The following is a 121,896-nucleotide window of genomic DNA, read 5'->3' as shown; positions in this document are numbered from 1 at the left end:
GTCCGTGTTTGGCAATCAAAGGCTGTTGAGAGAAAGACGGGTTGGTCCTGGATTGTTCTTTCCAGTGCGCTTACAGCATGGACAGGCAGATCCTCATGGAGTACTGAATCAAAACGAGTATCCTAGACGTTCAACAGTAGAGAACACGGTGTTAAACGATGGTGTCCTGAGGATAAATGTCGTGCAACTGAAAGCAGTTTCACAGAGATTTTAATAGGCCTTAACATAATTATAACTGTAAGCATGTATACACACACACACACAGAGCCTATTCTCCCATACAAGCTTTGACACATTAGAAAAATACTCCATGATTAAATGCATTAAAAATCTTTCCAAATACTTAGCAATTCAGTGCTCCTGACAAACAGTTCCTCATCATAATTCACCCAGACATAACATAAATTCTAAACTACTTTGAAGAGATTTCAATTTAGGAAAAAACACAATAAGCACATTTCATACAGTAAATAAACTTTATTTTTCTGTTCTGAGATGACATTGCCAACGGTCACAGATTTGCATACGATACAGTTATGTATTGGCTATTTACAATTTACAGTAGTATTTTTTTCCTCTGAAAAATATAAGTACAAAAGCTAAGTAAACAATGAGGTACTGCCATTTGGATTTATCATATGTCAGAGCTTAAAGAACTAGTCTTTAGCAAATATTCAACAAATCAATCTGGATAAAATAGTCAATTAAATGCTCTAATTTATCAGAAAAAAATCCACTAAATTTCACCTCAAAATGTATTGCACAAGTCTTTAAAAAAAAAAATCACCCTAAAAATAAATAGGAAAGTCAAGCAGTTCTTTAAAAAGAGGGACAGAAAGAATGGAAGAAAAGAACATGAAGTGAGCCCATAAATCAGATTAAGTTATTCAAAATATCTTTTAAACAACACAAAACTCTTCCCAACAACAACAAAAAAAAAATTGATAACCCCCAAAACTATCATTGTTTCTCCACTGATATAATAATCTATTTTAAAGGCAGTCTGCAATCTTTCTGAGGGCCAATGTCAGATTTTTCTTTGTCTTCTGGCTACATGAGGGGCCCTGAATACAGCTTCATACTAACAACAGCAAACGTGCACAGTTTTCCAGGTCTGTCCAGCATCACTCTCCCGACTTCTTTAAGATGAAGGTCGCAGCCATGACTGGAAAAGAAAAAGGATGAGGAGAAAAAAGAAACGAAAAAAAAAAAAACAAAAAACTTTTAAAGCTAACTTTTTGCGAGATTTATTTTTTCAAGTTAAAGTATATTAAAATTATATTCTATAGTCTGAAGACTGAAGTACAAATATTCTAAATATTAAATCCTGGAGGAATCTTCTAAATATTACAGTCCTTAGAATGATCTTTTAGTCAGCAGTCCTGAAAGCAGTATTTGTATATGAAATCAGAAACTGCACCATTGCAGCACGTACCAAAGGCTGCCAGGCCATGATTAGAGAAGGCCAGGAGTAAGCGCTAGCATGGGGGAAGCTCTCAAGGATGCAGGCTAAATTGAAGAGGAGAAAGGGCTTTTCCTTCTTCCCTATTGATGTTTCTATATATTACCGTTCTCCCAGGATGCTAGGCATAGCAGCAAGGGACAACTGCCTTTTGGTTTAAAAAAATTATGTATGCCTCATCTGAAAAACTTAATTAAAACTTAATTTTAAAACCTTAATATGCTTATAAGACATGATGTTAAACCCTCCTAATAAGATTTCTCTAGATAAGATTCTAAAAGCCAGTGGTCAAATCAAGTATGAAGTTAAAAATGCATAACAATAAACCACCAAAGAAGAAGCAACAGAGAGACTCTCAGTTCCAGAGAAAGTAATAAAGTCTTCTCAACTTTATTATAATCCACCACTCAGGATGCATTTCCAAGAGTTTACTATTTATTGATATAAAACTCATTCAATACACGTTAGTCCTAGAAATCTAGAGAAGATAAGAAAAAGATCTCCTGTGATATTTAAAACCCTTTTTCAGTTATTATTTTCGAATGTTAGCTTGCACTGTTGCAGGAAGAGAAGTTCATGTGTGATTCAATAATGTTGCACAATGTCAATGTCGTGAGAGACCAAGAAAAGGCTGGGAGGACTGTTCTAGTTCAAAAGAGACCTGAAGAACATGACGACAAAATGCAGTCTCCCAGTGGATCCTGGGATTTTAAAAATTATGAGACATTATTTGGAAAACTGGGAAATGTGAGTATTTACTATGTATTAGATAACAGCATTGTATTAATATTAAATTTCTGAACAGTGGCAACTGTATTGTGAGTATACAGGAAAAGGGTCCTTATTCTTGAAGATACTTAATTAGATATTTGATTTATGTTTGGCAAGTAACTGTCAAATGCTTATAAGCACAATGTTTGCAAGCAACTGTCAAATGTCACAGGGGAGAAAATATATATATATGGAGAGAAAGCAAGAGTGAGAGTGAGAAAATCTGGCAAAATGTTAATAACTGGTAAATATAGGTGAAGGGTGTGTGAGTGTTTACTTAAGTTTAACAAATCTTGCTTGAAATTTTTCCAACTGAAAGTTGAGAAGACAATCAAGTTATCAATCAACAGAAATGCTACATGGCAGCATTTTAAGTGATAAATGATGCTATTTAAATGCAGTAAGGAGCATGAGACAGTATTTATAATATTATAAAAAGAGGTAAAGGTGAGGACTTACTGAGTTAGATATGGGATTTACATGACTAATGATAGCTTTAGACAATCACTAAAACAAGTTAACTGATATACATTAAAAATAAAAATGAGATTCAAATGTAGGCAGAAAGGTTAAAAAGGTTTAAAAGGTTTAACCTTTTAAAAGGTTAAAAAAAATACTGTATATTAACATTTTAAAACTTGATATTGTTAGTTGCATGTTAGTTGAATTAATAATCACAGAGAATCTTTAATTATAAGTAAGCTCTATTGACTGTGATTCAGCCTGTCACTTGTGAAAATTCATGCAAAGTTTGAGATAAAGACATACCCTAAATTTTGGGGGGGTACTAAATCATGCTAATAGCATGGATAGTATGTAGAGGTGATGGGAGGGGTGTTTAAATGTGAGGACAATCAAGTGTGTCCAAACATGTTAGATGCCTCCACCTCACTGCACTAACACATTGATTAGAAACAGCCACATTCAACTGAAGCAGCTGCCTACGGGTCTCCTCAGGACAAACGTGTTATTTTGCTATACTGCATACTCCCTTGGAGCAGGGAACGGCACCCCACTCCAGTATTTTGCCTGGAGAATTTCATGGAGAGAGGAGCCTGGCGGGCTACAGTCCATGGGGTCGCAAACAGTTGGATACAACTGAGTGACTCACATACATGATCCCTAGAAGTAATAAAACTGCCATTTATTTTTAAATTAACTTTACTAGTGCTCATTATTTCAGACTAGCCTGACTCTAAGCAAGCTGTGTAATATTTTACATTCTGGATTCGTGAAACATCACTCTTATCTAGAGAATGATTTTTCATTTCTCTCTCATAATCTTTATTAACTTTGAAGACCATTCTCAAGAAATAAAACACAAAAAGGAATATAAAATACATAAACATTTTGGGGAGGATTTTTGGGCAAAATTTCAAACAGCAATTTTGAAACTTTCAATTGCTATTTAAAGAACTAAAATTTCCAAGAATTATATAACATGGGTGGTGGTGATTATTAATCTATACATTAAAGCAAAATTAACAGAAAATCCCTGTATTAATCCATAGCATAATCATATTTTCATTAAACAAAAGAACAAAAGAATTCCAGCAAAATGGTTAGTATCATGCAATGCATTTGATTTTTTGCACAAAAGACACAAGACATATTATTCTTCACTCACCACATGCTAACTAAGCACAGACTGATGGTTTACTCAGAAGATACCACTGCGAGGTGAAGTATACTACAAAGCCAGGAAGAAAAAAGCTTATTGGGTTAGTTTTAAGACTTAACATAACACAGAGATTATATGTATTTATGAACTTCAAAGGATTAAACTGAATGTACTTAAATTTCTCACATATCCCCAGACCAAGGAATCTATAATCACTCCCTCCCATCCTAAATAACGCTACACAGTGGAGATTTTACTCAGAACTTAAAGAACACAATTATAGATGTACTTTATACTTAATTACATATTTATATGCTAGATATAATAAAGTCATGATTATTTGGTTTATAAAAGGATTTGTTTCATAATTCCATTCAAGCATACATTACAATTTGATTTACATAATTTCATTTTACCACCAAATATATGGGGGGAAATGTTGATGAACATGAATACAGTGCATCCATACATTGAATTTCCCTCCTAAAAAATGTTAATTTTATCAATGAACAACTCTCTTATTCGGAAATGGTTTTAGGAATGATGACCCAAACCAAAGTTTGCCTTCAAAGGGACCCAACCTCTGCAAACAGTTTAACTGTAGCAACCTTTTGCAATAAATTCAATGTTCTATTTAACATGGTCATAATCCAAGATTATTAACTGACTTCCTGGTTTGCTTTAAAACAGTATCAGCAAAGACAGAAATTGTTTATAAGATCTGAGCCTACTCTTAGTGTGACCAACCTTGGAAGCATCATTTTATTTATCAATTATATTTAATGTGCGGTTAGTAAGAAGCAACAAAATCAAAAGACAAACTATAAAATAATATTTGCAACACACACAACACAATAAGGCTAACATCCTATTGGAAAACTTGCAGGAGTATGCAAAAAATATATATATATGTATGTTCCCTGTGTCTATGAATGTTAAGTATTCAAAAACTAAAATAACCTACATGTCTATGGATAGGAAATTGATGAACTCAACTGGAGGACATCCATATATCAATCAAAAGAAGAAGGTACATCAGTTTCTAATGAGGTGGAATATAAAAACAAGTGAAAAAAGCAAGCTGTTGCACACTCTCATTTTATAAAGTCAAATACCTAAATGATAGAGGAATAAACATACTTATGTAATTATAAAGCTGGGGGTGTTCACAACACCAACAGCAACCATGATCTTGTCAGGGTGGAAAGAAAGCTGGGAGGCTGAAGATCATCAAGGTCTCCCTTTCTAAGCAATGTTTCTGCATTGTCTGCAGTGTTTCTTTGCAATGATCACATACTATGTAATCTGAACAAAATTAAGAGGCAAAACCACTTTTAGGATAACAAATACGTGGTCTACAGGTGCAGTATTTTTCACTATGCATCGGTTTTATGTGCATCTGTTTCTTGAATCCACCTTGCATGCAGCTACAGAGACCATGCAAAGGAAAACGTAAATGTCCACTGGAATGGAGAACACTTACACCTATTGATGCTGAAAAGTTCTGATGGTTTTATTAATTCAGAGCAGATTTTTTTTTTAAAGGAATTCCAACCAAAGGGAGAGAAGTGAGAAACACTAAGTACAAGACTATGCCTAGAGTAACAACTGATTGAGGATTTGACCCAACACAAAGGATCAGCATGAAAGCAAGGCAATAACAAAGTCAAAAGAAGGTCGGCCTTTAAAAATGACCACATTAGATGGGAAATGAAAACAAGCCAAATCTTATTCAATAGAATAGAAAAATTTTCTTTTAACAGAGTCAAAGAAAATAGCCATTTAGTTTAAACATGTCATTAAGTTTGCTAGCACTCTAGAAGAACCACTTTTTAAATAACAAAAAAACTTCTCAATCCCAAGAGGTCATGGAAACAACCTAGATGTCCATCAGCAGATGAATGGATAAGAAAGCTGTGGTACATATACACAATGGAGTATTACTCAGCCGTTAAAAAGAATACATCTGAATCAGTTCTGTTGAGATGGATGAAACTGGAGCCGATTATACAGCGTGAAGTAAGCCAGAAAGAAGAACACCAATACAGTATACTAACACATATATATGGAATTTAGAAAGATGGAAATGACGACCCTGTATGCAAGACAGCAAAAAAGACATAGATGTGTATAGCGGACTTTTGGACTCAGAGGGAGAGGGAGAGGGTGGGATGATTTGGGAGAATGGCATTGAAACATGTATACTATCATGTAAGAATCGAATCGCCAGTCTATGTCCGATGCAGGATACAGCATGCTTGGTGCTGGTGCACGGGGATGACCCAGAGGGATGTTGTGGGGAGGGAGGTGGGAGGGGGGGTTCATGTTTGGGATCGCATGTACACCCGTGGTGGATTCCTGTCAATGTATGGCAAAACCAATACAGTATTGTAAAGTAAAATAAAGTAAAAATAAAATTTTTTTTTAAAGGGTAAAAAATAAATAAATAAAATAAACTTTCTTAGTGTAATTATCCTAAATAAATAAGACTTTCTTGGAAAAAAAAAATCTGATGGTGTAAGGGCCATCTTACTCAATTAGACAATGAGATAAGCTAAACACTTGTGTATTCACTATTGCTCCCATCCTGAAACTGAAACTACTCTGGCCATTTAAATTACCTGCTGCTGTTGCTGCTAAGTCGCTTCAGTCGTGTCCGACTCTGTGCGACCACATAGATGGCAGCCCACCAGGCTCCCCCGTCTCTGGGATTCTCCAGGCAAGAACACTGGAGTGGGTTGCCATTTCCTTCTCCAATGCATGAAAGTGAAAAGTGAAAGTGAAGTCCCTCAGTCGTGTCCGACTCTTAGCGACCCCATGGACTGCAGCCTACCAGGCTCCGTCCATGGGATTTTCCAGGCAAGAGTACTGGAGTAGGGTGCCATTGCCTTCTCCCACCCATCACAAAATCAAGTATCAGGCACAAGATGCTACAAACTGAGAGGAGTAAAAAGGCTTCCTTAGGGAACACATGCTGTGTGCATCTGGCATGGTCTTTAACTTCTGACTCCTGCATATAAGACCTTTTTTTTCTCACTTGAAAGAACTTCAAAATTTACTACTAAATACTTCAAAGGAAAAGAAACCTTGCAGATAGAATAATCCCACATATTAATTTTGCCAAGCAAGGCTAGAAATATGAGAAGTGTTTGTTTGCTCAAAGTCATCCAGGGGCTGAGCTGTTGAGCGCTAGTTCTCCCCACAACATAGCTGCTGACATTCGGAGGTGCAGAGACTGGAGATGGGACACGGCTGGAGCAGGTATCCTTCCCATAAAGTGACGTGACTGTCGTACTGAGTGAGGTCTTTCATGATTTATCTTGAACATTATTAGTTTACCTTTCCAAGTCTCATTTTCTAAGAAAAACTAGTCCTACCCATTGCTACATGGTGGCTAAGGAACCATCTCCACTAGCCCCACCATCATCACAAAACTCCAGCTGGGGCAGTAAACATACTTTGGTTCTTCAATAATCCTAGCAAGATAATGTTAGTTTTGTGAAGAACCAAAGACACTGTAAAGAAACAAGTCTCAGAGATTCTGAGACTTGTCAAATGAAGGATTAGAATTCCTTTTCTCCACATTGTGATTCTTACGTAAAACAGACTTTAATTATGCTCAGCAATGTAATTGTACTTAACAGATAATAGTTTGTCATCTACAAAGTATGTTCTTGAAATTAGGTTAAACTCTGAAACCACTTATTAAATAATAACTGTTGTGGGGTTTCTCAAAGACTATAAAACTCACTGAAGGGAAGGGAGATACATATGGTACAGAGGTGATATACTGAAAAATACCTTACGAGCAGTCAGGGACAGTTTTTGATCCATGCCAGAGAGCAAACTTATGATCATCAGGATTATAAAGCAAAGGTTTTAGACAGTATCCCTCCTCTAGTATCTGTTAAATAATGCCAACGCTGATGTGGCCCACACTGTCGGCACAAAGTGCAATGCACCATCTCTCAAGCGCCCCAATTACTAACAGGCAGAGGAGAAAGCTCTGCAATGTGGCAGGGTTTGCTTGGCTTATTTATACCAGCTTTGCAGCCCCGAAATTTAAAATAACAAAGCAGTCAACACTGCTGATTTTAATAGAGAAGAAACTATAGCTGTGGTTACAACGAATTGCATAAATGGCCCATCTGGAACATACATTTAAATTAAAGCTAAGATGACTAAGCAACTTTAAAATGATTATTTAAAAAACTTCTAAAAAGCTTTGCTTTCTATACATTTAGATGTCTTTCTATTGGATACTTCTACAGAAGAAGAGGAGTTACTGTTCTTAGCAGTGCTTCGCTCTCATCAGGTACAGCTCGTCAGTGTATGAAGTCAGTTGTGATTTCTTTAAGAGGTTTGTTCAATGATTCCCATCATTCATTTATGAATGACAGTGACTTTAAAGCCAATGTGACTTAGGCTTCCACTTTCTCCATATAATCTCAATTTTCCATCAAATAAGGAAACAATCATGAATGACTCTATCAAGTACCAAAAACCTCTTTATATTGACAAAAGTTTAATCAAATTGATGTATACGTAATCTCTGGGATCTCCCTCACTTCATGCTCACTATAACATTTCAAATTTCCTAAGCATTTGCTTTTATAACTTGAATTATATTACATAACCATGTCTTTTATTCATGTATGAATGAATGGATGCTTTTCCCTCTGCCTAAAATGAAAGATTCCACAAGGTCAACAACCATACCTTCCATGTCTTCAATTTTCCTATATTTGCCATAACAAGCATCAATAGAAGAGTCAATTGAACTCATTTATTAAGCAAAAGATAATGATGGATGAGACTGCTTAAAATAGTAGTGGAAGTCTGGGGCTTTCTTTCTGAGCCAGTCAGCCTCTGGGATAAGTAATTAGGAAGGACCAGTCACCAATTCATCCTTATCTAGAATGAATACCACTTTATTCATGAATAAACAATGTAAAGTTTTGCAAAGATTGCTTTTCAGTTAAACTCAAGAAAGAAAGAAACTTTTCCATCTGTCTTCAAAGGTTTTTATGTGTTTTTTAAAATTTTATTTATTTATTTTAATTGGAGGCTAATTACTTTACAATATTATAGTGGTTTTTGCCACACATTGACATGAATCAGCCATGGGTGTACACGTGTTCCCGTTTTACATGATTCACTATTTACATGTAATCTATTAAGAATAAGGCTGCATGTGGGGGACTGGTGGGGGTGGGGCCGGGGGGAAGTGGGGGACAGTACATGGTGAGGGCGAATGTCCTACCACATTTGCCAAAGCAGTGACTTAGGACGAGTCTGTGCTATATTCCAAATCCTGACAAACTGCAGCCTAACAGTAACAGGAGAGGCTGGCCATACCTCATCATCAAGTAGAGGCTACAGGAGAATGAACGAAGATTTAAAAAAACAAAACTTTCTATTTACTTCATTTTAAAATATTTTCTAAAACATCTGGACCATAATGACAGAATCATGTCAACAGGCTCAAACTGCATTGGCGATTTTGTTTTCATAAAGACAGCTGTTTTCCTCAGTGAAGAGGAAAACCACTCTGAATGAACTACAGGTTACAGAATTAGATGTTTGCTAGAATTTAAAACAACATTCTCTCTAGTGATGAAGGGCATACATTATAGTTACCTACTTCTCTATCAAAAATACCTATAACCAGAGCTAACTACAGAGGTATGACAATATTCTTCAGACCACTAGATACCAGGGAGAAATGTTTTACGAAAACACACACACACACACACACACACACACACACACGCAATTAAAGGCTAGCCAGAATAACTGCAGTTGTCCCAGAAAATATATAACAGATAACACAATATACAATGGAGTTGGGCCTAAAGTCAGGGATGCTGGATGACTTTAAAGGACGCAAGGAAGATGTCAGAGTAGGCACTGGGTCAAAGGAAAGGAGCATCACAGGGGGCTGATAAGTGCCGGGGGCCAGGGGCGTGGGGGGACGTGGGGCAGCGGCGGGGGTTAGCCTGTAGGATAAAAGCCTTCCATCCAGGCCCTCTCAGGGTTTTTGGTTGAGTTCCACAGGTTAGAACCAGAACAGATTTGCGACCCCAACAGAAAGGGCGATTTGGGCTCATGATGAGCCAGAATTTGTTTAAGAAACACACACAGTCTGTAGAGACAAGATGGTATTCTTTGAGATGTGATTACTTATTGACTTAGTCCTTCTTACTGGAGACACTCAGACGTGGGCCCATCACTAAAGAGTAGATCTTTGTTTACTTTAAATAGGAGAGTAAAAGAAGAGCACTACTGTCCTCACAAAATAGGTAAAGAAATTGCAGGGGAAGATGTGCAAGTCCTGCAGGCTACTAGCAAGACAAGAAAAGACAGAAGAAAGAGAAAGTTAGGGGTCAGACAGGAAACATCACAAAGTTCATACTCTGCTTAGAATGGATCTTATTCCGGTATTGGTGCAGAGCAAAAAGAAGTTAGGCAAGGGGAATTTTGCATAATTTATGAAGTGTGTATTTGTTTCATTTCAATCATAGCTGACTTCGCAGAAAAATTTCCCAATAATTCAATTATCTATCGATACTTTCCCTTGTAGGGTATAGGCCAAAAGCTCAAAAATGCTTAAATTCTTTCACTGAGAATTATTACATTTGGAAATCAATTGAAATAGATTTAGGAACTATAATCTACCAAACACCTACATCATGATATAATTTGGTTTATAAAAACTATTACTCAACATAGCAGAACAAATGCCTTTTCTGTCCTTCCCAGAAAGAGCCCAAGTTCCAGAAATCTCATACAGTCATGTAAGTGTCAACCTCATATATATTATTAAATAAGATTATTCTTTCCTTGAGGGCATCCAGATTTGCCCTCAGTTTAATATTCATAATGTAGTTTTATTTTTCAGGCTATACTACAATAAAGATGAAAACTTTTAAACTTCTCTTACCAACTCAGTCTTTGTAAATGAGACAGAATGTAAACAGACAAGATACAGTCGTCTTCTATCTGTAGCCTATACTTAAAGCTTACCATGAGTCGAGCATCTTCCCTTTCCAAAATTTTCTGAGTCTGATCATCAGGGAACTTCAGCACAGTGGTTATAACCTTTGCCATGGTCTACAAGAAAGACAAGAGTCAGTCACTAGACAGCAGAGCGGATGACTCTCACCCCATTCTGACATGTGCTGCCAGTGGAATTCTTTAGTGCTCTCAATGGAAGCCACGACCAAAGAAGTATGATGTGAAGGTATTGGTCAAGGAAGTAACAGTCAATCCCAGAATTTCAATTTGAAAGGACCCCTCACAATGCCTGGGTTGATATTATTTTAAGAAGATGTATTTACAATAGCATGAAGCTATATAAAGTTCTAATGTTCTTGGCCCTTTGTCTTATTAAAATGAAACTTTATTACTCATTCATTTTATAAGGCTTTTTATTTGTAGAAATCTATCTAATAAGTGATGTATTGCCAAAACATATGCTCTAAATAATCAGAATTAGATACTCCCAAGTTCAGCTTGAACTAAATCACATCATATATCTCGTAAACATGGGCTACTGCATGAACATGAACATGCTTGTAGGTATTTTTTTAAGACATGCAGCACATCAGCCTAATAGAAATACAAATTACATTTTAAATAAACACAAGATGTTTTGTTTGGTAGAAAACAGGATGAATCAAAACATTACACATGGTGGCTTGCAAAACAAGATCATAAACTGTGCAGATCTAAATAAATATACCGTAAGCCAGACTGTCACCCATAAGCTCGTGGAAAATTCTCCTCAAAGGCTGAAATTCCCTATTTTGTATCAAGGTGAGATGGTTTGAGGGAGACAGAGAGGAAAGAAGATACCACTTATGAAATAAGTAGGATAACAAGGTCAGCGCTCACATACAAATTCAGGTACTAGTGCTCTGCTGAGGATGAGGAGCAGTGCTCCTTACTGTAGGGCTACAGAGGATGGGAGGCTCACCCAGGAAACTGACTCTTAACATTCTGTGTTCATATTACATGACTGTGCGTGTGTTCTGGGCAGACTGCAGGGAGGGAGGGAAGTGTGACTGCAGAAGGTCACGGAGCAAAAGATGACATAATATAGGTAACCAAACTTTTAGGAACACACAGCATTAGGAGAAAAGCATAATTATTTCCAGGAAGAATGGAGATGTTAGAAAAGAACTAACATTTTTAAAATTCCTATTATGTGTTAAGCCTAGGCAAGGCACTTCATGTATTTCTAATACTTATTTCAGCTAACAGATCAACTAACACTATTCTTCAACCCCAAACCCCAAACCATAAAGAGCAAGATCTTAGAGTCTGACTCTCCTTTCTTTATCTTTGCCTCTGCCAGCCTGATGATCAAAAAAAATACCTTTAATACAACTTAGTTCCTGGAGAATACCAAAGGCATTTTACAAAAATCCTCACCCTTTAAACTGTATTGCCTAGACAGAATAGAATCTTCTGTGCTAAACGGAAGTCTAGAAACCAAGCATATATGTGGCATGAAATGGCAAGAGAAATAAGCAGTACTAATTGTTTCAATATTCTTTTTATTAACACTCTGTAAATTTGGCTTATCAAGTTCGAAAGACCCCAAAGTCCATTTATACCCATTATGAAACCATATATGTTATACACTTATGCACAAGCATGTCTGTCAGAAAAAAAAAAGAGAACTGTGGCTAGTTGCCTCATCACACTTCTAAAAACATTAAATGGGAAACCCACCTCTAAACTCATCAGCGATGCTGAATTTGCAGCTGGTTACCCAGCAAAGACTTACAGCTCTTCCCTGGCTTTAATGGAAAGCCCAGGTTCTCTGCCATACCATGGGAAAGAAATCAGCCTGTCTACTCTACATACAATATCCTCAGGCCCTGGGAAGTAAGGAAAAGTTCAAATGAGCCACCTGGTTTAGAAGTGGCCTCTCCTACCAGGTTTTCCTTAGGGAGCGAATTCAATAAAGGATAGAATGAGAAACACTTTCTATTGAAAAGGAGAACAGGCTGAGTCTAAGTACCAAAAATAGCATGAAGGATCAAAATCCAAGGGAAAAAAGTGCCAGGACAGAAGAAAGAGAGGAGTTTACTTAACTTCATACTGTAAGAATGTGTATCACACACGTGGTCTTTAAAAAAATCATCTGCCTCATAAAGTAAGGAACACTGTGTGCAAAGGCAGATGAAGAAAGACAGGTGGGATGACATACAGATCTTGCTAGACAAGAAACAACGGCAGATGACGATCAGATCACAAAGGCCATTCATGTATCCTGGCTCATTCTAAAACCACAGCCTGGTCTCCATTTCAAATTCTTTGTTAATATGTAGAAACTGGGCAAATCAACAAAAGAAACGTCTAAAAACAGACACCGTGTCTACCCTTGAGGGTGTCAACTCTTGCTTGAAACTTTTCAGGGCCACCCTCCAATAACCTACAGGTAGAATTCTGAAATACTGAAGGCCGTCTACACCTGCAGCCCTAAGCAGAGTCACTTCCGCACCACAGAGGCAGTGCTTTAGTTGGAGCAGACTCCCTGTCATTCCAAAGCCCACACTCACTTTCCCGTCTAGGACTTTCTGTCTGGGCTTTCCTCCTCTCTGAGCTCATCTATCAAAATTTATGCCCCCTTGTAAAGGCCTGTATACACACCTCCTTCCCCAGGATGCCCTTGACCTCCCCACAAGTAAATATGGGGATGCTGCTTTTCAGAGCCCTTGCTACACTCTGCATCACACTGTGCCTAGTGAGAACAGCTCCACCTTCCCACTCTATGGTAAAACAGCTTAAAAGTAGGGATGGTATCCATTTTCATCTCCAGACTCATCATGGCAATAAACATCAGGCCACATACAGGAAGTGTTCGATAAATATGCAATAAATTAAACTGAGTATCTACTACAATTTTCAATATTGGCTTATAATATGTGATGGCAGAATAAGACTACTCATTCTTAGTAACCGGGAAAGCACACTGAATGCCGAAGACACAGCTCACAGGGAGCCACCTCAGCACAGATCCCTAGCTGTCCAGGCCTCAAAAACATCCCTTATAACCTGCCTCCCGGATCACGGCCCAGGATAACTGCAGAGCTCCGAAAGCACAGGCTGAGACCTGGCTGATCTGGCCCCACCCCAGAAGGTAACTCCTGCTGGGCTGGGCCTTTCTTTAGGAATCAGACTCTGAAAGGATCTCACCCCATAACCTGCTTGCAACCTCCAGGACACACAGGCTGAGGCAGTCACACCCTCATTTCATAGATTGAGAAAAGGCTAAATAACTAATTTAGCAACAACTCTGGGATCATAGCTTTAGACTCACAAATACACCAAAGGAGCTAAACTTCTGAGAGGCTATTTTTCTTAAAGAAATGCTTTTCCCCCTTCCCTGCAATAACAAGGTAACTTTACCTAAGCCACCTCAAATACAGGCTGCTATCCAACAAGGGCATAGTAACAGAAAGTTACATTTCATTAGCTTTGTTTTTTAAAGATAAGGAGAAAATTCAGTTTTAGATATCCTTTGATTTAAAAAAAAGTTCTTAAGAAAAAAAGGCACTGAATTACTGTGAATTAATACATCCATCCTATGATGCACATTCAGGATCACACTGGATATTTCTTCAACTTGAACTATCTCATACACTGAAATTACATTTCTGTTGTATCAAGGACTCAAACGATCTCTAGCCCTGTAACTCCTGATGTTTAGCAGAATCTACAACCTATAAATTCTTAATATTCTTATAAGAGATTTTTTATCCCCTTATTTTTAGGTCTTATTTGCCAAAACAACCCCTGAACTGTCTTAATTCCTGAATTTAGCACTTAGTAACTCCCACAAACCCATAAATTAAAACACTGACTGACTGTTTCTTAGAAAACTCATTATCCCATTCTCAGCTAACATATATGGACAATATAAAAATACATGAAGGTAAAAAGTTGAAACAGTATCAAAAGCAAAAATTGCTTCAAATGAAAAATTTTAAGAAAGGCTCATGAATTTCCCTAAGTATATTTAATTCAATTAAAGATGTATTTACAAAATGTCCAATATAAGGCTTTTAAAAACACTGCAGGGATACAAGTTAACAATAAGACTAGACTCCACACTATAAGGGACCTTATAGCAAATTTAACATTCTAGAAAACAAATTAACCAAGCATTATTACCTATGCAGTGTCATTTTTAAATGATCAATATTTTATATGTACAAGAATAACTTTCTTACACTGACCAAAGTACAATATTTCTAAATAACCCTACATAGTCGTTCTTAATTAGGACCATTTCCAATACTATCCACACTACCCTTAAGTCTCCATGAAAATGAAATTTCATCTCCTAATCTTAAGATCCAAAGTCAAAAATAGCCACATGCTTCACAAAGTATTAAGTTAATGAAATTTTTATCATTATTATTTAGCATCAACAATCAGTATTTTTAAATTAATATTTTATAAATGTAACAAATATAAGCAAGATTTGCCAACTCACTTTTGCAAACTCAGAGCAATAACACAATTACCTATTGCCTACTATCAGCACATATGGTCTGCTAGCAGTAAACACACAACATCAATATGTTTATTAAAAATGGGATACAGTTCCTTCTAAATTAAACCATATGACAAATCACCAGACACGATTTATACCTTAGTCTCACGACCCATCATATACTCAAAAAGCACTTTGCGCAAATACTCAAACTCGGTAGGTTCTCCAAAGAGCGAAACATCAGTATGGTACAAATTGCCACCTGTCAAACAAACAAACAGATTAAACTGTAAAGAGAAAACCAGATAAGCTACTTAGCACTTAGAAAAAGATAAACTAAAAAACAAAGCAACAAAGAGAGAGGCTTTACTCTTGTATCAACTGTATTGTATTAGATTGCATTACAATATGTATATACATTGTATATGATAATGCATATAGCATTCCAACTGGTATTTTTCCTTTAGAAGAGAAAACAAGTATTATTGCAGCAGTTTTATTTCTCACATCTTCCCTCTCCTCCAAGCCTTGCCCTTCTTCTGCTTCATCTTTCTGGCATAACAATTTAAAAAGACGAGGCCTAGGGAATAAGAAGATTCCTTAAAACCAGTATTTCTCTCCCAAATACTATTTGGTTGGCTTCAGACAGTCTATGGTGACTAAAATGAACAATTATTTTTACTTTGTTAAGGAGTTCAGTAGCTCAGAATAGTATTTTAGTTTTTCTAGTATTCCAAACCTAAAAGCACTGAAGTTTAAATCAAGTTTTCTAAACTGTTTTGAAACATAAGGTAGATAAAATAACTTTAAATGCATTAAGTAGTAATGCCATTTTAGTGGTTTTCGAATACTTTGCTTCAATATCTGAAGACTGTCACAAAATATATAGTTCATCTATTAGATCAAGCTCCATTTCAATTTAAAAATAAAGAATAAATAGAGTTGAAGTATATGAAATCATAGTATGAAAAACTTTAATCTGAATAAATTCATAATTCTGTGTTATGTGAAGTCTAAACTCACATTCACTTCCAGTACAATGGCACACTAGGTAATCTGAAAAGCCTTCTGCACTAAGAACTATCTAAAAGCACAGCAAAGAGATTAATGTGCAAATTCAACCAGATTGCTAGGATTGTTGACAGGAATAAGTGAACTGATAGACAAACTATTTTATAACAGTGCCTAACACTTAGTACTGTATGTGTGTCAGCTATTAAAAAACTGTACATTTGTGTTCATTTTACAATTTAAAACTGAAAAAAAAGAAGGATTAAGTATGAAATCCTTCAGTTGAAACAAAAAAAAAAGAATCAATACTATATTCTTTATGTACTGCTGGGCACCAATTCAGCAGTTCTATGCTAAGAATCACATATGCTGACTTAGCTATGGAAAACAGTCTCTGAACCAAGAGTCTTCTCTGCAATGAGCCATAGGAAACATCCATGTTGGTTTTCTCGTCTTTTTGAAGTGTGTTTTGGAAAGAATCTAAAGCAAGTCCTTGTTTAATTAAAAACTGTATAATACCTTATGCTATTTCATAACATAAGAGTTTTCAAAAACACAAAAGAATGTGAAATGGCTTAGATTCATGCCTGAGTGCCTTACAGGAAAAAGCAGAAAGATTTACAAAACATTTAGCAAAATAAAATTACTCTTAATACAGCGAGGCTGTGCAACTGAGAATGGGAAATTGTTACAAGATTATTCAAAGTCATGACTATCTCAAGGGAACAACTACATGAAGACTCAAGCTCATCTTCAGAATTCTTTGTAAGCAGCATACATAATTTAAGTCAAGACAATAATACTTTCAAATCATCCTTCGCCACTTTGAAATAAGTTATTTTTATGAAATTCTTTTCTCCTTAAATCCTGGTTTAAATATAGCAATTAGTATTACTGTAATTAGTAAAAACAAAACAAAACCAGAAGCATTTAAAATATGTAACTCTGTGTTTATATGGTACATGTAGTGGAAATTCTAAATGTTTGCATATACACAGAAGAGTCTGGAAAAATATATGCAAATCGTAAACTAGGTCCATCTGGAAAGTTGAGAACAAAGTGGGAACCTGCAGTTTCACTTATACATGGCAACACTGATTTTTTTCCAAACAACAAATACACATTAATTTTGCTTTAGATTACTATTATTCTTTCCATAAAACTAGCTGTTATTGATTAATTTACATATATTCCTTCTAAAGAATGAGATCAGCAAAGACAAAAATAAAAATCATCCAGAAGTCCCCCAACACAAGATACGCATGGATAACATGATGAGAGATTATTCCTACCTTTGTAAGGTGTCCCTACAGTTGTTGTATATACATTCTTCTCATATTTCTTCAAACGATCTTCTAAATTGTGAATCTAAAAATAACAAATATTTCAATCTCAAGATTCATATGTAAATAATGTTTAAAAAAAAACTGCTATAGCCACTAGATTTTTTTTAACGTGGAATACAGAATATAGACAAAAAGAAATTAATACATATGGTTTCTCAGATACGATACCAAAGGCAGAGACAAAAGGAAAAACATAAAATTTCTGTGCCTCAAAGCACATTATCAAGAAATTGAAGAAAACCCACAGAATGGGAGAAAATATTTGCAAATCATCTATCTATTAAGGTACTCATATCTAGAATATATAAAGAAGATTTACAAATTCAGCAACAACAAAAAACAAATAACCTAAGTTAAAAATGAACAAAAAACATTGTGCTAAAGAAGATACACAAATGATAAGATGCTTAACATCATCAGTCATTAGGGAAGTACAAATTATAACCATAATGAGATAGCACTTCGTACCACCTAGGATAGCTATAATCAAAACACCTGCTAGGGAGGATGTGAAGAAATTGAAATTCTTATACTTTACTGATCAGAATGTAAAATAGTATCCACAATGTAAAACCATTTGAAGGCTCTTCAAAGAGCTAAACAAGTAACTTCCATATGATCTAGCAATCCCACTACTGAGTACATAACTCAAAAGAAGGAAAGAGGTGTTCAAACTAAAACTTGTAAAAAGTGTTCCTAGCAGCACTATGCACAACCAGCAAAAGGGAGAACAATCCAGCGTATTAAGAAGCAGAGATGTCACTTTGCCAACAAAGGTCCATATAGTCAAACCTATGGTTTTTCCAGTTGTCATGCATGGGTGTAAGGGCTGACCATAAAGAAGGCTGAGCACTGAAGAACTGATGCTTTTGAATTGTGGTACTGGAAAAGACTTCTGAGAGTCCCTTGGACTGCAAGGAGATAAAACCAGTCAATCCTAAAGGAAATCAACCCTGACTGTTCACTGGAAGGACTGATGCTGAAGCTTCAATACTTTGGCCACCTGATGTGAAGAGCCAGCTCATTGGAAAAGACCCTGATGTGAGGAAAGACTGAAGGCAAAAGGAGAAGGCAGCAGCAGAGGATGAGCTGGTTACATAGCATCACTGACTCAATGGACATGAATTTGAGCAAAGCCCAGGAGATAGAGAGGACAGGGAAGCCTGGCATGCTGCAGTCCATGGAGTAAAAGAGTCAGACACGACTTAAGAGACTGAATAGCAATAAGAAACAATCCAAACATACATCAACTGATGAACAAACCGTAGGATCATCCATAAAATGAAATATTATTACTCCATCAGAAGAAGGAGTGAAGTACTAACGAATATTACAACACAGATGAACCCTAAAAACACTATGCTAAGTGAAAGAGGCTAGGTTAGAAAGGTCATGTATTATATGATTCTATTTACATAAAATACTCAAAAAAATAGGTATTTTGAGTAGTTGAGCATGCCCTGGAGCAGGGCATGGCAACCCACTCTAGTATTCTTGCTTGGGGAATCCCCACAGACAGAGGAATCTCGTGGGCTATAGTTCATGAGCTCTCAAACAGTCAGACACAACTGAACAACTAAGCACATTTATATAAAATACTCGGAATAGGTAAATCCACAGACATAAAAAGCAGATTAGTGGTTGTGAGATACTGGGGAGGAGGTAATGGGGAATGAATGCTTAATGGGTACAGGGTTTTTTATTTTGAGGGTCATGAAATGTTCTGGTTTCAGAACACTGTGAATGAACTAAATGTCAATTAACTGTGTACTTTAAAATGATTAAAATGGTCAATTTTATGTGTTTACTACTATAAAAATAATCAGTACAAAAATTGTTATGCTAGGACAGTTTGAAGACTTGAGTGTGCTAAGAGAAGAGAATTTTAAAGCAGTAAAGTTGAGACAGATGAGAAAAGCAAAAACACTAGGAAAAAAAAATAAGGTAACACTGGGACTTAGTATCTATCTTTGGGAATTTTAAAAAATATATTATGAAAAGTTTCAAACATACTCAAATACAGAAAGTATACTACAGTTAATGCCCATCACCTAGTTTCAACAATTATCAACATTTATATGTACATATGAATTGTAAAAAAAACTGGAAAACTCCTAAAGACTTAGTCTTCAAACTCAGCCAGTTGACTTAGGTCACTCTTCCTCCAGAGTCTGGAAAAAGACTTAAGTATCATGCACCACAGGTATACATACACCAGTGTCTGCATGCTTGTATATCCTTCTAGGGGTACACACATGATCCCATTTAAATTTAATCAGTAGATAACATATGGACAAATAATATTAAACCAAGACATTGTAACCACTAGGAAAAAGCAGTAAAGACTGATGTTAATGTACTTTCCCTCTGATAAAAGCTTCTTTTATAGAACTTGTCATTACAAATTAAATACAAATTGTTATCCAAAATGTTAAGCACTAGAATACCAGGATGCAAATGTTCTTGTTTAAATATACATGATCACAAATTTATAAAGATATCCTCCAGCACTTTCAGATTTAGAAATAAAATTTCCTGTGTGAGACAAGATTGGAAAACCAACTATTAAATGAGTATTCAATCAGTTCTTTTTTAAAAATTAGCTAAATGAGTTCCAAGAATATACTAATATAAATCAAGGAAGTCATTTCAAAATAAAAAGCACTGATTAGACCTTACCTGTTCTCTGAACTCCTGCTCTTTCAACTTTGAGTCACTGATTAGAGTAGTCTTCTGTGCTAGTTGTGTCTGAAAGAACAAAAGGTCAGATCTGAGACTATGGGTTTCATCATCACTTGGACACACTTCTATACTGCCTGGTAAGTTTTTCCTTGTTAAAACAAGTCTCTTCATATTATAACTTAAAATACAGAATGCTCCTGAAAATGGATTACCTTCACTCAAATTCAATGAAAAACTAGTCTTACCTGTAACTCCATAATTGTTACCTAAAAATGGAAAAGAAAAAAAAAAAAAAGAAATAAGTCCATGCACTAAAATCTACAAGAAACAACAAAATGGAACAATATGAAATTACAAGGAAAACAAAAATTCAGTGTTACAGTCTTAATAGAGTGGTTAGATTTGAGATGAAACAACTTTAACTACTTGCTTTTAAACCTGGTCTATGTTGCTATATAAACTATTACAATGTAAATATACATGTGTGCACTCAGTTGCTCAGTTGTATCCCACTCTTGTGACCCCATGGACTGTAGCCTGACAGACTCCTGTCCACGGAATTTTCCAGGCAAGAATACTGAGAGGCGTTTCCATTTCCTCCTCCAGAGGTAAATATACATAAACTCAGGTAAACACAAAGAAAAATGACTAGAAGGTCACTTGTGAAACTCCTAAGAATGATGACCACTTGGGAAAAGAAGGCACCCACCAGGAACAGTTTATCTATATACATCTGTATTATCTTTTTTTTTTTAACAACAAGAATATATTTATCTATTATTCGTACAATTTTAAAAAACTAAACACATTAACATCTATTTATAACATATGGGCTCTTTAGGGAAAATTCTAAAGGACCATTTCTGGGAATCCACTGTATGCAATAATCACAAATTATTTCTCACCCAGCTCAACACTGATATACCAGGTCAAGACCTCTCAGAAGCACCGAAGATGCTCAAGAAGGAAAAGAATAAAAATTCAAAAAGAATAAAATAGAAAAAAATTTTTTAGAGCAGGAATGAAAATTAAGGATATTCTCTCCTTTCTTATGCTACAAGTTAAAGGACTCAAAAGACCTCCTGAATACTAATTTCACAACGTTTCAATACTCTTGACATCTTGACACAGGTCTCAAGGCCACCTTATACAACATTAGTACTTAATTTGATACTGAGGAGAAGAACACCTTAGAGAGTACAATACATATATCCATCTCATAGGAAGCAACATTTAACAGCAACAAGTGTATTCAAAGAGTGACCAAGTGGCAAAAATTTTTTAAATTAAAAAAAAGTAACTATTAAATGTAACTAGTAGCTCCTGAACAAAGAAAGGAAACTCCCTCATTGCTAAAACCCAGAATCCGTGCACCATGTGGCCCAGCATGGTAGAGCTGTCTTGCTGTTGCTTAGTCACTCAGTCGCGTGCAGCTCTTTTTTGACCCCATGGACTGCAAGCCGTCAGGCTCCTCTGTCCATGAGATTTCCCAGGCAAGAATACTGGAGTGGGTTGCCAGTTCCTTCTCCAGAGTCGTTTATAAAGTCCTTTTCTCTCCATTTTGGAAAACTGACCCATGCAACTGGTTATCTAGAAAATTACTATCTGGTTGCTGACTTCTGCAGTGACTCCTCTGTAACCCTGGAGGATGAAGCCATGAGCAGCATCCACCTCTCCCAAGGCCTCTTGACAGTGCTATGAAGATCACACTAGATGAGTTAGAACATATCAGGAGGAGGACGGCACACTGCCCTGGGCTCTGAATGAGGGCTCACAAGCCCTGAGGATATGCATTTGCTAGGGTGCACAGCAGGTCAAGAAGCCACAGGGTAAACATGGTCCATCTTTCATAGCATCATTTTTACATAAAGATTGGGATTATAAAAAAGCCTAGATATGTAGTGCCAGATCTCTTTGAATTGAGCCCGATTTTCCAAAATAATCCCCTTGCATCTACAACTGAGGAGAAAACATTGTTTTTCTCAAAGGTATATAACAAAAAACATTTTTATGCGACTACAAATAAGGATATATTATAAAGCAGAATATAAAATGTATATTAATTTTTAGCACAAAATATAAAAATCTAAAACTGAGATACATTCCATGGACCGTTTTTGGCTCTGCCCCAGGGCTACAAGGTTAACTGTCCTCTGCTGTCCTTTCCACAGGGAGGCCTGAGAAGCTTTGGTATCACAGAAACACCTAGGTTTTGAAGTCTGCAGAGTGAATTTATATTCCCAATACAACACTTACTGTGTGAGCTCCAACATTTTATTTAATCTCTTTGAAATTTAGTTTCACACTCTATAAAGAGAGGCTACAACTTCTCTCTTCAAAGATTTTTGTTAGGGTTAGATGAGGTAGGTGTGCATAGTAGGAGGCGAGTCAACAAAAACGACCATGTTTTCAAGGACTGAGTAAAGCCCAGTCCAGGTCCCCTCACTTTATCGCTGCTGGGAGTCTCCTCCTGCTCTAGCCTTTGCTGGTATTTCTTCTGCAGGTCCTCAAATTGAGTCTGCAAGTCCATTACTTTTGCAGTCATTTCTTCTTCACGAGCCTTTGGAATAAAAAAAGATATATATGTTAACAAACATCTCAAAAAGAATGCAGTAAAGAAGCAACATGATATTGCAAACTACCTCTGTGGAAGAAGCAAACACCCATATATTTTCTAAAACATAAACCACTATTTTTATTGTCATTCATTTCTGTGCTCTGAAAACTTCCATTCATGCCTCACTTTTAACTCCAAGCCCTTTTTAAACCTGCTCATTATTCCTACGATCACTTTTCCCACCTTTAGTCCTCTTATCCCCACCCCATAAAGCTCGTCAAGCTGACCCTTAAACTAGGATTCCAAGGTTTAAGCAACATTGAGGTGTGTGACAGCATTGTGACTGAACTATAATACAGAATCTATGTTCTAAGACTTCCATACTAGGATTTAATTTCCAGAAAATATCCAATATAAACCAGCTTTATGCATGCCACAACTCAACTAGCTAGACACTTACTGATCAAAAGAACTATGAGTTTTTTCCTCCCCCAGCTCCTTGCAATGAGCTGCTCAAGTCAAGATGGTTCTCTTTCCTAGTTAGCAAACCTGCACATCCCCTACACATCAGACTGAAAACCACAACAGTTCTTCTTTGGAGTAAAGTGTTCAACTATAATCTATTTCTGAAGGGAGGGGGAAAAAAAAAACTGTCCAATATATCAGTAACTAACTAATGTAAGGTATCCATTTGTCTTGACCTTGGCAGAAAACAGACAAGGCTGCAAAAGTAATACGTCACTTATTGGTTGAAAACTCCTTCTTTCAAAATTTGGCAGACAAATCATTCTCTCTTCTGTTCTGACTGCCCTGCTAATAGGCCTGCCCATCCTAACATCTTTTCATTTGTCTTGATAATTGCCATCATTTGTTGTACAAAGCAGTCCAGACCACTCCTTGCTCTTATAAATCTTGCAATAACCTTTGTGCTAAAAGGACATTTGGCACTGGAATATTGATCAGATTTGAGTAATGAAGACAGGACAAGCGTTTGCTGTAAAAGGCTAAACAGGAAAACAGCCACAAGCAGGTATCTGATTTAACAGAAGCTGACTTGTCAGAAGCAAGAAATGTCATTATTCTCAAAAACAGGTCCAGAGGCACAGAAAAAGAAATGAACCATGAGACACCTCAAAAGTCTAAATAACTTGCCATAACTTATAATTTGTCATGAAAATTCAAACAAATGAAAAAGATCGAAGCCCTTCTCACAACATAAGCGAAGCAGGAGTCTCTCGTAACTAGCCCCCGACATCTGCCAGGGAGGCATTTGAACGTAGCCTCCACCCCTCACACGCTACTGACCAGAAATTACTGTAAATCTATAACTGCCCACAGTTCTGGTTTATTTACTGTTTTTATTCTACCATCACATATACTGTGTGGATGTCTTGTTGATGTGGTCCAGCTTTGTTTGAAAGATCACCTCTACAGCTATGAATTTGGTTAGGCTCAGATTCTGATATGACAATTAGCTACATCTGACATTTCCTTTGACAGCTGGGAGAAACCAATCTGGAGCAAGCCCACTAAGAATTAGAAAAAAATCCTTGATGTGTCATTTCTAATTGAAGAAATAGCTCTGTGGTTTCCTTTGTAAAAGCTTTCTGTCTTCTTCAAGGGAGGAGGGAGAGCAATATTGCTTGCTCTTAAGTAAAAACAGTAAGAAAAACTAAACTAAGTATTTATGCACATACATGGAAATTACATTTTAAAGACTATTATGCCAAAGCCAAATCACTAAAATGTGCCAAATGTCAAGAAGAAATCAGTCTTGTATCTAAATAGCTGCAGGAGTTCCTCCCTCCAGTGAGGCTGCTGTGAGGTCGGGAAGGCAGTCAGCTCCCTTACTTGTCAGACTCAATTCCTTTAGATGTCACCACCGTCTATTCCCAAATGAATGCTCCCTTGCCTACCAGATGTCACTGCCTTCAAATTCACCAAGTGTCTAGTATGTGCCAAGCATTTGGCTGGGTCCTCAAGACTTGAGATGGATAGCAAGATCCCTGCCCACAAGACACTAAGAGTCCAGGGGAGAGGACAGATACATTAACACATTCCTACACACATATGTATGTATGATAAAAATGACATGTCAACAGGAAGCAATAAATATAAATAAATATAGAATATCAAAGGAAGACAGGTGCAATTCATTCTGCTTTAAAGGGTTGCAAAAAACCTAAGTGAAAACAATATGCTGCAGAAAAGCACATTCAAAAAGCTAACTCTGGGATAGGACTGGGAAAAAAAGAAAAAAGAATTTTTTTTTTCCTGTCTGCATAAGTAAACACAGGACTATTACATAAGAGACTAACGGTCACCTGCGGAGGGAGAAAGGGAACAGGTCATAGAATACAGAGAACAGTGTGGGGACAATTTTCATTAGGGACCATCCTCCAAGTATACTTTTTTATATTACTTTGATCTTTAAATCATGGAACATATTTGACTCAATTTTTTTTTCTAAATACAAGTTGAATTTAAAACTTAAAAAACTGTCCAAAGAGAGATGACAGCCAGCAGTACTAACTCATGAAGTGTGAGAATGAGCTCTTATGGCTCCAGGAAAAGCAGGAGCAGAGGTGAAATACGAGGAGGAAGGAGTTAAAGCTGAGCTCGGCTGGACCACAGACTGACCCAGAGGAGGGGCACCAGGACAGAGGGAAGACACTACACGTGTTCAGGGCAAGGGATATGATCCCACGTTTATCTCCAGACAGACAATAACTCTGACAGGAAGAGATGAAAAACCAAGAGCAAAGAGACCAACTGGGAAATTAATACAATAGACCAGATCAGATGTGATATAGCAGCAAGGACCATGGAAGAAGTGGTGGAATTAAGAGGAGAGGAACGTTCAATGTGATTCAATGAAACACTACAGCTGAAAGTCTATTACATGTTGGAGACCATGCTGGAGATAACACAGTTAAAGGGAAAAAGGTTCTCTCTCTCCTCAGGAAGTCAGGGAAGATAAACAGATTTCAGGTTCTAAAAGGTGTGTGGATGTGGATGCGGATGTGTTAGGGACTGAGAAAGACAGAAGGCATGAATCAAGCTGACAAAGTTCTCAGCTTTCTCCAATGGCAGGGGGAAGCAACTCAAAGAAAGTGAGCTAAGACAGTAAAGGCAGGAAAGTAAAACTGTCTCTGTGTTCCACTTTGCTAGTAACAAATCCCACAATAACTTTAATGGATGACAAAAATACAGCACTCTACAATGTCATCATTAAGACAAATCATCGATCTGATAATGGCTTTTTTAGAGGGAAAAAACACTACCACATAATACATACAAATCGCATATAAAACTCCAATTCTGGAAATTTGTAAATGGGGAAATGGTAACAGAATATGCCTCAAAACCAAAGCAATATAGTGTGCTCAGTACTGGTAATACTAATACCTTTTAGTTATATTTACTCTTTAAAAAAAAAAATCTTCAAGACAGTATGTATTTGGGTGTTTGAATGGGGAGTGCTGATTTAATTGCCAAGTCAGTCCTGGAGCTGGCATTGGAAGTCTGAGGCCACACTGTCTAATACAGTAGCCGCTGGCCACCCTGTATAGTAGGTATGAGCCCTTGAAATGTGGCTAATCCAAGCTGACACAGGCTATACATGCAAAAATACCCCAATTCTCAAAGAATTAATATATATATATAATATGTTAAATATAATATATATATATCACTTTTATACTGACTACATTTTGAAATGACAATGTCTTGGATATAATGGGTCACTTGCCATATTATTAAAATAAAATTCACTTGATTCTTCTCTTTCTAATGTGGATACTGCTGCTACTGCTGCTGCTAAGTCGCTTCAGTCATGTCCGACTCTGTGCGACCCCATAGACGGCAGCCCATCAGGCTCCCCCATCCCTGGGATTCTCCAGGCAAGAACACTGGAGTGGGTTGCCATTTCTTTCTCCGATGCATGAAAGTGAAAAGTGAAAGTGAAGTCGCTCAGTCGTGTCCGGCTCCCAGCGACCCCATGGACTGCAGCCCACCAGGCTCCTCTGTCCATGGGATTCTCCAGGCAAGAGTACTGGAGTGGGGTGGATACTAGAAAATTTTAAATCCCATTGTGGTTTGCACTGTATTTCTAGTGGACAGTGCTGGTCTAAGGTACAGGAAGGGGTCTGGGGAAGAGTCCACTCAACTCCTCTGGCCCATCCTCTACTTCCTGTCTCTATTGCTCTACTGCTCCAAGCCTGAAGCTGGGCGGACCATTTATTTTCTAGTAAACACCACATCTCCCAGAAGGAACCATACAGAGGTCAACTGTCACCTGTCTCCCTGTTCACTGACCTCTCTGCCTACAGAGGTATGCTGTGATCTGCAAAGTCTGCCTTGTGCTACTGGTCCCCTGACACACACACTCAGAGAGAGAGAGAGAGAGAGAGAGTTCACAAAAGGGAACAGTATAGCTCTGGCACGGTCTGTCCCCTGCCCATGAAGCTCCCTGACTTAACTACCCATGATACACAACTGTTCCCTTCCCCAAGTTCCTTTCTTAAAAAGAAGCCTTTATAAAATACACGAAACTAACAGAGTCAGTGCTCTACTACTCGCTTTGTAATTTTAAGGAAATCATTTAACTATGCTGAACTCATTCTCCTTATGCAAAAAAATTAAATAAATAAACCACAAAAAAAGAAAAAACAGAAGGTAAACCTAAAACTAGCTTTAATGTATCTTCCAATCCCAACATTCTCTAAGCATTCAAGAAACAATGATTTTTTTTTTTAAAGCTTTGCACACATATACTCTAGGAAAGTATACGAAAATGTGAAATTATTCAAATTTTCTTTCATATTGAAATCTATAGCTCAAATACTATATTAAAAAATCACCAAAGAATTGATGCTTTTGAACTGTGGTTTTGGAGAAGACTCTTGAGAGCCCCTTGGAATGCAAGGAGATCCAACCAGTCCATCCTAAAGGAAATCAGTCCTGAATATTCATTGGAAGGACTGATGCTGAAGCTGAAGCTCCAATCCTTTGGCCACTTGATGCGAAGAGCTGACACACTGGAAAAGACTCTGATGCTGGGAAAGATTGAAGGCGGGAGGAGAAGGGGACTACAGGATGAGATGGTTGGATGGCATCACCAACTCTATGGACATCAGTCTCAGTAAGTTCTGGGAGTTAGTGATGGGACATGGAAGCCTGGCGTGCTGCAGTCCATGTGGTTGCAAGGAGTCAGACGAGACTGAATGACTGAACGGAACATTTATATTCATGTAACATATCCCAGAATTCCAGCTTTTTCAATTATATTTAAAATAATTATTACTAGAATCTGTTCCTGGCTCAGACCTCTATTGCTGCCACAGCCAGACTAAGGCAGGATTCTCTGGTTTACCCATTCGTAATCATCAAATGGTTCTCAGTACACTGTGAACTAAGGCTTGCAATAACTAAAGAATCTGCACTCCAAGAAAGAATAATTTACATTGTTTTATACTCAAAAATATTCTGGAGTCCAAATACTCACTAGCATTCGTGGCTTATCTTTATACATAAAAATGACAACACTAATCCACCACTAGTAGAATAAACAGTATACTGAATTTATCTTTCAACTGCATATAAAAGATTTGGCTGGTGTATTCTTTTTTTTCATCTTTTTTCTCCCTTGAGATCAACAAAAACTATGCAAATTGGGTAGGGATGAAATAAAATTAACTGGCCCTCCTGAAAAGATCCCAGTTAAGCTCATACACACACTAACTGTCTTAAACACAAGCTCTCAATTCTTAGTCTGGTGATCTCACAATTTGATCTGAATCTGGGAGATAGAGAAGAAAATCCATTCTTCCCCTTACTAACTCACTGTTGCTTCAAGTATGCCTGGTAAGCAGACACTGATCAGAAAACTACAAACCTAGCAGAAATCAAACAGACTCCTCATAAATCTGCAAACAATGGAAAAATACTAATTTCAATAATATTGAACTCCCCTCCCCCCAAAAAACCCTCTACATTAGAAAAACAGGAAATCTGACAGCCCAGTCTTCTTTAGCACTACCACGAAATCTATTTCACCTAAATTTCAAGAGAGAGAGAGAAAATAAGGTACATCAAGGATTTCTTCGTATCTTTTCGCCGTTCTTTTTAGATCATCTTCTTTCTCTGCAATTTTTTTATATAACCGATTTGTCTCTTCTTGATGGCTTTCTAAAAGTTCAGCCTCCACTTCCTGGGCTTTATCTAATCAATAAAAAAAATGGACACATACAAGAAAATATATTAGGTAAGAATTAATATCTATATCCCACTATCTGTAAGAATCCTTGTTCCAAATTATCAATAAACTTGATTAAAATCAACTGATCAAATTGATCAAATGTATCCTTCTCAGGGAGCAGCAGTGCCTTCATCAGGTAATTAATCAGCCAATGCTTTCAGGTTCTTCCACCTGCTCCTTCCCTCTGAAAGGCAAGTCACTTTCAAGTAGCACAGTTTCTATCAGTGAGCTTTCTTGGGCAAGAATCATTTTGTTTCTACTGTTTATAATTACATAAAGCACTTAGCACAATGTGAAAAGAATAAGCTTAAATTATAAATAGCCACTGCTGACTGATTCTGATTTGATTTTTATTGAATTCAAAAGTTTACTTACCGATGGTCTCCTTTATGGTCATTTCCAGTTCCTGTTCCTTTTGTGCCAGCTGTGTATGAAACTCTCTCATCAGCTGTTTTAATGTGGAATTGTGCTTCAACTCAAGATCTTCCTGCTCCTGTCTGAGTACCAAAAGATGAAGAGCTAATTATTGCCATACAAAAAAAGCAGTGCATATAGTCTGATCTCACTGGTATCCAACCATATTTAAGGGTGTGTGTGTGTGAGCACACATGTACGTGTCTCCAGCCACAGAAAACTTCTGGAAGGCTAAGTAAACTATGATTAACTCTAGGGAATGGTCCTGAGGATTTGAGAATTTTCATTTTCCACTTAAAATTACCATATACCATATACATCATATACATCTATATAACAACATTAATACTAAAAATAATAGAACAAAAAATAATTACTGGGTTATGTACCTAATAATCATCATCTCATACGCAAGGAAAGAGTTTTTCCCCCTTAAATAGACATGGAAAAACACTGCTTCTTGCATTTAATTGCTTTTATTTCTCTTCAGCATTTAACTTAACTATATTTACAAATTTGATTATTAACAAATTTAGGTTATGAAACTTAACTGTATTAAGACACAAAAAAGATTTCATTAGGGAAGATTACCTCAAAAATAATCATACTGGAAAAAAAAAAAACAAACCTTCCTTGGGCCTTCTCTGGTGGTCCAGTGGTTAAGACCCCCACTGCCAATGCAGAGAACGCAGGTTTGATCCCTGGTCCAGGAAGAACCCACATGCCTCGGAGCAACTTAGCCCATGCACTACTAACTACTGAGCCCACTTGCCCAGATCCGGTGTGCCACAACAGGAGAAGCCACCACAATGGGAAGCGCATGCACCGCAATGAAGAGTAGCAGCCTCTGCTCACGGCAACTAGAGAAGGCCTGCACACAGCAACAAAGACCCAGCACAATCAATAAATAAATAAGATAAATAAAAGCTTACTTGATTTTCTCTTCCATTTCTTTTTCATACTCTTTCTTTACTATATCCAGTTCTTGCTGATGCTCCTTCCGCAGCACTCGAATATCTTTCTGCAGTTTAACCACCTCCTGGCTCAGCTTCCTCTTCTCCTGCTCCGCCCCTGCTAATTTAAACTCCAGGTCATTGTGATCGGCCTCCATGTTACTAAGCAAGCTGGGCTGAACCACGTGTGATGTGGACTTTCCTTCAGCACTTTCTTCCAAAACTTCTGTGGGTTTACTTTTTCCATTCATCTGTTGTTGTAGAGCCTGTAAACTTTCAAGTTTTGAGGTCAGCGCTTCGATTTCAACTCTGTGTCCTTCCCTCTCTCTCAATAAGCAGGAATCCAGCTCTTTTATTTTTTGCTCCAAGATCTGACAGGTCAAGTCCTCCCCCTGGAGCGTTTTCTGGACATTGTCAACCACATTTTCCAAGTTCTGCTTTGCCCCTGTGTTATTTTTATCTCCTCCTTCTTCCAAATGCTGGGAAGAAACCAAGGAGTGTTTCTTGTTTTTTCCTTCAAGTTCTTCTTGAAGCTGATTTATCGTCACTCGATCCTCATGTTGTTTTGCTTCGGCCTGTTCTACCTTTATTAAGAGCTCCTGGTACTTGCACTGTATTTCAGAATGAGAGGAAATTATTTCTTCTTTTTCCTGCTCCAGCCTCTGCACTAACATTTCCTTTTCAATTAAATTTCTTTGTAAGACATTGAGTTTTTCTTCACATGCATTCTGCACACAGCCTTGGGAATCTGCTACTTCCTGCTCAGTACACACTGCCACGTTTTCTGACAATCTAGGTACAGCTGACGTTTCTGATTGTGGTGAACTTTCCACGGACTTCAGTTTTTCTTCCAAGACGTGAATTTCTCTGTCTCTTTCCTGCAGTTTCGTAGTTAGCTCACTCAGATGGCTTTCTTTGTCTTTTCTATATTGCTGTTCTTTCTCTTCCATTTGTGATAACAACTGTTTCTTGATGGCAGCAATCTTTTGTTCAGCTTTTTTCTTCAGTTCTGCTAATTTCGCAGCACCTTCTAATTCAAGTCTATCTTCCAATGCTTTTAACTCCTCTTCTTTGCCTTTCACAATTGAATTCACATGTTCCAATTCCTTCTTCACAGATTCAAGTTCAGATTTCATGGAAGATGCTTGCTCTTCAAGTCTTAAGACTTTTTCTTCAGCCTCTTTAACCCTGTTGTCCTTCTCTTCTCCTAACTCTTGGATGTGCTGGAGTTTCTGAATCATTTCTTTCTGCTCACTATCCTTTTGTTGATGGTAATTTTTAAGAACTTCATTTAAGGACTCAATTTCAATTGTTTTCTGAGCAACATGCTCCTCTAATTCCACAATTCTCACTGTTTGAGTTTTTAACTCAGTCTCTAAATGGAAATCCTTTTTCTCCATCTCACTCTTCTTATCTTCCATCTCACCCTTTAAATATTCAAATCTTTTCTTTTGCTGATCAAGGTCCTCCTTCAATAAAGTTAACTGCTCATCCTTTTCACTGGTTTCCTTTGTTTTTAACTCAAGCTGCATCTGCAATTCTTTACTAGTATTTTGGTACTGTGTAAATCTTGACTGTGCTTTCTTCTTCCACTCTGAGAATTTGATGGACAAGTGATCTGCCTGTTCCAGAGCAGACGTTTTCTCTTTAGTCAGAGTTTCAACTTTCAAAGATAAATCTCGCACTTGATCCAGCAGTTCCTGCTGTACTTCATCATGTCGCTTACTTAGTGATGAGATGGCCGCTTCTTTTTCAGCTAGGCTGATGCTATTCTGAAGCTGGGCATTCAAATCAGCTAGCTGTTTACTAAGACTGCTGATCTCAGCTTTCTTTTCTTTAAGCTCTTCTTTCATCATGGTGACAGCATTGATGTTTTCTGACAACTCTTTCTTCAACTGTGTGATACAAGATTCCTTTTCTGAAGCAGCCTGTTGCTGATTTCCTCCTTCTTTCTGTAAGGCTTCTTTTTCTGTGACAAGACCTTCGATATCAGCCTTCATGCTCTTAATCTGACATTCTTTTTCTTCCAACTGATGTGTAGCATGTTGAAAAGAACTATTTAGTACATTCTGCTCTTCTGTTAGCTGTCTAAGTTGTGCTTCTAATTCAGAAACCTGGCAAGTTTTGCTTCGTAGTGCCTCCTTCACTTTAGCTGTGTGCTGTTGACAATGGGAGATTCTAGAGAGAATGGCATTGATTTTACTGCTGCTGATGTCGACGAGCTCACTTGTTTTAGCCTGTAGTAAGGCTTCAGTCTTCTTAGAGTAAAGGTCTAGCTGAACTGCCAGCTCCTCGGACAGCTTTTTGAATTCCAGGCTTTTGTCCTCCAGGCTTTTCTTACTGCTGTCGTGTGAAGATTTCAGACTCTGGAATTCTTCATCTGTGGTTTTCAGCTTCTCAGTAAACTCCAAAACCTTGAGCCTGTCTTTTTCTGCCAGCACCTTCAGCTCAGCTACTTGCTCTTGAAGGAAAATGTTTTCCTTCAGAGAGCCATTCAAGTCAACCTCCAGCTTTTCAAGTTCAGCTTTTAGTTTAGTCTCATTCTGTGTGAGAGAATCCATGAGAGCAGCATTCTGCTTCAACTGTCCCTGTAATTCCTTTAACGCGGTATCCTGCCTAGCACCCTCTTCCTTCAGCCACGCCATTTCCTTGTTCATCTCTTCTTTTTCACACCCAAACAGGAGCATCTTTTGCTTCAGTTCTGCTACCTCTTGTTCTTTCTCCTGTAACTGGATATCATGTTTTTCCTGAAGTTCTTCAGCTTGCTGACTAAGTTTCTGCTCCCAGACTGCTATGACATCATCGAGCTCTCGCCTGTGTGCCTCAGTGAGACTTTCTATTTGCTCCTTTTGGTTTGTCTCCAGTCTTGACACTGCATCATTGATTCCAGCTGAGTTAGCCTGTGCCATTTCCAAAATTTTGGCATTGAACTGTTTTTCTTTCTGACTGAGCTCCAGAGCAGTATTTTCAAGCTCTTTTTTAAGTTTGGCTTCCTGATCCAACAATTTCTTCTTCAACATTTCTTGCATCTCCTTTGCTTTCTGCTTAATTTTTTCCATCTTTTTCTCTTGATTTTTAAATTTGGCTTCATATTCCTCTTGCAAAACACGAATACTGTCCTCCTTGGCTGATAATTTCTGTTTGAGTATTTCTATTTCTTTGCTCTGGGCTTCTCTCATTTGTAAAATAACATTTTCCTTTTCCATTAAGAGTTGCTTTGTCTGTTCCTGCTCTGTGCTGTTATCTTTAAGTTGGGATTCATAGAGTTGGGTTAAAGATTTCACTTTTTCTTCCATTTCACGATTCTGTTTTTCAAGCTTCTGCAGTAGATCCTGCACCTGGATTTTGTGAGTGTCTAACTCAGCACAAACATCCTCCTTTTGAGCTTCAACTTCAGCTACCTGTTTGGTAAGAAGAATTCTTTCTGTTTCCAAATCCAACAACTTCTGCTGCAACTGGGCCAGCTGCTCCTCATGGACTTTAGCCTGCTCATGCGCTGTGTTCTGCAGTGACTGGAAAAGTTCCAGCTTAGTCGATGCCTGCTGGAGTTCCCCTTCAGACCTTTTGATGTCTGCCTCTAAACTTTCCACATGGGCCTGATGGTCTTTTAAATGCTTGTCCTTTTCCTTCAGGAGAAGCCCAAGCTGGTTAATTTCATCTTTTAAGGCCTTTTCAGTTCTCTGGATAGAAATCTCTTGTTCTTTAATGATATTGTCAACCTGTTGTTGGTGATGATTTTTCTGTTCATCCAGCTTGGCCTCTAATTCCTGCTTCACTCGACCTGCTTGATCCTTTAGTACAGAAAGTTCTTCTTCTAGCTTGTCACGCATTTTTAATACTTCTGACAATTCAGACGATAATGATTCCAATTCTGTTTGCTTCACATCAAGCTTTTCCAAAGTCTTTTCATTCATTTCTTCTATGTGGGCCTGAAAGAGTGTCTCTCTGTCTTTCACCAATGTTTCTTTCTCTTGCTCATACTGTTCTCTAAGTTCTTCCATTTCAGTCTGATGCTGTTGCTTTAAGACTCGGAGCTTTTCAGTCCAAATGTTATCTTGCTGATGCTGCAGACTTTCCAATTCTGTCTTGTGTTTTTCAACCATGATTGTAATTTCTTTATTGTGCTTATTTTTTTCAGCTTCCAAATGAATAGTTAAATCTTCTGATTGATTTTTATTTTCTTGCAAGCTTTTTTCCAAAGAACTTTCTAATTCGAGAATTCTCTGTTAATGAAAACAGATGTGTTTTAAATTTATTAGCAATGATACACATGACATGATGTCTACACCTCCTTAAAAACTACAATTTAGGTAAATAATCTTGCATGTCATATCAAATACCAGAAAGGACAAAGAATCTGTGCTCAGTTCCTAAAGGAATCATGTAATGAAAAAAAAGATTCTATTTTTTACACAGTTCATAATTCCAGATTCTATTTGGTTAACTATTTCAACTATCTACTTTTCAAAACCATTCTGAATGGATAGTAGGGGGGGAGGGAATGATAAACTAGATAACAGTAACTGTTGGTAGAAAGATGAGTATTTTTTTCTGTTTTTAAAAAAGCCTATCATAGTATTCTATTACTTTTATAACTTAATTTTGAAAGAAAAATAATGTATCTGGCTTTTCACCAAAAATTATTACTTAGATGTTTTCAAAAAGAAGGAACTTACACCAGAGTAATTACCAAAGCAGTTTACGAAAAGTAATAGTAATAGTAAAATATTATTATCTCATGAAAATATCAATCTTGATTGAAGGAAAAAGAGCTAATTAAGGCAGAGCCAAGGAACATCAGAACTGGAATGGTATTAAGTAATTATCAGATGCAACCTCTTCATGTGACATGTAAGGAAATTAAGGTATAATTAATTTATAAAGCTAACAAGTGAAAGATGCAGGCCTCCTGAGTACCCATTCCCCTTGACTATGCCACCTTACAAAATGTTGGAAGTGGGCTAATAAGACATAGTTTAGAAATATGCATAAGAACTGAGACTGTTTCACTGTCTAAATTAGAGCAAAAGGGTTTAAAAAGTCTAAGTAGCATTAATTTATTCCTAATAGGTCAAATATTTCATGCACTGTTAAGGGAAAGAACAGAGGGCCTTAAAAATGTGCACACTGAGATAGACATACTTACCTGCTCATAACAGGACTATTTTTTAATATGGGAAAACAGGAGAAAAATTAAGTGTAAACGTAGAGGAACAGGGTATATAAATCGATACAACAGAAAATGAATAATGTCCAGACATGGCATGAGATGAAGGTGAAGAGGTAAGAAGGTGTCAGGGCAAGTGCTGCCTACAAAAGGAGGCCTCTTCCTTAGGATGAAGGTGAGTAAGTAGTGGAGCAAGGATGCTGCACTGCTTACTGAGGGCACAGAACCGGAGCGAGTGCCTGACAAATACAGTCAACCAAAGGCAGAGAGTCAGGAGCACCATGAGGCAGACACCAGACCCCTCCCACAAATAGCTCTGACCATCTACAAATGGAGTGTACGAATGTGTGCGTGCTCAAGTTGCGTCCTGACTCTGCGACCCCGTGGACTCCAGCCCACCAGGCTCCTCTGCCCACGGGATTCCCCAGCAAGAATACCGGAGCAGGTTGCCATTTCCAGGAGCACACATATATGTGTATCTAAAACAAAGTCTTCGCTACAACTTTATAGTGACTGTACATAATACGAGTTTTCATGTATTAATACAAGTAACCCTACAGCCCGGGGCCCTGAACAGTGTTTAAACTTACAGTTCTGTATGTCTCTGCTTCTTGTTGAAGGTCTCGAAGTTTATTTTCACTCTCTGTGAGGATTGCTTTCTTCTGCAACTCTAACTCTTCCAAGGCCAACGATTCTTGCTGATCTTTTTCTTGAGTGATCTTCAAATATTCTGACTGACTTTTTTCCTGTGCCAAAAACAATCATACGACCTTAGACCCATGTAGATCTTCAGCATTCTCAAAGCACTGCCACAGGAATCATTCATTTCATTTGATCTGCACACCAGGCCTGTGAGGTAGGCAGCATCGTTACCTCTCTCTTCTCACACTCTGGTCTGCAGAAACAGGGCATAGTGGCTTTCCCAGTATGGTCTGGCCAGTCTTTGCCACAATTACAACTAATATGAAAAATTTCGTTTCCAGTAGCCCTACTGTGCGAGTGCGTGCTAAATAAGTCACTTCAGTCATGTCCAACTCTCTGCGACCCCATGGACTGTAGCCCGCCAGGGTCCTCTGTCCATGGGACTCTCCAGACAAGAATACTGGAGTGGGTTGTCATGCTCTTTTCCAGGGGATCAAACCTGTGTCTCTTATGTCTTCAGCACTGGCAGGAGGATTGTTTACCACTAGCACCACCTGGGAAGTGTATGTACTATGTATTCACTACTTAAAATGCTTTGCAAAATATCACTGAATGTGCAGGGTCACATAATTGTCACTACCTCTAGAGTTTGATATTTCTACTCTAGGCCATAGACTTACATAATTTATATTAATTTAGGCTGTAAATTTATATAATTTGTGAGAAATACCTTACTATGATAGGGAACCCCACATGGAAAAGCTAATCAAAATGAGATTACATGTGAATACATGGAGTAGATCAAGGAACTCTAAAAGTCTATACAGCTCCTAAGATCTGGCCCATTTCACTCTGGTGAAGTATATTGCTTTAAGGAAAGATTTTGTACCATACTGTAAGCAGATTGATTTTTTAAAAATTAGTTTCTATAACATCAATTTTGAAACATCATTTTAAACATACTAAACTGTTTAACATAAACTATAATTTAAATGCATTGCCATCTATGCCCATAAATATAAAAGAGGAAATGCTAATAGTCTGCAGAATTTTGACTCTCAATCCCAAACTAACTTCTTTGAGAAACTAGGTAGGAAGAGGAGTGGAAGGGGACGAGAGCACGTGCAGGTATGTGTGCTTCATGTGTTATGTGTGTCCTGCGCTCACTAGTTGGAGTATGTCTGAAATTATCGATTCCCAAAACACAGTATTAACAAGGTCAATGTTCAGAGTCCAGTGCCCCAGTTGCATGTTACTTGCTCAGTCATGTTCGACTCTTTCGTGACCCCTTGAACTGTAGCCTGCCAGGCTCCTTGGTCCATCGGATTCTTCAGACAAGAATACTGGAGTGGGCTGCCATTTCCTTCTCTAATTACAGTGCCCCAATCACTCCAGCATGAAAACCCATGGCAGGTCTTAATGGCAAGAATTTTTAGCATCATCCCCTGCTTCATTTATGTCCCTAGTGTCTCACTTTGTTCCTTTAATTTCCATGCTACTATTTACGCTGTCCTGTTGTAATTTTTAAGTACTCTTGTAAACAACTTCAAATCCTTTTTGGACCAACAAAGAATACAAATATGTGCCCATACAGATGTATATTTCACAACCATGAACTAAACCCCTAACCTCAGCCAACAGTACTGTAAATCCATGTGTCTCTTGGCCCCACAGAGATTACAGAACTCCCTGACTCAGTTCAAGGATCACAGCTGCTGGAAAGCCTCAGAGCCCCAGGTCCAAACCAGAGTGAAAACAGAAATGAGGAAAAGAAAGGAGATGAAAATTATAAAAACTATTTTTCATCCTTTCACACTAAAAGTATTTTTTAATTATACCTATTATCTTATGGATAATAACTTCACGTGAAAACAATAATCTACATTTTTGGCATTAATACTTCTGGAAAATCCCATGGACGAAAGAGCCTGGTAGGCTGCAGTCCATGGGGTCACTAAGAGTCGGATATGACTGAGCGATTTCACTTTCACTCTTCACTTTCATGCACTGGAGAAGGAAATGGCAACCCACTCCCGTGTTCTTGCCTTGAGAATCCCAGGGACAGGCGAGCCTGGTGGGTCGTACAGAGTCGGACACGACTGAAGCGACTTAGCAGCAGCAGCAGCAGCAAGGTAACTTATCTAAATAGGCTTCTCACAATTTAAATAGAATAGTTTTTGTTTCAAACCTTCAGATTATACCATGGCAACAACTCTTTCTTATCTTTGCTTTTTTGGTTATTGTTTTAGTTAGTTCAAGCCAGTTTTTTCTTATTTTACTTTATGTTTTTAACATCATATAGACTGAAAATTACTGATATCATTCTACTTGAAAGGAAAACTGCATACGTGCTCAGTCGTGTCCGACTCTTTGTGATCCCATGAACTGCAGCCCACCAGGCTCTTTTGTCCATGGGATTTTCCAGGCAAGAATCCTTGTTCCTCCAAGGAATGTTCCCAACCCAGGGATCAAACCCGAATCCCCTGTATCCCCTGCATCAGCAGGCGGATTCTTTACCACTGTCCATCTGTGAACTTGGTCATTTTCATTTTGTCCTCTTTAAAATGCATTCAAGCAAGCTTTCTGAGCCTTAAGCTCTGATACATTCAGTCTGGTATCTGATATCTATCAAGACATTCTTGCTAAATTATATGCAGATGCTGGCCAATTGCTTCAGTTAACCTATCCTCCCCTTTTTTTCCCCATAATCACAGCCTACAGCCAGGGTAAGAGGAATGATCCACAAACAAACTGATTAATGAAAGCTTGTTAGACAAGCAAATTTAATGTTCAGACAATACTAAATCAACAAATTCTGACAGCCTCATTCCTGCCTACAGTCAGTCTCTCTGCATCCTCAAAAGTCAAGGCTGAGAGTAGTGTGACCTCAACCTAGAAGGCAGGGGTGAGGGCGTGACAACTTTATAATGAGGGAAAAACAAAATACTGTAGGTACTTACAAGAGCTAGTCTCATTTGCTCCTGAAATTCTGTTTCTTGGGTCTGAAGCTTCTTCATCAGTTCCTGCTCTTTGCTAGCCAACTCCTCTTCATGAAGCTTCTGTAATTTAGCAATCTGTTCTGAGGATTTCTGAAAAGCAGCCAAATAGTTAAAAGTGAAACATCCAGATAAAACATGTCACTCTACAACAAAATAATACTTTATTATAGTTCAATCATCAAGCTAACAGATTCCTAAGAGGAAAAATCAGAACATATTTCTCACATCAATCAAAAGTCACAAAATTCTTGAGAGTTTAAAGAAAAACCAGTAAAGGGTTGCTCCTCATTTAGGACATGAAGAGCTGCAGCTTCAATAGTCAGTCCTATGGGGCTGAAGTGCCAATTCCACATCTTATAAAGATGTTCCCACCAAACAAGATGGGGAAGCATAGCAAGGGGAATAAGGATGCATTCAGAGAGGGCACTCCATCATGGGCAAGGTGCCCTGGCTGCACCCATCTAATTATGCCTACCTTTCCAGGCATGTACTACTACTTACTAAAAAGTTTAAGTATTGGTCTTGTTCTTTCTTGAATAGGAAGACTCAAATCTTATAAAAATGTCAAACCACCCTAAATAAATTCGAAAATTTAATAAAATCAAATAAAACTACCAAGCAAATAAGGGAAAGCCCACTGGACAAAATAAACATGGAGTAATAGCCACAATCTTCTGAACATAAGAGTAATGAGGGGCTATCAAGCACTGGAACAGTACGAAGCTAGAACATACTGTGCAACTAGCGCAGTGTGATACCAGCATGTGACCAGACAAAGCAGTGGGGCGGCACAGGGAACCCAGAAGACCCAGACACAGCACTACAATGATTTAGTATGGAATAAAGGCAGCATGGCATGTCAGAAGGGAAAACACAGGTTACGAAAGAAGTGATTTGAAGACTACTATGTAGTCATCTGGAAAAGATTTAGGTTGGATCCCTACCTCACTCCTCACACTAAATAAATTTTAGTTGGATCAAAAATTTAACCATAAAAAATGAAACCATAAAAGTGTCACATGAGAAAAACACTTTTTTTTTTTTACTCAATTGAGAATGTCTTAAAGTAGAACAAAAATTTGCTAACATTTAAGGAAAAGAAAACTTTTCTGCATATCACCCCCCCCCAAAAAAATGATAAAAGACAACAAATTGAAAATTATTTGGATAAAAATATCTATCTCCAAGGGCTAATTCTTACTATAAATAAAAAACTTCAGTAAGAAATCAGTAAGAAAAAGTCCAACAGTCCAAGAGGAAAAGGAATCAGGATTTGATCAGGCAACTCAGAACAGAAAACTATAAATTCCATGTAAACATACAAAAACATGTTTGTCATACTGGTAAGAGATATGTATATCAAAACTACAGTGATGTCATTTTTAACTTAGCTCATAAAGATTTTTAAAAAGTCAGGTAACAACATCTTTGTCAGGGCAGGAACATATTCTAATACTTGAATATAAATGGTCCTCCATCAAGCTTGTAGCAACTAGGCAATGATTAAAACTGCACATCACTTTTGCCTGAGTAATATTCCACTTCTAGGAATCTATTCTAAAGAAACAGATGTTAGTGAATATGATAAGGATATTCACAATTTCAAACAATAAAAACTGAAAGTCTAAATATCTATCCATCAGCAGAAGACTGATAAAATTATGAGCTATTCATAAAATGAAATCCTGAGCTGTCTTTGAAACAAAAAGGGTATCACTATTAACTCAATAACAAAGAACAATAACCAAGACAGATTATTAATTTGGGAAAGCAAAATACAGAACATTAAAAATAACATGCCATCTTTTATTTAAAAAAAAAAATTAAAGAGAGGGTTAGAAAGCAAAAAAGAGAAATTATATGCAGAGATTACCTCTGGGAAGTATACTCAAAAAGATACACATTCATTTCTTTATCAGAATGCTTTTTTCCTATATCCTGAACATCATGAAATGGACATGGTCTAAAATATAAACTTACTCTTCTTTACTGCAGAGAATGTAGGAAAAGTATAAGACTTAAGTTTCAAAATTGCTGTAACCCACTGCAATCTAGAATTATTCTTACTTTCGTGACATCAACAACCTCCTGCTTCACGCAACTTAATTCCTGTTGAAGTCTGACACGTTCCTCCTCTCTTGCTTTTTCAATGGCTTTTATTTGCTCATCCATTTCTGCTTTCATTTTTCTCCGTGCTTCTTCTGTTTTCTGGGCTGTACTCAGGGCTTTCTCAAGTTCCTCAAAAGCTATAATGAAAACAGCAGAAAACAAGTATCTCAAGAAATACTATCATTGAGCTAAAGTGTTTTACATTCAATTGACGTGAACTAAGAGCAGCAGTAGCAGGACATGTTAAAAAACTCATCGCTGTTTAAAGCCAAGAGGCATTTGAATGGCAGTTCAACAAAGCCACAAGAAAGGTCCAGTCACTGAAAGCAATTTGTCATTGAGTTCTTGATTCAGATATTAAGATGGCTTATACTGTATGAACTTAGGCTCAAAGTTGGAAAAAATATTAAATGACTAAAGATTTGCCCCACTCTCCCCACAAGTGTCATTATGGATAGCAAATTCATAGAAATGAATACTTGTACCTACTCTGTAGCATATAATTGCAATTGCTTCTTTGTCTGCTATGCAAGTTCTTATCTATTATCAATAACTAGGTAACACTACTGTATACTCACTGGGATATTTTTAAGGATGAAAAAATTCTTCTTTGACTAATCGTATTTTCAAAAAAAAACCTCTTAACCATATAATAAAAGCAGGGTTTTTTCCCTAAACATTTACTGGCTGAATCACATATGTAACCAATGTATTTTGATATGAAACCTACTACTTCTGTAAGTTTCAAATTAATGTAGCTAACTAGTAAGAAATCTTTTCCTGATTCAAAAGTGTACAAAAAGGCACTACTAGCATGGAGTTTTGGGGTGAAATAAGTAAGAATACAGGCTCTGCAAAAACAGTCACCTAGGCTACAATAATAAGATCTTTAAGGACAGCTCACCCAGCATCAAACAGAATCTGACAGCATGGGTACAAGAGCTGAGTAACTAGACACCGGAAATACATGAGTATGTGTGTTTGTGTGTATATGTGTGTGTGTGCATGTGTGCACTGTGTATGTGTGTAAACACACACTTTCTCTCTCTCCCCCTCTTTCTGACAAAATAATGTCCTGTGAAAATCCTAGTGCTATTATCATCCTCAACTATTTTCTTTAGTCCTCAAAGGATAGAAGATTTCCCTTTACCAAAGAGAAGAACTATAAGTAAAACATCAATTTTCAAGATGGGTTTTAATCCTTTTACGAAATAAATATTCAAGGTGACAATTCATTGACATGTGCAGTATTTTCACTTTCAGTGGTGTAAGAAATGTGGAACTTCAACCGATGATATCCCATAAAAAGCCCTTTCATTAACTACAATTTCACTTAACAGATAGCGGTTTTCGCAAAGAAACTGCATACCTAAAGACAAACTTGTATTCTAAAGCATTTTCTTAATGGAGAAGTATAGTAGGTATAGAAAAAGGCAACAGAAAGATGGAATTCTGCTAACAACTGGGAAACACAACTTACTTTGCTTACTACCTTAAAAAAAAAACAAACTTCTCTGGCAATCATGCATTTGATATTTTAAAAAAAAACCTATCCAACTTATTCATTTCATATGTCCAAAGTATAAAATCAGAGCTCAAATAAGGTCTAAATTTTAAAGGCATATTAATTAAGTTTAATTATTTTTAAAGATTGCCTACTCCAACTTCAGTGATATTTGCCTGCAAACACCAAGATGATAATCCTTAGACATAAATATTCTGGTAAATAAAATATTTAAAGGAATATGATATCTTTTAGCTATTCTTTTACTATAAATTCTGGTGTCCAGCATAAATAAACATCTCTTGCTCGTAATAAGAAATTAGTCTCCTTGTTTCTTAAAAATCAGTCAAGTAAAATGATCAATCACAGGAAAGAAATCTTGTAACAGGGTGCGTACTGCTTAAGTATGAGCTGAAGGCTTACATCTGGGAAAGAAAAACATGGAAAAAGGAATGCTGGTATTGTTTAATGTTTGGATGTCATCACCATCTTTTCCTTACAGCTAATATTCAGCATATAAGATTGTATCTTAGCATTTCTAAGAACTTCACAGAAATATCTTAAATCAGGCTCTAGAGAACCTGAAGATAGCTATGATATTCTTCCAGCAAGACCGAGTTTTAAATGAAAAGCTTCTATCAGTTAAGCAAAACAAAACTGTACATAGTCAATACCAAGTGAAACTTCCTTTTTTTAAAATTCCAGAATCCAATAAAATATAAAAATAGATACAGGGCTCTCACCTTATTAATCAACAACAACAAAAATCAATGCCACAAAGTTCCTTTTGGATATAATTTTTCAAAAGTTAATCTTCCTAACCATACTCAGTAAATTTTAGTACATTCTACATGGTAGTGTAATTTTAGTGCTCAATACTCCAAAACAGTTAAGTCACTTGATTATCCATCATATAATGATTAATGTAGGACAGATCTGGTTCCAAAGTTCTCATCTAAATTTAATCCTTTCTTCCCACACTCTGCCACCTTGTCAAAAAACCATATAATTTTATACCTAAAAGGACACCTTTGAGACTTTTAATTCGACATCTTCATTGAAATGTAAGAACTGAGTCCTCCAACGTTTCCTTTGGATGATAAATCAACTTAACTATACAGAGTTTAAGGAACAATCCTTTTCTTGCATTATTTTTTAAAACTAAGAATGCTGGCATTGATCAGGCTCAGCTGAGCAGTAACATACCTTACTGAACCAGAATTTTTGAACCAATCAGTTACTGATGGCTTCTAACTCTCAACAAAATTCACCATGTTATGCCTCTGACAGACATACAAAAACTCACTGCTTTCCATCTCCATCATGCTTTATGAAAATGTTAAGTCCCCCCAAAACAAAATTTTAAAGAGGCAGTAAAACACGTTTCTATATCCATGTACAGAAAACTTATTTCAAACACATTCTACACTGCACCACAAATGAAGCCACTTCTTTACAGGAAGTCTGTCTCCAAAAACGAGTCCCATTTCAATGTTGAAGGAGGATATGCTGAGAGCCTACTTACTAACCAGAAACATCTCACCTTCTGATCCTGCAACCACCAGATACAGTAAGTGGACTCCATGGCCTGTAATATTCTAAAAGCGAATTCCCCCTCCCCTTTCCAAAAGGAATCTACACTAGGATTTTAACGTTGAGTACTAGAAGAGGTATGTTCTGAAGGCCTACGTAATTTACCTTCCAATTCCCAACAACTTGAGTGAGTGGGGAGGAAGAAAAGAGTGCATCAGCCCCAGCTGACAAGCCTTCTGCCAGCATGCAGGAGTGCGCAGGGAAACCGTGGCCACAGCACACATCAACGGGAAGGCTAAGCACCAGCTGCCGCCAAATGTTGCAAGAACACAGGGTGTTCTTCCAAAGCAAAATTCAATGTATCTCAGGCAATTTTCGTTTTCAAACAAAATCCTGTGAAAACATTTCTACGAAAATGTAATATATCTTAGGAATAGTCCTCTATCAGTTACAAACACAGGGCAGACCTTTTACTGCCAGCTCCTCACCTTCCCCTTAGACAAGGTTCTCTTACATCCATGGGAGGTATAAAAATGGACAAATGCTCATTATAAGAGTTACATGAGCTCAGTAATCCAATCATTCATTCATCATATATTTATTAGATGTCTGCCATCTGTCAAGCATATGCTAGGCACTGGGTGATATCAAGAAAGTATTTCACAAAGATAGTTGAAGTTGTAAGGTTGGGGGGGGGGGTGCGGTGCAAAGTGTAAAAGAACTAAGGCTCAGGCTAAGCGAGGACGACTGTGGCATTTGCTTTGTCACCTCAGCATCCTTCCCCGAACCATCCTCAAAGTCCTAACCAGTCATATTACTAACAGCAAATGCCAGAATTCTGAGATTCTAGGCAGCATTACTATTTTGTAGCACTGTCCTGGAAGACACTTTACAACAAAAATAACAAGACCCACTCTACTCCCCCTGCAGGGAATAAGGAGAGAGGCAGAAAAGTGGAAAGGCTGACAACCTCTAGATTAACTAAGAAGCTGAACAATAACATCAAGAATGAGTAAGTAAGCCAGCGCCTATTTCTTTATCCCAGCAAAAAGCTGCTAGAAATGCATGAGGTATTAAAAAAAAACAAACCAGCTAGTACCATGAAATGAATAAAATGCAAATTAACAGAAAAAAAAACAACAAAAAGTTCTTCTTTATCAGAATTCCCACCCAATCATCAAGCCTCTTTTGTGAATAAAAGCAAAAGTCTAGAGCAGCAGTTTTCAAAGTCTGATCTCAAAATCCTAGAGTCCCGAGACTCTCTGAGGAGCTATAAGGTCCTCCTTTTTCCAAATACTTCTCTGCATGAACGCAGATGTTCTTGATCTATTTCAACCAAATTAACATATCGCAACAGACTGAATGTGGAAACAGGCATGAAAATCTAGTTATCTTCTATTAAGTTAAACAATAAGATAAGCAAAGATGTAAAATAAGCTTTTTCTTCACACTAAATTGTGTTTTGGGAAATACAGGTAGTTTTCATTAAAGCATTTATACTTACATGTAATAGGTTTTTAACTGTTATTTTTAAATGAACTATTTTTAAAATTTCTTAGCTTTAATTCCTAATATAATAAATACCAATCCATATTACCCACATAATAAAAACTCTTTGGAATCCTCAACAATCTTTAAGAGTACAAGGAGATCCTTCTGTCTAAAAAGTTTGGAAACCACTGGTCTAGAGTTTACATAAATGAAAATAAAATGATACTACCACCCAGTGGCATAAACCAGCTAGTGCAATACTTGTAAGCTCGGGCCTTCAGAAATCTAATAAATAATCACATTTTACAATGGAAATCTACTTTTCAAGCCACTGCCCAAAATACATAACAAAATTCACTCTAAAAGATTAACTATGCTTTGACCTTTAAAGTTTTTACAGATCTATCCAAATTTTCACATACTCCTTACATTAATCATGCAAATTCATCTATCAAATATTTTGAAAACTTCAGGATGATCTTGAAAAATACTAGGCTAAAGCTAAGTAAATTTAATTAAACTGAAAGTATGATTCTGTAATAATTGTGTTCCTCTAGTTGCTGATGCTTTCCAGTAACAGTGACAACTGCCAAGAACAGAAGCAAGTGCAGAGTGACAATGACTTTCCAAAGATATGGGTGCACAGCTACTACTGCAGAAACGTATCAGGCACCTACAAATACATGATTATTAAGTAAACAACCTATATCAAAATCTAATTCCATTTAAAATAATAGAGTTTTCCCTCAGGTGTTCATTCAGTGCCAAAATGTGTACCTACTATTTGCCTAAAATGGCACTCTTAAATTCTACTTTAATTCCTAATTTTTTGCCTGAGAAACATGGAATTTTCTTTGTAAAGCTTGTACTAAGTACCCATGATAAGGAAAAAAAACAGCCCTTACCCCAGTCCTGTTCATACAAGGCTTGGGAAAGGCACCATGATTCACTTATTGGCATGTGTGGATGCACAAAAATAAGATGTTTTGTGAGACTTAAGACTCCAAAAAACCTCTGTGACAAATTATCAGCAACTAACAAAACATTTAAATACACATGTGATTTTTGTTTGTTATTAAATATGCATAAATCTTATACACTGTTTAAAAAGAAACTATTTTAAAGGGTTCTTCAAATAAATATGTTCCACTGAATGCCTTTGGTATTATCAGGCCTATACTATACAAATGAAGGAAAAAAAAAAACCACGACTTAATTTCTGAACAAACACAACATGACAATGAAAAAGCAAACAATGTTATGAGTTACTCTACATTTTAAAGGGCAGCCAATCATATAAAACACAGAACTTCAGCAAAAACAGGGCACATGAAAAGGAAACAGGGTTTATGGAAGTTAATTCACTCTGGAAACTTTCCTAATCCAAGCAGAATATTTTACTCATTTTGCAGAATTGCAGGCAAAAACAATGGGGGGAAGGTGTTAATACTACGATGTGGGTTTTCTTTTATAATGGCTATATTTAAATAACTTAAAAATAACTAACAAAAAAGAGTAGAAATTTATGGGTCAGACTTTATCCTAAGAAAAAATTCAAAGATGGAATAAGCTATATTATAAAGTTGTTATAGTATTATTCTTAATAATGAAAATAAAAAATAATCCAAGTGCTGATCAACAGGGAGATGGTTAGTGATGTACATGCATTCTGACAAAGCCATTAAAATATGTTAGTACATTAGCAACATGGAAAAGTTCTCCTAATATAATGCTAAATAAAGAAAAAGGAGCATACAAAATTATATGGACAATTATGATTACAATTATATAAAATAAGGATTAAGAAAAGACTAAATGGAAGTGTATTGAAACAATAGCAATGTGCTTTCATTTTCTCTATTTCCCAATTTGTTTTTTGTAATACACTACATTAATGATTAGCCAGCTACTCTACCTCCTATTTCAGTTAAAAACATACACACACATGCACATACAAAATAGCCGAGACTTAGTGTGAACTTAACATTCTGTATGGGTGCTACTGAAGAGGTAATATTCTAGACAATTAGTAATAATACCCAGCACTTTAAAAACACCATTACATATTTAAGCTGAATCACCAGAATTCTCCAAATTTAAAATCTGGTTACTTGATGATATGACCATCTATTTTAAAATAACACCTAGAAAGGAATACTATCAACAGTGTTGTAAAATGCTTGTAACAAAAATATTTATTTTTTGGCTTTCTTTATCCACTGAAATAAGTAATTTTAAAAACACAAAAGTGCTACAGTACTGTTCTTCAGAAGACACGCCTAGCAGTTCCACTGTAGAGCTGAAGGCTGATACAACATCCAGCAGGCGTGTTACCATGTACCCACAGTCTAAGTATTTTATGATAGTATTATTCTTTTTAAAATCAGAGACACTCAGATTTCCTTTGTCCTCCAACATATGAGAAGCACCACAGTTTGTCTAGAAAAACTGTGAGAAGCAGTGCAATAGACTGTTTTCCAAGAAAAGTAGTGAGGAATGTATTTGAGCTGATTTGACCTCCAGAATAAGTGTGCCCCCCAAATTAGTTATTTGTCTGCAAATACCCACATGTCAAGAACTGCTAAATATAAATTAATTTTTTACAATAAAAAATGCATTGGAAGAGTTCAGATTCTTTGATAATTATTTTATGTACACATTTACTTCTAAAAATCTTAACCCCATGGTCAGCTTTTATGTGTTTAGCCTTTGAATTTTAAATCTAAGAGAAAGACAAACATTTAACAGAGAAACTAAATTCTCCAAGCGCCAGATGATATTCATATGCTACTACAGAAACTCTACTTCCTTTACAAAGACATTTTCTTACTTTTATTACTAAATTTGGACTTTTCTGTTAATTGGAATAATCACTTATAAGTGAACCAAGAACCATATTGTATTTGAACAATTCTGTTCAGACTAAACTAAAACCATTAGATAAAATTCAGTTGATGCACAAAACTAACTTTCATTATAGATTTTAAAGGACAACATCCTCAATATGGAATCAGTATGCTACAATTTTCTATCATTAACCCAATAATTATGACTACAAATATAATTTCAAAAATATCTATAAAAGCACTCATTGTTATCCAAAGACTTTCCAAAGTAAATATTTCTATTAAATAACTATAAATCTTAATTCCCTCTTTAAGTATTTATTAATTTTAAATACTTTGACAGTACAATACACAAATAAGTTTTTTAACTTATAGGGTATTAAATATTTATAAAGTTTTACGAAAATCATATTTAAAGGCAAAATACATAAAAGGTACAAACTACCATGTATAAGCACAAGGAATATAGCCAATATTTTATAGTAACTATAAATGGAATACAACATTTAACAATTGTGAATCACTATGTTATATACCTGAAACTTATATATCAACTATACCTCAACTAAAAAATAAACAAATAAAGACAAAATATATCTGGAGTTTCAGAGAAGTAGGAGAAGGAGGGCTATATTACAAAACAGTTGACTGCAACAGCAGCCTGGGAAATTTTTATCCTACATATGAATTAACTGTATGTTTCACCTGCCTTTTCATCATTCACCTCATTTTATTTGTTATTCATGGGTTTCTATCCCCTCACCAAGATACACCTCAATTTAAAAAGGAAATGTAACCCTTCACCATCATTATTTTCTCTCAGCTGGCTACAACAGTCAACAAAAGCAACAATAAAAATGAAAAGGCTTGACATGAGAAGCTCAGACTTTGGAATAGGTTTTTCTGTTCACAGAAACCAGTGTTTAACAGCATCTCATAAGTCTCCAACTGCTTCAAGGAAGTTGTTAGAGATTATAACCTGAGAGATTTTGCTACTAATGCTCTCTAAAAGGAAATCTTCTTAGGTTTAAAATAACTGCAAGGAGATATTTCGGAGCACATCTAGTGTGAACCAACTACCCCTCTCATTCAGACCCATTCCTCTCCTTAAACCTTACAATCTGGTTTCTAAAATCATTTCTGAAACTGCATTCTAATAATTGAATCCTCACGCAAATTAAAAGAAATTTTAAAAAATCTTCATCCCACCTTCTGCATTTTTGGAAATGCCTCCTATATTCCCCAGAAGCCTAAGTGGCCACTATTCCTATGACATCCCAAGTTAACTTTTTTCTTGTCATTTACTTCTCTTCACCAAATGCAAGATCTCTATGTTAAGAGCACAGACGCCAGATGCAAAATGCCCAGATTCAAATCTCAACTACCCATTTAGTTTCTGTGGGTGAATCTAAGCAAGTTACTTAACTTCTATGTTCTTAAGTTTTCCTGTCTCATTCCTTATTTGTAAAATGAGAACAACAGTATACAGGTCACAGAAATGTTAAGGATGAAATACACACACATACGTGAGTGAATACAAGCAAGGCACTCATGACAGCCTTGCAGAAAGTGACAGCTGGCCATCAGCAGCAGGTGCCACCACTGCTGCCAGCAGAGCAGTCTCAGAGAAATCAGCCTCTTGCGTAATGTGACCCACAGACTGCAACCTCAGGCTAATGACTCCAGAAAGACGCTCCAATGTCTTATTTCCAAATTTCCACAAGTCAATTCCATCTGGAAAGCGCATAATTGGCTCAAATTCAGAGAATCTAAGCAAACTCATCGTTCACTCCATTCCTCAGTGTCCCCACTTAGACTCCCTTTCTTCTGGAGTCATGTGGTTCATTCAGTCTCCACACCTTAAATCTCTGATGTCTTCTTAGACTCCTGCTTTTCTTCTGCCCCTTCAAGCTGGCTGGATACCAAATTCTGCAGAATCAACCCCTCCTCTTCTTCCCAGATCCACCATCCTAGACAAGGCGGCCAAAGCTCTCAGTTTCCAAAACCTGGGTTTCTACCTTTGCTCTTAAGTTCAACTTTGCACTTCGTTTCTTTTCTACATACAACACTGGTTTCCATCACATTTATACTTTCCTATTACGGGTTTCCTAACACGGAAAACACACCAAAGTCTAAACTCAGCTACTCAGTATCTTTACAGACTTTAACAGTCAGTTCCTTCACAATCCAACTTCATTTTCCACTTCAGCAAGAATGATTTCCAACTGACACACACACCACCTATGGTCACTGTGCCTGCTTATGATCTAGAATCTGAAATGTGTGTTGCCCCGCCTGTCTGTGTAGGCCCATTCTATTCACTACCTGAGGCCCAACTCAAAACTCCCATCCTCATGAACCTGGAGGTCCCATTCTCTCTGCTCTCACCCCTTTCAAGCACCTCTCCTTTCCTATCTTGCCTTACTCAGTATCATACCCTGCTGAACACTGTGCTAGTCCCAACACTTCACAGCCTAGCATTTGTTGGGTCAGAACACAATGCTGCTCTGTATAATGCTGAATTATTCCATCATTCTCTTAAAAAAGCAAACTGTATTTTATACTTTTTGTTTATCCCCAAGCATCCATAAGGTAGCAGTTATTTAGTATGTACCACACTGTGCCTACCTGGGCTGTTCCAAAATGTACACCTAAATTTTGACAGCCCAAGGCAGTGGTCACCAAACATTTTTCACAAAGAGCCAGATAATAAATACTGTAGGCTTTGCAGGGTTCTATATAATAGGCCCAGCATGAGCTGCATTACCAGCACAGGCCATAGTTTGCCAAGCCCTGCCTCTTCTAAAGAACAGCCTACTACGTCTTTATAAAGAGGCTCTAGAATTGAACATTTTTATCCATATTTAACTAATTTTTCTAAATGTTGGTTAGTCAAGCACTTCACATGACTTCTGAGTTCCAACATAAAACAAGTAACCCCTGATTTCTTACCAGCTCTTTCAGACTTTTCTTTCTGTTCCCGTAACTCCTCTCCCTGGGTAGTCATCTGTTTGATGCGACTGCGAAGTTGGGCAATTTCTTCTTCTTTCATTTCCAGGGTTTCATGCATCTGACGTTTTGTCTCTGCTATTACCATTCCCTAAATAGAAGCGCAGACTCTAAAGCGTTTACATAACAAAACTGCATTATTAAGAGCACACAACAAACTTACTTTCAAGGGCAGAAAACATAATGTTTCTTACTAAGTAGAGCATAAGAATTATTTCAGTATTTCACAAACTCAGGTCTGTGTCCTGAGTATATACTACACTATGTACTACAATAACTTCAGCTACCTAGCATATCAGGGTATTTCTAATATAAAAATTGTTTTAATAATAGTTTCAATCTTTAAACTGTTAAAAACACATTTTAGTTAAAAGATTTATAATCTTTTCATAAATGCTTACTATAATTTTCCCTGTCTTAGTAAACAGTTTACAATAAATCAACAAAATACAGCCTTTTGTACTTGGCTCACAACCAACCATGATTACTGAACTGCGCTCTAACATAGGGGAAGACCCAAAGGCTGCCAAGAGCATAAGGTCACCGCTGCCACACTGGATGGACCGAGACTGTGGTACAGATCTACCTGGTTTTTCTCTTTCCTCTTGTGACAATCTCTGGTCCCAACACCACTCCTTATTACTGTCAGTGGGGCAATCCCATTCCTCCAATTTGCTAACTGTCTTCCCACTTTCTGGATAATCTACACAAGAAATGAAGGTCGCTGGGGGGAAATATAATCAAACAGTAGATGTTAAATCAGTCATTTGCAACTAACAAACAAAAAAAAAGTGTAGTTCAACTTGTCTCTTGAAAACTAAGACTCTGTGACAGCTAGTTTATGATATTAACAAGAGTATTACCTTACTTCTAGGGTTTGTCAACTCTTGTTTTAGGGTCTGACTCTTCCAGATGGCTAACATTAATGAACAGATTAAAAACCAGGTAAGAGGGGCATTATTATACAAATTTCAAAACAAAATCATGAGGCTTCAGTTTCCTCAAAAACCAACTCACAGTGGAAAGACAGAGAGACAGAGAGAGAGAGGAGTGGAACCTATAGATTTAAAAAAGCCTTAAGAGTCACAACAACAAACTGCAATAAAAGAACCTCATTTGGATTCTGCATCACAAAAAAGGCCAAAAGTGCATGAGACAAAAGGGAAAATCTGAAACTGTTGAGACTGTTATCAAGGAATTGCTATTAAATTTTTAGACGTGATCATGATAATGTTATTATATTTTTATAAAAATAAAAATAGTCCTTTATTTTAAAAGACTCGTGAAAATACTTATAGAAGAAATGATAAGATTTCTTAGACTTGCTCCAAAACAATCCTGGGATGAGGATACTAGCAGCTGAGAATATAAGATGAAACAAAATTAGCCTGAGATATTACGTGTTGAAGTTGGGTGATGGGTTCACAGGAATTCCTTTTATTAATCTTTGTATTCTCTATAATAAATTTTCTCAAAAATTTTTTTAAGCAAGGTCTTTATGAAGTTAATGGAATATAATATAGTAAAGTGGACAGAACGAAAAGACTGACAATACATTTCAACAGCAGAACAGCTCTGACACTTTCTTAATTATATGGTCACTTAAAATCTGTAGTTTTAAGTACCAAACTAAAGAACATGGTGGATGGTGTAGAACTAATTGGAAGCTACTTTGAAAAAGAAAAAAAAAAGGACCCATAAACCTGGCACTGAAAAACTTTAGTCAAAACTGTTCATGAATTTTTTTAGTTGTCTTTGCTGTCATAGCTGAAGCTACTGTCCCAACTCTAAATCGCCAATCTCACCTATACACTCTCAAGTTTATTTGCAGAAATTTTTATTTATGTTAATGTATATATTACTACTGCTTTATTTTTTGGGCAATTTATCTGACAGATCTGTTTCTATTATATTTGAAAGACAATACTTATATCATTCACATTTAGTAATGCCTTAACTATAATTTAACTTTTCTCTAAAAATAGTTATGTACTATAAACAAATTTCTTTTGCAACAGCATTCTAATCTACAAATCAAAATGCTGACTGGATCAAGAAATCACAGATGCAGCTTCACATGATACAAAACTAATAGTTATATAAATCTAGAAATGAAAACAAAGAGGTTTTTTCATGGAAGCAGCCGTAATCATTTTGGAAAGCAGAAGTCTGAATGCTTCTAATTGCTTCCAAAAATGAACTGGGGCAGGGGGGCCCTCGACAAATTTTAGTATCATAAGTTTTGTTGTTTTACCTTATCTTGTTCAAGCTGTTCAATTAAGTTCTTTGCATCACGCAACTGAGTGATAAGTTTAGTCTTCTCAGCCATATGAAGCTCCTAAAAAAATTTTAAAAATTCATTTCCATCTCTAATAAAGTTTCTTCTTATATGCGAACTCTAAACATTTTATCTAAATTTGAATACTCCTACAAGTCTAGTAGAAGAGAACACAGGATGTGTCAAAAGGACGATAAATGGCAGACTCCCAGGGCACTCGAGGGCCCTCTCCACGCTGTCTACGGAGCAAGGGGCAGGCCTTCCAGAGGAGGTGGCGGCCGCGCTGGGGCCTGAGGATCTAACCGTCACTGGGCTGCGGTAGGCACATCACACTCATTCGCTCCTTTACCTTCATCTTTTCTAGTTCTTGAAGTCTTTCATCCAGTTGCTCCTGCAGGGCTTCTTTCTCACTAGTTAACTGCGCACACTGCTCCTTATGTGACCGAATGGTCTCCTTGCAGCGCTGCAGCAGGTTCTCCTGACGCTTAACTCTCTGCTGAAGTGCTTCCACTGCTTTAGCAGAAGCTCCATCTCCCACTGTCAACAGTAAAGCGGCATAAACAGGGGCTGTCAGTAAAGAACCTGAGGACTCCCCTGGATTCTGTTAGTGCACAGAATGTATGCTCATCCCAACACTTTGCTATACTCTGAGCCACTCAGAGCAGAGAGGGGCACCCTTCCCAACTTCTACCTTGCTGCTATTTGTGTGATCTGTAGCTGAAGGAGCTGAGGAGTACATTCACCTCTTCCATGGTTCCACCCTAGCCCAAATGACACACAGCACTCAAGAGTTAACTAGTGTTAACTGAATCCACCCTCCTGAAAAGACAGTTTCATGGCCATCTTTCACTCTTTGCCAGTGCCCCCTGTGCCTCAGAGCCTATACCAAAATGATCTGTAAAGTATTCCTTCCAAAGTATTCTCATCTCTTCCAGAGAGGAGTTTTGGCAAGTAAGCTTTCTCCACCTCCTTACATTAATGAAACAGGACAGAGAGTATTTCAAGAGCCCTTACAGGCTGGTTGCTCAGATAGATGGCTGTTCAGCTCTTTGCTCTGGTGCTGGCTGGACCAAAAGTTTATCATCAATTTCTTTGCAAGGAAGCTAGTAAATAAAAACTGGAAATTTTACCGAATAGATACCTCAAAGTCTCTAAGACTAGGGTGGACTATAATTGGATTTTAAAACAGAATTTAACTGTTCTTTCTTTTCAGTTAGAAAGCAAGTAATAGGGCAAATACTGGGATCTTTTAAAGTAGAAATATGTAAGCAGTATTACTTAAAAACAAAAAGAGACAAATAATGACAAAGAGCATATTCCTTAATCTTGAGTAGACCTGACCTTTTATATGAAGTCTAGCTGCCACTCTCAATAAAACAGTATAATGTAATGAATTTCAATGACAATGCAAATGTATGCTACTCATAGACTTTCAAGTAGTAAAACAATTACTTACTTTCTCCCGAATAACAATAAACAAAAAGCCCAAAAAACCATCAAAACTCTTGCATCTGTTAAAAACAAGACAACAGGTCCAAGATGGAGGGTTATGTTAAGCCCCAAGCCACCAAACTGAGACTTAATTACAGTTTTGACCTCTCCCAGAAATGGAATCTTAAGCCAGTTCAGCAGGAATCACCCGGTCAACACTAGCGAGGTCACAAGCCTGACAGACCCCTGCCTCCTCCAAAGGAAAGGGGCCTTGTCACAACCAATCCACTCTTCGCTACTCTAACTTCCTTGTTCCACGCTCTTCTGTCTATAAAAGTCTTTCATTCCTTCATTTTGTACAGCTCCCAGGAGCTCTTTTGAATCTGCTAGAGATGCTGCCCAATTCATGAATCACTGAATTATGCCAATAAGATCTTCTAAATGGACTCAGTTAAATTTTGTTTTTAACGCATCTTTCTAGAAATATGAGGGTCAGGGACATTTTCCTTCCACCTCAGTCCATGCCTACTAGTTCCTGCCCTAGAATCGCTCAACACCCTCCTCTAGCATTTAACTTAACCTCCTGACAAGCTGAAGCTTACCTACTGGCTCTACATCACTGTCTGTGTTCTCTTTAGTGACGCCTTCAGCCTCCGGTTCCATCTGAGGGAGTGGTTTTGGTAGCTCAGCATTCAGTGGGCCATTTCGTAACCGTTGCTTCAGCAAAGAAACCTAAAAACAAAAAGGTTTTCATTAGGGGGAAAAAAAAATTATGGCAGTAGTACTTTCTTTAAAACAGAAAAGGGATAGAGTAAAAGGTATCACTTTTGCTATAATGGAGGGAAAAAAATAAAAGTAAAAAATTTACTCCCAATGCAAACAATTTTGGTATTTGCTATTTTCAGTGATATCTTAGCCAGAAGACACAATAAATCAAAAATTCTTAAAACTGAGTTGAAAAGCAGAGAGTTTTAACAATAGGCCTTAAAAAAACAAAAAAAAGAACCTATCACATATCCCATCAAAATCCCTTTATTTTCCTTTATCTAAAAATTCCACACTTTTTTTTTTACCTGAGTCTGGAGAACACTGATATACTGATCTTTTTCCTCTAAAGATGCATCAAACTCCTCCTGAAGATGTTTTTTTGCTTGTTGGTCCATTTGAAGCTCCTAAAACATAAAGGATTCACAGGCAGTTTTCAGTATAAAACAAAAAACATGAACCTGAAGTTTTCAAAACTTAAAAACTGATCAACCCAGACTGTATTACTCTTAAGGTATAAGCAACAAAATTAGAGAATAATTAGCATTTAAAACTAGTATTTACCTCAACAAATAATTCTGTTCTTTAAAGAGTATAAAGATCCAAGAGGAGAAAACACTTTTAGACCTTAATCACTGCTGAATTAATAATTCTGTAGAAAGGATTTTAAAAATCTTACTTAAGATAAAGGTAAAACTTTATCATACTTTAAGACATCTTTCTGCCTGTGTTATCTTAAATTCACTTGATCTAAAACTGAACTGTTATACAGTAAGTAACTAGATGATCAACAGAGCCTTCCTTTTTCCAATACATGAAAGTGATCAATTGCCAAAATCAGAAGCTTCCTCAAATGAAAAGGCTGACCTACTGGATCACCAAACAGTGATATTTCAAGTTCCTGACGTTACTTAAAATGCTGCTTTCCTCAGGTCATTAATAAAAGCATTCCTAACTAAATCCAATGGTCTTTACCTCCCCACTCAGTCTCTAATAATTACTTCCTCAAGCGAGGTACCTGCTTTCTGCAGGTGCAGAGCTCCTCCTGTCTTTAGAGTTTCCACCATGGCCTTCATTGATTCTATCGGCAGCTAGCCCTCTGGGCTCAGTTTCAAGTCCTCAGGGCTTCTCCCTGACACCTGCTCCATTAGAATGCTGGAGATTAACACCTGGAACACAGCGGATATTCCATCCAAACCCTCTCTTTTTCCAGGATTCGTACTTTTCTCATTCTCGAAGCTCAAAATAGTCAAAGTCATATTTCATTTATCTCTGCCGATCTCTGCATATAACCAAATTCTTTCGTTACCTTCTCCACAATGTTTAGGCCCTTTTTCCCCATACGTAACCATAATCCCAATCTCTAATAATTTTGAAGATTAATTTCCTTCAGTAGGCTTTCAAGAGAGAATTCTTACCTCAAGTTTTCATCTGATTTAATCCACCCCTCACACAACTCTGGAAACTTTTCTTCAAACAGTATTTTCAAGGACTCATAAGCAACGCCCTCTTCTTGAATTGTTTCAAATTTACTAATTCTCAAAATGCTGAAGTACTAACTGTCCTCTCTTCCCAACACCCACACAGCCTCCAGGCCTCCCAGCACAGGGCCTGCTCCTCTCACTGCTGGCTTGGCCTTCCCCCACAGCCGGAGTCTCCAAATGCTGGTCTTAAGATCAAGACAGGTTTTAAGATCTTTCATCTAAACAACGTACCTTATCCTGAGACTGTGTCCTTCCTAATTGTTTGTTATTTTTAAAAAAATTTCTTTCAAGAAATAATGACAATAAAAGAACCTAGTTCCTCATTCTCAATGTCCTCACTTGAAAAAAATAAAAGCAGCCCTATGACAAGTCTCTTGTACCCCATTTCTGGAAGGAAATGACCCATGAAATCCCAAAGTCTGGAAAGCTACTGTCCCCCACGAACCTGCGTAGGACAATTCTTTAGTATGGAACAGCTGTGCATCTCCTTAATAGCAATGCAGTCCTTTACTTTCTTTAAAATTCATTCCTTTCAAATAATTTTCTACTTTCTACCATACTAGATACCAGCCCACAAAAACTTCTGTGATTTATATTAATATGAGTGTTCAGGTTCTGAATGTTTTCGTCTCCTCATCTTAAGCAGTCCTTGCATATAATGGAAACAATTTTTAATCCTGTCCCCTGCTCCTTCCTTATAGAGACCTTATTCTACCACTAAAAACTTCACTAATAATAGAGACCATAGTTATAAAGGAACTGTCTACTTACATCCTGACTACAGCCTACAGGGTGGCTAGCCAGTTGTCTACCACCACCATAACAAGGTCCCACGAGCTCCAGAACTGGACCCAGCACCAGGGGTTACTTTCCACTTTTAGAAAGTTCTTCTAATTAGATCCTTGGGGTCACTAAGAACAACCCTAATCCTTCTTCCATGTGACACTACCACCAGACTCTGAAGCCTGATTTCTCTCCCAATAAATCTCCTCTCCACTATCCTCTAACTCAACAAATGATGCCACAATTCACTATCACCCAAGCCAAAAGTGTTGGGTTCAATCTTGACTCCTCTCTTTTCCCCCATTTCTAATCATCAGCAAACCCTCAAAGCAATAGCAAGTCTGACCATTTCCCACCACTTCCACCCCTGCCACCACCCCCACCACTACTACAGCTGTTTTAACAGGCTCTCACTTCCATTCTTAGCTCCCTATAATGAGTTCTTCAGAGAGTAACCAGTGTGTGACCACCCTCTAAAGGCCTCACTCAACCTTCAATCCTTTATGCTGCTTTATTTCCCCAATAGAATTGTTTACTACCTAACAGTGTGTTATATATGTAAGCATATATGTATGCGTGTCTTACCCACTAGAAACTGAGCTTCATTTGGTCAAAGACTTTGTCTTATCCATCTTTATATATTTGGTATCTAGGAAACTTACCTTTGATGTAAAGCTACACTATTTGAACTTTTTAGCACAATAATAAACGGCTCTGTACCATTACTAAACATAACAACCAATTCAATAACTGTCTTATTGTTGGGCCATCTGAACTGTTTGCCAATTCGGACACATCCTGGAATTAACATTTTTATGCATAAGTTTTATAAGATCTTTCTGATTATTTTCCCAGGTACTCTGATGAGTGGAATGTATCAAATACCTTTAACTAAGAAAAACCTTTTGAGTAAAAGTGCCATATTATTTGTCCCTCAACAAAGTGCTAAATGTACCCCTTTTCTAGTAATAATAGAAAGTGACTGAGAAGAAACAAAACCTGAACTCCTACTCAGCCCAAGACTCCGCAATTCTAGTTTGACCTCTAAGACGTCACAGAAGTGTTAATATTCGGAAAACCATGCGTAGGGGTCAGGAGCCATGCAGTGGAGAGGCTGGAGGAGGTGCAAGTATAACAGCTGGGCATCTTTTGTTTCTGGTGAACGTTAACTATACTTGTAGAACAAATACACCGCAAGAGTTAAAAAAAAAAAAGAGTATATGTATTATGCTTTATGATCTAACAGCATAGATATGGAAAAGGATTTTTTAAATGTTGGAAGGATTGCAATAGCATATAAAAATGCATTTAACTAATTTCAGTAATCATAATTGATGACAGTATTCAGTTCAGTCATTCAGTCATGTCCAACTCTTTGCGACCCTATGAACTGCAGCACATCAGGCTTCCGTGTCCATCCACAACTCCTGAAGTCCATCGCATCAGTGATGCCATCCAACCATCTAATCCTCTGTCGTCCCCTTCTCCTCCTGCCTTCAATCTTTCCCAGCATCAGGGTCTTTACCAATGAGCTGGTTCTTTGCATCAGGTAGCCAAAGTATTGGAGTTTCAGCTTCAGCATCAGTCCTTCCAATGAATATTCAGGACTGATTTCCTTTAGGATGGACTGGTTGGATCTCTTTGCAGGCCAAGGGACTCTCAAGAGTCTTCTCCAACACCACAGTTCAAAAGCATCAATTCTTCAGCACTCAGCTTTCTTTATAGTCCAACCCTCACATCCATACATGACCACAGGAAAAACCATAGCTTTGACTAGACAGACCTTTGTTGGCGAAGTAATGTCTCTGCTTTTGAATATGCTGTCTAGGTTGGTCATAACTTTTCTTCCAAGGAGCAAGCGTCTTTTAATTTAATGGCTGCATTCACCATCCACAGTGATTTTGGAGCCCAAAAAAATAAAGTCTGTCACTGTTTCCACTGGATGCCATGATCTTAGTTTTCTGATTGCTGAGTTTTAAGCCAACTTTTTCACTCTCCTCTTTCACTTTCATCAACAGGCTCTTTAGTTCTTCTTTGCTTTCTGTCATAAGGGTGGTGTCATCTGTGTATCTGAGGTTATTGATATTTCTCCCGGCAATCTTGATTCCAGCTTGTGATTCATCAGGCTGGCATTTCATATGATATACTCTGCATATAAGTTAAATAAGCAGGGTGACAATATACAGCCTTGATGTACTCCTTTCCCAATTTGGAACCAGTCTGTTGCTCCATGTCCAGTTCTAACTGTTGCTTCTTGACCTGTATACAGATTTCTCAGGAGGCAGGTCAGGAGATCTGGTATTCCCATCTCTTGAAAAATTTTCCACAGTTTGTTGTGATCCACATAGTCAAAAGCTTTGGCGTAGTCACTAAAGCAAAAGTAGATGTTTTTCTGGAATTTCTTTGCTTTTTCGACGATCCAGTAGATGTTGGCAATTTGATCTCTGGTTCCTCTGGCTTTTCTAAATCCAGCTTGAACATCAGGAAGTTCACGGTTCACGTATTGCTGAAGCCTGGCTTGGAGAATTTTGAGCATGACTTTACTAGCATGTGAGATGAGTGCAATTGTGCAGTAGTTTGAACATTCTTTGGCATTGGAATGAAAACTGACCTTTTCCAGTCCTATGGCCACTGCTGAGTTTTCCAAATTTGCTGGCATATTGAGTGCAGCACTTTCACAGCATCATCTTTCAGGATTTGAAACAGCTCAACTGGAATTCCATCACCTTCACTAGTTTTGTTCGTACTGATGCTTCTTAAGGCCCACTTGACTTCGCATTCCAGGATGTCTGGCTCTAGGTGAGTGATCACACCATCATGGTTATCTGGGGCATGAAGATCTTTTTTGTATAGTTCTTATATGTATTCTTGCCACCTCTTCTTAATATCTTCTACTTCTGTTAGGCCCATACCATTTCTGTCCTTTATTGTGCTCATCTTTGCATGAAATGTTCCCTTAGTATATCTAATTTTCTTGACAAGATCTCTAGTCTTTCCCATTCTATTGCCTTCCTCTTTTTCTTTGCATTGATCATGGAGGAAGGCTTTCTTATCTCTCCTTATTATTCTGTGGAACTCTGCATTCAAATGGGTATATCTTTCCTTTTCTCCTTTGCCTTTCACTTCTTTTCTCTTCTCAGCTATTTGTAAGGCCTACTCAGACAACCATTTTGCCGTTTTGCATTTCTTTTTCTTGGGGATGATCTTGATCACTGCCTCCTGTACAATGCCACGAACCTCCATCCATAGTTCATCAGGCACTCTATCAGATCTAAACCTGTGAATCTATTTGTCACTTCCACTGTATAACTGTAAGGGATTTGATTTAGGTCATACCTGAATGGTCTAGTGGTTCTCCCTACTTTCTTCAATTTAAGTCTGAATTTGGCAATAACAGGTTCATGATCTGTTATTTCAAGTCTATGAGGTTTATAATGTTGGGATTAAGGCAAATGAGCAATTTTGGATCTTCTCAATTATCATCAAGCTCTTCCACAGATGAAATGCAAGGAAAAGAAAAGGAATAAGAAGACAAGTAGATTTAGAGAGACTTAAAAGATACATCAAAAAGTTTTTACATAGGCAAGACTATAGCATCTCAAGGTATACACTTAGGTGATAAAACCTTAAAAGAAATACAGGGAAATACATTTAAGTTAGGATAGCAGTTACTTTTGGAGAAAGGGAAGGCGCTGTGAATGGGCTGGGAAGCACAGAGGACTTTCTGGATGGCCAGCAACATTCTACTTCTTGACCACGGTGATGGCTACACAGTGGTCACTACGTATGTGGAAGCTGTATTTCTGTCATGATTTTCTACATCTGTTATAGTTTATGACTAAAAGATGGTAAAATGATTATAATAAGTGATATAGCAGAGACCTAAAATGCTGTTCTCTAACCAATTTAAGCCAATATTTTCCAATCTTCTTAAGGTAGGACCAGAAACAGAAATTAGCAAAGCATGACTCCAAATGATAAGTATTTGCCTGGATTTGATAGTTTACTGTAAAAATTACACCCTTCCCCCCAAATTACAAGAAACATAATTTTTGTTTTACTTCACCAAAAAGGTAAAAAGGTTGCTGATTAGGAAAAAACAAAAAGAAGCCTGAACTACCTAAGAGACAGGTTAGCCTTAGAAGTTGTCACTGACTGTCTATGCAGGCAAATTACATTCTATTGTTAAATAAGCCATTTTTAAGTCATTACGGGAACATCTTAGAGATATAATGGATTCATTTCAAACCAACACAACAAAATAAGTATTGCAATAAAACAATACTTTTGGTTTCCCAGAGTATGTAAAAGTCATGTTTACACTATTTACACTAAATAACTATTTAGTGTGCAACAGCATTAAAAAAGCACATACCTTAATAATTCAAAAAATATTTTATTGCTAAAAGATACCTTCATCTGATAACACAGGGTTGCCACAAACCTTCAATCTGTAAAAATGCAAGATCTCTGAAGCACAATAAAATAAGGTCTGCCTGTAATTTCACCAACATGTATCTTAGGGAAACCACACAAATAAAAACTAAAAGAACTGACCCCTGGTCTTGTAGGCTGATCTAGCTAGTTTTCACTATAATGGGGTACATATGAAACTATCCCAATACATAAAACAGTCCTGATAAATATGAGAAATTTAGTCACTATTCTCAAAGTACTATTCTCAACTTACCTCTCTTAACTCTCCAATCCTCCGAAGTGCTTTATCCTGACTCTGACTTAATATACCCTTTAAAAGGAAAAAAAAAAAAAAAAAGCTGGTTCAAACAATCACATGACATAGTAATGAAAATCAAGTTAAAAAGATCACAAATCACTGAATTTTACTTCTAACACCCTTTACTTCTGCAACTAGGCAATCACAACTCTCTCCTGCCACTTAGTGGTAGATTTATGTACATCTAGAAACAAAAAAACAGACAAATCAAAGAAACACAAGCAAGGTCCTCACAGAACTTAGGAATAAGATGACCTTTTGAGAATGAGTTTATGGAATATTAATAATACAATGGATTAAATCAGAACTATCCCCTCACTTCTACAGACCACATGTTTAACAAATTATCAAATCAAATACTTTATGTGTAATAATCTAATTTTCACACATGTTAGGGACAATTAGAATAGTGAAATCAGCAACAAATAACTGATGTTACTATTCTCAACTGATTATATTCCAAACCAAAGTCATATAATTTAATGTTGTACTCAAAGCAGACTATTATTAATGGTAAATTAAATATTTTAAAATAATATACATAGGGAAATAAAGTTTACCAAAACTCACTTTACAAATAACTTTTTGGTTATACAATTAATGTCTCTTAATGGGACAATACGTTAAACTGTTTTAATAACTTGTACAGTAAGAGTGAAGACTATTTGCATTTTATAAATAACAGCACCGTCTGAACTGGAGTGATAGTTCCCCTGAGCTCTGACATGTGAATTATCCCCTGGGACGCCTGCTGGGAAATTTTTGGCCACGAACAGGATGACAGAGAAGGGCAGAAGTAAGTTACCAGGAGAACTATAATCACTCCTACTCTCCACACACTTTATAAGCAGCAACCTCAGGAAACAGAAGAGAGGATGCTTATTTTTGGACCCTGATATAAGGATAAGAAACAGATGTCTTCAGGTATTTGAAAGCGAAAGTGAAGTTGCTCAGTTGTGCCGACTCTTGGCAATCCCATGGACTGTAGCTTATCAGACTCCTCCGTCCATGGGATTTTCCAGGCAAGAATACTGGAGGGGGTTGCCATCTCCTTCAAGTTGTATATTTATCTACCAGTAAAACAAAGATGCAGCCTACAGACTGAGCGACCAGGAAACATACTTGAGAGAGGCAAGCAAGTTAAATCCAAACTTCTTAAATACTGCTCTCGAGGAAGCCCATCCCTACCAGAGGCAAAAACATTTGAGATTTCTCTCATTCTCTTCATCAAAATCCCTAATAGTAAAACAGGTTAAATACTTTGGTCATATGAACAATTATTAAAAGCCAGGGTCTTATTACAAAATCCTTTCTAATTTTAAAATTACATATGAATCAATATAAATAGCCAATAAATCACTTACTTGTAGCTTTTTCTTCTCTCTATGAAGAGCCTGATAAGCTGTAACAAGCTAAAATAAAGAAAAAGTCACAAATAACATCAGTCATTCCTACATAAATGCAGTTAACTATTCTAAACTCTGCTAAAATATCTCATTATGGAAGTCAAAAAATAAGTCAAAGGAACACTTTAATAGACAATTCAAGTTAATTATATGCATATACAGTTGAAACTAAATAATATAGGTAATATATTTCTAAAAAATAAAATGCAACTTGACTATAAAAATACTAGATTACATTTGATTTCACCTAGACACATACCTCTAATACATAATTCATAAAATGGGATCTCACCTAGACACATACCTCACATACCTAATTCACAAAATGCGATTAGAGCCCATTGCCTAAAGACTACTCAAACTGTGGTCACAGATCAGTCTCACAAACAAAAGCATCACCTGGAGCCTGCTATTTAAATAGAAAAAGAAGTTCTTGGGCCCCACCTCACACTAACTGAATGAGAAGCAGAGGGAGGGTGGAGAAAGCAATGTGAGATTCAGAAGGCTACAGGCAACAATTTGCTCCAAAATTTTACTAAGAGTCCTGGCCGAAGGGCCTCAGCACCAGTGAAGGTCTTTAACTAGATACTGCCACACACTACTTACCACCAGGATCCAGCGGAGCTAGGGAATCAACAGTTCAGCCAACGACAGGCGTAAAGACCAGGCCGTAACATGAATTAGAGAACATGAGGAGGAAATTTTCATACTAGCAAAAAAAAGTCATGCCCCTACCTCACAACATTTCCCTCTGTAGCCATTCAACCTTCGTTCCGTCCTCCGCAACCACTGGATCAACTGCTCTTTGCCGAGACTGTCTACATTCCCGAGTGAGTCTTCAGTCTCACTCTCCATATCAGAGGGTGGATCAAAGAAGGCAGCAGAAGAGTCCAGGTCGAACCGATTCAGGGATTCTCTAGAAGACGTGCGTACCAAAGATTCTTTAGAGGATGATCGGACTAGAGATTCCTTTACTGGACTCCGAAACAAAGACTCCACAGACGGCACCCGGAGTTGGAGCTTCTGTGCAAAAGACTGCGTGTCACTTGACTACAACCAAAACACAACAAAACATGGGGGTTAAAACACACCTTTAGACTTCTATTATTCCCTAATCACTAGCAAGAACCTGTTAAAAGCTCTAGCACCTTTAACTTCATTCCTGACATTTTACACAATACAGTGTTTGCTGAAAAACGAGAGATGCCCGGTTATTTCTGAAAAGGCTCTGGACCTTGAGTCAGAGGACTGGGGTGTAGGTCCCAGGTCTGTCACCGAGCAGTGGAATGACCTTCCCTAAGTCACTTCCCCTCGGTTTGCCCGTCTGTAAAAAAGAAGGAAGGTCTTTCCCAGCAGACCTCACCTGTGTGCTATGCGATTCATCCACTAAACTAAGATCCTTGGAGGCAGGGGCCAGCAATACCACAGTGTACACCCAGGACCTCAACTGGGGATATGTACTGTGAGGCGTGAAGTGTGTGGCTGAATCTGGAGTCTGCCTGGAGGCGCAGAGTCCTTAACACTCTTCTCAGGCAGAGGGTAGGTAACGCAGAGTGAACCCATTTTGCTCAGTAAGAGAACACAAGGCAGAGCTGACTGGTGACGTTCGGCTCTGCTCTACTTACCACCGTCTAGGGGAATAAACGTAAGCGTTACAAAATCATGAAGGGCAGTGACAACCTGAGCTCAAGCCCCTGTGCGTGGGTCAGTAAGCCTCATGTCAGAAACAGTGATCTGCAAGAGCTATTCTCTTAATCAGCATATTAATATTAATGATAATGCATTACTTTGTAAAACAGCCATGGAAAATACTATAATTCAATAACTTGTATTATTAAAAGCAGCATTATTTTGTTCACATGACAGCAGTCAGTACTTAAGGTGTTTCCTAGAAACTCATTCTCATTAGTGCAACAGTAACAGTGAGTGGGTCTGAGTGGTAAGATTTTAGGTGATTTTTACTTTCATTTTTCTATTTTCGTGTACTTTGCAATTTATTCCTTCATAATGTGCAAGTTTTACCTCTGTTCTGGGACAGGGCGGAGAAAGTTTTAAGGGAGAGGAGGGACCCTCATGCTCAAAACCCTGAAGACCCACTTTACGCCTACTCCATTACCAGCCACTTGTGAACCACACAAAAAGTGCTTTTCAGCTCCTATAGACAATCTCCTTGTAAACTGCCTTAGGACAAACAAGTGAGAAATTTGACTAGCACTAGAAATAACTGTTATTTTAGGTGAGCTAGGACTAATGAACAATGTCAAAGACATTATGTGCAGAAGCTCCCTGCTTGGCAGGAAGGTGACTGAGTGTCATCATTCAGCCTGTTGGGCTGCCAAGCAAAGCTGCCTAAGTTTAAATCCTGGTTCCGCCACAACCAATGTTCAAGACATGAGTCAAGTTACTTAACCTCACGAGTCTTTTTTTCACCTCTCCAAAATAGGGATGACAAAAATAATAATGATGGTAATAATACTACTACCCACCTCATAAGGATGCCACAAGGACTGAATGAGTTAACATGTACACGCAAATTGCTTATAATGTAGCAAATATGCAATAAACATTGATTATCATTATCAGTATCAGAGAAAGAAGACTAAAAGACAGACTTTCACTTAAGAACCATACTCAAGCTTGTGCGGCAGACTCTTCTGGCTCTACAGTGCAGTAGCTTAGACCACAGGCTCTGCATCCAGACTTCATGGGTTCAAGTCTTCCTTCCACCACCGACCAGCAATATGACCTTAGGCAAGTTACACTGCCCCTCTCTGCCTCTGTTTCTCCATAAGTAAACTGGGGAAAACAGCACTCACCTATCTATCAATAGATACGTAATCCTCCCTTCTTCCTTTCCGCCAGACGCCAGTTTCGTTCAGGCTAACAGTACAGCCAGGTTAACAATCACCTTCTCAAATACGAACTAAAACCACAATGAGACACTACCCCATATCCACTAGGATGGCTAAAATTACAACTATGGAAAACTCCAAGTATTGGTGAGGATATAAAGCCATCCATTTTGGAAAACTACTAGCATTTATTAACATTAAAACTAAACACACGTGTACTCTGTGGACCAGCAGTTTGATCCACTGGAGAAGGGATAGGCTACCCACTCCAGTATTCTTGGGCTTTCCTTGTGGCTCAGCTAGTAAAGAATCCACCTGCAATGCAGGAAAACTGGGTTCAATCCTTCGGTTGGGAAGATCCCCTGCAGAAGAGAAAGGCTACCCACTCCAGTAGTCTGGCCTGGAGAATTCCATGGACTGTATAGTCCATGGGGTCACAAAGAATAGGACACGATTGAGCAACTTTCACTTCACTATATATCCAGTACATATGTATAATTATGTTCAACAAAAGACATGCACTAGAATCTTACAGCAGCACTGTTCAAAACAGTGCCGAACCTGAAACTACTGTTGATGCTCATCAGTAACAGACGGGAAAAAGCGACTGTTATCTGATCATTAACGGGGTACTAGACAGCAACAAGAATTAAAGATTGATAGCCACAAATGAGGATATACATGAATCTAACACTAACAGTATTAAACAAAAGAAGCCAGACACAAAAGAATATCTACTTCTGATTCTATTTACATAAACTCTGAAACAGGCAAAATTAATCTAGAAGCCACAACGGTAGTTACCCCCACCCCCAGTGTGACAGGAGGACAGAATGGAACACAACGGTTTCTGGGAAGCTGGTAATTTCTGTTTCTTGATTTTGGGTGCTGGTTAGAAAGCTGTGTTTGGTTTGTGAAAATTCAGAAAGCTGTATATGGACTACACGATACTTTTCTGTATGTAGATATTATAGTGTGATACATTACATTTCAATTAAAGGATTTTTAAAATTAGCTCTGGGCTTCCCTGGTGGTTCAGTGATAAAGAATCCACCTGCCAATGCAGGAGACACTGGTTCGTTCCCTGATCCAGGAGGATCCACATGCCTCCGAGCAACTAAGCTGTGCCCCTATTAAGCCTGTGCTCTGGAGTCTGGGAGCTGCAACTACAAAGCTTGGATGCCCTAGAGCCTGTGCTAGGCAACAGGAGAAGGCATGGCAATGAGAAGCCACACACCACAACTAGAGGGTAGCCCCTGTTCACCACCACTGGAGCAAAGCCCACACAGCCACAAAGACCCAGCACAGCTACAAATAAAAGAACTAACAAAATTATAAAAAAATATAAATTTAAAATAATAATAAAATTAGCTTTTCCCAGACTCTGGTTCAGCCACGAGTGGGCTGTGTGCCAAAGTTCAGCCAGTAATGGATACTACTGAGTGGGACTCTAAAGGATGGGACCTTCCGGAGTTTTCTGGCAGTCCAGTGGCTAGGACTCCACACTTTCACTGTGGGGGCCTGGGTACAGCCCCTGGTCAGAGAACTAAGATCCCACAAGCCACACAGTGCAGCCAAAAACCATGATGGAACCTTCTAGAAGAAACATTATTTTCCTGATGAAAAAGAATGTGTCTTTTGTCCTGTTGAGAATGGAGATGTATTTCCTGGAGGCCAAACTTGGAACTGTGAGGGTGAAAGGCAGTGATGAGAATGAGAGGGAAAACAGAGGGCAGGACAAGAAGTCAAAGGGAAAAGGGCCTCTAACAACTGTCTCCAGCGTTTCTGCTACATGAAAAACTCAACCCCCGCTGGCTCCAACCACTGTCAGGCTTCTGGCACCAAAGACATTCAGCGATTTGTAACTCATTGTTTAAAAAGCTGATGGGGATTAGAGAAGCAGAAATGTGTAAGTAAAAATAAATGAACACAGACTTACTTTTTAACACTCCTCCTTCCTATTTCCCCAACAGTGTTGTTGTTCAGACCTTTATCCTCTACCAGCTGGGTCTCTGTAGTGGCCTTCTGTTCTCCTGCCTCAAATCTCTTACCTACCAATGTGCCGCTGTGTCACACAGCCACTAGGATTTTTAGCATTTCTTCCTAGTTCTTAATTTGAACTCTCACTTAATAGAAAGATCAAAATCCTTCATTTATGTTCAAGATTCCCACTTCCCAAGACCCATTTCTTTGTAAAATCACCCCTCCACATAACAGAAACTTAATTCTTTTTCTTTGAGAGTTTACCCTTAAGATGATAGTGTGTTTATTATACATTAGTCCCAGTAACCAGTTCACAAAACAATTCTTTCAGGTAGATAAGTTGATATTTTTACCTACTGTTCCTAAAAACATGTATCTAAAAATGTATCTTGATTTTTTTTTTACTTAAGTTCTAATAGGTAACTTCCTATTTCCTGAGCAAATGCGTTGTCTGTGTGCCTGTGTGTGTGTTAGTCACTCAGCCGTGTCCGACTCTTTGCAACCCCATGGACTGAAGCCCACCAGGCTCCTCTGTCCATGAGATTTTCCAGGCAAGGATACTGGAGTGGGTCACCATTTCCTTCTCCAGGGGATCATCCCCCTCTGTACTATCACCCAAAGTTTCTGTGCATATGGAAACCCAGACATCCTTCAAAAGTGAGCTCAAATTTCTGGGTTTCTCCCATCAGAAACTGCCTTTCTTAATGGCTAAGCACTTTACCAGGACCACTGCTGGAGCACATACTGCCTTCTGACTCACCATTAGTTACTTACTCACGGATAACAACTAACTGTTTATGCCTTAAAACAACTACAGAGATAATACAGCACAGTGGTTAAGAACAGATTTCCTGATTTGAATCCAGCTTTACTACTTACTAACTTTAAGACCTCTGTTTCAATTTCCTCATCTATTAAAAAACAAAACAAAATTACTCTAGTAGATTGTTATGAGGATTAAATGGGCAAAAACATTTAAAACAATGTCTCGTATAGGAAGCACTAAATATGTTTTCCTACACTGTATCCACTGCACACACACCCTCACCCCAAACTTTATACTCTCTTAGGACAGGATCCATATTCTCTATTTCTGTAGTCTTGCCTCAGTGCTTTCCACAGGAGGTGCTTAGGACACATTTGTTCAGCTGAACATTAACCTGGCAATATGATAATGATGATCTAATGGGAAAACTTGAAATACTCAATGACTGGTCAAAATTATATATATCATTTTTTTTATATAGTGTATCTTATTCTCGAAATCATGGGAAAGCATTAATACAACATCAGTAACACTCTACAATAACGTTCATAAGCTTTATTCATAACAGAAAACTAACAAACAGCCCAGGCGTCCATCAATAAGTGAATACCTACAGAATATTCATACAGAAATACTACACAACAACAGATAGGAACAAACTACTGATAACTACAGAAAGGATGAGGTTCCAAAAACACTGTGCTGGGTGAAAGAAGCCTTCCGCAGAACAGTGTATACTCTATGAGGCCACTTACATGAAAATCTAAAATAAGCAAAACTCATCTGTCGTATGGTGGGAAACAATTAAAGCAGGTTGCCTCTGAGAGGAGCACCACAAGGGAACTTTCTGGGGTTATGATAATCTTCCATAACCTGTGGCTGGGTTTGGCACATACAACTGTCAAAAGTCACATTTCATTTTCTATAAAATTCACTTCAAAAAAGAAATTACAAACACTGATTTCTAGATAATGATACGCATACTAAAACATTAGTACTGTGGCCTACAACTTTGAAAGGCATCAAAAAAAATAAAACAGATTGAGGTACAAATAGAGGAATGAATATATGGTTAGAAAAAAGAGTATGGTAAAGTACCAGTGGCAGAATTGAGGTGTTAGGTACACATATGTTCACTTTATAAAGTTCCTTCAACTTTTCTGTTGGAAATTTTTCATAACTATTGAAAATAAAATTAAAAGCAGTCTTTCACTTTGAGCAGTATTCAAAAACAGCAATGAAAATTTCAAAATTTGATTTTACTACTATAATTTCTTTTTAAAAAAATTAATGATTTTCAAAACCAGACTTTTTCCCACAACCTAAAAAAAAAAAATAACAGCATATGAGAATGGCCATTTAAATTCCTATGTTTTGCTCTACTGAATTAAGTGAAATTCAATTGTTATTTTGCTTTTGTTGTTTTTACTGAAGGTTAGTTGACTTACAATGATATGTTCATTTCAGGCATGAAACATACTGATTATATACTTTTACAGATTATGCAATAAACTTATTACAATGTTACTGACTCTATTCCCACTGCGGTACATTACACATCCCTATGACTTATTTATTTTATAGCTGGAAATCTGTAGCTCTCAATCCCTTTGCCTATTTCACCATGCCCCCACCCTCCTCGCCTCTGGCAACCACTAGTCTGTTCTCCACATCTCATTTTAACAGCATATAAATTTAAATAAGGCAATGCATGGCAAAAAATTATAGCTGGGGAGACTGATGCTTTTGTCAATCTACGATAATCCCACTCTCAATAACTAGTCACTGGTCTCTGGGCAAGTAATTTAAGGTTTCATGCCCAATATCTCATCTACACAATAAGAGGGTAATACTAGATCCTATAGTTATCCTAAACTGCCAAAACACTAAAACTATAATCTAATAAAACTATTTCACAGCTTCTCAGATAAGGATGAATGCTCATATATACTTGTTTCACAAACTATATTTTTCTCTATTACATGGTGGCATACACTAATTATTTTCAAATATCTGAGTTTTTTAAGTCTGTCTAAGGTAAAATGTCAATCTATGAATGAAGAGTCATTTTGATTAGCTGAATGTTATGTACCGATTACCTGAATTTTGTGTACCGAATTAAACTGAAGAGTCAACTACTGTTAAGTATAACAGACATTTTTTTGAAAAGGGTATACTACACTTTTCTGCTTTTTTAGATAAAGACAGTGAGTAACGCTTTGTAATGACATCTCTGCCACAAACTGTGTGCCAACATCTACTGATTTACAGAGGATGATCTACCCAGTAGTAAGGGGGTCACAAGCAGCTACACTTTATAAACTCTTGGGCTTGCTTTTCACCATCTCTTCTACCTTGGTGTCAACTCTGATTTCCTGCTTCCAATTACAGTAAAGCATTCTACCCGCTTCGGGGATATCCATTGTTCCTAATTTGCTAACAGCAACCAACAACCAACCTGTCAGAAATTTGTATAAAAGCAAACAGACTCTGAGTGGAGGTGTCTCCTTGTAACAAGAATTAAATGAGATCACGCACATAAAATGATCAACAACTCCTGAGACACAGTAAACGCAACAAACACAACTAACTTTCTGAGTATCACACAAGTTCATTCCTCACCTTAATCAAAACTTAAGTCTCTCCTGAGTTTGATCAAAACATTGGTTATTATTCATTCTAGTTTCTGCATTCATAATTATATTCAGTCTGTCTGGACTATTCTAGAATAGAATAAGCATTCTAAATAATATTTTCTGATTAATATTCTTTAAAGATCACTGGATCTGTCCAGTAACATTTAGACTGATGCCTCCCAATATTTTACCCCTCCCTCAAGGCACTTGCAAAAAATTATGTATTTGTAAAAGGACTTGGGATTAATTGGGGATGTTTCAAGGCCCAGGGACTTGGCCCAGAATCTGACTGGCCTCCCTGGAAAGAATGAGGTTCTCAGCTCACAGGTAAGCTGTTCATGGAGTTTGGGAAGCTAGACAATACTTTAGAATGTTTAGTCTGCATGATTTAGTTCATAAATCAGGTTGTTGAGAACTGCCTATGTTCGTGCTCCAGGTCCACAGAATCAGAAATGTTACTGCCCTACACTAGACACTGTTGAGAATAGCCAGGTTAATGATGAATAATCATCAGTAAAGCCAAAAATAATAAATGTTCATCTCAGACACTGCTATCATTAGGATTTTTTTAATGAATTTCTTTCTTTTTTGGAAGGAGTCAAAAGAAGGTTACATGAGTCCCACTCTCCAAATAACTTTTTAAAGTCAAAGATAAACTTAATTCGCTAGTAATAAGATATTCTGCATTAGAACAAACTTTAAAAGAAATGCCATTTTCTTAACATCCCCCTTCTAGAATATGTAACTCAACATGTCTTTCAGTATGACTTCTAATCTTTTACAACTATAAAGTCAATCTTTTTTTTTCAAAGTTTCATCTTCAGTGCCATTAGGTTTTTAAATGGGCAATAATGGAAGCTTACAAGACTGGTGTGTGTATACATATATACATACATATATATACATGTATTACTTTCACTTTAAACTTTTTCCAAAAAACCATCAACAAACTTGGATTTACCATACATACTGCATCAAGTGTTTGGACATCACTGTTTCATGGTAAAGTCAAATGCTAATAATATATAGACTGACACTGAAATGACTTGCTCTTTCTTTTAAATAACATATAAAACAAACCTGAGGAGTTGTGGGTTCACTTCCATTAACACTGTCGGGAGATTTTGTGGCTTGGAAAGACGCATTCTAAGAAAAACAAAGAAACACTGTAAAGAGAGGATCAGAAAACTGAAGTTTTAAAACTCTTAAGAATAAAGGCCAAGCACCAAAACCTATCAGACACACATCTATTAAATAAAATTAGTAATTGCTCACTTATTAGAATTTTTTCATGCAAGGCAAAACTAGTATGGTAAGTATTCTAGAAAATTCATTTTGCTATTTTATCTGTAACTAAACAGCAAGGATTAGTACGTAGCAAAATTTATTTCAAACTAATCCCATGCCTCCCCCCATTACAATCACCCCATTTTTTTCCCTCAATACAAAATTAACATCAGGAATTCAATCAGCAAAACTCATTCAAGTAGAAAACTATCCGGAGGAAGTAATGTCAATTGTTCCTTACAATTAAATACTATTTAAAGTTATTCGGGCTAAGCTCTGAAAAATATCTTCCTAATAAGAAATGGAAATGCCTCATTCATTTAAAGCCACCAGTCTAAATGAAATTGGTAGGACAGTTTTCAGAAAAATTTAAAATTAAAAATAATTTCTTCCACAAATGAAAGTTTTTTGTTCTGTTCTGTTGGTATGACAAATGTTCTTACACAGCATTCTACTTATTACATCAAACCTGTGTGAGTTCCATACGGTTTGATATTCTTCGAGACTCAAAATTCTACACTATTCATAATACGTTAAGTGTCTAACTAAAATTAAACCTATAGAAGCAGCTCATGATAAAGTAACGTCCATGTTTTAAACAAAAGCATTCAACCAGACACTAGCCACTATGTTTCAGTAACTTGGTGCTTAAAAAGTACATCTCCCTACAACCTCTAGGGCTAACCAAGAAAAGGTCAAATACATGACTCTTCTTATTCTTAAATACAAGTGGGGAAGGCATGCAACTTTGCAAGAGTGTTCTCAAATTTTTGAACTCTCATTAGGTATTTGATACTATGAAATAATTAATTTTTGTTGTGATAAATGTACTATGATTATGTAGCTTTAGTCTTTATCTTTTAGAAATATATAACAAAATAGGTAAGATTTCTGAAATTTGCTTCAAATAATCCCATGGGGATGGGGGAGAGGGGTATCTGCATGTGTGATGAGAGCGGAAGGGGTATGGTTAGGGAGGTGTGAGGGGATGGTATAAGATAGCCATGAGTTATTATTTGCTGACACTGGACAATGGATATTGGCGGAAGGACAAGAAATCTTATGCAATTTTTATTGCTATTTCCACTCTTGCTATGTTTGAATTTTCCCCTTATAAAAGTTTAAATACCTTGTCCCTCCAACATAAAAAGAGCTATCAAATTTTATCAGTCCAAGACACCTCCTTAAACTTACATAGAGGAGAACAGTTAGGGGAATATAGGAATTAACTTTTATCTTCCTCTTCTCTGCCATCTCAAAGAATTAGAAGCTGGATACATGGCATACATTTGTACATTATAATTAATGCTTTCCAGCCCTAAAAATATCCTATACTACACACTCTAAAATAAAAGACATATTTCACAGAGATCATCAGCAAGTCTCTCTGCCAGGCAACTGAAAAGTAATTGTCTATGTGCAGCAAAAATGCTTACATATACTTCATATTCAGTTGCACAGAATATTAAAAAGATGTTTACTCAAGACTAGAACTTTAATAAATAAAATTAAATTAAATGAATTTTATTTATCAAGGGAAAAAAAGGAAAGTAACTGACTGTTAAATTATGGAGAAAGCAAACAAGAGAGCTCCGTAAGAGATTCTATTTTATGTAGTAAAAAAAACCTGGCACATTATTGTGATCCATACAAAAACAGATATTCTACAACTGTTTGAAATACCACTCTACCAAACAAACAACATAATATTTAAAAACTTTTCTTTCCTGTACCTATATTTTAATTTACTTGCTATACCATATATCAGGCTTCCCTGGTAGCTCAGATGGTAAAGAATCTTTCTACAAGACTCTCGCGGGAGACCCAGGTTCGACCCTGGGTTGGGAAGATCCTCTGGAGAAGAGACTGGCTACCCACTCCAGTATTCTTGCCTGGAGAATCCCATGGACAGAGGTGCCTGGAAAGCCCCAGTTCATGGGGTCACAGAGTAAGACATGACTGAGTTAGTAACTGCAAAAAATACTATATATCTGAATGAATGCAAGACAACTAAAGAAAGTACTGAACTGTGTTACCATGAAAATTTAAGTTAGGAATCCCTAGAAACAAAAATTACAGATATTATCACCACGTATAATGCCTTCTTCATTTCTGCCCTGCAAATTCTCATCTCTCAACTTTCAAATGCCTCTCATTGTGAAGCCTCCTATGGCTGGCCTGAGGGACTAACACATTTCCTATGCTTGTATTTTCTTCTACAATGCCTTAATTCTTTTGAATTGTTAAGCGTATTTTGACATTTTTGTCTCAATACTATACTACAAACGTTCAGAGGGCAAGAACCCTACAATTTGCCTGACTGACAGTAGAGGCTCAAGGATTGCTTCTTAACCCCTTATGCAGCCCTTCTTTCAGTGCAAGAAGACTTCTGAATGCCTCCCAGCCGACAGAAGCCCAAAGAACTAGCTCAACACACATCAATACTCAACGGTCACCAACACTGACTCCTGGAGGCAATTGTTAGATAACAAGAAAATGTTTCTAAAGTGCATTTAATTTAAAAGTACACACAGGTTTCCTGCCAGATTTGTCTTCAATTATGATTTGTTACATCTTTCAACAATCACTTTTAACTGCTGTAAGGTTATACCATGGTTTTATGTGAGGAGAAATGTTGTTACCTGAACAAACAAACAAACAAAATTTAAATGAGATTATCACAGACTTTCAGCCTACTTACCATATTTTAAATAGTTCTAAAGTCTTCATTTTAAAATTATTAGCATTTTTTTGTAATAGGATAGGTATTCAATATGAATTGTTTTTATGTACTTATAGAAGTGGACCTAGAAGAAGTTCTTTTTTTTTTTTGTCAAGCCTCCATTACTACTACATGAAGTGGAATATCATTTTATATTTTTAAAATAAGTTGGTAAGTTATCTCCAACTGGGACTCCTATCTCCCTCTCAGGACTGAAAACAATGAGGTATAACTGGTAGCCCAGAACCAAGAAGAGACCTCTATTACTGAGAGCCAAGCTAAGGCGTCACAAGAATTCTCAGCTGCTTTCTTTTCTAAAACCAAGTTTAGAAGGAAGGTAATATAGGACTGCTACTGGCCACATGCAGACCAAGTCTTTGCTGGCTGCACGACTTAAGTATGAGTGTGTGCTTAGTCGTTCAGTTGTGTTTGACTCTTTGAGACTACAGACCGACAGGCTCCTCTGTCCGTGAAATTTTCCAGGAAAGAATACTGAAGTAGGTTGCCATTTCCTCCAAGGATCTTTCCAACCCAGGGATCTTACCTGTGTCTTTTGCATCTCCTGCACTGGCAGGTGAGTTCTTTATCACTGAGCCAAGTGGGAAGCCCCATGAGTAAGTACAGAAATGTTCTAATGTCATCACCAGCTGCTTAATAAATTAAACCAACTCTTATTGTTTAAAAAAAACCTCAATCCCAGTTCAGCTGGTGTTCATTCTAACACCAAAAGCTATCCTTACTTGGCAATCAAACGTCTAACTTTTAATTTGCTAAATTTATTAATTTAGCAAATTTTCCAAAGTAGAATTATACACAAGATTCAAAATTGTATGAATTCAGTCAGCTGAAAGATAAAGAGGTAATTTTTTTCCTTTCAAATGTTTAATACACACAAAACTGGTAGTCTCCCAAAATAAGATGCAACTAACTTGTTACAGTAGACTCCACCTGCCTACTCAATATTGCTTAATTATGGATTTATATACAATGATTTTTTTCATTCCTAAAAATGTGAGTAACATCTCAAAATATTCTTGGCCTCCTACCATTAGTTGAACAGAGATTCCTAGCAATACATACCTCTTTTAGTTAATGAGCAAACATTCCCTAGGGAGGAAAACTTAAGAGTTCATACCAAGTAAAAGTATTCTTTGCTATATTAATGAAAACAGTGTTAAACTTTGTTGCTGTTAAAAAGCTAGCAAACACACACCAGCCATGAGAACTCAGCAGTTTACACTCTTATTTTTTTAGAGCAAGGTTAGCAACACAGCACTGAAAATGCTTTGAGAGGTGGTCAGTGACAAGCAACATGAGATATGCTTCTAGAATGACCAAATTACTCTGCTTCCCCATACAGGGAATGCAGAAAGCGGTGGAAGGACTCACCACACTTTCAGTCTGGGTTTTAGGCTGCTTGGAGGAATCCAAAGCAAAGATAGTATACTCAGAGAGAAAAGCAGGCTCTGCTATCATCCCGGCTAGGAGCTGTCTCATTCAGGGTAATGAGCAGAGGCATAAACATAAAATAAAGGATGAAAAACAAATCATAAGGGCATGTTGCAAAGTTCTCATCCCACAAACACGCACAACACTCTAGTGGCCTTGCACTACCACCACTCTACCCACAGAAATAGTAAGCTCCTGGGAAGGTTCAGAGAGATGAGCTGAGCTGTTCTGGACCTCAAAACTCAACTTTAAACAACTTGCTTATCGACAGACAAATGATGTATGCAACAGGCACCCTAGCACACAGCACGTCTGGCAATTCAGCATTAAAGTCTACACCAATAAGAACAATTCATGATAAAGAACACAAAGCCTTAAATACTGAGCTGCTCATTTCTATTGACAGAAAAAGACAGCATGGAAATTTATGGGGCAGATAAACACACAAAACTTTAATCATTTATTTGTACTTATATACAAATAAGTCTTCTCCAATACATACAGCAGAAATTTTTAAAACAAATTGATAATAAATTTTAAGGATAAATTCTATTATACTATAGATAGCTCTTTTGATATTCATTCTCATCTACATAATTTTCTTTCATAAACTGTATACTATATACCAAAATAGTATCATGATTTCGATGTGTAAGAAATTATAATTAAAATGAACTTTTTGACGGTGAGGGTTACACAAACACACACAAGTTAAAAATTGCATTTCTAATTATTTTTCTCTACCTAGCCCATTTTGGGGCCTGCTTTTTTTTTCTGCCCACAATTTTCTGTTCTTTTTCAGAAAATAATTATTACTTCATTTACCTTACTGAAGATACTTGTTTTTCAAAGTCTTATCCAGACTGCCCTTTTAATTATTTTAATTTCACCTGCAATAAATTGATACAGCCCAATTTCTGTTTTTATTGGTTGTCTTCTCAGCATTTCTTTTGTCATTTTCATTTACAGGCTCCTTTTCAGGAAAGTATTACCTTTCCCCTTCCTTCTGTGCTCACCCCTCCTTATCCAGTCAGTCTGACTCCCTGAGTCCCAGTTTGGGTTTCCAGCCCTAGCAACACAGAGGTTATCACAGACTCAGTCACTAAGCCCATGTGAGGTATGGTTCAGTTCTTGGTCACACAGCCTCCCTAGAGACAGCAGCTTCTCACAATGGGCCACAGAGAGCTCTAGGCATCAGCTGGGAAAAGCTTTTCTCAGCTGCCTTTCATGAGTGCTGTGAGCCCCACTTTAGCCTCTGGCCTGTAGCACTAAAACAAATTCTGGCAGCACAGAACCCTTCCGGTCCTTCTCAACCAGCATTCAAAGAGAAAATTAAGTCCTAATGCCAGACCTAAGGCATCTGCTAGCTAGCATCCACTGTTATACGTCATGAATTAGTATATCCCCTCTGTACTACTCTATCCTCTTTTAGGAAAGAGACCCTGGAAAGCTTTGGGGTTTTATTTTTTTGTCACACCGCATGGCTTGTGGGATTTTAGTTTCCCGACCAGGGACTGAACCTGGGCCCCAGCAGTCAAAGTGGAGAGTCCTAACCACTAGACAGCCAGGGAACTTCCAAAAAGTTTAGAATCTTCTAGTAGCGCTACTGTGACAAGAAGAGGCCCTGTTTCTATCTTCCAAAACTCTGTTATATATAGCTGTTGTAGCAACAACTTACTTTTTTGAGTCAAATTTATTTCATTCTTATTTGCAGTAATGTATACATTAGGTACATAATACACTCAGAAAATACAAGAAAAAAAAATCCACTATAGCAATATATGAGAAAATACGCAGTACAGACTGAGGTTAAATCATCTTATCAAATCCAAGATCATAAATTATGGCCCTATTACGTCTATATGGGTAATTTTACTAAACATAAAAACATACAGTCTTTAAACAGAAAAGACAGCAAAAAAGGGAAAAGGTATCTAATGTTCCCTAGCTCTATTTAGCACTGAAAAGACCACGGGTATATAAAGATGGTAAAAACTAAAAGAAAAAACAAACCCACACATCAAACCAGAAAACTGGGAAAGTAGCAACACAGATTCAAGGAATTTCTGGTAAAGTCTCAGGGCACCTGAGACTTAAGAAAAATATATCATCAAAGATCAGCCTGCTGCCCCAGTTAAAAAAAAAAAATCAGCCACTGCAATCCTGAGGATGCTCAGTACACTCAGCAAGAGAATGGAACCAACTGGTTCATCATATGTTTAACAGAGAAAAATAAAGACAGAAGACTCATATTACTAATATCAGGGATGAAAGAGGGAAAATTACTACTACATTTACAAAATAAAAAGGATTACAAGGCAATAACAGCATGCCAACAAACTGAACAACACAGGTGACATAAAGAAGCAAAACTGGTGCAGGAAGAAACAAACTGTGAACAGAACCATAAAAAGTGAAGAGGCTGAATTGGTAATCAAACACTTCTCATAAAGAAAAGCCCAGACCAACCATAAAAAGTGAAGAGGCTGAATTGGTAATCAAACACTTCTCATAAAGAAAAGCCCAGACCAACCATAAAAAGTGAAGAGGCTGAATTGATAATCAAAACATTTCTCAAAAAGAAAAGCCCGGATCAGATGGCATCATTAGTAAATCATACCAAGTATTTAAAGAATTAATGCTAACCTTAAAATATATATACACACACACACATATATGTATATACACACATATATATACATATATATACACACATATATACATACACACACACATATATATGTACACATATATGTATATATATGTATGTATGTGTATGTGGGAACACTTTTCAATGTATTTTATGAGACCAATATTTTCCTGACACCAAAATACTGCAGACCAACAGACCAATATCTCTTATGAATACAGAAAAAACAAATCCTTAAAAAAAAAAACAACCTAGCAAACCCAGCAATATAAAATTAAACACCATGAGCAAGTGGAACTTATCCTATACAGGACTGGTTTAACACCCAAAACCAGTTAATACATCATACCAACAGAGTAAAGGACAAGACCACATGTCAATCTCAAGATGCAAAGGCGGCATCTGACAAAATCCAGCACTGCTTGGTGGGAAGAACATTCAACTAACTAGGAACAGCAGGGAATTTCCTCAACATGAGAAAGAAAATATACTAAACGCCATGTTAGCATCATACTCAACGACAAAAAGACTGGAATGCCTTCCCTCTTCCCTCCAGGACTGACGGCCTTCCCTCTTCCCTCCAGGACTGAAGGCCTTCCCTCTTCCCTCCAGGACTGAACACCTTCCCTCTGCGAGACAAGTATGTCTGCTTTCACTACTGCTCACCTGAAGGCTCTAGCCCAGGAAATTAAGCAAGAAAATGTAATAAACGACAGCAGATTAAGGGAAGATATAAAACTGCCTCTACCTCCAGATGACGTGATCTTCTACAAAGAAAATACTAAGTAATCCACTAAAGGAATCATAGAACTAATAAATGAGTTCAGAAGGTTATAGGATAACAAGATTAATGATAATTTATAAAAATCCTATTTTTTTTCCTGTGGAATAACAAGAAAAATTAAAATGAAATTAAGAAAACAACTCAATGTATATTAACATTAAAAAGAATAAAATATTTGTGAATAAATTTTAACAAAAGTAGTATAAAATTTAAGCTGTAAAAACTATGAAATTTTTTTAAAAAAATAAAGAAGGAGGAGAAGGAAATATATAAATATATATAAAGGAGGAGAAGGAAAAGAAAGAGAAAAATAGAAAGTTTCCAATTACTTAAATCTGATAAGGATGGCACAAAAAGTATAACTCTCTCTCTTTACAGAGTCAGAGGTAATGTAAATAAAATAAGTATCAGACAACAACAGGATATTAATAATGCACTCTGACCAGTAGAATTGATTTAAGGAATGACCAACTGGCTTAATATCAGGAAACCTATTCATTTAATTCATGTTTTATCATTAGAGCAAAAGAAAAAATATGAGAACTGAACAGATATCAAAGGCAATCTAACAGGCATATCTTCTATTTGGATTAACTGACAGAGGGTAGGTAGGTTATAATCTAACAGTCTAACAAAGAAAAAGCATATCCAGCTTTGAAAGTCAATCCATTTAGGAGCAAAATTAATTCCAAACTTACAAAGAAATATTTCTCACCCATCACTTTGGAAGGTAATTCTTAATAATTCCTAAAGAACACCACCTTCAGAAGCCCCGAAACAAAGAATTTATTTTTTTTAAATGCTTAGGACCTGTCAAAAGCTGAGAGTATCAGGAATCCCTGTTAGGGGTCATCACATGAAACAGTGAACATTTTCTGGAAATACAAAGACAACTACTGAGATAAGAGACGGCATTTTGTTTCTGAAAAATAGCTTAAATCAAGATAATAAGAAAGAAAAGGAGATATCTTTCTTGAAGCTTGGGAAAGCACCTAGTCCAAAGCAGCCTGATGCTTCATTATTTGTTTCCCTACAGTGTCACTCTTAATATAAAATGTCCTGTCTGTGCTATTCAACAGGTGGTGAGTATAGATAATGCTTTTTCTTTTCTATACAATAACGATCTTTTGTATGTGATATACAAATTACAAGTATTTTCATATTTCTGAATTCACTTGCCCTTCACAAGAACCCTGTGAGAATGGATATTCATTTTACCACAGTTTAAAGCTGAGGCTCTGAGAAGTTAAAGGAAGCTGCCTAAAGCCACATAGCACGTAGGGATGGAATCCTAGGATCCTCCTACTACTCCAGGCTTGTGCTGCATGTAGGGAAGCAAAAGAGCATACAGGATATGTGAACAGACATCTACTCACAGAACAGAATCTGTCAAACAACTAAAATACTAAAATCGTTATTTGTTTCTATACATCATTTTTAGCCAAAATATATATATATATGAAAATAAACTGACTTCTAAAGATTAATTTTAAAATATGAAAAATGTGAACAGACGAGTTCCTAGGAAAAGAATGGACATGCCTACTTTGAGCCCCATCTATGAGGAAGTACCTCCAGAAGACAACAAACCAGAGAGCAGGGTAGGCAAGAAAGTGAAAATGTCATTCCTTCAAAAGTTCAGCAGGCAAAGACAGAGAGAGAGGTAACACCCATGGGGCCCTAATCCACGTAAGGCTCCATCTGCTTCCCTCCCCTCTGGACGGGACCTAAGCAGAGACAGTGAAGCAGGTCACCCTGCCTTCCCAAGCTGCCCCCAGTAACAGCGCAGGAAGCGCCCACCACGTGCACAGCAGCATGTGAGGAGAGGGACGTGCCGTGCTACTGGCTATCCCCACAATCCCAGGAGGAAGGCACTGCTGTTCCCATCCTACACGTGAGAAAATCTAAGTCACTGAAAAGTTAACTTTCAAAGATCCTTCAGCCAGCAAAGCCAGACCGTTCCAAAAACCACCCCCTTCTCACTCATCTATTCCAGGTATTACTCCAAACAAACAAACATGTTCTCATTTTCTTAGAAAAGTCTTCAGACTGAGCCATACAAGGAGTGCAGGAGTTACACGCGTTGCAATACAGACGCACCTTGAAAACATGATGCCGAGTGAAAGAAACAAACGCAAAGTCACATATTGTGCATCCACTTATGTGAAATATGCGAAAGGGTAATCCACATCAGCGGTCCCCTGGGGCTGGGAGGAGGGCAGAATGGCTGCTTAATGAGCAAGCAGCTTCCTTTAGCGTCATGAAAACGGCGTGGAGCTGGATGGGTGTGATGGACGCACAGCACTGCGAATGTACTAGACGCCACCCTTAGTTCGCTTTAAAATGGTAAATTTTATGTTATAGGAATTTTATCTCAGTAAAAAGAAAAATCAGAGTGGAGCAGAGGGCACGAGGACATGTAGCTCATTTGCCTAGTTAGCCCTTTACGTGATCCTACACTCTATACTGCTCAAAGGCACCCAGCTCCAGAGGCAAAGATTCAACTCAAGCAACACAAAGGGGAAGGAAGCCTGTGCTGAGGGTACTGAGGCTGGGCCTAGGAGCCCCAGGACAGGGTATCAGGCCAACTGGAGAGATTCACCGTCTGTGCAGGATGAGATCCCAGAGCCCCACAGACCTCCATGTCAGGGCACATCAACCTATTCCCCTTTGCCTTCAATGTCTACAATCATATGGATGATTTTTTACACCCCTATAGGGAAGCCTGGGGCTTCCCAGGTGGCTCACTGATAAAGAATCTGCCTACCAATGCAAGAGACACAAGTTTGATCCCTGGGTTGGGAAGATGCCCTGGAAAAGGAAATGACAACCCATTTCAGTATTTCTGCCTGGGAAATCCCATGGACAGCGGAGCCTGGCAGGCTACCTACACTCCATGGGGTTGCAAAGAGTTATACACAACTTAGACAAAACAACAAGGAGGCCTGAGGCACTGCTACCAAAGACAGACTTATTTAGATTTATATAAAATATTTACTAACACAGGAAACCAAACATATTAGGATTTTCCCCAACATCTGAGAAAAGGCAAAACATTTAATTGACCAGAAAATCAACGTAATGACACCATTCTACTTCTCAAGCTTTCTAGATAACACAGACTTTATGTACCTCCTGAAGAGATGGACAAATAAATATTTGTATTTTTAATTAAACTTCCACATTTTGCTAAAAAGAAACTTAAACTAAAAGTGAGGGTCCCATCACTGACAGAGTATCCTTCACCTCAGAGGTTTAACAAAATGAAAAACTCAGGGAGTTTGGGAGAGAGCTGATGACTTAAAAAGATAATTTTATGTAATGTCCTTTTAATCAGTAACTTGATCGTGAAATTTAGAAGTCCCTTATTTATTTCAAAATAAGCTGAACTAAGGTGTACATTTCACTTTGTGATCAAAAATATTTTTTAGAGTTGTTTAAAAATGCTTTAGACAAAGTGATGGTATTGCTTTGGCTGTCAAACAGAAACCATTTCCTAAGCTATCCCTATAAGCACAGGAGCTTTAGTACTGGAATATGGGGAAAAATAAAAATAACCTTTAGCTTACTTAGCCTGCTGTAAAAGAATGCTGAAACCATCCCTTTCAGAAAGGATTATTTTGTAAAGATACATTCAATTTAAAGGTTTTAAAGCATCCTAGAAAAAACAAATTTAAAAAAAAAGCAATAGTAGCAATCAACAAGTTATTTTCATTGTTTCAACTGTATGTAAGCCAATATACCATAATATTAACCAATACACTAAGTATAGGAATGATGCCATTAACACTGACTGCAAAGTGTTTTTGCTGCTCAATACTCTAGCTTTCATTCAAACTGGTTTCACATATAAACTAAATTCAACAACATTAACTTGAAATCTTAAAGTTAAAAAAATACAATATTGTAAATAATGCATAAGAAAATAAGATCGCAAAGAAAGTATGCATATACTTTATACTCATATATAACTTTGTCAGATTATTTAAATATATACACTAAGGACACAGTATACTATTAACTTTCAATGCAAAAACTACTATGAAGTTTTTATTTTGCTATCAACATCTACTAAATAATGGTTTTCAAAAATTATGTTTTAAAGTAATCCTCATCAAGGCAGTTTGGAAAAAAATCTTTGCAATTTTTAAATCTGCATACACCCTATGACCTAGCAATCTCATTCTTAGAAACCTATCCTACGGAATAACAGCATTGCAAATTATGCACTACATACAATGCTCAGTCCAACACTACTTAAAATATTGAAAGGCTATAAAACTGGATTCATAATACTGAAACTTTTTCCAAACTAATCTATAGAATCAGTGCAATCCCAATTAAATTCTCTGTACATGCGCTTTTTGATTCCAAAATCTGATTCTAAAATTTACATGAAATTTATATGGGAAGGTATAGGAATAACTAAGACATTCCAGAAGAACAAGGCGGCAGTGCTATGGACTGAATGTTTGGGCCCTAAACCCCAGTGATATCTGGTGATGGTACTTGCAGACAAAGCCTTTCGGAGGTAATTAGAGTTAGATGAGGTGAAAAGAGTGGGACCTCTATGATGAGATTACTGCCCTTATAAAAAGTGAAAGACAAGGAGAGGGGCCTCCCTACTCCTCCATTTCCCCCTAGGTGCATGCAAGAAAGAAAAGTTATGCTAGGACATAATGAGAAGAGGCGGTGTGCATCTCAGGAACAGGGTCCTCACCAGATACTGAATCTGCTGGCACCTTGATCTTGGGCTGCCCAGCCTCCAGAACTCTGAGAAATAAATGTCTGTTGTTTAAGCCAGCAATCTACAAAATTTTGGTTTTAAAACCAAGACAAGGAAGACCTGCTCTACACTGAAGGCAAGATTTCATATAGAGACAATATGAAGACAGTACAGGAACAAGTCAAAGACATAGCAAAGAGGAGAACAGAAAATAGAGTCCAGAAACAAATCCACTCAAACATGGACACAACTTCTGGTAGCACAGTAGAGCGGTGTGGACAGAATGAAACAACTGGGTAGCCACAGGGGGAGAACGGTGGTAGTGAAACTTGATCCCTACCTCATACCATACTGAAAAAACTCATTTCCAAGGGAGTATAGATTCAAATGTGAAAGGTAAAATAGGATAATACAGGAAAATACTCTCAAGGATAAGAAAAGAATACTGTAATAAGAAATGAAAAACACTAGCCATAAAATAAAATATTGATAAATTGGACTACATTACAACTAAGAACTTCTGTTCAAAGGATACCATTAAGAGAATAAATGGCAAGGGTCAGAAAGGAAGTAGATATCTACAAGGCATATATCCAGTTTAAAAAACTCCTATCCATACAGTACAAAAAAGAACTCCTACAAATCAATAAAACAAAGATAAACCAACAGAAAAATGAGCAAGAGCCTGAAATAAGCACGTCACAAAAGAAGTTATCAATACGCAGATGAAAAATGCTCAATCCCATTAGATGAAATATACAGATAAAAATGCTCAATCTTATCAGTCATCAGAGAAATGCAAAGTAAAACTACAACAGGAGAACATTACATATCCATCAGAATAGCTGAAATTAAAGACAACTTTCATAAACTCCTGGTAGGAAGGTAAAGTTCCACAACTATCCTGAAGACAATAGGCATTAGTTTCTAAAGTGTTAAAACTACGTATACACTTTAACCCAGAGGTTCTCCTCCTATAAGTACGTAGCAAAAGAAATGTACAATAATGTTCACAGCAGCATAATTTAAAATAGCCAAAAATTAGGCAACCCACAGGTTTAACTATAATGTTTACGACAGACAGCATACTTAACAGGTACTATTTAGAAAAAGAAGCAGCAGCAGCAGCATGTATCAGAAGGGCAGGACGATGGTACTCTTCTGTAGGGGAGGGAGGAAGCACTACAGTGGCTGGCAGTTTTCCTCTTCCTGACCTGATGGTGGCCACACGGGGATTCACTTCATAAAAATTCACTGATGTGTGCACTTTGTTTTACCCTTTTTTCTGTACTTCTGGGACTCTTACAATCCTTCACAGAAAGAAAAAATGTTGGAAAAAATCTAATCTGAGCTATGGTGCCAGCTGTATGTCACTTGGAATCAGTAGTTACTTCAGTGTTTCCAATCATAACCTGAAAATACAGGACTTCTCCCCGCATAATGCTGAACAAATTGTTGTCACATCATTCTGAAAATTTCAAATGTTAAAGGCAAAGTATATTATCCTCTCAAATTAAGACAGATAAAGAAAACACACTTGATAAAAGCAAAATTACTATTAGCAAAAAAAGTTACTAAAAAAAGATCTAGGAATTAAATAAATGATATGTCAAAAGAAATTCCCATTTTCTTATAAACAGAAGCATAAAAAGCTTCTTGTAAGTTTATTAAGGAAGAAATTCTAAACTTACCTCTCTGTTGGGTGTACCCTCATCAAGTGACTCTGTAAATGAAGACGTCCTGCTCCTGGTTCTCGTTGGTGTTGAAGAACTGGAGGAAGCCTAGATTAAAAGATTATTGCACAAATTAGAAAGACTACACTCGTGAGCACACTACATATTATATAGTCCTTTCTCACAGTCCATGCCCAAAGAACCCAGTAAAAGGAAGGAAAAGAGCAAATACATGAAAAACGAAAAAAGGTAAGTGAAATGTCATTAACTAGCAGACCCAGGCTACCCACTGGGTCCTTGGTCTGATTCTGCCACCAACTTGAACTATGACCTTCACTAAATTAATTTTCTGAGTGCTAAAATAAACCTCAAAGTAAGGTTGTGATGATAAAATTATTTTATTAGGGGAGACTGAAACCAGGTGAGAAGTATATGAAAACTTTCTATACTGTCTTTGCAGCTTTCCTATAAATCAAAATTATTCCAAGTTCATTAAAAATAAGTTTGTCAATTCAATTGTGAAAGTGCCTTCCAGCTCTAACATTCAATTATAATGACCTGTGGAGGTAAATCGGAGAAGGCAATGGCACCCCACTCCAGAACTCTTGCCTGGAAAATCCCATGGACAGAGGTGCCTGGTAGGCTACAGTCCATGGAGTCACGAAGAGTCAGACATGACTGAGCGACTTCCCTTTCACTTTTCACTTTCATGCACTGGAGAAGGAAATGGCAACCCACTCCAGTGTTCTTGCCTGGAGAATTCCAGGGACGGGGAAGCCTGGTGGGCTGCCGTCTATGGGGTCGCACAGTCGGACACGACTGACGCGACTTAGCAGCAGCAGCAGAGGAGGAGGTAAACATGTCTCTAGTCAAAGGTCTTACTCTGTAAACACTGTGCACACCACACCCCAGTACTGAGATGCCAGTCCATTAGTTCTGTGAAGGACTGCAAGATTCCTACAGTCCTTAGTACAAAAACCCGTAGGATAAATTTAAACAAGAAGCCCCAGATTGAAACTAGAGCCTGAGGTCCACTCTAAGGTGAGCTAAAAACAGTCCTAAAAATATAAAACCAACACTTCAAGATGCCCTCTGACCCATAACAAGATAAGCCTTAACTCATCTACACAAAAAATAATGTCTTGATGTCTTACCCTTTTGTAGTCTGTACAGCACTACATAAATAAAAAGCACTTGGTAAATATTTCTTAAAATAAATGAATGAACAAATGGAACATCCATCTGTCAAGTCAGCGTGTGCTGCTGTGTCTATGCTGGAACAGAGAGGTCACAAGAAACAGTGTACACACACATACACACATATGTGCATATTCAGTGTACAATTAAGTCTAACATTTCTAATCAACACAAACGTTCAGTAAATGGTGTTGGGACAAATGGCCATCCATATAGGGGAACAAAATTAGTCAGACCTTTAGTTTATACTTAAGCTATATTAAAGATTTAAATGATATTTGGGACTTCCCTGGCAGTCCAGAGGTTAGAATTCCTTACTTCCACTGCAGGGAACTGCAAATCCCACACTCCTCTGGATGGGGAACAAGAGGTGAATAAAACAGATTTTTATGTCAGAAGCAGAAATCGAAAGGAATAGTTTAATTGGGAGGAGGGGAAAACATCAACAAAATGTGACAAAAGTTAAATAAACTCTTTTTCTAAAAAGCTCTTATAAGTACTTAAGTCTGAACTCCAAAAACTCACCAACCTAGTCTTCTTTTCATCTAGGGCAGGTGACCTGAGCTCGCCCGATGAACATACCCACGTGAGACTCTGAGTCATATATGGGCGATATGAGAAAACAGACATGCAAAATTAATAAAGCTCGTCAGCTGGTGAGCGTGGAGAACAGGGCTTCCTGCAGTCATACGCAAGAGCCGTGCATGCGAGATGCAGGGCGCCAGACTAAGGCGGCTGCAACATTCTTAGTGCCGTCCCCCAGCTGGGCTGAGCAGAGCCATCAGCACAGACTTTCAGGACCTCCTTAAAATTCTGTAAGTCACCAACTATTTATTCATTAACAGATCCCTTTTCTGCTTAACTAGCTGGGCTGAGTTCTGTTGCTTACAACTCAGAATTCCAACACACACATACCTTCTAAAAGATGAAACAGAAAAATAAACACATGATAGAAGGAATGTGCAGAAGTTACCTTAAGGGACTCAACCCAGACAAAAAATAGGAAGAGTAAGGCCTCAAAATTGTAAACAACAAAATAGTTGAATGTGAAATAAAGTTGAAGCCTTATCAATGTTTTAGAAGGCAAAGGAGAAAAGGAAAGATATACCCATTGGAATGCAGAGTTCCAAAGAATAGCAAGAAGAGATAAGAAAGCCTTCCCCAGTGATCAATGCAAAGAAATAAAGGAAAACAATAGAATGGGAAAGTCTAGAGATCTCTTCAAGAAAATTAGAGATATAAACAGAACATTTCATGCAAAGATGGGCACAATAAAGGACAGAAATGGTATGGACCTAACAGAAGCAGAAGATATTAAGAAGAGGTGGCAAGAATACACAGAACTATACAAAAAAGATCTTCACCACTCAGATGATAACGATGGTGTGATCACCAATCTAGAGCCAGACATCCTGGAATGCGAAGTCAAGCGAGCCTTAGGAAGCGTCACTATGAACAAAGCTAGTGGAGGTGATGGAATTTCAGTTGAGCTATTTCACATTCTAAAAGATGATGCTGTGAAAGTGCTACACTCAATATGCCAGCAAATTTGGAAACCTCAGCAGTGGCCACAGGACTGGAAAAGGTCAGTTTTCATTCCAATCCCAAAGAAAGGCAATGCCAAAGAATGCTCAAACTACCGCACAATTGAACTCATCTCACACGCTGGCAGGAGAAGGCAATGGCACCCCACTCCAGTACTCTTGCCTGGAAAATCCCATCGACAGACGAGCCTGGTAGGCTGCAGTCCATGGGGTCGCGAAGAGTCGGATATGACTGGGCGACTTCAGTTTCACTTTTCACTCTCATGCATTGGAGAAGGAAATGGCAACCCACTCCAGTGTTCTTGCCTGGAGAATCCCAAGGACGGGGGAGCCTGGTGGGCTGTCGTCTATGGGGTCGCACAGAGTCGGACACGACTGAAGCGACTCAGCAGCAGCACCAGCACACGCTGGCGAAGTAATGCTCGAAATTCCCCAAGCCAGGCTTCAACAGTACATGAACCATGAACTTCCAGATGTCCAAGGGATTTAGAAATTGGGAGAGGGCTTAGAAAAGGGAGAGGAACCAGAGATCAAATTGCCAACATCTGTCAGATCTTCAAAAAAGCAAGAGAGCTCCAGAAAAATACCTACTTCTGCTTTATTGACTATGCCAAAGCTACTGTATGGACCACAACAAACTCTGGAAAATTCTTAGAGTTGGGAATACCAGACCACCTGACCTGCTTTTTGAGAAATCTGTATGCAAGTCAAGAAGCAGCAGTTTAGAACTGTACATGGAACAACAGATTGGTTCCAAATTGGGAAAGGAGTGTGTCAAGGCTGGATATTGTCACCCTGCTTAGTTAACTTCTATGCAGAGTACATCATGAGAAATGCTGGACTGGATGAAGCACAAGCTGGAATCAAAATTGCCAGGAGAAATATCAATAACCTCGGATATGCAGATGACACTACCCTTATGGCAGAAAGAAGAACTAAAAAGCCTCTTGATGAAAGTGAAAGAGGAGAGTGAAAAAGCTGGCTTAAAGCTCAACATTCAGAAAACTAAGATCATGGCATCTGGTCCCATCACTTCATGGGAAACAGACGGGAAAACAGTGGGAAGAGTGACAGACTTTATTTTGGGGGGCTCCAAAATCACTGCAGATGGTGACTGCAGCCATGAAATTACAAGACGCTTGCTCTTTGGAAGTAAAGTTATGACCAACCTAGACAGCATATTGAAAAGCAGAGACATTACTTTGCCAACAAAGGTCCGTCTAGTCAAAGCTATGGTTTTTCCAGTGGTCACATACGGATGTGAGAATTGGACTATAAAGAAAGCTGAGCGCCAAAGAATTGATGCTTTTGAACTCTGGTGTTGAAGAAGACTCTTGAGAGTCCCTTGGACTGCAAGGAGATTCAACCAGTCAATCCTAAAGGAAACCAGTCCTAAATATTCATTGGAAGGACTGATGCTGAAGCTGAAACTCCAATACTTTGGACACCTTATGCGAAGAACTGACTCATTTGAAAAGACCCTGACGCTGGGAAAGAGCGAAGGCGGGAGGAGAAGGAGACGAGAAAGGATGAGATGGCTGGATGGCATCACTGACCTGATGGACATGAGTTTGAGTAAGCTCTGGGAGTTGGTGATGGACAGGGAGGCCTGGGGTGCTGCAGTCCATGGGGTCGCAAAGAGTCGGACATGACTGAGCGACTGAACTGAACTGAGAAAAATTAACATGCGCTTGTGTGTGCTTAGTCACTCAGTCGCGTCCAACTCTGTGGCCCATGGACTGTAGCCCTGCCCGGCTCCTCCGTCCACGGAATTCTCCAGGCAAGAATACTGGAACAGGTTGCCAGCTCCTTCTCCAAAGGATATTCCTGAACCAGGGATCCAATTCTTATTTCTTGTGTTTCCAGCACTGGCAGATAGATTCTTTACCACCAGCACCACCCGGGAAGCCCCCAAAAAATGTATGACTAGAAGCCAACACTGTGTTTAGAAAATGGGAAAGGAAAGCAGTCACTGGACAGTGTTTATCCAGGACTGAAACTAAATCACAAATATTAAGAACAGTTCAGAAATAATTCTCACTGAGGTTGAGGGAAATGTAATAACCATTCCCACTCACAGCCATGAATTTCAACTCATACCAGCTTCAAAGACCAGATGTTTCAAACACTACCAATATGACTGGGAGAAGAACCATTTGTATCTCCTTTTATATGGTTATATGTAGTATCTCCTTTAATAAAAGGGCTACTGAGAGGGCAAAAGTTAGGAAAGTATTACTAGGCCACAGGAAGTAACTCATAGCCAACCCTCTCTGCTGTGATTCCAACATCTCCAAAAAATTAGGGGGTTAATAATTCAGCTTTCCAAATACCCAGATGCCAAGAAAGGGCTACTCTAGACAAGGACCTCCAAATCACTTGAAAAGTGCACCTCTACTGTGAAACTTAATTGGCACAATGATTTCTCATATGAGCCTAATCTTTAACTGGAGCTTCATCAGCTCTGGAAAAATCAGCAAAATCAAATGTTGGGGTTTATGAAGTTAAAGTATAGATCCTAAGACACACTGCCCTCAGAAAAGTAGTACCACATGGCCAAGCTTGGCCTGATGGTTTGTAGGTCTGCGTCTGGAGTTGCAAAAGTAAGAATCACATGAGGGAATGGACGTGACTGCAAAGTATGAAAATATGCAAAAAAAACTAACTGTACTTGAGTATTTATCACAAAGTCTTGCATCTTTAACAGCTACCCTCACTTTAAAATATATAGGGATTTACATTCCTTCAAACTAAATTTGCTCTAATTAATCCTCACAGCCATGAGAAATCTGAAGACAGATGTCTAAGCTATTTGTCAAGAAACCTGATGGTTATATCCAGGCTTACAATATTTTCATTGCCAATTGAATATTAATTGACCATAGCCCTCAATTTCATTATAAGAAAAAAAAATTTTAGTCACCGTGGTACTCAGAATTCGAAGATGACCCAAAATCACCCTCACCTTGCAAATATGTGGTATCACTGCCCTGATGATCTTACCTTTCAGAGCAAAAAATATTTTGCAGGTATATTTAAGATTACTACTCAGCTGACTCTAAGCTAACTCAGAGAAAGGAGACTATCTGAATGGGACCAACCTAATCACGCAAGCCCTTCAAATGAGTCCAGAGTGGGGCGGTGGGGGCAGAAAGCAGAGAGGTACTGCTGCAGCCCTGAAGGAAAGCAAAGGCCTGTGAGGGTTGAGCGGTGAGGAATTGCGGGTGGCACTAGGAGCCAAAGACAGTAAGGAACGAGGGCCTGTGTCCCACGGCCACAGCCACGTGAGCTGGACCAGGACCCGCATCGCCAGCGAGAACACAATGTGGACAGCAGCCTGATCGCTGCTCGTGAGGCCCCGCCATGCCAGGCTTCTGACACACAGACTGTGAATCAGGAACTGGGCGATTCGGCAGTCAGGTTGTGGTCCTGTGTTTCTCAACGTCAGGAAACTAATGCAGTCACCTTTAGGAACAGTAAGCCTTAAGATTTAACCATCTTGAATTCATAACTTTAGATATCTGTATCCATCTGACAATTCAGCTGTCTTGAATACAGTAGCTCTTTCTAGGAAAACTCTCAGATAATAGAGCCCCAATGGAATAAACTTTGATTAACATAGTTTTGACCAACATAGAATTTCTCAGTAATACGAATATCTAAAATTTGTGTTGTTATCTTTAGAGTGTGCTGTTCAGCCTACGATTAATGCTTTTCAATGTCTAATTTTTGGTATAGTTAAAATATATTAGATACATTTGATGTAATAGAGATTTAAGAGTTAGCGGCTACGTTTATCAACATTGTCCTTATGCAGACAGCATGGTATGGTGAAAGAAGTTTGGCTGGGTTGCGGAATCAATTAGAGGATGGGGATCAACTTTTTTTTTTTAATGAAGGAATATTTGGGGTCAAAATATGGCATCTTATGTCATAAAGATGAAGATTCTATAAAACTTTTGTTTTAGAAGTGTCTGTGCAAAAAGAATGTTATTGTTGTTTAACTGCTGGTCCCAGTGAAAAAAATTTGAGAACAGTGATCCAGAGAGTACTGGGGAAGTGGATGAGGGACTCAGAAGAACCACGCGCTAGCCCGGATCTTGAAGTGTGCACCCTGCTCCAGCCACACAAGCCGTTCTCAGCTTTCCACCTTCTTGTCAGGAAATTGGGGATAACTGTCCTCCATACCTCCATCTGTTTTAGCCTGTTACTAGTTTAGAAACTAGATAACTACATCTAATAGAACTGCAGACAAAATAAACATAAGGAAATTCTAAATGAGGGATTTTTAAAAAACTGTCCTTATTAATAACTTACATTAACTATGCAATATGAAGTTAGTGACATTAAAATTTTGGCTGCCCAGAAGCCTTTTGACACTACTTACTTCTCAAATTATAGCCCAAGTAGAGGAATGGCATTCTTACACAAGCCTAACATCTGGCCTCATTTCTCCCTGCCACACCCACGAGTAACCAAATCACAGCAAGGACACAGCCACAGACTCCTCCTCACCACGTACTCCTGAAAGTCTCTGCCAATCTACCTGACACCCCAGCTATAAAGGAATGGCCACAGTAACCTGGAGTTAATATGTCACATAAGCCTTTATCTACTAGTTACAAAATTATTAGAACTTTCTATCATGTCTTTAGTAAAGTACCTTCTATATCCTGACGTCTAAACAGTAGTGCCGGAAATGAAATATTGCTGCTTATGTTATAAATGTTCACCTCTCAAAAAAGCCCTGTAATATAGTTAAGTCCACTCATTCAAAAGTAATTTAAGGAGACTTCTAGTTAAAAATATGGTAGGTGAACCAAAGTTTCTTATTTTTCTCTCCCTTGAAAAGAGTTGGGGCTTCCCTGGTGGCTCAGTGGTAAAGAATCCACCTGCAAAGCAGGAGACCTGGATTCAATCCCTGGGTCAGGAAGATTCCCTAGAGAAGGAAATGGCAACCCACTCCAGTATGCTTGCCATGGGAAATCCCATGGACAGAAGAGAAGAGCCTGGAGGGCTACAGTCCATGGAGTTACAAGAGTTGGACATGACTTAGCAACTAAAACACCACCCAAAGAGTTAAATTTCAACCAATTTTCAGAAGAATGGGTGTGAACGAAAGAATGCTAAAGTGAAAGTACAGCTGAGGATACTACAATCCCATGGAGAAGGGAACACTGATAAGAAGCAAGCCTATTTTCATCTCCAGAGCCCTAAAAAGATTTAAGACTTCCAAGTTACAATGCAAGTTATAATGAAGACGTTAACAGGCAGGACCAAAATCAGAAAAATTAGTTGAAAGATCCCCATGTCCCTGGTCCTACCTTACATAGCCTCTGAAAAACCAAAGAAAGGTTTATTTTTCTGGAGCCATTTCGGCTCCAACCTGGATGAAACCAAGCACAGTAAGACAGGAGTGAAGGGCAAAGTGTGTGACTAAACCTAGAGGGACTAATTAGGCGATATTCTGCACAGTGAACAGCGGAACCTCCAGCACAAAGCTTCCGAAGCAGCTCGGCTTATAACCTGGCACCCCCTGCCCAAAAAACAAAAGGCTTCACTGGAGAAATCAAATGACATCTTAAAGCGCTCAGGTTATCAACAGGTAGATAGTTCTCCTGATAACAAAGCCAATTGCAGCCTATCACCCAGCAGGGAGTCCCAGTGTTGATCACATGATACTTCTAGATAGCATCAGATTTTTACTGTCTTGCCTTTTAATATGGATACCCCAGAGCAGTCAGTAAAGAAAATTTCCAATGTAAGAGCCAACAACAACAAAATCCACCAAAAAAAATTAAAAGAAAACTTCAAAACAAAAGAAAAAAATCAGAGCTATAGAAGATATATCAGAGGACTGACTGCTCTGGTGGTCCAGTGGCTAGGACTCCACACTCCCAATCAAAGGGACCCAAGTTTGACCCCTGGTCAGAGAGCTGGATCCCACAAGCTGCAATTAAAGATCCCACATGCCATAAGTAAGACCTGGTGCAGCCAAAATAAATAATTTTTTTAAAATGTTAAAGATATATCAGTATAGCAAGAGCAATGCTATGAAAAAGCAAAAGACAGTAAGAAATAGCCTTTGGAAATTTTAAAAACAGAGTGGAAAAAATTAAAAATTCAATTGAAAACTAACATTGTAGATTAACCATACTTCAAAAAATAAAGAAAACAAAAAGCTCATGGAACAGTAAATTGAAGCAAACTCTCAAAAATGGGACAAAAAAAGGAACTTCTCTGTGGTCCAGTGGTAAGACCCCACATTTCCACTGCAAATAGAACAAAAAACAAATAAATTAATTAAAATAGGCCATGAAGGGTGAAAAATAGTAAGTAAGAGACTCTATCCTGAAGGTACAAAAACTAACTGGTCTTCCAGAATAGAAGAGAAAAAACAAAGGAGAGGGAATTATCAAAGAAATAATATCTAAAAGTTTCCAAGAATTTAAGCACAGGAGTCACCATACTTAGTGAAGCACAATGCAAAAATAAATCTACACAAAGGCATGTTCACCACAAAATTTCTGAAAACAAGAGAAGATCCTAAAGTCTCCAGAAAGAACACGGAGGATAGAGCTGGGAGGCTGGAGTAGACAGTGTGTTTTGTTTTGTTTTAGCATAATAGTTTTTTAGCAGTACTTTATCTTTTAAAACTACAGAATATATTGTGTGTGTGAGTGTGTGAAGTAGCTCAGTCGTGTCCGACTCTCTGTAGCCCACCAGGTTCCTCTGTCCATGGGATTCTCTAGGCAAGAATACTGGAGTGGTTGCCATTTTCTTCTCCAGAGGATCTTCCCAACCCAGGGATCGAACCCGGGTTTCCTGCATTGCAGGCAGACACTTTATCCTCTCAGCCACCAGGGAAGCCACGGAATGTATTACTTTGATAAAAATAAAAGTAAAATTTCATTTTAAATGTTTATTTAAAAATCATGAGTATCTAGTATATCCAGTAAAAGGTACCCCATATAATTTAAAAGCATAATACACAGATTAAAAGATGATCTATTTCTCATCCTAAATCTCATCCAACAGTTGGTAACAAATCATAAGTGAACTGATGTTATTCCCAACATTTTAGACACTAGCTACTGTTAACATCATCCATGCTAACTTAGTCAAATAACTCTATAAAATAAATAAAATAGAAAAATCAGACATCTTTACTAATCTAAGAAATATGCATTTGTTAAGAATTCACAATTTAAAAGACAAATATTTAAGATAAATGCATGTTTATGCAAAGAGTGGTAATTAGGTCTCCAGTACAAGATGCAGACTAAACACTGTTTACTTCTCTTCCTCCCAAAAACCCACTGAAATACAGGTTTAAAAAAAAAAAAAGTAGAAAAACAGATAAACTAAAACTCTAGAACAAGAGACGGAAAATCATAAGTAAAAAGAAAACAAATTTTTGAAGAATAAAGGCAAAAGGAATCTAATTGGTGGGGAAGTCAGGGCAATGGAGCCGTAACTCCAAACATACGCAGAAGGCAGCTCTGGGAGAGGCAAACAGCGGAGGGAAAAATCACTTGAATGGGAGGTTACTACTCTCAGGAATGTGTCTCAGGTCTGTGAAACAGGTACACCTGAGTCAGCCTCCTTCAACCCAAACACTTCCCCAGACAAAAGAAACAGCCAAATACAATGAGTAACACCTTGGAGGAGTTAGCGCTCCAACTGCAGAGGCTGGCACCATAAAGCAGTAGGGTAACAACACACCCAGTTTCACCAGAGCAATCCCAGTCCTGCCCAGTCCACATCAGTTTATGTTTCAAGATAATTACCAGTGTCCCCATTCATTAAGAATGTTTGGGTAATAAATCACCCACCTGGTCTTCATAAATATAAACCAACTAACAGCAAGACATTTTTCTCAAAAAAAGAAAAACAATATGACCAGTATGAATACATACAACTATAACAACCTAGAACAATCTGATAAATCAAGGAACAGACTTTAAATATGCTTGTATAGATAACACATAACATCCTGGGAGAGTTTGGGGATGCTCTAGTTTCCATTAAACCACAAGCTGCTGCTAAAAATAAATAAATAAATAAAAGTACCGTGGTTAGGAGAATGGACTTTAGAGCAAGACTGCCTAGGTTCCTATCTCAGCTTTATCACTGAGTTGTGTGGTACTATCTGTCTACACAGACAAGTTACTTAACCTCCCTTGGCCTCCATTTCTTATCTGTGAAATGAGGATAATACAAATCCATACCTTTTATTATTTCATGTATTAATTTAGATAATACATGCAATGCACCAAGAAAACACCTAGGTAAAGATAACTACCCAATGTTGATTAGTGTTCATTTGTGGAAATTAAATGTGATGACTAGAATAAATTCAATAGAAGCAGCTGAAATAAAAATTTGAAATCTTTCAAAGCAATAGAATAAACAAGAAAAAAGGAATATATCAAAAGAGGGGAAAAGGATATACAGAGAATTTATTTAGAAAGCTTAATACGATTTAAAAAAGAAAGAAAAAGGGGAGACTAAAAAAAAAGGAAAGAGGAAAACTAGAAATTTTTTAGCCTCAAAGAAAAAGAGAAAAGATTCAAAGATCAAGTTAACCACCAATACAGAAAAGAACAAGTTTGAATTAGACTTTCCATTTGCACACAGGATGCTAGAAGATAAGACTATGTTCCTTCAAAGGGACTCTTTTCCCTGTTTGTGAAATTTTTTTTATTCCTATTACACAAACTATTATTTTGAGACCCCAAGTTTGGGGTGAGCCCACATTGTTTCGTTTTGCTTTTTATTGTGGTAAAGCATACGCAACATGAAAGTTATCATTTTAAACATCTGTAGGTGGACAGTTCAGTGGTATTAATTATACTCACATTGTTGGACAACCACCACCACTATCCGTCTCCAGAACGTCTTCATCCTCCCAAATTGAAACTCTATCCTCATTAAACAGTAATTCCTCATTTCCCCCTCCTCTCTTCAGCCACAGACAACCGCCGTTCTACTTTTTGCCTCTATGATCTTGACTAATCTAGGTACCTCACACAAGCGGAATCACAAAATAGTCCATTTGTGCCGGTGCTTTTTATAATTAAGTTTTAGTAATACCTGAAAAGGGCTGCAAATGTTAAAAAAATGTTTTTTTATTCATGGCACTATGAGGATATGGAGGCCTGGCGGCAATGATTAACTCAGCAATGAAACCCTTCACCAACATGATTTTTTATCTTTAGAAAAGCCCTATGCTAACCAGGACTTTCAAAATACTCCAAACTCTCTGTGCTGTTTATGGTTCAGAGGTTATACACAATCATGTGCATAGTAGCAGGAGTGTGGATAATCCTGTCACACAAGCTAGTCTGCCAGCAGAGAGGTTTGACCTGAGACACTCCTTTCATATGCAGGAGACTACTAACTGGAGTTCTAAGTTAATTCTCCAGAGAAAGGTGGTCGGGGATAGCCCCTGTTAAAGTCAGAAGAGTGTAGGATAACAGACAGATTTTGGTTTTGGGGGTAGATGCTCGAGCAGATCTAGGGGACCTCTTGAGTCCTGATCCGCCTCGCCCGCATGACCTTGTCATGGGTGGGGTAGGGGAGTTATACATCCTAAGAAATTATAAAGTATCCTATATTACTCTTTATTAATTTTTATCAAATTTATTCTAAGGATTTTAAAAATCTAAGTATAGATATTTGTTGTTAAAAAAGTAAGTGAAACTTGATTTGAAATTGTTTAATTTTATTTTTAAAGTCAGAGTTGACCAAATGTTTACTTAAAATAATATTTGCCAAAGAAGGGTTCAAATAATCTCAGCTCCAAAGAGAAGTGACTGGGGACTACAAAACGGTGTTTTGCTTTTATTGAATGCTTTCAAAAACTGAAGGAACCCCAAAGTATTAATACCACAAACACTATCGTTATTACTATTACTGAAAAGTTTTGCAAGTATTGTGATGTAAATGGTTCATTTATCCCAGAATTATCAACACCTGATGACTCACTCTATTTGAAGCATACCTGTCAAGCAATCTCACCTCTGGAAATCAAGCTAAGAACCAGGAAATATGTACACAAGGGCCTCCAAAATCTCAAAACAAATTTCTCAGTTTGTACTAATGCACTAAAATGCATTAAAGAATGCCTTAGGTACTTGCCCTTATTTTACACAAAATTTTAGAAATTCAGGATCTTGTCTTGATTTAAAGCCCAAAACAATTTAAAACCTGAGAGAAGATAGACAGTGGGCAGATAGCAAGGGAGGCTACAAAGTATCAGGAAAACTAGACCAAGAACAAACACATAAATCCTCCTGAGCAGGTAAAGGCAAACTGTCTTTCACACCCCATTAAATTCCTGAGGGTATAGCACCCTCAACACAAAATAATTTATATTCAAAAACCAAGACATAATATTATACAAATTCAGGATCCTTTGCATGAGAAAACAAGGACATGTTTTATCTGTTACAAAAAGATTACTCCATCCAAAAATATTTGTTTTGCTTAATTCACACTTGAAAGAAATCCTTAACTCTAAAAATAATAATCCAGAATTTCTCAACTTGAAGGGTTCTAAATAGTTAAGGATCAAGACAAGAAACAGAATCAAGTTTCTATCAGCAATTGATCACTAACAATTTACTTTTGCATTCTGGATAAATATATATATCTACTATATATACACATATATATACTCACTATATATATATACATATATATATCCATTATATATACACACACATATAGTTACATCAAAAAGGATCATTTTAAATCTTCTGTACACATAGTGCTATTTCTTGCTCCACACGCAGTCTTACCAGAGTCATCAACCCATATGAACTGGAAGCCCTGATGCATTACCTGTAACGCCCTTTTACCATGATTCTAAAGACAACCTCGGGTTTCCCAAGTGGCTCAGAAGGTAAAGAATCCGCCTGCCAAAACAGGAGACACAGATTCAATACCTGGGTTGGGAAGATCCCCTGGAGAAGGAAAAGACAACCCACTCCAGTATTCCTGCCTGAAAAATCCCATGGACAGAGGAGCCTGGCAAGCTGCAGTCCACGGGGACGCAAACAAATGGGACAGGGCTTAGCGACTGAACAACAACAAAGACAATCTCCCTTTGTTAAAGATCGATAGTAATTCTTTTTCATGAAAAAAAGATAACATTTACAAATAAAAAGCCAGCAGCTTGGAGCATATCCTTCTTAAACTATTTTCACTATGTCATACTGTCCCCACAAAACTGGGATCCCGCTTTACATGCTGTTTTCCAATCTGTCTTTTAATACAAGTTAGAGCCTACTTCTCTGTGGGCTCTAACTCTAGCTGTCTGACATCAGGCAAGTTACTTAATCTCTCTGAATCCCATTCCAGGTATGGAAGATTCTACCTTGTAGATTTATGTGACAATGAAACAAAATAACCCAAGCAAAATACCTAGCACAGGAAGAACCTAATAAATGTTGGTGTTTTTTTAAGGCTGCATAATAACCAACTATAAGACAAAACTTATCTAACCAGTTCTCTACTGCTGAATATTTTTGGCCACATTTTACCTATTAAAAACAACACTGAAGTGAAATTCCATGTGGCTAACTCCTTAATACATCCTGAGTTCTCCTAGAATTTTTAGAGGTGGCATCCTGGATCCGTGATACGTAGAGTCCCTTACATTCACTGCTGTGCCTGTTTCCCCACATTTCTCACCTCATTTTATTTCTTCTTTCTTTCTTCAATTAACAGTGTTTTGTAAAATTTTAAAAGCTCACAGAAAATGTAATCTATTTAGTATTGGAAGTAATATATTTAGTATCCAAATCTTAATCACTATTTACAATTCCCTTAGGAGAATGAACAAGTTTTCAGTACCATATTCTAATATACTTCAACCACTGTTTCACTCTACGAAGCTTTAAATAAACTTCAATTTAAAGTTTCAGAATAAATTCAATGCAATAGATGCTTGATTTAGTAGTTATTGGTCATTAGTGTTTAAAAGTTGTGTAAGATAAATGTTCAGTTTAAAATGTTTTAGAAATGCCTGCCAAGTAGTCAAAACCCAGCTTTTCGCGTAGATACTCTAAATCTGTTGAGACTCAGACAGGAGTCTCAAAAGAAGCAATTTTGCAGAAGAAGCAATTTAGCAGAAGCCCTCCTCATTGCTGAAAGAACCACGTGCTGCCGGCACCAAAACACACATTCACAGCTGCTTAGGAGACTGTTTCTCCTTTAAATTAACACTACTAACGCGCCTCCTTTTTCCTGGAAATTGTCATTTCCTGAAGCAACAGCATTCGTGAAAAGCAAACATTAACAAGACTCCTGAAGAAGCAGAGCCGAGCTGCGGACGCGCAAGCCCTGCGGGCCCTACAGTGGCCCGCCCCTCCGCCCGTCCCGGATCAACCCAGTTATGCGAAGTGACGAACTCGTGACAGCCTCGGGCACTGGACGCCGGCCACGCCGCCACCTCTCTCGGGTCCAACGCTTCTGCAAGCAGCCCGGCCAGGAATGGCTCAATCCCTGGCTCTCACGCCTGGACCAGGGTTTGGAATTAAGACTCCGTCACGGGCCAGGGGCCCCTCCGTTAATCAGTCTCGGGTCGGGGATGAGAGGAGGGGACAAAGGTCAGATATTACAAGGGATCCTGGTTTTCCCATTCCGCCCTCACTCCTGAGTTGGGGGTCTCGAATGCCTGGGGAAAACCTTCTGTATGGGTCAAAAACCATGCAAGATCAGAGCTCCTCTCACTTATTCTCAGACCAGGCTGGGCATCAGGGGTAAATTAAGAGGTCAGGTGTCACAAACCCTACCAGCCCCAACCTACTCTCCAGAACGGAGTTCTGGGATGGGGAACCCGGGTCAGCACTCACGGAGGACCTGGACCGCCCTGAGCTCATTCCCAGGGAAAGACCTGGGGGAAGCCTCTGGTGAGAAGTCAAGCGTCAGGGCAGAACCTCCGCTCCCCTTTGCCCACGAGCGGGTGTCAAGGGTTGTCGGGAACCAGGGGAGCGCGGAGGCCATAGTACCTGAGTAGAGGCCAGCGCCTGCTGGAGCTGCTGCTCCTCGCTGATCTTTTGCTTCAGTTTCTTGAACATCGCGCAACGCGGGGTCCTGAGGTGGATGAGACCTGTGGGGCGAGTGCTCAGAGAGACCCGGCCGCGGCGGCGGCGGAGGCTTCTCTACACCACAGACCGCGGGGGCCGGGCCTCGCCGCCTCCTCCTTGGGCTCGCGGGCCGGTCGAGACACTCGTCCTGCGGGTGTCGGCGTCGCCGCCGCCGCGTCTCTCTCTTCTGGGTGCCACCGGTTGGCCTCGGCCCCCCATCCAGCCCCGGCGGCGGCGGCGGCGGCGACAACGGCAGCAGGTGAGCAGTGTGAACAAGGCGCCTGCGCGGCCTACGTGGAGCTCGGCTAGGGAGCGCTACCGAGCGCCGGAGGGGACAAGCTGGAAGTCCGGCCGGCGCATGCGCGCTGCAGGGTCGCTCCCGGAACGTGCGGGACTCCGCGCTGCCCACGCTCACTGCGCGTAGACTTGCCCTCGGAGCCCAGGCGTGGGGTGGTCTGAGCTCTACACTGACACACACCCGGGCTGAGGTGCTTTGAAGTCAGGTGGGGAGGGTGCCGCTTCTCTCGAGGACCGCAAAGCTGACTGTCCCGCCGCAAAGAACCTGTTGTGTGGGTGTGAGAAGAGATCCGGGGGACCTGCCGGAGACTGTGATTCACAGTGTGCTTTTGTTCAGTATTTGTGATTTGGATTTTCTGTCTTCAGTTTCTCGTATTCCTACTGCTTCCCAGAGTGGCCCTTTTCCCTTTGCTGGGCTCTTCCAGGGGTCAAGAAGTGCCTGATAGGAAGCTCCCAGGGTTCAGATGTTTCAGGCTGATATAGTTTGGACATTGCCTGTGTATATATATAGGCCTCCCAGGTGGCGCTACTGGTAAAGAACCCCGCTGCCAGTGCAGGAGACTAAGAGAAATGCTTCCGTTCCTGGGTCGGGGAGATTCCCTGATGCGGAACATGGCAACCCACTCCAGTATTCTTATCTTAAGAATCCCATGGGGAAAAAAAAAAAAGAAAGAAAGAAAGAAAAGGAAAAAAAAAAAAAAGAATCCCGTGGACAGAGGAGCCTGGCAGGCTAGTCCATAGGGTCGCAAAGAATCACGGCTGGAGTGACTTAGCGTATGCACGCACACATGCTGTGCTTCGTTCGTTGGGTCAGTCGTGTCCGACCCTCTGCGACCCCATGGACAGAGCCGCCAGGTCTCCCGCATTGCAGACGGATTCTTCACTAGCTGAGCCACCAGGAAAGCCCAATACTGGAGTGGGTAGCCTATGCCTTCCCCAGGGGAACTTCCCGACCCAGGAATCGAACTAGGGTCTCCTACATTGCAGATGGATTCTTTACCGGCTGAGCTACCCGGGAAGCCCTCACATTCATACATACATACATACATACATACATATGTAATATATATTGTGAATTTGAGCGAACGCCAGGAGATAGTGGAGGGAGAGGAGCCTGGCAAGCTTCCGTCCATGAGGTTGCTAAGAGTCGGACACGACTTAGCAACCGAACAACAAATATATGTATTAAAATATATAAATTACTGAAATTGGTGTATTTTCACATATTCCTTCAAAAATCTTTATCATTCTAAGTGCCAGGTCCTTGGTGACCTTTCCCAGTCCTTGACAGAACAAGTAGACAAAAAAATTGGTAACAATGTGGAAAAGTTGGGTCAGCTAACTTTGCCTTAAAAGACGGGAAACCTGCAAAATACATGCTCTTTTTGGATACACGTGGACCAGTCACCAAGATAGAAGATGTGCTAATTCATAATACAGCTTTCAGTTTCAAAGGATTAATATCATATAGTGTGTTCTCTGATCACAAAGTAATTAAATTAGAAATCAGTATCAGAGATAATAGAAAAATCCCCAAAAGTTTGGAAATTATGCTGTGCACATCAAAATAGTTGATGGGCCAAAGAAGAAACCACCAGGGAAATTAGAAAATATTTTAGAAGAATGAAAATGAACCAAAATTTGTGAGGTTCAGCTAATGCAGTGCTTAAAAGAAAAATAACAGTATTAGGTGCTTTTATTAGGAAAAAAGATTGGAAATCAATAATCTACACTTCCACCTTAAGAAGTTTGTAAAAGAAAAATTTTAAATCAAAGTGAGTAGAAGGAATGAAATAAAAGATACTGAGCAAAACATTAATGAAATATAAAACAATAAAGAAGAAAACAAAACTAAAATTTGGTTCTTAAAAATGATTAATAACATTGGTAAGCCCCTAGTAAGACTCATGAAGAGAAAGGAAAATACTAGTTATCAACATAAGGAGTTAAAGAGTGCTTATCACCACAGATTCTATAGATATTGTAAGGGAATACCCGACAAATTATCACAACATAGATGTCCTTCAGTCAATGAATGGATAAACAAACTGTAGTACCTTCTTACCATGGAATACTACTCTGACATCTAAAGGACAGAGCGCTGACACTCGTAACAACCTGAATGGTTTTCCTTAAGTTTCGCTAAGGGAAATAAATGAGACCCAAAAACAGTCGTACACATACGTGATATACGTGACAACCAAGATGGTTGTTTTCTTGCTGTCTGTACACAGCATTCCTGCTCGACCAGTCCCTGTCACACCTGCACCCTACTCACATAACTGACCTCCCCTCTTAATCATTGACTTGATCAGTAAATACCTGCATACTTGTCCCAGGGCCCAGCTAGCGATTGTTCTCTTCTCTAGATCAAAACCTCACCGCTAAGATAGTTTATCAAAGGGGAGATGATGGGCATGCTCCTCTACTGGTTTCCCTGATAACGATGAACCAGCTGGAAGTCAATTCCCCCATGACTGGTAACCTCCCTCTACTCCCCACCACCCCAATAGCGAAGACGAGTGCCATGTCCTTCTGCTCATTGTGGGGTGTCCATCCAAGAGCTTACTTCAGCCACATAAAATCCCCCTTGCGTTAAACCTATGCTGTCTCTGTTTTGCTGACTCCAGACTCTTTCTTTGGTCTTGAGAGTGGGCAGGTACAAGGCTTGCAGGCCTTCGAGATGCAGCCCAATAGATTCCATTTATAACATTCTGAAAAGGCAAAGCTGTAGGGAGGGAGAAGGGATCTGCAGTTCTAGGAGTTTAGTAGGGCAGGACTGGGATGAGGTGGAAGTGGTATTAGCTACAAAGGGGCAGGACAAGGGAATCTTTGGGATGATGAAACGGTTTGTATCATAACTATAGTGGTAGATATACAACGTTGCATGCATTTGTCAAAACCCAGAAAGTTATATACCACAAACACTCAACTTCAGTGCCTGAAATGTTTTAATAAAAATTAAAAATCTGAGGCTCTGAATTTCACTGAAAGTAACACAGTTTGGATGTGGTAGAGGCAGCATCTGAACCCATAGTTTTCATGGCTCTAAAGCCCACGCCCACACTGCCACCCACTTACCACGGAGAAATACACTCCCACCGACGCTGATTTTTCTATGTTCTCCAATACTTTGCTCCAAAATGATCAACTGATTGATATCCAAGTGTCCTCAACAACATATATTCTTTAAAAACAAAACAAAAAATTTTTATTTTGCACATTGAGAGCACTTATCCACAAATGTGAAAGTGCTACAGCTGTGTTGTTCTTCACATACCAGATTTGTCAACATTTGTAAGGGGTAGGGGGTATGTGTGTATATATGGGATACATATGTAGGGGATATATATGTATAAAGCATATGAAAGTGAAAGTGTTAGTCATTCAGTCGTGTCAGACCCTTTGTGACCCCATGGACTGTAGCCCACCAGGCTCCTCTGTCCATGGGGTTCTCCAGGCAAGGATACTGAAATGGGTAGCCATTCCCTTCTGCAGGGGATCTTCCCAACCCAGGGACTGAACCCAGGTCTCCTGCATTGCCAGCAGATTCTTTACTGTCTGAGCCACCAGGGAAGCCCGTATATAATATATATACATACACATTTTGGCTGTAGCAAGTGAGAGATCTGGAGTGGACTGAAATACTTATATTCTTATACTGTTTTAATGAACTTCACTGGAGCCTTTGAAATATATTATGTTTTTAATGTTTACTTTCAAAAGAATATCTTTTGGCTACATTAATTAAAGTTATATAGGCACTGCCCTGGCAGTCTAGTGGTTAAGACTCCATACTTCCAATGCAGAGGGCATAGGTTCAATCCCTGGTTGGGGAACTAAGATCCCCAAGCCATATGGTATGGCCAAAAAAAAATTTTTTTTATTAAAGTTATAAAACAGTTGGAAGACCTCCCGTGAAAGAAAGGTCTGCACCTCAGTATCTAAACTTAGACTATGACTCTTGCAGGAATTTAGCTTACTCTTCAGCCTGAGGCCTGTCCTTAAAGAATTTTTCCTTTTTTGGTATCTTTGTTTTTAATTTAATGCCCATTGTAGGCAGAAGCAAAGACACTAAAGAAAACTGAATGGCTGCATATTATTGCTATTGCATAAGGAAGAGCCAAAAAGTAACTTTCCCAGGGTCATATAATCTCAGAGACAGAACTGGAAACCCATCTCAGGCCTCTTGCCCTTTATCCTGGCCTCCAGCTATAAACCTGTTTCACGTTCCCTTCTCTTCTGAGACACACCCTGCTCAATTTTTTAAAGTAGTTCAATTTAATTTTTAACACTTTTGTAATTGTTTACCAATGTCCTAGGATTATTTACACAGCTGATAACAGTTTAATGAGAAGAGTCCTTGGAAGGGAAAACCCAACACTGGGCTGACTGAAAAAAACTTATTCCAAGAATGAGGCCTCTTGGTAACAGAGAAGGGCTCAGAGAATGAAGGTGAAGTGTCAAATTCCCTGCTCCTACTGAACAACTATGTGATAATCAGACTCCTAAGTAAACAAATTCAGTCTTGCAAACCTTTGAATCCTTACCTCATACTCAAGATACTGTGTGGAAGAAAGGGCTGGACAATGTAATAAGTAAGCTCATAGTCAAATTACAGCTTTGCCACTTATTATTTACAGTTCTGTGATGGGGAGAAAATGACTGAACATCTTCATGCATCAGCTTCTTTATCTGTAAAACGAAGGTGCATCATTGTATCCATCATAAATTTCCCATGAAGATTAAATGAGTACTTGGATAACAAGTTAGTATCTTGGAAAAAAAGTCAGATTTATTCCTCACATCTGAAAAATTACTAAAGTAGTAGAAGAAAACATGGGAGGATTTATTTTATAACCCTGGAGTGCTAAAGGCGTTCCTAAGTATAACACAAAATCCAGAAACCATTACAAAAAAGGTTTATTTACATGAAAGGTAATTTTCTTATTATTCATGTCAAAAATGCTATAAAATTTTTAATGCTATAAAATAATGAAATATTGTGTAATTGCTCTTAGTAATGACATAACTATATGGATGAATATATAGTATAGCATGGATGAACATTACATAATGTTGAGCCAAAGAAAGCAAAGAAAAGAATATATACCACATTATTTCATGTAGGCAAAACTAACCTATGGTGTTAGAAGTCAAGGGAAATATTGTCTTGGGGTGTAAGAAAGACATAGCAATAAGGAAGGAGATTTGAGGGGAGATTCTGGGGTACTTGCCAGTTGCATTTTTTGTCATTGGTAATTATACAGATGTGTTTGAGATATTTTTGTTTCCTGATTATTGTGGTGGGTATCCATGTTAAAACTCACAAAAGCATATATCAAAATTAAAATTCAATTTCACCCTATGTAAATTTTAAAATAATAACAGTTTGCCATGAAAACAAAGAGGCATAAAATTGAAAAAAGAATGAGGCAGCCTATGTATACAGATTATGGGGAGATTGCAAGACATTTTGTTAAGTCAGAAACCAAAATGCACTCTGGTGTACATAGCAGACTATCATTAGTGTGATTAACAATTATATTCATTTACGTGTGTGTGTTAGGTTAAATTGCATGAAATTACTGAGTTTTAACTTCAAAAACAACAATGTCATATAGTTCAGTGTATGTATGTATATATGTATATTTGTAAACAATAGATATTATAGAATATATCTGCAAAGACACATAAGAAACCAGTGACTGTGATTGCCACCAGTGAAGGAAACAAGGCAGTTGGAAGTATTAGTTGTAATTGTATACCTTTTTATCTCTTGAATTCATCACCCAAGCATGGAATAACTATTCATTCCAAAATTAATTCTAATATGAAAAAAAAAGTAGGCAGTGAGCAATACTTTCAAAATTTTAAAGAGTAATTGTTTTCAGTCTCAAATTCTCTTAGAGTCAAATAATTAATCTGTCATCTATGTGTCCATAAATGCTTAGGAAAAATACTGAAGGCTACACATCAAATTATTAGCTTTGGATAGGTTAACTCTGAACAATGTAACTAATTAAAATGGGGAATACAAATTTTGCTTTTCACTCTGTGTGTTTCTTTATGCTTTGAATATTTAAGATGTATATATGACATAAAACCAAAGGTGTAGCTACACCCCAAAAGTAGGCACTGTACTCTTCAAGTATCTGTCTCAGAACAGGACACTACATTAATTGAATTTGCAAAGGAAAACAGGCTCACTAAATAATAGTGAGATGTGGATATTTTACTCCAGAATCTAGAATTTCTAGTCTAGATTTTCTAGGGGGAACAAAAGTCATGGTTTACATTGTTTAGTGCACAGTATTTTGCTCCAAATCATCTCATTAAATATATCTTTTCTCCTCAAACCACCCTACCTGCTCCCCTGTGGTCACATCTTACTCTCCCCATGCAGATCTCAGCTCTGTCTGACTCATTGTCCTCCACCAGTTCCAAGATCTCTGGCATTTTGTCTCTCCTTTCCTGAAACAGAGCCTCCTCTGCCTCACCTCCCCAATCTTCCACCCCCAGGATGGAAGTCTGCCCTGGACAAGAAGAGGCAATTGTTACGGGAAGTCGATTTTGCACTTAGCCACAAAAAGATCCCCTAGTTACTAGGAACTGTCTCATTAAGAGAAAAAGAGGAAATTCTAAGCACTAAGACTTCTTCTGTCATTGAAAATCTTGAAAGGATGATACTTGCCATTTAAGAAAGTTAGAGGGGATTCCCTGGTGGTCTAGTGTTTGGGACTCTACACTTTGGCCATTGAGAGCCTGGATTCAACCCCTAGTCAGGGAACTAAGATCCTGCAAACCGTGCAGTCAAAAAGAAAACAAAAATTAGAGTTAAAAAAATAGACTTTTTACTGGTATCTTCTTAACCATGGAGATTTGTTATCAACACGTAAGCTAAGGTTCTTTAGCTTAACCAGACACTAGGCTCCTATCAGAGAAGGCAATGGCAGCCCACTCCAGTACTCTTGCCTGGAGAATCCCATGGATGGAGGAGCCTGGTAGGCTGCAGTCCATGGGGTTGCGAAGAGTCAGACACAACTGAGCGACTTCTCTTTCACTTTTCACATACATGCATTGGAGAAGGAAATGGCAACCCATTCCAGCGTTCTTGCCTGGAGAATCCCAGGGACAGGGGAGCCTGGTGGGGTGCCGTCTATGGGGTCACACAGAGTCAGACACGACTGAAGCGACTTAGCAGCAGCAGCAGCAAGCTCCTATAGGAATAGATGAAATAGATGAAAAGAAAATGAAATCGAATCAGGCATAATTAAAAGAAGCAGACTTGACTTTTCAACCTAGGGACAAAACAAGAGGTGGAACACGTGTGACGGTCTGGGATGCTCACAGCTGCACCTTTCAGACCTTCAGAGAAGAAACGGCGTGTGTGTCCACCTTCTACCAGGGGTCATTACCAACCAGTTGCTCTCCATGGCTCCCACGGTGCCCGGGAGGTGCTGTGTAACCCTCCCCTCACACTGGGCAGACACCTGAGGCCTCTAGTTTTGGTCAAAAGTTCCACCCATCCCACCTCCAGGCCAAGCTTCGTCTTCAGCTTGTGAAAGGTTGAAAAGCAGAGCAGCGTTCCTTCCCAGGGAGAGCTCTCACCTCAGATCACTCCTGGCACACCAGTTCCACAGCTCCCCAAGGCCACACCCAGGGACCAGCACCCAGATTCAGCCTCCACAAGGACTGAGACACTTTGGTTGATGGGCGTGCACCTGTGTGACGTCCCCACCTCCCTGTACTCTTGGCCTCAGTGTCGTCTGCATTTCCAGGCCCAGTAGAATTCTAATCTCCTGTCTTGAGCATAGGACACTTGAAAGGTGATGGGTTTCAACATACAAACACTCATGTGATATTCTGAATAAATACATTTTCTTTCTCTCGAGCTTTGAGGCTTCTGTTTCATTACAGAATCATCTCACAAGAGTCATACTCAATAAACTGCCCTCTCTCAATGTCCCTGAAATGTGTGATTCTAGAATCTGATTCTTTCTCCCTTTAAAGTGAAGTGTTAATTTCTCAGCTGTGTCTGACTCTTTGTGACCCCATGGACTGTGCCCACTATTCTCCTCTGTTCATAGAGTTCTCCAGGCAAGAATACTGGGGTGGGTAACTATTCCTTTCTCCAGAGACAGGCAGATTCTTTACCATCTGAGCCATCAGCAAAACCCATTTCTCCCCTTGAAAAGGCATTATTCAGAGTACAGTGGCTGCTACTTGAACAGTCTTTGAGAGAAAAAGACCAGCCTCTCTTGTATCTTTTTCCATTTTGTATGAAAGAATTGCCTGTCCTCCCAGGGCCAAGGGACAGATGCTAGGCTGAGATGTAGCCTAGCAGTATGCAACGGCTATGAAAATATTGACTTTTGACAACAGGCCCCAACCACCAACTGTGACAACTCAGCAGCTGGTTTAACTCAGATTATCTGTTGGGTACAACGCCTCTGATCCCTACCCCAGCAACTGCACAATAACACTGACTTGTTTGTTTTCCTTTTTCAGCCACATCCATGTGGGATCTTAGGGCTTCCCCCTGTGGCTCAGTGGTAAAGAATCCCCCTGTAATGCAGGAGACCTGGTAGGAGCTGTGGGTTTGATCCCTGGCTTGGGAAGATCCTCTAGAGAAGATGAAATGGCAACCCATGGCAGTATTCTTGCCTGGATATTTCCATAGACAGAGGAGCCTGATGGGCGACAGTTCATGGAGTCAAAAAGAGTTGGACACAACATAGCGACTAATCAATGCGAGATCTTAGTTCCTGGACAAGGGATTGAACCCATGCCCCCTGCATTAGAAGATGGAGTCTTAATCATTGGACCACCAGGAAGTCCCCAGCATCGACTTATTTGTAACTTATGGAACAGATCTTTCTCTCTATTGCTATAACTTTCCCACCATACCTAGGACGGAGGACATTGAATTACAAAGGAACACACAATCGGAGTGATGGTTGTTAAGGGTTCATGACACCAAATGACTTTCCAGGTGGCTCAGAGGTGAAGAATCCACCTGCCAATGTAGGTGATGAGAGTTCAGTCCCTGGGTTGGGAAGATCCCCCAGAGAAGGAAATAGGAATCCTCTCTGGCATTCTTGCCTGGAAAAACCCATGGACAGAGGAGCCTAGAGGTCACAGGCTCGAAAAGAGTCAGACACAACAGAGTAACTGTGCACACACACATGCACACATGATACCAACAGGCTGCCATTGACGCCTGGTCTGCAGTACATTCTCAGATGCACCTCGGCCAAGTCAAGGAGAATTTCAGCCTGAGGCCAGGGTGCCAGCCTGCATGGTGGACTCCCCTCCTCCAGACATATCCCTGTACATTCCATACAGGTATAGAGCCTGTAATGCTCAGAAGCTGAAGTTGAACCAGTAATGCTGAAGTAATGCTGAAGAAGCTGAAGTTGAACGGTTCTATGAAGACTTACATGACCTTCTAGAACTAACACTCAAAAAAGATGTCCTTTTCATTATAGGGGACTGGAATGCAAAAGTAGGAAGTCAAGAAATACCTGGAATAACAGGTGAATTTGGCCTTGGAGTACAAAATGAAGCAGGGCAAAAGCTAATAGAGTTTTACCAAGAGAACACACTGGTCATAGCAAACACCCTCTTCCAACAACACAAGAGAAGACTCTACACATGGACATCACCAGATGGTCAACACCAAAATCAGATTGATTATATTCTTTGCAGCCAAAGATGGAGAAGCTCTATATAGGCAGCATACAAGACCAGGAGCTGACTGGCTCAGATCATGAACTCCTTATTGCCAAATTCAGACTTAAATGGAAGAAAGTAGGGAAAACCACTAGACCATTCAGGTATGGCCTAAATTAAATCCCTTACAATTATACAGTGGAAGTGACAAATAGATTCAAGGGATAAATCTGATAGACACAGTGTCTGAAGAACTATGGATGGAGGTTCGTGACATTGTACAGGAGGCAGGAATCAAGACCATCCTCAAGGAAAAGAAATGCAAAAAAGGCAAAAAGGTTGTCTGAGGAGGCCTTACAAATAGCTGAGAAAAGAAGTGAAAGGCAAAGGAGAAAAGGAAAGATATACCCATTTGAATGCAGAGTTTCAAAGAATAGCAAGGAGAGATAAGAAAGCCTTCCTCAGGAACCAATGAAAAAAAATAGAGGAAAACAATAGAATGGGAAAGACTAGAGCAACTGAACTGAACTGATAGGGCTTGAGGTTTGGCAGCAGAGGGGAGACACTGGCCCCACCCTACCTGTTGTTGCTCAGTCACACAGTCATGTCTGACTCTTTGCAACCCCATGGACTGCAGCACGCCAGGCCTCCTTGTCCATCACCAGCTCCCAGAGCTTACTCAAACTCATGTCCATCGAGTTGGTGATGCCATCCAACCATCTCATCTGCTGTCATCCCCTTCTCCTCCTGCCTTCCATCTTTCCCAGCATCAGGCTCTTTTCTAATGAGTCGGCTCTTCGGATCAGGTGGCCAAAGTATTGGAGCTTGAGCATCAGTCCTTCCAGTGAATATTTAGGACTGATTTCCTTTAGGATGGACTAGTTTGACCTCCTTGCAGTCCGGGGAGAACTAGGTAGTCCATCCTACCTAACTATTCACTACTCTTGATATCTGTTTTTTGGAATGGGAAAACAAAAGTTCTCAAACATTCTTCCTCCCTCAGCCCCATTTTCTGACACCTCCATGTAGCAGTCAAGGTCTAGTCAAGAAAACACAGTCTATACTACTGTTGACTAAAAAAAAAAAAAAAAAATGTACAACTTGAGAGTTGAGAGTTAAGTTTTATTGGGGGTAAAGGACTGCAGTCCAGGAGGCAGCATCTCAAATAGCTCTGAGAGACTGCTCCAAAGTGGCAGTAGGGGAGAGTCAATATATAAGGTTTTGGTGAAGGGGGAGCACAGAGTGCCTCCCTCCACCCTGAACTCCCTCAGAGGTTGCGGAAGGTCAACAGCTATAGCAGCTTGGGGTTCCATCTCTGTAGAGGCAGATGGCAAATGCCTTTGTTGTTCAGCCATTGGCAATGCTCTTGGTAAGTGCCAATTTTGTATTTGACACTAGCTATTCTGCTTTATTGACTACGCCAAAGCCTTTCATTGTGTGGATCACAATAGACTGTGGAAAATTCTGAAAGAGATGGGAATACCAGACCCCCTGACCTGCCTCTTGAGAAACCTATATGCAGGTCAGGAAGCAACAGTTAGACCTGGACATGGAACAACAGACTGGTTCCTAATAGGAAAAGGAGTACGTCAAGGCTGTATATTGTCACCCTGCTTATTTAACTTCTATGTAGAGTACATCATGAGAAACACTGGGCTGGAAGAAGCACAAGCTGGAATCAAGACTGCTGGGAGAAATATCAATAACCTCGGATATGCAGATGACACCACCCTTATGGCAGAAAGTGAAGAGGAACTCAAAAGCCTCTTGATGAAAGTGAAAGAGGAGAGTGAAAAAGTTGGCTTAAAGCTCAACATTCAGAAAATGAAGATCATGGCATCTGGTGTCATCACTTCATGGGAAATAGATGGGGAAACAGTGGAAACAGTGTCAGACTTTATTTTTTGGGGCTCCAAAATCACTGCAGATTGTGACTGCAGCCACGTAATTAAAAAACGCTTACTCCTTGGAAGGAAAGTTATGACAAACCTAGATAGCATATTCAAAAGCAGAGACATTACTTTGCCAACAAAGATCCATCTAGTCAAGGCTATGGTTTTTCCAGTAGTCATGTATGGATGTGAGAGTTGGACTGTGAAGAAGGCTGAGTGCCGAAGAATTGATGCTTTTGAACTGTGGTGTTGGAGAAGACTGTTGAGAGTCCGTTGGACTGCAAGGAGATCCAACCAGTCCATTCTGAAGGAGATCAGCCCTGGGATTTCTTTGGAAGGAATGATGCTAAAGCTGAAACTCCAGTACTTTGGCCACCTGATGCGAAGAGGTGACTCATTGGAGAAGACTTGGATGCTGAGAGGGATTGTGGGCAGGAGGAGAAGGGGACGACAGAGGATGAGATGGCTGGATGGTATCACCGACTCAATGGACATGAGTCTGAGTGAACTCCAGGAGTTGGTGATGGACAGGGAGGCCTGGTGTGCTGCAATTCGTGGGGTCGCGAAGAGTCAGACGCAACTGAGCTACTGATCTGATCTGATCTGATGGGGAACTAGTTATATAGGTATTGGAAAAACCAAAAAACCAAATAAGGAAGGCAACCTGGAGATTAGCAAGAGCAGGAAGTTACCACCACCCCCCAGGGTTGGAGGAACCAGGGCAGGAGGCAGTGCTGACAGGGTCCAGGAGTAGGTTCAGAAGCGCAAAGGTGGTGCCATCTTACTGCCTCATACCCCTCCTCCCGCTCTCAGTTTTCTGCCAACGCTTCCCCCTGGCAGCACCCAGTCAGCAAGGGAGCCTGAGAAACGTAGCTGTAGGTCCGCTGTTGCCAGAAGGGAGAACACTTCCAGGGCCCAAGAGTGGGCTCTTATCTAACACTTGGAGGTAAATTGTCTGAAGAGACACATGAGCTGACCAAGCTCGAGATTTTATTGGGAAGGGGTTTCCCGGGCAGAGGACAGCAGGGTAAGGGAGCCCAGTAGGATGGCTCTGCCACATGGCTCACGGTCTCAGGTTTTATGGTGATGGGATTAGTTTCTGGGTTGTCTTACTAGTTTCTGGGTTGTCTTTGGCCAATCATTGTGACTCAGAGTTCTTCCTGGTGGCACATACCTTTCTCAGCCAAGTTGGATGGCAGTGAGAAGGATTCTGGGAGGTGGTCAGACACATGGTGTTCTTTTGATCTTTCCCGAGCTCTTCTGATTGGTGGTGGCTTATTAGTTCCGTGTTCCTCACTAGGACCTCCTGTTGTAAAATAACTCACACAGATGGTGCCTGGCCAGGGTGGGCGGTTTCAGTCAGTGCGCTTCCTAATACCAAGTGTGGAGTGTGGAGCTGAGGACAAGCTGAAAAAATGATAGGCACGTTCTGAAAAGGTTACTTGTGCAACGATAAGAGCTCAGAGTCCTCTACAAGCAGACTCTACACTCTGATCAGACTGCCTCACCCAGGGCAGAATGCACAGAGAAAGGGAGTCAGGCATTGTCACCAAAGTGGGAGCAAAGACTTTACCTGCTGTTTACCAAAGGAGGTCAGGAAATGTCAGCAGTTGCAGAAGAGCAAGAAGGAGGGAAAGAATCTGGGGAAACAGGATTTTGTAGAGGAGATTAGATAAGATCTGACTCGCATTTTTATGAGAGAAACCTGGTTGGGGTTTAGGACAGGGCTTCTCAAGCTTTATCGTACATGGACATTACCCGGGGACCATTCAGCAGGTGGGGTGGGGCCTGAGATTCTGCATTTCTAGCAGGCTCCTAGATGATGTTGATAAGGCTGGTCCATTGAACACACTGAAAGCAAAGATTTAGGGAGACTCTTGGCATGAATGTGTGCTAAGTCGCTTCAGTCATGTCCGACTCTTTGTGACCCCATGGACTGTAGCCCACCAGGTTCGTCTGTCCACGGGATTCTCCAGCAACAATGCTGGAGTGGGTTGCCATGCCCTCCTCCAGGGGATTTCCCAACCCAGGGATTGAGCTCCTATGTCTCACGTCTCCTGCATTGGCAGGCAGCTTTCTTTACCACTAGGGCCACCTGGGAACATCAGGAAGACCCTGGAGTCTGTGGAAATACTGATTGGGATGATCCATGAAGGAGAAAGTTTTGATCCAGAAAGAGATAAAGATAGAAGAGGCAGTGCACCTGCGAGTCCCAAGGATTTGTCTCTTGCTTTCAGAGTTTGGACAGATGAGACCCAGGGACGCCCCTCCTTCTGGCCTCTGGCCATCCATCAACCTCTTTTCCACCCGCAACCTCTGGGACTGTCTTCTCAGCTGTCCTCTGCCCCCGGGGAATAGCCAATGTCTTTTGTGTGTGTGTGTGTGCACGCGTGCTTAGGTTCTTACTGACCAATCAGAAACTCTCAGGTTCCTTAAAATTATTCCACCCAGGTGGAGGGTGGAACCTGCATCTTCAGACGTGTTACACCTACCTCTCCTTGGGTTTCCAGTTCAACTGCAATGGACCATTTCCATCTCACATTGGTTGAGGAGAAGCTTGAGGGTGCAAAATTAGTGCAGCAGCAGCATCTTCTTCCAGAATGTGAGCAGCCATCCCAAGATGAGTTGGGTGAAATCAACTCATGGTCCTAGAAAATCAGGCCTTTTTGGATCTGCATACCCTGGCTTCTTCCTGTGCAAACCCCATCTCTGTGACTTGCTGGAGAGCCGCGTTCTAGATGAGGAGGTGAAGCTGTCAGGGAGATGGGCGACCCTCAACTGACCTCTGCAGGATGGGCACCCCCAGGCTCGGTGAGTATCTCTTTAAAAAGCTCACCCTCTCTGATACTCTCAGTGATGTTAAGATGACAGGAGTGCCAACCAGCTGCACTTAACATACATTATTAATACAGCTCCCAGCTTCCCTTGCTGAATCCAGGACTCCTATTACAACACTCCATGAAAAATAAATGAGCGTGGTAATGGCTTCAACCCTGTGGACTAACACACTGAAAATATCCAAGAAGACCTAAGTATGGAGCTTGTGAAAAGCAGCAGCTGGGACCATTTTTTAATGTAAGGAAAGATCTCAGGGGTGATTTTTGGCATCTGGAAAGCAGCTGCCACCAACAGTAAAGGCTAGCTATTTATCTTGAGAATAACTCTAATTAGAGGCTGACATAATGCTCTCTCCAGTTAACCAACATCGATCGCCAAAGAAAAGAAAGCCTGGGAGGTGACAGACATTATGTCAGAGAAGGGACTTGTTGCTGGAGAAACTAAGCAGTGATCAGCTCCATTTTATTGGTTGTGAATAACCTGATTTTTTTTTTCTTTTTTGTCAAGTGCCCACTTAATTTCTTCATTGGATGTCTAAATAATTATTTCCAATTTAGTGTAACCAAAATAAAATTCTTGATGATACCTTCACTGCTGGTGTACCTTCTTAGTTTTTTAAATTTTGAAGTATAGTTGATGTAGAGTATTTTATAAGCAACAAGTGTATAACAGAGTGATTCACAATTTCTAAAGGTTATACTCAATTTATAGTTATTATAGAATACTGGCTAGGGCTTCCCTGGTGGTCCCAGTGGTTAAGAATCCGCCTGCCAATGCAGGGGTCAAGAGTTCGATCCTTGCTCCAGGAAGATCCCATATGCCCTGAGGCAGCTAACCCCTGGGTCTCAACTACTGAGCCAGTGCTTCAGAGCCCACGAGTCACAATTCCGGCACGCCTAGAGCCAGTGCAATGAGAAGCTGGCACACCACCGGAAGAGTAGCAACTAGAGAGAGCCAGAGCACAGCCCTGAAGACACAGTGCAACCAAAAATAAAATAAACAAATTAAAAGAAATACTGCTGCATGCCCTATATTGTACAATATATCCTTGCAGCTTATTTTATATATATATATATATTTTTGCCACACCTCATGGCTTGTGGGATCTTAGTTCCCCAGTCGGGGATTAAACCCTCGTCCCCTCAGTGGAAGCTTGGAGTCTTAACTGCTGGACCACCAGAGAAGTCCCTATTTTGTACCTAATAGTTTGTACCTGTTAATCTTCTATCCCTACGTGCCCCTCTCCACTTCCCACTGGTAACCACTAATTTGTTCTCCATGTCTGTGAGTCTTCTTTTTTTTGTTATGTTCACTAGTATATTTGTCTTTTACACTCCACGTACAGGTAATATTATACAGTGTTTGTCTTTCTGACTTATTTCTCTTGGCATAATGCCCTCCAAGTCCATCCATGTTGTGGCAAATGATACAATTTTCCTTCTTTTTTTATGGCTGAGCAGTATTCCATTGTATTCTTCTTGCCTTAAGTGTTTTCTCCTTGTCTCTACTCCTTCCCTTCTGCTCCCTGATCACCTCCCTAAAAGGCTGTTTGCTCCTCAATCCTTGCTTTTTAAGGAAACCCAAACTAAGGCAGGTGACATAAAAGGAACAAAGAGTTCTTAAGATACTACTAGATCATCATTTCAAAGAAATGATGAATATTGTGCAGAAAGTACAATTGATATATACTTGGAAGGGCAGCCATGATTAAAGACTCATGAGACACTGATAACTGGGAGTGAGCTGGTGATAGCTTCCCTTTCTTTTTTTCATGCAAAACATTATCCCAGAGGATCGATCAGGGCAACTATCAAGAATCAATTCAGTTCAGTTCAGTTCAGTCGCTCAGTTGTGTCTGACTCTTTGTGACCCCATGAATCGCAGCACGCCAGGCCTCCCTGTCCATCACCAACTCCCGGAGCTCACTCACACTCACGTCCATCGAGTCAGTGATGCCATCCAGCCATCTCATCCTCTGTCGTCCCCTTCTCCTCCTGCCCCCAATCCCTCCCAGCATCAGAGTCTTTTCCAGTGAGTCAACTCTTCGCATGAGGTGGCCAAAGTACTGGAGTTTCAGCTTTAGCATCAGTCCTTCCAAAGAAATCCCAGGGCTGATCTCCTTCAGAATGGACTAGTTGGATCTCCTTGCAGTCCAAGGGACTCTCAAGAGTCTTCACCAACACCATAGTTCAAAAGCATCAATTCTTCAGCACTCAGCTTTCTTCACAGTCCAAAGCTCACATCCATACATGACCACTGGAAAAACCATAGCCTTGACTAGACGGACCTTTGTTGGCAAAGTAATGTCTCTGCTTTTCAAGATGCACTATCAAGAATAATCCTCCACAAATTACAAAGTTCATCCCTGCTCAGCTCTATCCTTCCCCCATCCTGCTTCCAGCCCCTACAAGTGCATATCGTGGATACTCCCCTCAGTAAACCCTTGGAGTAGAATCTCTGTGTCAGGCTCTGCTACCAGGGAACCTGACCTGAGAGAGAAGTACAGGATGATGAGGGCTCTAAAAAACCTATCACATGAGAAGATGATGAAGGAGCTGAAATAGTCTTGGGGGAAATGTGCGGAAATAAGAATAGCAGATACCTTCAAATATTTAAAAATTAAATAGTAGAACAATGACACGTTGGATAGAAATTGGGCCAAGGCAGAATTTGGATGAGCATTAGAAAGAACTTTCTCATACTCAAAGGTTCCAACATAGGTATAGACTGCTTTGCAGTTTGGCATCCTGTATGGAAAGTATTCACCCAGAATCCAGGGGACCACTGAGTGGGACAAAGAAGGAGGAACCTTGAACCTGGGTCGGTGAATCACTGGACCAAAGGCAAGGCTCTAGATGTTATTATTCTAAGGGCCACAAGATGGCAGCAGAGAACTCACTCCAAAGGTGACAGAACAGAAAATTCCGGTGTTTTCACAGATTTGATTCGGATCTTCAGATATTCTAGGAGGCATTGTGTACACCATTATAAGCCCTTTCAGACTCATGACACACAAACTTGCAAAGTCAAAGCACTTCTCCTAAATCATACATTTTAC

The 121,896-nt window shown here is 38.7% G+C and overlaps 1 protein-coding gene across 5 annotated transcripts; it reads right to left on the bottom strand.

The window, feature by feature from the left end:
• Window positions 1-457: 457 nt before the first annotated feature.
• GOLGA4 (golgin A4) lies at window positions 458-105,112 on the bottom strand. 5 transcript variants are annotated; one of them, XM_069561302.1, is made up of 26 exons: window positions 104,059-105,112; window positions 88,317-88,406; window positions 78,406-78,504; window positions 74,088-74,153; window positions 65,506-65,820; window positions 64,729-64,776; window positions 63,320-63,376; window positions 56,671-56,769; window positions 56,200-56,329; window positions 54,516-54,703; window positions 54,143-54,226; window positions 51,832-51,979; window positions 41,464-41,642; window positions 39,358-39,486; window positions 36,346-36,501; window positions 30,568-34,811; window positions 29,597-29,718; window positions 29,054-29,184; window positions 22,852-22,965; window positions 20,651-20,671; window positions 20,403-20,471; window positions 17,670-17,745; window positions 15,525-15,628; window positions 10,881-10,967; window positions 3,861-3,923; window positions 458-1,165 (listed from the first exon to the last, which is right to left on the bottom strand). In XM_069561302.1, the coding sequence occupies exons 1-25, from the start codon at window positions 104,125-104,127 to the stop codon at window positions 3,894-3,896; spliced, it is 6,855 nt and encodes a 2,284-aa protein (XP_069417403.1). In that variant the 5' UTR covers window positions 104,128-105,112; the 3' UTR covers window positions 458-1,165; window positions 3,861-3,893. The 5 variants fall into 5 exon arrangements, with proteins under 5 accessions (XP_069417403.1, XP_069417404.1, XP_069417405.1 ...); XM_069561303.1 differs by lacking the exon at window positions 3,861-3,923; XM_069561304.1 differs by lacking the exon at window positions 54,143-54,226.
• Between the last annotated feature and the right edge of the window lie 16,784 nt (window positions 105,113-121,896).

Source organism: Ovis canadensis, chromosome 19, assembly GCF_042477335.2.
Source record: "Ovis canadensis isolate MfBH-ARS-UI-01 breed Bighorn chromosome 19, ARS-UI_OviCan_v2, whole genome shotgun sequence".
Classification (NCBI taxonomy): domain Eukaryota; kingdom Metazoa; phylum Chordata; class Mammalia; order Artiodactyla; family Bovidae; genus Ovis; species Ovis canadensis.
The sequence above is the reverse complement of the archived record's forward strand: the minus strand, read 5'-3'. Positions and strand labels throughout refer to the sequence as shown.

Bases quoted from the DNA above. Each gene is read 5' to 3' on its own strand.
- GOLGA4 (XM_069561302.1), bottom strand. From the start codon at position 104,127: ATGTTCAAGAAACTGAAGCAAAAGATCAGCGAGGAGCAGCAGCTCCAG. The intron at 54,704-56,199 runs GTAAGCTTCAGC...TACTGTTGACAG, and splicing joins CAGTGATGTAGAGCCAGTAG to TGGGAGATGGAGCTTCTGCT. The intron at 17,746-20,402 runs GTAAGGTCTAAT...TGTTATTTTTAG, and splicing joins AGCAGGAGTTCAGAGAACAG to ATTCACAATTTAGAAGATCG.